The 125,301-nt window shown below is 44.3% G+C and overlaps 3 protein-coding genes across 7 annotated transcripts; 1 reads left to right on the top strand and 2 right to left on the bottom strand.

Moving 5' to 3' along the window:
- Positions 1-8,356: 8,356 nt before the first annotated feature.
- DYNLRB1 (dynein light chain roadblock-type 1) lies at positions 8,357-14,151 on the bottom strand. The gene is made up of 4 exons (XM_039563581.1): positions 13,960-14,151; positions 11,398-11,473; positions 9,910-10,077; positions 8,357-8,847 (listed from the first exon to the last, which is right to left on the bottom strand). Exons 1-4 carry the CDS (start codon positions 14,134-14,136, stop codon positions 8,804-8,806), a joined length of 465 nt encoding a protein of 154 aa, XP_039419515.1. The 5' UTR covers positions 14,137-14,151; the 3' UTR covers positions 8,357-8,803.
- A 2,395-nt stretch (positions 14,152-16,546) lies between these two features.
- Positions 16,547-76,319, bottom strand: ITCH (itchy E3 ubiquitin protein ligase). 5 transcript variants are annotated; one of them, XM_039563351.1, is made up of 25 exons: positions 76,223-76,319; positions 49,524-49,614; positions 46,956-47,094; positions 44,931-45,055; positions 43,561-43,698; positions 41,423-41,465; positions 38,919-39,088; positions 37,562-37,796; positions 36,241-36,336; positions 34,808-34,982; positions 33,868-33,934; positions 32,278-32,362; positions 30,655-30,783; positions 29,939-30,011; positions 28,489-28,560; positions 27,720-27,808; positions 26,910-27,069; positions 26,492-26,625; positions 24,223-24,363; positions 22,403-22,523; positions 21,358-21,462; positions 21,033-21,129; positions 20,599-20,671; positions 19,799-19,937; positions 16,547-18,957 (listed from the first exon to the last, which is right to left on the bottom strand). In XM_039563351.1, exons 2-24 carry the CDS (start codon positions 49,591-49,593, stop codon positions 19,838-19,840), a joined length of 2,637 nt encoding a protein of 878 aa, XP_039419285.1. In that variant the 5' UTR covers positions 49,594-49,614; positions 76,223-76,319; the 3' UTR covers positions 16,547-18,957; positions 19,799-19,837. The 5 variants fall into 5 exon arrangements, with proteins under 5 accessions (XP_039419285.1, XP_039419283.1, XP_039419286.1 ...); XM_039563349.1 differs by adding an exon at positions 73,798-73,914 and having other exon boundaries at positions 16,547-19,937; positions 76,223-76,313; XM_039563352.1 differs by having other exon boundaries at positions 16,547-19,937; positions 43,570-43,698.
- Positions 76,320-94,747: 18,428 nt separating this feature from the next.
- On the top strand, positions 94,748-119,389 carry AHCY (adenosylhomocysteinase). The gene is made up of 10 exons (XM_039563502.1): positions 94,748-94,854; positions 96,506-96,696; positions 99,323-99,398; positions 101,168-101,320; positions 105,993-106,105; positions 108,779-108,986; positions 109,799-109,886; positions 110,795-110,912; positions 115,240-115,434; positions 118,400-119,389. Exons 1-10 carry the CDS (start codon positions 94,827-94,829, stop codon positions 118,529-118,531), a joined length of 1,302 nt encoding a protein of 433 aa, XP_039419436.1. The 5' UTR covers positions 94,748-94,826; the 3' UTR covers positions 118,532-119,389.
- Positions 119,390-125,301: the final 5,912 nt, after the last annotated feature.

Consider the following 125,301-nt stretch of genomic DNA (forward strand, 5'->3'; position numbering starts at 1 on the left):
GGCCTGGCTACTCTTTTGTCTACACCTGGGTGTGGGGTCAGTTCGCTCGGAGCGTCCGGAGAGAGAAGCTGCAGAGAAAGGAGCTGCTGCTTCTTTCTTTTTGGCCGTTCTTTCTTCCTGCTGGAAACAACGCTGGGACCCCAAAAGCCGCTTTCCCTGCCCTGCTGGAGACCGGGCTGTGGCTGCCCTGCCCTGCTGCTGCTTCGAGCTTTCGCTACGCTGTAGCCCTTCTCGCCCTGCCTGCCTGGGCCTCCGTGGGGTTCTCCCATCTGGATACATCTCGCCTGCCACCCGGGATTTGCGTCCGTCCCTGCCGTTCCAGCCTGCTGTTCCTGAGAGCCCGGGATCAACTGCCCAGGGGTTTGTGAAGCCTTTGTTCCATCCCTCCCGGGATCCCAGGGCACCGGTGCCGCGGGTTTCCCGAGCTCGCTCCGGAGCGCCCCCTGCAGCCGCGGGGGAACCATCGCACCTGCCCTGCTCACCGGGAGCCGCCAGCGCCCCTGCCGGCTGCGAGCGGAACTGCACCCGAGGGGAAATAGCCTGACAGCCGAGAAGGCTGGGACTGGGTTTGTGATTGCTGTTACTGCCAGAGTTATTGTTGTTTTTGTTTGACTGGTTATATACATACATATATATAGTAAAGAACTGTTATTCCTATTTCCCACATCTTCGCCTAAGGGCTCTTGATTTCAAAATATAATAACTTGGAGGGAAAAGGGGTTATATCTGCCACTTCAAGGGGGGCCTCTGCCTTCCTTAGCAGACACCTGTCTTTCAAAACCGAGACAGATCTTGGCGCCCAATGTGGGGCCTGAGGGCATTAAGAGATAGAGGTGAAAAAGGAATAACAGTTCCTCAATAACTTTATTTTGTGTGCTGGATATTGGAACCTTGTTAGGCAGCACTATGTGGTCTAGTTTACCCTGGTTTGGGTGGCATGTGGCCGTGGCTATATTCTTCCCCTTTGCAGCTCCTTACTTGAATATGGGTCCTCTGACTAAGGCTACCATTGCTGTTATCCAGCTTGCGTTATGGGTCGAGAAGGTGAGGAATTCATGGGTTTTTAACTTCCTCCGGAATGTGGGCACATGGATAAACAGCTATCACACACTGAGCACATGTTTTTGGGGTTATGTTAACAATGGTACCTTCTGTGAGGAAATGACACCAGGGGAAGTTTTCTCCCAACCCCTCAAACGGTTCTTTGGGCCCACCCCATCAATTTTCGAAGGGTTTAAATTCCCTCTGAATACTAACCATCTGCTGCTGATAGGCCTACTCTATTTAGCATTCAAGGATAAGTTGAGATTGGCTTGGATATCTACCCGGACACCAGCCCCAGAGACTAGAGATCCTGCCCCAGAACCTGACATGGCCCCAGAGAGTAGAGTTCCTACCCCAGAGCCTGATCCTACCCCAGAACCTGACACGGCCCCAGACACTAGAGATCCTACTCCAGAGCCAGAGCCTGCCACAGCCCCAGACACTAGAGATCCCGCCCCACAGACTGATACTGCCCAACAGTCCACCTCAGAAATGGACTACCCAAACTGGGTGGGGGTACTGGCAAAAGGGATGCAGGAGATGTGCCAAGAGATGGGTCAGGTGCGCCAGGGGATATGCCAGGAGATGGGTCAGGTGCGCCAGGAGATATGCCAGGAGATGGGCCAGGTGCGCAAGGAGATGTGCCAGGAGATGGGCCAGGTGTGCCAGGGGATATGCCAATTGCTAAGGGAATACACCTCCTCAGCTAGTGAAAAACCCTCTCCCTGCCCCAAAGAGGGTGAGTCCGATGGTGCAGCAGTGGAACCCATGGATGTTACAACCGTCCAGGCTTCAGCTGAACCACAAGGACAACCACAGCCAGCAGCAGTCGCCCCTGTGCAAAGGAGGAAGTATAAGACCAAATCAGTACGACCAGTTAATGATGATGGGCAACCAGGGCCCTCACAACCAGCAGGAGAGCCAGAGCCAGAAGTCATCACTGAGTCCCTGTCGCACGACAGTCTCCGTGCTATGCGAAACGACATTGTGCGAAGGGGGCGTGAGCCTTATACCACCTGGCTGCTTCGGGTTTGGGACCTTATGGGCACAAGTGTGCAACTGGATAGTGGTGAGGCAAGGTATCTGGGATCGTTGACCCAGGACCCAGGTGTGGACCAGATATTTGTGAGGGAGCCAGGGCCTCTCTCTCTTTGGGAGCGGCTCTTAATGAGTGTGAGAGAAAGGTTCATTCACAAAGAAAGAATGCAGGAGTATCATCATAGAATGCAGTGGAAGACACTCGAGCAAGGGATCCAACAGCTAAGAGAGGTGGCAATATTAGAGGTACTCTTTGGGAAGGATGGACAGCATGATAATGACCCCGATAAGGGGTCAGGTGCACAGGACAGATGATGTGGAACCTGGCAAGGCTAGGGCCATCACAATACACCACCTTCATTGCAACGATTGATGCTGACAATACCCGAGAAACAGTGGGCTCTGTTGCCAACAGGCTCAGGCATTATGACAGCATGATCAATGGCCCGCTGAAAGCTCATGTCTCTGCTGTGGTCCAGGACCTCAAAGAGGAGATGAAGGAGATGAGAGAGGAGATGAGAGAGGAGATGAGGAGGGTCAGTGTGGCACCAGTGCGAGTCACAGGCCCCCAAGTCAGAGCCCGTCGTCCCCCAGCTAGAGAGAGAGGGTACACCCCACGAGCTGAGCTGTGGTTTTTCCTGTGTGAGCATGGGGAAGACATGAGAAGGTGGGATGGGAAACCCACCTCTGCCCTGGCAGCGCGGGTGCGTGAACTCAAGGAGGGAGGCACTAACCGAGGGGGTTCCGCTAAGGTGAAGGTAGCCTCAGCCTCCCGTGACCGAGCTGCCAGGCATTACAGGAGGGAGGATGATATGTCGGATCCCCTTGAAGGTACCTCGGGCATGTACGCCCAGGGAAAGAATGATAACCAGGGCTAGAGGGGCCCTGCCTCTAGCCAGGAAGAGGCACGGGAGAACCGAGTTTTCTGGACGGTGTGGATCCGATGGCCTGGCACATCAGAGCCACAAAAATATGATGCATTGGTTGATACTGGGGCACAGTGTACTTTAATGCCATCGGGACATGTGGGGGCAGAACCTGTATCCATCGCTGGGGTGACCGGGGGATCACAGCAGTTGACCCTTTTGGAAGCTGAGGTGAGCCTGACTGGGAAGGAGTGGCAAAAGCATCCGATTGTGACCGGCCCAGAGGCCCCGTGTATTCTGGGCATAGACTTCCTCCGGAATGGCTACTACAAAGACCCAAAAGGACTCAGGTGGGCATTTGGGATTGCTGCTGTGGAGGCAGAGGGCATTAGGCAATTGAACACCCTGCCTGGACTATCTGAGAATCCTTCTGCAGTTGGGCTCCTGAAAGTGGAAGAGCAACGAGTGCCAATTGCCACCTCAACAGTGCACCGCCGGCAGTATCGGACAAATCGAGATGCTGTGATCCCCATCCACAAGATGATCCGCGAGCTGGAGAGTCAAGGGGTGGTCAGCAAGACCCACTCACCCTTCAACAGCCCCATCTGGCCTGTGCGTAAGTCTGACGGGGAATGGAGATTGACTGTGGACTATCGTGCCCTGAATGAAGTGACTCCACCATTGAGCGCTGCCGTGCCGGACATGTTGGAGCTCCAGTACGAGCTGGAGTCCAAAGCAGCGAAGTGGTACGCCACTATTGACATTGCCAATGCATTCTTCTCCATTCCTCTGGCAGCAGAGTGCAGGCCTCAGTTTGCCTTCACCTGGAGGGGTGTGCAGTACACCTGGAACCGACTGCCCCAGGGGTGGAAGCACAGTCCCACCATCTGTCATGGACTGATCCAGACTGGACTAGAAAAGAGTGAGGCTCCAGAACATCTGCAGTACATTGATGACATCATTGTGTGGGGGAACACCGCAACCGAAGTGTTTGAGAAAGGAGAGAGAATAATTCAAATTCTCCTGCAAGCTGGTTTTGCCATCAAGAAGAGCAAGGTCAAGGGACCTGCCCGAGAGATCCAGTTCCTGGGAGTAAAGTGGCAAGATGGACGACGTCAGATTCCCACTGAGGTCATCAATAAGATCACAGCAATGTCTCCGCCGACCAACAAGAAGGAAACACAAGCTTTCCTAGGTGCTATAGGTTTCTGGAGGATGCACATTCCCGAGTACAGCCAGATCGTGAGCCCTCTCTACCTGGTTACCCGCAAGAAGAATGATTTCCACTGGGGCCCTGAACAGCAGCAAGCCTTCACTCAGATCAAACAGGAAATTGCTCACGCCGTAGCCCTTGGCCCAGTCAGGACAGGACCAGAGGTGAAGAACGTGCTCTACTCTGCAGCCGGGAACAATGGTCTGTCCTGGAGCCTCTGGCAGAAGGTGCCTGGTGAGACTCGGGGCCGACCACTGGGATTCTGGAGCCGAAGCTACAGAGGGTCTGAAGCCAACTACACTCCCACAGAGAAGGAAATCCTGGCAGCTTATGAAGGAGTCCAGGCTGCCTCAGAAGTAATCGGCACAGAGGCACAACTCCTCCTGGCACCCCGACTACCGGTGCTGGGGTGGATGTTCAGAGGAAAGGTTCCCTCCACGCATCACGCCACCGACGCTACTTGGAGCAAATGGATTGCCCTCATCACGCAGCGCGCCCGAATTGGAAACCCAAGTCGCCCTGGGATCTTGGAAATAATTACAAACTGGCCGGAAGGTGAGACTTTTGGGTTATCCTCTGAAGAAGAAGAGGAGCAGGTGACACGTGCCGAAGAAGCCCCACCATATAACGAGCTACCAGAGAGTGAAAGACAACACGCCCTCTTCACTGATGGTTCCTGCCGAATTGTAGGCGCTAGCCGGAAATGGAAAGCCGCTGTATGGAGCCCCACACGACAAGTTGCACAGGCTACTGAAGGAGAAGGTGGATCGAGCCAATTTGCTGAGCTCAAAGCTGTCCAATTAGCCCTGGACATAGCTGAAAGAGAGAAGTGGCCAAAGCTCTACCTCTACACTGATTCATGGATGGTAGCCAATGCTCTGTGGGGTTGGCTGGAAAGGTGGAATAAGGCAAACTGGCAGCGCAGAGGAAAACCAATCTGGGCTGCTGAAGAGTGGAAAGACATTGCCACTCGGGTAGAGAAGCTATCCGTGAAGGTCCGTCATGTAGATGCTCACATCCCCAAGAGCCGGGCTAATGAAGAACATCGTAACAACAAACAGGTAGATCAAGCTGCGAAAATAGAGGTGTCCCAGATAGACTTGGATTGGCAACATAAAGGAGAACTGTTCCTAGCTCGATGGGCCCATGATGCCTCAGGTCATCAGGGCAGAGATGCCACCTATAAGTGGGCACGAGACCGAGGGGTGGATCTAACCATGGACAGTATCTCCCAGGTTATCCATGATTGTGAGACATGCGCTGCGATCAAGCAGGCCAAGCGGGTGAAGCCTCTGTGGTATGGCGGGGGATGGTCCAAATACAAGTATGGGGAGGCCTGGCAGATTGATTACATCACACTGCCTCAAACCCGCCAAGGCAAGCGCTGTGTGCTCACAATGGTAGAAGCCACCACTGGATGGCTGGAGACCTACCCTGTGCCTCACGCTACTGCCCGGAACACCATCCTGGGCCTGGAAAAGCAAGTCCTTTGGAGGCATGGCACCCCTGAGAGAATCGAGTCTGACAATGGGACTCATTTCAAGAACAGCCTTATAAACACCTGGGCTAGAGAACATGGCATAGAGTGGGTGTACCACATCCCTTACCATGCACCAGCAGCTGGGAAGGTTGAGCGGTGTAATGGACTGCTTAAAACCACCTTGAAGGCACTGGGTGGGGGGACTTTCAAAAACTGGGAGATGCATTTAGCAAGAGCCACCTGGTTAGTTAACACTCGAGGTTCCACCAGCCGAGCAGGCCCTGCCCAATCTGAACCCCTACAAACAACAGACGGGGATAAGGTTCCAGTGGTGCACATGAGAGGTATGCTTGGAAAAACTGTTTGGGTAAAGTCTGCCTTGAGCAAAGACAAACCCATCCGTGGGGTTGTTTTTGCTCAGGGACCAGGTTGCACCTGGTGGGTGATGCAAAAGGATGGAGAGACCCGATGCTTACCTCAAGGGGACCTTGTTTTAGGGTGAACTACCCATGGCTCTGTACTTGTATCAGTATCAGCATGTATATTTGTATATAATTTGGGTAATGCATAGATTTATATGGTTAAAAAAGTTAAGTTCCATGTAACATGTTAGTATGGGAAAAAATTCGGGGTGGATAATGTTGGGGTTTTAGTTTAGTCTTAGTTTTTTTCCTGTTAAAGGAATTTTCTCCCATATGCATGTTGCTAGGGGACAAATAGCTGTACTTAAGAAAGACAAAAAGGGGAGTGGGGCGGGCCTGGCTACTCTTTTGTCTACACCTGGGTGTGGGGTCAGTTCGCTCGGAGCGTCCGGAGAGAGAAGCTGCAGAGAAAGGAGCTGCTGCTTCTTTCTTTTTGGTCGTTCTTTCTTCCTGCTGGAAACAACGCTGGGACCCCAAAAGCTGCTTTCCCTGCCCTGCTGGAGACCGGGCTGTGGCTGCCCTGCCCCGCTGCTGCTTCGAGCTTTCGCTACGCTGTAGCCCTTCTCACCCTGCCTGCCTGGGCCTCCGTGGGGTTCTCCCATCTGGATACATCTCGCCTGCCACCCGGGATTTGCGTCCGTCCCTGCCGTTCCAGCCTGCTGTTCCTGAGAGCCCGGGATCAACTGCCCAGGGGTTTGTGAAGCCTTTGTTCCATCCCTTCCCGGGATCCCAGGGCACCGGTGCCGCGGGTTTCCCGAGCTCGCTCCGGAGCGCCCCCTGCAGCCGCGGGGGAACCATCGCACCTGCCCTGCTCACCGGGAGCCGCCAGCGCCCCTGCCGGCTGCGAGCGGAACTGCACCCGAGGGGAAAGGGCCCGACAGCCGAGAAGGCCGGGACTGGGTTTGTGATTGCTGTTACTGCCATAGTTGTTGTTGTTTTTGTTTGACTGGTTATATACATACATATATATAGTAAAGAACTGTTATTCCTATTTCCCACATCTTCGCCTAAGGGCTCTTGATTTCAAAATATAATAACTTGGAGGGAAAAGGGGTTATATCTGCCACTTCAAGGGGGGCCTCTGCCTTCCTTAGCAGACACCTGTCTTTCAAAACCGAGACAAACCAACACTCAGTACTCTCTGTCCCAAGCTCCTGTGACACAAAGCCACTGGTAGGACAGCTATCCTTAAGGAAGTATCCAAAAGAATGCAGGAGATGCAGATTTTTCAGTGTTCAGAGAAGTAGCACTGCCACCTACTTGGGAAAGCCAAAATCCATAAGCAGGTCACCACCTCCAAGGAAACATTTCTCTGGGTTACAAACAACAACAGAGAGAGATCACTGAGGTCACATTTTTCTTCTGCCTTGCCTCACGGTTCAGTTATCCAGACTTCAGCTTGCTGGAGGTAATTGTTTTGGGAGGCAGCATTCAATTATTGGAGATCCCAAGCATTATATGAACTGCTGGGTATCAGGAGCTGCTCCAAAGGCAAAGCAGGATTCCAGACCCTATTCTCTGTTTTGATGGAATGGTTTAAATGAGACAGAATGTGAAGGGAAAACCAACACTGAGTCACAGTGGCAGCTGAGACACCCAACACACTGATGCTGCAGGGCTACAGAGCTCAAAAGGCATTTCTGACCTTCAGGGTCATGGCCACCCCCTGGAAGATTAGACAAAGTCCAAAAATGAATGTCCAGGTGTGAAAATGCACAGAAAAAGCCCTGAACATGCAGGTTACCTTGACTATTTGAGTCCCCACACACCCACCCACCCTTTGCTGGGCTCTGAAAGCCACAAGTGACCAAGTCAACACCAACGTTTTTACCAAAATCTCCAAAGCTGCACTTTCTGGAGCACCCTCCAGCCCTGCTTTTTTTTTTTTTTTTTTTTTTTTGAAGAAAAACTGCATCAAAATAACCCCTTGAGTATTTTGGAGTAACCATGTGAGCTTTCTTTGTCCTTAATGGCATCAATAAAAAAATACTAAAGGAAGATAGCAGATCAAACTGGCTACTGAGCTGTGAGAGCGTGAGATCTCCCATGGGTGGCCTCAATGGCCTTCCTTAGCCATGAAATTCTGTCTGGAACAGAGGGAAAGTGATAGGAAAATGCTACAACACAAGGGCCAATTGTGAGTGCACTGCACATGCCCTTGGGCCAAATCCTTGTTCAGAGAAAGCAAGAGACAAACAAAAACAGTCCTAGGAAGGTTCTGGTTTTTGAAAAACTCAGTCAATCATGAGAATACTTAAAATCTTCAGAAGAAAAACACGTAAGACAAAACCAGTCACTGGTGACACTTTTTAATTTGTTATGGACAGACTTTTCTGAAGTAAAACCAACAGAGTAAGACAGAACTAGTGGACAGGCAGAGTCATATTTACAGCCATTCAAAACTAAGAGTGTAAAAGCAGAGCTCAGTGGTGAAAGAAACACAGAAGCATACAGAGAATAGTATTTTTTTGGTTATTATTAGAATTTTATTATCTTCTTAGCTATTAAAAGAATCTGTTGCATTTTTACTGCCCAATTCCAACTCACCAACTCCCTCTCAAAACTTGTGATACAAAAAGCGCCATTTTTTCTGTTTGAAGACAACAAAACCACCTGCTTTTATTTTTCCAAACCTTGCTGAAGACACGCAGCACAGTTAACACTAATGCTCTATTCTTTACCATTAAATAAAAAATAAAACAGTTGGGCAAAGGGAAAAAACCAGACTGAGTCAGTGTAATCATTCAGTTGGATTCTGGATGACAATCAGGAAATAGTCTTTATCTGGAGAGGAGAAAAAAAAAAATTACTCTTTCATTCCTGGTATTTATTCACAGAAACAGTAAATTCCAACATTTTTCACATCTCTCTGATGCGCTGTGGAAACTCCAGAACCCTGACATTCATTCTCAATGAGTGAAACAGCCTCCAAGTGGCAGATAATTTATTTTATGGGTTTTACTGAGAAAAACTCTCAGCTTTAGAAGCTGCACGTTCCCAAGGCAGCCAAATTTAACCTTGTTTGTGCCAGGAAACAACTGGCACATGCCACAGTGGTGCAAGGTGGTCATTGCCCTTCTCTCACAGGCACACTGGGGGCTGCAGCTGTTTTTTCTGGAACACCACTTACTCCTCTCTTTCCATCCTTCCTGTGGAAATCCGAGGCTGCCTCAGCATGAGCCAGAGCCCGTGTTAAGATCTGTCCCGACCCATCCCTGCCTAGGGGAACTGCCATTCCCTGCTTGGCCTCTCTACCAGCCCCATCCCAGCAGGGAGCATGCAGGGACAAAGCTGAATTCCTGCCACCTGAAGGACCTACACTCATCTCGCTGCTTCCCAGTTTGGAATTCAGCAAAATACTGAGGATGTTTCCTGAAAAGAAGGCTGCTGCTGCTGCTGTATTCCATGATTTGTGATTACAGCCACAATGTGCTCTAATACTTTTCCCGGAATTGGAAAATCAGGACTGTCTTTGTTTTATCACTCAGTCCACAGTTCTGAATGGAAATTGCTCTCAGAACATATTTCTTTCCAAATCCTGAGGTTTTATACTGAAAAACAAAGCATGAGAGGGTGGAGCACACTCTCCAGCATTATCTAATATTTTCGACTTTGATTAACACAAAATGAGGGAAGGGATTTGCCACATTCAAACTTGACAAAGGAAACTTAGGTCAATGATAAAGCTTTCAACTCTCCAGGAAGCAGAACAGTTTTTTGGAAAGAAGGGATTATCCAACGTGAACACAAGCAGCAGGCACTCCTTCCAGGCTGACAGTGTCAGTCTCAAGAGAAAACAATCCTGCTGGATTCCCAGATTCCTGCTTTCACCCTGCTCTCTCCTACCTGGAGCAACCATGATTTCGTTCTTCTTGGAGCGGATCCGCAGGAATGTGAGGTCGTTCTGGGGATCGATGTCCCGCACGGTGCTCCTGGCCTTCATGATGAAGCTGTGCATGAGGCCGGCGTACTGAATGGTGGTGGAGTTGTCTATGGTGCTCTTGATGGGAATACCTGCAGGAGAGGGACAGCAAGGCTCAGTGACAAACCTCCAGGACCAACCCTGCACTGGGCATCACCAGGTCCAACCTCGGTTGTCACTGCCCCAGGGGTTAGGAGTGTTCTCTCTGAAGGCAAGAGGAAAACATGAAGAAAAACAAGATATGAAAAAGCTGAGATGTGGGACCACAGCTATTTACCTCTAGTAGCATCAGTGCTTTACTTTTGCATTTTTAGTGCTGGAAATAGAAATAAATTAAACAAAAACAATTTTTTGTAGAGGAGAGAGGGAATAGCAACGTTGCAGTTTTTTCTCCTGACTGGGGACATCTTTTCCTTTCAGAAAGGCTCCCCTACACCAGTTAAATGATACTGAGGTAGGCCAGGTTGGGATCAATGACTATGGAGGACATCAGCTGCTGCGTCACACAGTTCCAAGGCTGAGGCTCCAACATTCAGCCCTAAGAGGTGGTGCAGTCCTGGGAGGTCCCTGGTTCAGTGATAACCAGCCAGGAGGGCAGACACGCTGTTCAGCCAGAGCTTTCCCTCCCTTACACTTCAGCCACCCATTAGATGTGTTTTCCCACCAAAAGCCAGTCAAACCCCAGCTCATGTGCCAGAACACAGCAGCCAAGTACCAAATCCTGCAGGGCAGAACCAGGTGTGTGTGCCAGTAACTGCAGCTGCAGCACCGAGAGCACAACCCACTCAACCATTGTGGAAAAGCAGTGAGCAGGAGCCAAACTGCATGATCTGATGCTCAGTATATTCACATGTAGCTACTGTCATCTTTTCTAAGGATTATTTGTAGGAAACATTCAATTTTAATTGACAATCACACAATTTTAACATTTTGGGCTGTTCACAGTGTATTCAGAGTGCTCTGAAGAAGTTGCTCTGTTGGACCCTTCAGAGACTCCAAAAAGAGACAACTTGCTGATGAATTCCATGAGGCCACAAGCACTAGGCAGTGCTAAAGAACTCAAGTCTGCCAGGCCAGCAGCATTCTGGACAGGCCCAGCAGCAAGATTTACACCTCATGAGAGCCTCAGTGCTCCTGATTAAAGTTTTCACAGACCCAGTTTCAAACACTGGCATAACTCAAATATTTTGACGCTTTTGCAAATTATTTTATTTCCTAAAATAATAAAGTGAGCTTGCAGAAATGGGAAACCAATTTTCTCTTGTAGCCTGACTACTGTCTGCCTCCTTGGGCTCCAGGAAAACCTCTCCCAAAGCCAGACTCTAAGCTAAGTGCAAGTGGTACAAGCAGCAGCCCTCAAAGTATGTGACTGGAGTAAGTGATAGGTCAGAAAAGTGAGGCTGACACAGCACCTTCCGAATTAACCACGATGATTCCCTGCACTCCCTTCTGGCTCTGGATTCGCTTCAGTGTTTCCTCCACCTCAGCCTGCAAGAGAAAGCGCAAATCAATACAGGGTTACAGCTGCTCTTTGCCTCCCCCCAAAGCTTTGGGATAACGTGGCTGAAAACAAAACAAAGCTGCACAGGGATGATCAAACAAACACTGCCTACACTGGTTTATGCAGCCAACTGTCCGTACTTTGGTGCCACCTTTTCTGGAAGAGCTTTCCAGTTATCTTCCATCTGCCTTTCTTCTTTATTCATTTGTGATTATCATCCTGGAACTCCCCTCTCTCCTCCTCCCCAAGCCTCCTGCTGAAGGCTTGCAGCTGGAAGCTGCAGTCAGACTGCTACAATTTAGGTGTCAAACAAAAATAATCTTTGAAAAATTACATGGAATTTATGAAGAACGTAGGGAAAGGATACATTGTGGGTGCAAGATGACCTCCCCTTTTACCAAATGAATGCCAAAAGCAATTACAAATATGATAAGTGAGGGGAAAAACAATGAATGAACACTATTTGTTTATAATTCTGATTCGTGCTGAGATGGCCACAAGGCTGTAACCACTGCCAATAATTTACAACTTAAAAAAGGAAAAATGCAAATGCAAGCCAAGGCAATAGTCCTTCCTCTTCTCTATAAAAACCATCAAAGGAGGTTTCAGTACCTTCTGCACAACCTTCCTGCTACAAGACACCCATCATATGGGATCTGTAGCAGGGGGAAACCTTCACACCTGAGCTGATTTCCATAGCTGGGTGAGTATTTGGCATTTTTTATTCCCATTAAAAGAGAAACAAGCAGCATCATTCAGATCCTGCAAGGCAGAGTCCCACAGATGTGGTTTAGGAAGGGAGACAGGAATCCCCTGAACCAGGACAGGTGAGACCTACAAGGAGCATTTGGCCAAGGCTGTGTTCCCTGGGCGCCTTGAACAACCCTCTCCACTTCCTCCCACAGCAAACGGGCACAAAGACATCACAAGCCCTGTTCCCTGGGAAGAGACCTTGTCCCACAACACAACACAACACAACACAACACCAGCTCAGCCCCAGTACCACCAGCACTTTCCTCAGGGTGCTGTTGGTAACACGACCTGTGGCTCAGAAGAAATGGGACCCCCTGAGCTGGTCTTTATGAAGCAGAAGTTTTTCTGTGTGATCCAGCACAGAAAAATTCAAGTATTTTCAACAAAACTCTGGATTATTTCTGAATGCTGGACTATTCTCAAATGGAAGACAAGGGAAGTGAAACAAAGAACAAACTACAGGGTGTACAAATGCTGAGAAAATATAGTGGCAAAACGTTAAATCTATTGAGAAATTAGGATATGACTTCCTGCCTTCTTACTAGCACTGTTTAAGTCCTGATTAAATACTTTCCTTCACAGGACCTTAACAAACCTTTTCAGATGCAAAGCAGCATCCATAAAGGATACCAGTTTTCAATTTCCTCTAACACCTTTAGCTGATCTAACTCACAGGTGGGTGATCTGCTCTGACAGTTCACTGCTGCTGACATGGGAAGGTCCTGTTCCTCCTATTCCCACTCTGAGGCTTGTCCAGCACTTCCACAAGCCAGTGCAGCTCACCAGACCAACAAAAATAGTACTGAGAAAAAAATTACATATTTAATTCATGGAACAAACAAACCCCATTTTAATGAAGGGCTGAATAACGACAAGAGATAGCACACAGAGAAGGAGAGATGCACTCTAGGAAAGGAGAATAAACACTCCCTCATCACCATTTTGCTGCTAAACACCTTTTGCTATATGTACAACAGCAGCCTTTATCTTCCTGCTTCCATCTGGAATACCTGAACTCCTAGGTTTGCCTAAAAAGTACATCTTATTAGGCAATTTCAATTTTCCCTCTGCAACTTCGGTCAGCATTTATTTCTTTACAAATGTTGACATACATTTTGATCCCCAAATTTCATCAACATGCAATAGCCAGCAACGCACCTGAGCAGGGAGAAACCTCCAATACAATCACAATAGAACGAACACATCCCGGGTTATTAAACAGCCAAACCCAGTCTCTTTTCCCTGACTGCTTCCAGCTTCAGGGTTGTGCCCTGGCAGCCGTAGGAAATGCAGGTTTCGCTGTAAGCGTTTCCCCGGCACAGGGCTGGGCTGGATCGGGTGAAGGTTCGGCCTCTCCCCACAGTGACTCAGGGCCGGGCAGGGCCAGGGAAGCCCCGGGAGGCAGCGCCGGGACCCCCGGGCCGGGCCCGCCCTGCACAAACAGGACCCCGCCCGGGGCCTGACACAGAACCCGACGCGAACCGAACCGGGCCGGGCCGGGGCTCCCAGACCCCGCAGAGCCCCCGCCGCCCGCAGCGGGGTCTCGCCTTTACCCGGGCCCCGCCCGCGGGGCAGCGCCTGAGCCTGAAGGGAGCCGGGACCGGCACCGGGACCGCCCCGCCCTGCACCGGCCGCAGGAGCCCCCGAGGGCCGGGGGGGCACAGAGACCCCCAAGGGCGGCACAGGGGCCCCGCCCGGACTCCGGACAAACCTCACCCACCATGATCGAGCCGCCGCCGCCGCCTCCGCCCCGTCTCGGCCCCGGCGCTGCCCCGGAAGCGCTTCGAGCTCGGGGCGGGACCGCGCCGGGAACACCTCCCTGAGTCCCTCGGAGCCCCCACGAATCTCCGCCAGCCTCCCGGGGCTGCGGCGGATAGGGATCCGGCTTTAGGGACATCAGCCATGTGTGGGGAGTTTTCTCCCCCCAAATTGCCGTGTCCCCTCAGCTGCTGCCGGAGCCCCCCTGGGACACGGGCAGAGCCACTCCAAGGCATGGTGCACCCTAAAACCCTGGGACCTCCCTGCCACAGCCCCAGGGATCCGTGTCCTGAGGGTAAAGGTGTCTGCCGCCCTGCCCTTGAGAAAGGATCCTTGAGGAAGGATCAGCTTCCTTGGGGGAAGGACTGGGGATGACCCACAGTCTGATGGCGAAACAAAATAACGCATTGAAGAACTGCATCCCGCATAACCTCAGCTCTGTTCTACACACACAACAGCAGCATCTGGGACTTTCCCCATCCTCAGGCTCTGCTAGAAGTGAAACGAACGGTCCCAGAATGGTTTGGGTGGGAAGGGACCTTAAAGCTCATCTCATGCCACCCCCTGCCATGGGCAGGGACACTTTCCACTAGCCCAGGCTGCTCCAAGCCCCATCCAACCTGGCCTTGGGCACTGCCAGGGATCCAGGGGCAGCCACAGCTTCTCTGGGCACCCTGTGCCAGGGCCTCAGCACCCTCACAGGGGAGAATTTCTTCCCCATATCCAATCTAAACCTACTTCCTATCAGTTTGAATGCTCCATCTTTCAGGACCACAACTCCAGCATCAGCAAACAGACACTGGGCTCCCACTGAGCTCCCACAGCAGTCACAGTGAGGTGGTAGTTGGGTGAAATGTAAAACATGTCCTCACAATGTGTTTCTAGATTTTTTTCCCCCTCTGAAAGCCAGGATTTGACACAGCAGGTAAGCTCGCTGGCCCTTCCAATATGTCAGAGCCTACTTTCTCCTTAGAGAAAACAAGATTTCTGCAATGAGCCCTGTCATCTGTGCACTGCTTGGCTGACAGGCTGAGAATGAACATGGGAACAGGCATTGCCAGAGCTCAGGAAAAAATCCTTCTTTAGGATCCAAGAGATATGGCTATTTCCTCTTCTAGTGGCTATTTGCAACTCTGCAACCTAATTCAGTTGAATTCTAATCTCTCTTACCAGTCCAGCAGCAAGTTTCACAGCTTGGCTACAAGACCTCATTTTGCCATGGATTGATTTAACTTCCAGTCACAGCTGTGATGGTAAGATTTGGGCAATAGTAAAGCTGTGGTTGATAATTTGGGCAATAGTAAGCAGCGCACAGCTGCCATCAGACACCCAAACCAAACATGCGTTTGTTTAAACAACCATTCCCATTTTGCCATGAACAAAACCAACACCCCTGCCCAGGGCTGGTGCTGACATTAGCACCATCATCATCAAAGCAAACAGAAAAGAAAATGCTGCAACTGAGACGTACATTTATCATACATATTGTATTGTACCTATTGTGATTAATTTTTGCCTTTTTAAAATAAACTTCAGATGTATGTGAAATACCCCTGTAGCTGTACTCACATAAAGCTGCCCAAAGCAGTGTCAAATTCTGGGTTTACACAATTTATTAGGATGCTCTTAAGTGGTTCCATTCAAAGCTTGGAGGAAGCAACTCCACACCAAAAAGGCAGTCATTATTGCATGTATTTGCCTGGCACAGAAAATCATCCTTGGGATTTGCTGCCACTGATAAAACTGTGTTAACCGAGCCTGTGGGGAACACCTGGGAAAGTCAGCAGAGGGAGAACCCAGTGGGAAGGTCTGCAGCAGGGAATGTCACCCTCAGGGAAGGATGACCACTTTAGGGACCATTTGACCAAACTGGACATGACCATGGACATGACCAGGTCCCTGACACAGAATCACAAAATTAACAAGGTTGGAAAAGACCTTGAAGGTCATCAAGTCTGACCTAAGACCTGACGGGACATCCCGTGAGCACTGAGGGAGCTGGAATGTCACTGCAAAGCCCATCTCAATTATCTGGGAAAGCTTGTAGCCATCAGGAGAGGTTCTGATGACAGGAGGAATCTAAATGCCACCTCCCCCTTCAAGGAGGATCAGGGACACTACAAGGCTGGTTGGCCTCATTGGAGCTTTCCCCCCTCCTTGGTGGCATTCTGTCAATCCTACCCACTTGCAGTGTCATTCCGCATTGCAGATATCCCTACAGCAGTGCCACAATAAGGTGTTACAGCTGTGGCTCCTGCAGAACCTCCCTCCAGCCTGTCTCCCTTCGGCCTCAGCAGCCTCACAGCCCTCACTGGCTCCTCAGGGCACCATCCACAAGCACTAAAAATCCAGGAATTGTGTCCGAAATCTCCTGTTCAATATCCAATGCAATCAACAAGGGTGGATGAGGTCTTGGGAAAGAACTATTCCTGAAGGATCCTAGTGGAAGGACAAGTCCAGGCAGCCTGACCCTTGCCCCCAGGAGCACACAGACAATTCATTTCCACCTGGATATTCTGTCACACATAAGGAATAAGGACCAGACCACCAGCTCTTTAAGTAGTTTTATAAAAGTATTTGACTTACTGAGATACTGTTACAGTTACCTGAGTATTTGAAATTACAATGCAAGGAAATATCGACAATGAATTTCAGTACAGTATTTTACAATCCAGTGCTGCTGATCCCAGTTTCTACACGAGTTCACTAGAGCACATATACACAAACAGTGATTCTTGGAGAAAATTAAAAGACACCACAAAAAAGGGGGCTGGAGATACCAATATAACAAGAGTTGAGATTACAAATCCAGTGCAGCATGTAATAAAATTAAAACAACAACAAAAAACAAACAACAAAACACCCCCAAACATTTTTTTTACTGTTCTCAGAATAATAATAAAAAAAAAGGTTGTTTTTTTTTTAAACACAAGCAACTGGATTAAAAAAACCCCAAACTTCCATTCTAGATCAGATAAAGACATGATGTATTTACTGTGCATGTCATTAGTATATGAACAGTACCTGAGCTACTTGTAAAAATAAGGCTTTGTTAATTCTCAGCATTTAATTTTCTCACTTCATTCTCATGAGGGAAAATTCTAAATAAAATTTCTTTTAATACTTGGTAATTAGGATCAATTGACAGTTGCATATGAATGTACATTTGTGACATACTATGAATTTATGCAGCTCAGGTTGCTAAAACAGTTGAAGCAGTGGGAGACAAACTCATTAATCTCTGCTGAAAATCCAATCCACAAAAACCTGTTATCTGGGATAGCAGCTGCTCTGGGCTCATCCCTGTATTGCTTCACCAGATCCCCAGAAAGAACTGAAAAGTGCACCAGTGGCTTGTATGAATTCCTTTTAATTTCTACACAACATGCTGTAAAAATTTAACAGATTTGTTCGTATGCCAAATGCCTAAGGAATCTGAACCTGTGCCTTCAGAAATATTGTCAGTGTAACATGGTAAAGTTGCTTTAAACTTTTTATATTTGGCCAAATCCAATATGTCACTGATTATTTTTCCGTCTCAATGAGCTCTTTATTTGCAATATTTTTAAATCATATCTGGTGCTTGGGATATCCAGCCCCCTTTCTCCCATCCTGGTACAGCAGAAAAGACATATAAACATGCCATTTAAATTAAAGAAACAATGGAATAAGTGGAATCCTGGACATCAAAAATATATACAAGCAGGTATGTTTTTCCTGAACTAAACATTTCAACCATAAAAATATTCAACAGCCAAACCCTATAGAACTAGGGCTAAGGCTATTTCAATTATAACTATTCTTTATTTTAAAAATATAGGGCTGACAGCCTTTTGGGTGATATTTATACATGAACAACAGTTCTAGGTTCCCTACACGAATCGTAAAGCAATATGCAGAACATAGACTATTTTTCATAGCTTAATCTTGCATTATCTTGCTTAATTTAATCTCTCTTGTAAATATGTTAGATAACTACATTTCAATGTAAGAATTAATATAAACAGAAAATATATATAAGGCTTTTTTCTGTTTTCCTCATGAGCTGTATACTGTGATAGATCCAAATGTTGTGGAAGTTGGCAATTCTCCTCCCAGTCACACCTGAAGGTGAATTCTCACCATCAATGAAACTTTAAACAAGGGGCATTTCTGTATCATCAGCACCTCTCCCCGGGCCTTCCTTCGATTAAGCCTGACAAGTCCCACCCTCCTGCCTTCCCCAAAGCTTTTATCACTGAGACCTGACACACTTGTGAACTCAGTTAAAACCTGTAGTGTCTTGGTTCTTCTCAGGCCTCAATCAGATTTTCCCTCTTGTGGTTTAGATGGATGAGACAGCAGGAAAGAAATACTCTTTTCCAGACTGAACGTTCAGTTTTACACTTTCCCACTGTCCTGTTTCAGCTCTGTCATGTCAAAGAGTCTTAAATGCAGCTCCTGCCCCAGTGCTCTGAGCTGCAGGTTTGCTTTAATGTGTGCTACATGTTATTTCAAGTGTCACGTCTCTCACTGTAGCTACAGCTCATTTCACTGGTGTCTGCCTTCCTCCCTTCAGGGGAAGGGAAAGGGCTGACCAGACCCAAAAAGTGCATTCAGTCTAAAGGAGCAGTAAAATGCAAAATGTTCTTGTAAACCAGAAAAGAATTAACAGATTCTAAAAGGAAATAAAAGATGTTAATCCAACAGGAACTCGCTACAAAAGTTACAGGCTGTAAGTAGCTTAGGGTGAATTAGCTTAGAAACCTCCCCAAAACTTTAGTTTCAAACTTTATAGAACTCTTTACTGATGCTCCGGCTTTCCGAAAACCTGAAATCCATGTCTGAACTTTCTAATCCTCTTGGCCTCAGCCAGTCTCACACATCAGTTCAGCCGCAGAAATGATGAGCAGGATCATTTTCTGAATCCAGTTGTTTTGTGTCTCTTCCTGAGCCCAACGAACTCTTCGGAGCAGACTGACTGCAACATGTAGGAAAAACACTGAGGGTAATGTCCATTAATGCTGCTGACAAACATCAGCCTGCAAACAGGAACCTCAATGGAATCAGTGCAATCCCAGCTGGGCTTGTCTTTTGCAAAACAAGTGAAGTACCACAGTGTTAATATCGATTTCAAAGTTAAAATGTGTTACACAGCAAAAGCTCAGAATCCTTAAGAGGGCACAGAGCAGTGTTCCAACAACTTTGGGCAGGTGCCTGTTTTGCTGACAGGAGCAGGATTGGGATAAACCAAAGCGAAGCTATGCCCTGGATTTGTGCCACAGTTTGACATCCCCTTAACAGCAGCTTGAGTCCAGCTGGCACATGAGCAGACTCCAGGCAGGGAAAAACAGTCTGGCCACACTTGAGTTAGAAAAAGGAGCTTAAGGAATGGAGCTGCTCACGGCACAGAGGTGGATCCAAGCTGGCTCTGACACTGCTGTGAAGAGGCTCAGGATGCTGCTGCAGCATTGCAGCTACCAATGAACTTCCCAGTGCATCAGTAGCAAAAATGCTACTAAAAAGGAAAGACAAAACTATTGTTAAAAATCTGTCAGTCATTAAGGACACATTCTAATTAATGAATGGTAAAACAAAGCAGAGCCCAAAGCTGTATTAAACCTCTACTTCGGTCATTAGTCACTCGTAGCCGTATCTGATTCCGCATTTGATTTCTGAAAGTGCTCAGCAGAATTCCAGAGTTAATGTGGATAACCTCAGGATAACATCCATTTATTTACACATTAGTACTGTTAAATAAATCCAAGTCATTTCTACTTTACAATGAAGTGTGCAACAAGCAGAAGAAGTGAAGAACATACATCGTGTTGAGTTCACATTCTTCAAGGTGCAAATTTCAGCTACTCTTGCCCAAATCCTTCTGTTTCTTCAATTGCAAATAACAGCTTTTCCTTCAACTGCTCATAATTCTTATATGGTGGAAGGTCTAAGCGATTGAAACTGAAAAATAAAAAAAGTTAAGTACTGGTGAAGAATTCAAAAGTAACAAAAAATCCATTATGAATAGGGGTGATTGGAATTTTTGCTGTGGAGATGGATACAGGTATTTATACCCTGAGAAACGTTGACTACTGATATAAATGTATGTATTTCTGAGGGCAGAGGTTAGGATTCAAGTGCTCATACAATGATAGTTTTGGCTAACTTTTCCTTGGAGGAAAACCAACCTCTAGCTGGTTAATTAGAGTCATCACTCAGATTGGAAATTTTCAATTTGTGTGGTTTTACCTACCACTATCACCCGAAGAAATGAGTAAAGTGACCTTTTCTCTGGGAAGTGTGTGACTGTGGCTATTTCACTAAGGTGTGCAGTCGTAACAACGGATAGTCCCAACCTTGCTAGACAGTACTGTTAATTACTTTAATTGTTCTGTAACATAATACACAAATCCATGGAATGCACAATGAAACCTACTCCAAGCCACATGAGCTTTTCAGAAGTTCAGCTATTATTCAACGAAATAGTTCATTGGTGTAATTTGTGTTTGCTTTCACAGAGTCTCAACTATTTCAGCATATTACCCATTTACTAAAATGTCAAAGCAGACTGTGCTCAGCAAAACCAGAGCAATAGCAATATTCTGGTTTGTTATGTACTCACCAGGTATGACTTCTGGGTAACCAGTTTTCCTTTCCAACTTTTTCGATACAAAATTTTTGGGGTCCATTGCTCCCTGTAACAAATTCCAATAGACAAGGCATAGGTCCAGCTACCTTTGTATCACTATAGCACACACCTGAAGCATGCAAGGCTTAAAGAAAGCAGGATTACCATTATTTGCACAGAGAAGGGACATTTGTCTCACTGTACAGCTCTGCCTGGATCAAAGTACGCACGTGGAGAAATGCACCATGAAGCAATTTTAAAGCGCACTAAATAGGTGTAAACATTCCTTCCCTTTTTCCATCATAGCTCAAGTATATGCAGGGCTTACCAAACAGCATTCAGTGTAAGAGTCATTAAAAATGCCATAAATATATAATTTGGTTCTTTTAAAAAGTATCTCCTGCATTAGAAGGGTTATTAATACATACCCATGAGGTCAGCAAATCCTCCCACTGGCAATCTGCATGTTCCAGTCACAAACTGCAAGAGTCTCATTCTCTTCTCATTATCTATTTCTTTCACAAACTGAAAACAGTAATTGAAATAAACATTTAGGGATAGAGTCAATCTTCAGATTTTCACATGATCACCAACCACAGATGAACAGTAACGTGGCTGTTAGGAACATCTGGATTAGCAGTAACAGTTTCTATCTGCACTCTGCAGGTGTGCTCAGTGCTCTGACTACTGTTCACAGCTGTAGCTGTGCTCTGCAACTTCTGCTGGTCTGAGAATAAAGCAAAGTCTGCAAACCTGCCAGAACCACATGATCTGCCTGCTGGTCCTGGTGTAGTGCCTGTAGATGGTGTGTCTCTGCCAGTCATTCAGGTCAATTTCTTGCATTCCACAGAGAAGCACCTTTGGGGCAGAAAAAGGGAAATAAGCAGAGGAGTACAAATTTCCACTTTCCTTCTGTGACTTCCCACACAGCAAAAGAGAACAACTGGACCCTCACTTAGCAGCACCTGCAATAACTGTGCACTTGGTTTTAATTTTAAACTTCATCCAGAACTTCTATAAACAAAGACTGGTGATGGCTCATGAAGTGTATTTGGAGAGGCCACAAATTAGAGAGCATCTCTGTTGTGAAAAATGGAGTAATTGCTTGCAATTTTAGGAATAAATTCTTCCCTCTGAGGGTGGGGAAGCTTGAGTACAGGTTGCCTAGAGAAGCTGTGGCTGCCCCATGCCTGGAAGTGTCCAAGGCCAGCTTAAAGGGGGGTTGGAGCAACCTGGGATAGTGGAAGGTGTCCCTGCACATGGAAGGGGGCTGGAACAAGATTATTTAAGATCCCAACCCAAAGCATTCTGGGATTCTATGTAGACATTCGAACCAGAACAGTTTATCTTTGCCATACAATTCTTCACTAGGGATGGGATGTTTTGTTTTGATGGTTCTACTTTTCAAACCAAACAGATGCTTCAGAAGTTGTAATTTTGAGAGATCAAACTGAGAACTTGGCCCAATCTATATGCACCATCCACTGCGTATCTGGTTTTATCGCCCATTCTGTCAAGTTACTCATTCTTTGAACACAGGCGAATCAAAGAATCACAAAAACAAAGTAAGAAATTTCTCCTGACAGAATCTTGGCCTCTAAAAACATCTAAGTTGGCTGCAAAGAGGAAAGTTAAGGAAAACACATTAATCTAATACTATTCCATGAAGTTTCCCACATATTCCCTATAAAACAGAGTTGTCAGCCTAAGTGAGTTCTGCTCTTCAGATGTACTGACTGGAGTTTAAGTATTTTATGTGTAATGGCCTGGATCCAGCAACAGCCAAGCAATCCTTTACCTCCAGTTCCTTTGCATCAAAATACTGCAAATACTGTTGTGGCAGAATTTCATTGAAGCCTTCAAAGAAAGCCTGTGTCTGCTCCTCAACACCTCGGGACAGTCTCCATTCTGCTACTAGCCTGGAAAAGAAGACACACCAAGACATTTTAAAGGGCTTATGCTAACCCAAGTCCACATCTTTGCCTATTTTGAGATGAACTGTAAGCCAATTTAAAAAAACATGGAAAGTCTGGAAAGTTCTGGGGATAGAGCTCTATATAATTTTATCAGCAGCCTTTACTCTGTGCAAATGATTTCATTTTTTCTCTAAATTAAACCCTAAGTGTTCAACCATTCTGCTACAGAAGTGTTTTGGACTCAAAGAGGAGGCAGCATCTCTTCACTGATTACATTAATGAGAGCACAGCAGTCCCAAGGTATTTGAAGATTTTGTCTGATATTCTCCCCAGAAATCTCAGTTGTTATCCATGACAAGGTAAAAAACAAGTCAAGCTGTACTGGTGAAGAGCAGCAGGACTGCCAGCTTACCAAGCAGTGACTATGTCCATTTGGAAAGTTCCATATTTGTTTCTGTTAATCATGAAACTTTGCTCTGTGGCAGAAACTCCACTCTCCATTAATAAAAGGGTGAAAAGCAGGCAGGAGACCCGGAGAACCTGAACCCAGGGAGAAGCAGATATTATGCTGAATTCAAGCCTAACCTGTCAGGAGCACTGGAGTCTAAAGGAGAGGTGGCTATTTCTCATTTCAGTCCTAGAAACTTTGGGGACTTAAAGCAGGACTTGGAGTAAGACAAAAGAATCTGAATGAAACTGGAATCCGAGCTCTCCCTGGGTTCCTAGGAACTAAAGAAGAATGATTTCCTGCAGATCCTCCCTCCTGCCAAATGCCAGTATGTTTCTTGTGCAAACACCACCTTTTTTGTGAATTGCTGAAACGTCTGCAGATTTCTCATGCGATGAAAATAGAGCCCACTCCCGACTCCCTCCCCCTGCCCACGGAAAAAACCTTCACAGAACACATCCTAACAAAGAGGAAAATGATTCAGTTTAGTTTGTGCCTGCAATGTGTGATGACATTTTTTTGTTTTTGCAAGCACATCCTCCAAGCTTTTATGTTGACATTCACACCTTAAATCAGAGCTGCTGTACTGCTGTACACTGAGGAAGGAGGGGCTATTTCAGGACAAAGCAGGTCACTGTTCATATTTTTATTCCTTAATCGCTCTTAGGCTCCTTCACTCTTAATCTACTGCTTTAAAACATTTTGGTGCTGCAAATATGGTCCTTACTTTATGACAATACAACGTATGACATCATTCATACCACTGTTACAACTACAAGACCAGTTCAGATAAAACTAATAGCAATTCTAAGTATCTTTGAAAAATAAGAATCTTCACAAAAGCATCCAAAAATGTTCTCCAAAAAAATCCAACAAAAACCAACCCCTCAAAACTCCAAATGAACCAGAAATGGCTGGCTAGAACATCAGCAGGCTATGAAACAATATAATAATAAACACATGTAACATTTCATGAAATACCTGACATTCACAATTCTTGTCATGGTGTTCTGCTAAACTGAGATAACATTAGAAAAAAGTGGACTTTCTTCTAACCATGATCTTTAGGAAAAGTGCATTTTAGAAACTTATTTCTATCAATATTCCTCTTTCAAATATGAGATCCAAACACTTGCCACTTGTTGCCAGCATCAGCAATTATTCAGCAATGCTTTAGATGACACAGTCTTTTGTTGCTAGAACTCAAGAAAGAAAATGACCAAGTATTTTAAGGTCTTCACTTATTCTTCTCACCTGATGTAGTCTTCTTTATTTTCTTCTGTGACCAGAATGTTGCTACCATTTGGCTTCAAATCATGGCTTTTGATTTCACCTAGTATTTCTTTATCAACAGAAAAAAACATTTCCAAGCCACATTCTTCAATATCATTCTCTCTGGAAGGAAAAAATACTTTTAAATAACTGTGTTGAGAACTTGCACACAGTAGAGGACATGAATATAAAGAACCTTAAGGCAGAAGGTTTGGAGCTAAATGGTCAAGATAAGGAAATGCTCCTTACACAATTATTACAGCCTTGCAAGAAGTCCTGGAGTTTATATGTTGATTTATGCTTTTGCAAAGTGAAGAACTGCCTGAATATACAGAGGTTTTCATGACCATTTTCCTCCACAATAAAGTGCAAAATCAAGGCATTTATCCTGGCCCAGAACACAGAAATGCCACTCTTGGAAACATGGCTGTGGTTTATCAAGCCCCATGATGCAACTGCACTTCTGAACTTCATCTTTCTGAAATACATGGTATTGCATGAAACCTTGGGTGAGGAGGGAAGGCTTCAGATGAAGGGCTGATTTTATTTCATCATCCACCCCTTTTAAAAAGAAAGCTACATGCTCCAGCTCAGTTTGAGCACAGAGGTTTGGCAGATGACCTCTAGAAGTCCCCTTCCAAGCTCAGCCAACCTGTGACATCTTCAAAATTGTGGGAATGAGACGAAGAGCTCCCTGATACAAGTGCCAAGGAATGCTTCCTGCAAAGTTGTAAGATTTGGTATTTCTGCAAGGAACAAATTTATGTCTGTCCTGACAGACATGGCTCTTCTCCCCTGGAAATGTGCAGTCCTTTCCTCAGGGGTACCTCCAGCAGCACTACAGACAAGCAGGCTCAGCTACCCTGAAGTTTGGGTCTGGACTGGGAGGACTCTGCAGCCCTTGGAGGTCCAAAGGCTTTTGTCCAATTCTCACATCCTTAAGTATTTTTTCAAAGGGGCAAAGCCTTTCCTGGACTACAGCCTAGAAGATTTCTATCACTGCAGAAATTGCTTTGAATTAAAATGAAGGCACATTAGCAGCACATCCATGGGGTGCAGAACATTCTACTCTGAAAACCAAATAAAATTCCTATCTCAATTCTTAAGCATCTCATATGCTGCTTTCTCTGCTCCTCATATTTATAAATATTTAGCAATATTTAAGATAAACCTTCCAAGAATCACCACTACAGGAGATGAAAATCCTGGCTTTTATATTTAGTTTTGCATTTCAAAAACCAATCTATTCTTACACCTTCTATGGAGCTTTCAAAACACGTTTAAAACTAGTCTGTCTTAGTGTGATTCTTAAGTAAAATGTTTTGTCTCTAGTCACAAGAAAGACTAATTTTTCTGTGAAATTGTTTTTACTATAACTGAAGAAAAAAAATTTACTCAATTTGTCTTTCTTTCTTTTTCTTCTAATGTATTTCTTACCTCCTGGCATCCTCCTATGGCAAAATCAGTATAGAATTACAATCAAAGGGGTTTTAAAGATGACTTCTTAAAATATCTGTAATACATAATTCCAAAATAACTGTGGTTTAGAAATTCCACATCCTTTTTACTTGCTCATGTCTGGTGGGGAATTTGCAAAGGAGTGGAAGAGGAGGACTCCACAAGAGCATGGACACAGAGGTGCCCGACCACGGAGATGTGGAAGGCTGCAGGTAGGAATGATCTGGAATCATTAAGCTTGGAGCAAAAATACCAGGACAGCTAGAATTTCTTTAAAGCATTAAATCTTCAATACTAACCTTGAAGTCAAATTGCAAGTGTGACTAACAGAAGAATTATGTGGTAGTAAATAATAAACTACATTTGTTAACTTTGTGTTATTGTAGCACTACACATTTTGTTTTCTAACTAAACCAGGTACTAGAGAAACATTAAATGGATTTTTGCTGATTTCTTTTAATCAGTTATCTGAGAAGTCTCAGTCAAATTTACTCAAGCCATTTTATTTGTAACCATGTTCAAGACAGCCACGTCTGTATGTCTAACTAGAATTAATAAAGCCAACAAAAACATGAACACAAGATACTGCATGAAATATTCAGTGAACTAGAAAAGCTCTGCATTAACAAATCATTCTTTGTGTATCTTAAGTCACAGTAAAAATTCCATACTGCTCTGCAATGTTAGATTATACTTTTCAGTGGGGTTGTTAGATTTACACCTACTTCCTGGCAGAAGTGGAAACCAAAACCATTGTATTGCTATTTCAAGAACAAAATGAAGTCAAACTCACTTTACCCAGATGAGAGAGTTGTAAAACTCTGGGTCAACAGATTCTAAATCCTTGAGTCCTACTGCCTTGTTTAGGATACGTTTATAGAATGGCAGAGAGAAACCAGTGTCAATGAACTTCCCATGGAACAAAGCCTGAGGAGCACAAAAACAGAGAAAATAATGCAGATGATGATTCAGGACTTAAGATGACAATATTCTGTTCTCTGTGCCCATGAAATCTGACAGCCAAAGAATTCAACCAACCTGAATATCATGACTACCAATATGCTGAATTAGTTAATTCCAACAGGAGTTACAGCCAAACACCTGATAGTTTCAACTCAAAAGTGGATTTTTAATTATCCATCTGATGGCACAATATTTATTTATTTATAGGAAAATTACAGGGCAGGCCCTCTTCCTGCTTTAGGACTTACCATGGCAATGAACCTCCCGATGAATCTGAAGTATTTCAGGTGGTCGGGGTTGATGTAAGAGGCTGGGTTTATCTGTAAGCAGTAGTTATCTTTCCCTGCATATTCAAACAGGCAATACATGGGGTTCAAGACTTCGTGTGACAATAGAAAGAACCACTCCCTGAAATCACACAAACAATAAAAACACATTTCAAAATAAATCACAGCAGAAATGACTGCAGCTAACTCATGTTGACTCAGGCCCTTGTTGGCACAGTCTGCCTCCTTCCCCAGAGAGCAGCTGGCCCACACTGACACCAGAGGGAAACTAGAGCAAATTACAAATTAAAATGCAAAGCTGCAATGATACACAACTGTCAGTGGTTTGGATAAAACCCACTCTTATCTAAATGAGCACATTACAAGTCTACCACTGATCTAAACATCCGGGGTTGGGGAATGCCAATTAACATATGCACTTCTCAGTTACATTCCAGTAAAGATTTTGGATTTAAATGTAGATTTCTGTTCATTTTTTCAATAAACTCTACTTTGAGATTAACGGTTGGGTCAAAAGCTCACTTTAGATGAGTAAACTGCATCTCTTTAATCGTGGAGATGATTAAAGTCATTTCTAATACAAACTGAAAATCACTTTATACAGTTTTAAGAGAAGCAAACATCTCGCAGAACTGCCTTCCTCAGATGTTCCAAGATAAGGAATAAACTTCACTCCTATTGTGAAAGCACTGCAGTTTAAGTATCTGCTTTGGGGAAGCCTTCACATCACTTACAGAACAAGTTATTATCTGCCATTTCAATGTAGTTTACCTTGCCACACCTCCATAATCTAAACCTTCTTCACCAGGGAAAATAACCCATAAACGTCTCCGGAGATCCTGAGGGCTGAAGCTCATTATCTTAGTGAAAGAAAAACAATCAATTCTTTTTAAGAAAACAGCTATAAGCACTGGCTAGAATTATTACTATTTTCTAACAAGAACTAGAGCTTTTAATAATTTGGAAAAATTTTAACCAGGGTCTACAGAGCTTAACATTTTAACCTTAGGTCTACAGAGATTAACAAGAATTTCACTACTAATAATGCAAATAGAATTAATAATTTTTGTTTTTAAAAAAATTAATTACTCATTTCAAGACAGCCAGACTAAGATCAACTTAATATATTTTCGTACATAGCCCACACTAGAGTACAACACACTGTGAGGAAAAATGCACTAACAAACATCAGCACAACTTGAAAACATCCTGAGAATGGGGTGCTGCTCTGCCCCGGCACGCTCCTCAAAATTAACTCACATTTTAAATCACCCTGAGGAAAAACTTAAAAAAAACTAACTTTAAAAAAAAAAAAAAAAAAAAAAAAAAAAATCACCTTTGCCAGATAAATCCGTGCCAGAACTTCATATTTTAACATGATCTTCTAAGTGTGAACGCAGCCTGACTATTAAACTAGTATTTTTGTTAGCCTGACTTAAAGTAACATTAGCAAGCTATCAAAGGCTCAAAAATGACATGTGAAAAGAAATTTAATAACTCCAATTTTCATGCCCATTACTCTCATGTTTTAATACAATACCTGCTGAAACGAGTCCTCAAATAATGTTTTCCTGCTCACTGTGATCTTTATGTGCTGTGGCATTGCCAGTTGCTGAAAGGAAATTTTTTAGAGGTGAAGGGTACAATCACTTAAAGTTTCCACTACTGAGTTTGGACCGGTATTTGTTGTATATATTATAAGGTACAGTTGAATTTCGTTAATTTATATAAAACAAACCCAGTAATCAAGGTATCTGAATTGGAATTTAATCCAAGAACAGATTGCTTCCAACATTACTATCTACAGTGGCATGCACACATCTCCAGATGCTGCTCAGAACAGGTTAAATATTGCACTCCTACAAGATACTGGAAAACATGAAGATCAGTAACATATTCTACCTGAGAAAGGGTTTATACCCCAGAATTTATGAGACACATGAAGTATGTCTCCTATGAAAAAAGGCTGAAAGAACTGGGATTGTTCAGTCTGGAGAAGCTTCAGGGTGACATAATTATGGCTGGAAGGGACCAACAAGAAAGGTGAAGAGAGGCTACTGAGAAGGGCCTGGAGCAACAGGACAAAGGGAAGGGCTTCCCACTGCCAGAACGCAGGGGTAGATGGGATATTGGGAAGAAATTGTTCCCTGTGAGGGTGGGGAGGCCCTGGCACAGGGTGCCCAGAGAAGCTGTGGCTGCCCCTGGATCCCTGGAAGTGTCCAAGGATTTGGGCTTGGAGCAGCCTGGGACAGTGGAAGGTGTCCCTGGCCATGGCAGGGGGTTGGAATGAGATGATCTTTAAGGTCCCTTCCAACTCAAACCATTCTGTGTTTCTATTAATTTAATAAAAAATTAAAACATTCAGGCTATACTGCACAAAATTCCAAGTGAAAAATGAGGCTCTCCACTATTTTCAAAGGATAATTCAGTGACTCTTGAAAACTGGAACATTTAAACCTAAGACTTTTTCCTAAACACGAATTTACTTCATCTCTTGATATAAAGAGCTTAGAGGACCAAGACTGACACACTGGAATTTGGTATTATGTTAGAGCACCCTAACATGCACCACAGTATATCCTTCAGTGCTTAGACATGTCTGTTGTGTGGCAAATGCCCTGCATTTTCTGCCAGAAGTGGGTATTTATACAGAAAGTAGATCGTGTATTAGCTCTAAAAATACTGCCTCCATATATTCCTGTATGAACAGCAGCAAGAAAATGCTATTCAGAAACCCACCACTTCAAGAAAAGTAGGTAAATCGATGTCTTCCTTTATTCTAAAACATTTTAAAGCTATAAGTTACGTTGCTTTAAAGCTTACCTGAGATGATACAATTCAATACAATACAATGTATTTCCTCCTTCCTAATTTACCTCACCTTTAACCTTAGTTTGATTCCCTTTATTGGAAGGCACTGAAGAAGGCATTGAAACCATCTAAGCAAAACCAAAAATGCAAGCAAATATTGCCAAGAAATGAATCCGTACCTGACACCAGAATCTGAAATAATGGACCTTGGCCTTGAAATCACGCACATAAGCTATCTGGGGTCCATTGTCTCTGCAACCAAAACGAGGAAAAGAATGAATTTCCAAGTGTTTTTGTAACTGAAGTAAAAGTCTGCGAATGTTTTAGTTATACAGGTGTATGGTTTAGCTGGCTATCTAGTCACATTTTTTGATTTTGGAGTGTAATTTCTTGTTTTTAAACTAAAAGAAAAAAATCTTCCTTTGTAAACTGTGGAATGCTTATCAGTACATTTAAAACACTACCTGATCATTAACTGTAAAAAAAGATTCTAACAATAAGGATGTGATGACATTCAGTTAACTTGGGAGGTAAATTCTGGTTTTGACTTCATTCTGGTTCCTAAGAAAATCAAAAAAAGAAAGGGTTGGGTCTCTTTAAAAAAGAGAGACTAGTAACTCTCAGGAAGGGATTTGGTCATCAACAGGACAGATGCAGCTTCTCCATTACTCTCAAATATCATTCACTATGTGGCAAGAAGGATTCTGCAGTGTTCGGAACTCTGCCTTCTTCAGGGACTTAGCAGTGAATGAAAAATCCCAGGTAATTAAGCAGCGTTGCTCTATGTAAAACTTTCTGCCTAATAACGTAGTAAGAGGAAAAAAAAAAAGGTTTCGAAAATGATGTGTGCTAAACTTGACTTTTGAAAACTTAGTAAAATGTTAAGAACACTTACAGAGCTGACTTGCCCGTGCGGGGATCTATGTATGTAGTGGTTCTTCTATTGTGATCCACAAAGTAGGGAATTCCATCCACAGTAAATCGCATTTCCCAGCCCTCTGGCAAGGGCTTCTCATTTAACTGACTATGGATACAATAAAATACATGGTAACTGATCAACTTAATCTATTAAGTCAATCGAGTAATACCTGAGACATTAAGCATTTTGGAACATCTAGAAAATCTACGGATTGAGAAAGTTTCCATTTGGATTTATTTTGGCTTTTCCCCTGCTCCTAAATTTGCAGTCAGCTCTCCATTAGACCAAAATGACTGGTTAAGTAAACATTAGCTCATTTGCTTGCACTACCTTAAATAAAAGAAAAAAAAAAAAAAAAACCTTCAGGGAAAAATGTAAGCAAGGTTTATTGTTTCCTTCACAAACAATAGAATTTTATCTTCTAACTACAAAGCTTTTACTCATAAACTGACATAATTTTAACAGGTAGCTTTTGGTACCTCATGTATAATCACAGCAGCCAAAAACATTTCAGAATGACAAAAATAAAAGAAAATGCAAATACTGATCATGTATAATTTTTTGACAACTCCAAACTCAGTTTTGCTATACACAAAAGTAGATCTCAGTATATTTGGAAGACCTGAGCAGTATCACTGTGACGTGCTCCCCAGTGACTTCCCTCCATAAACACCCTGTCCTGACTGTGCAGCCCAAACATGCTGTTGTTGGGCTGCTCCAAGAGTAACTGTTCTGCACAGCTGGCTGCTGCAGAGGTGAGTGGCTACAGCTGTTAGCCCTCTCACACAGCCTTGGCTGTCCCCCTTCCCCTCCTTCTCCACGGAGGACAGGTGAAGCTGCTTCACCAAACAGAGATTTTCAGCTCAAACAGCAGCTGGGACTGAACACCCTTCACCCTCAACTTCCTGCCTCCATTCCTTACCTCAAAGACTCACAGTGACACAGAACTCCAGTGTTTCTAGTAGTGCCTCAAGCTCTCTGTCTCCTTTGTTCCTCCTTTTTTTAAAAGGTGTGAGGAAAAGATGCTGCAGTTTTTTGGGTCTGTCTTCTTTCTGTCTCCTGCCTATCCCTGGAACTGTCCCCAAGGCCAGGTTGGATGGGGCTTGGAGCAATCAGGCATAGTGGAAGGTGTCCCTGCCCATGGCAGGAGGGTGGAATGAGATGGGCTTTAAGGTCCCTTCCAACCCAAACCATTCTGTGATTCTGTGACTGTCTAGGAAACAACCAAAGTCTTATTCAAGACTCTCTGCACTATCCCATCATCATACAAAAGAAATCTCTCCTTCCTCCAATGATACAGGTGTTTAAACAAATGTCATTGATTACTTATGAAAAGGAGAAGCTGTCCTGGGGATTGAGCTTATTGCTTACTGTTGACCAAGGCTTTCCTGGTAACTGTAGTATAACAAAGTAATACTGTGACAGTTTCCTTTTTGGCTAATATCTCTTAATTTTTTAGGAGCTCTCTGATGTTTGCATAGCACAATCCATGTGTCACCTGTGCACAGCAGTTCCTGGCTCACTCTGCTCTCACTGCTTGGCTACATTTCTGTTTCATTTACATTTTCATCATACATGAAGCTGCAACTGATTTCTTACCCCTGACTCCTGGGGTCTTCCCACTGAGTGATTCGTGTGTTGTGATTGACAAAATACACTCTGCCATTGCTGTCAGTTCTCTTTTCTGAAAAGATGTAAAAGGAGAAAAAATTCAATTCCCCCTTTAATGTATTGCTGAGACTACATCAAATAAATAATACCAATCACCAGACCCTGCCACAGCCTCTCCTGTCCTCAGGTTTCTCTGTACCTCCTCTGACCCAACATATTTTAATAATAATTAAATAATAATAACAATCAAATAATCATTGACATTATTCCTTACTATGTCATTTATTTTTCAATTGTAGGAAAAATTAATTGAAAAAGGGAAAACTGTGAGCTGTTTTGTCCATAGGAAATTTCAACTGTGTCAAATATTGTGATGTGCCTGACAAGCAACACAGAAAGCAAACACAGAGGAGGGAACAGATGTACACAGAAATATACAGAAGGTACCAGGGGGCTTCATGTTCAAATTATAGCAGGGAATAAAAAATGGTCAATGCAGTTTCCAAGAAAACCAATTTATATTTTCTCTCAGATGAACCATGGGCATACACCAACCTAACACAGCTTATAAGAAATGCCCTGGCTTGCTCTTCTGTACCATTCTGCAGCTCTTCATAACAATTTTACTCAGTGTTGCAAGAGAAATTACAAAAATGGGCCAAAATCTGACTACCACAAGTCAAAAGGTTCAGTTTCCAAGAGAAGTCTGTAAATAGGCATTTGCCTAAGAGCCTGACAGCAAATTCCACACAATGTGGAGACTCAGTTTGCCATTTCCTGGACAATGCCAGCCTAAAGACTTTTCTTTGAAATGCTATATATGTAATGTACTAAGCACAAGTGTGGGGAACAACAGCTTTATGGCACGAAGTTGCATCAATACCATGATACAAAAAATCCAATAGTTCTGTTTGAAAAGCAGATGAGCCCAAATACCGAGGTCCAACTCTGCCAAGTAATTACTTGCTCCAAATTCCACAATTCTGAGAGCTTCGCCTACGTATCATAAAACTTGAATTTTTGTATCTGCTTGATAGTCACACCAGAAAGCAGTTTTACAGTTCTATATTTTTATTACACCCCGACAAAATTTGTATTAATTGTAAATTCTCAACCCTGTAAAGTACAAGAACAAATTTATTCCAGGGGGAGGGCCAAGTCAAAAAGTGCTTAGTTGTCACTATAAAAAACATTTTCAGACCAACAAAACTGTTCAAGAGTTGTCTTGGAGAGAGAATTTGGCAGTTTGATTTAGAGAGGATTTGGAGGCTGATTTAGCAGGAACAGGATGGTAGGGGGGAATGAAAAACTCTCAAAAGGATGAGAGTGTTAAAGCAGCTATTACACTTGTTACCAGTGAACCAGAACACTTTATAGTTTCTAAACCACTTTGAAATGGAATATCCTAGTCAGGATTCTGTTTTAATAGCACATTTGATTAGATCTAATTTTAAAATATTTTTAATCCAGATTTTAATTTTTAAAAACTAGCCTAGAACAGCTGACAAATAATTTGGCAGAAGTATGCTTTAATGTTTAATTACACTGCATTACAAAACACATTCAAGTTAGTCCTACCCCATCCATGTGGCAGAGGGCCAAGAGGATCAAACTCTTTGTTCTGTGTGGATGAAAAATCCTGGTTCTGCAAGTTACACAAACAAATGAGGCATTAATGACTAGTCATTTGCTATCCAGATGTTCTACCATAGCCATCCCAGATTACTGAAGTAAATGCAGTTTTGTTAATGTTACACATAAGCAAAGATGCCAACTATTTCTTTTTCTTCACAGAGAAGGCCTGTTTTACTGACCTTGGCATGCTTAATTAACTACAGTGCCAAGAAATAATTACTCTTTGTTTAGTGCCCCTGCCTACGCAGGAGGAAATTAGTACAGTAGCACCCAAAACAATCAGAAAGCAAACCACTTCATTCCTGCACTCAGTACAGTTCTCCCTACCACCTCTTATGGGCTCCATTTTATTCTCACACATACACCAAATCAGAACTCACATCATTCTTGATGAGCATGAGTATCATGAGCTGGAGTGATTGAATGTCAGCTATTCATCACAGGCAGACAATGGATTTAAAATGCTGGAAGGATTATTTTCAATTTCCCTGCTCTAACATTCCCTGCACATAATTCATTTTACCCAGAGCAGAAATGGGTAAAAGCCTGTGAGCTTGCCTACCTCCAGGTGTTGGCCAGGGTAACACAAGATACAATACAAATAAACCAGCTTATTACTAAGCTGTAGCTTGTTTTGAACCAAAGGCTTTATCAATATTGTACATAAATTTTATCCAAGATATACTGAGGTGACAGATAAACCCCATGTGCTGCCTGCAAGGACATGAACTAATGTTGCAATGAGCCCTCCCTGCCGTGCTACACACAAAGATATATCATAGAACATAACAGAGTCTGGTGCCTTCATAGGGAAAGGTCACCCACAAGCATGCCCAAACCCCAAAACCACCTCAATCCTCACAGTCACCCATGTATTCCTTACCCCATAGATAAACCTCTGGTTGAACTGCTGCATGGCTCCTTGGAGCTGGCTGCGCTGGAGCTGCCACTGCTCATAATTGCGGACAGACTCCAGTGTTGGTCTCTGCCACGTCGTCGTTCTGGTGAAGTGGTCAACGTAATAAATCCTCCCCATGTTGTCAACTCGGCGCTCCCAGCTTGGGGAAAAAAGACAAGTCACAGTTATAGCAGGCAATTTAAGGGCTCAGAGGTGCTTGGAGGCCAGTGTGGTGGAAGGGAACAGAAAGCATGGGCTCATCAGCAGTTTCTTCTCCTTGCACCCTTTGGTAAAATTATGCAAGAGCTAGAATTGTTTTAGGAGAATCACTTTTTTTTGTTGCATGCTATACAAAGTCAGACTCATTCAATTTACTGTATTTTTAGGGTTTTTTGAAATAGTTTTCAACTAAACCACTGTCCATACTGTGCTGGCATCACTGCAGTTATCTCACCCAGCCTGTACCATAAATCTGCTGGTTTCTCCTAAAACTCATCAACCCCCCTGACATTTCAAGCTATTCAATGCAAGACTTCCTCACACTGATTTGGCAGAAAAGGAAGGTTTGGGCATTGGGTTTGGTGTTTTATTTTGGTTTGATTTTCTTTGGGGTTTTTTTTTTTTTAATTTTCAGTTCATATCTGATCAGTACTACTCACAAAACTTGAAAGAAAACATTCCTATTCTAAGTAAGCTTAAGCAATACACAAGTTGATCTGTTCAAAGAGTTCAAAATAACTTGAAACATGACAGGTGGGCTCCATTTAGGAGACTGTCTGCCAGTTTTTGTTCTTTTAATATAAAGTTCTCTTTACTATCCCATATTTTCCCTTTGTAATTCTTTCTTGTGTGTGAACTATTTAAAGATGAGAAAGTGCAACAGAACAACTCTTGTATTTTTCTTATATTGTTAAAAAATAAGAAACATAGAAAAACTGTGAACTAACATCACTGGCTGTTCTGATGCCAAGAGCTGGAGAAGTTTAATAACCAAAGCTGGTTTCTTTGTGCATAGTAAATTGGCAGCTGGGAACCCTGAGACAAGATCAAAGGCCTGTGAACAGTAACCTTGGGATAAGAAGTAACCAAGAGCATTCCTGCTCAAGCTGATAGTTACCTCACTCCCAAAATACTTTTCTGTGGTTTTGGTTCTCTTACTCTTGGGGGTGTCTACTGTCTTTAACTGACAGTCAGTAAAGATGCAGTTGCTTAATCTTTGACAGTAAATTGAGATTTGGTTGTTTTTGACATTCAACTCTTTTCCATATGTAATCCTTAGAGACAACCTGGAGCAACTATTTGCACTGGGTTCACATTTCTATTTACAAATATCCTTTCCAGCTTTAGCAAACTGTCAGGCAATTAATTCCTGAAAAACCCAGACACCTGAGATGATCATATGGCTGATCCTGGCTCACCTTGGAGGAAGAGGCTCTGGCCGATCCCACGTTGTTCTTTTTTCAACATGATCCACATAGTACACTCGACCATGCTGGTCTACTCTTTGCTCCCAACTGAAAATAGATCAAAGAGTTTAATCTTCCTCCAGATGAAACTAATCCAACCATGCATCTACAGCATAAAGATGAGAAACATTTGTTTTCATAAAATGCTTATTTCTAAACAAAATGCTTAAAACTAACCCTTGGCTCATGAGATGCACCAGAACGGTGTGCAACACACAGTGGTACCATTCCTCTAACAGTGATTCTATGTCAACTAAAATTTAAAAAAACATTGTACATGACTACCTTTCTGGGAAACTGAAGCTCAAATTCATGCTTATGTGTAACAATTTTAGCAAAATTTTGTACTCAATATCAAGCGTATCAATAACCTGTTGAACAGAACCAACTACAGATCATAATCCCCTTTTAGAGTATTTAGAGCATTAAATTAATACATGCACATTTTTCAGTGATCAAGTCTATGCAGAGATCACCATAAGGGCATTGCTCACATTTTCTGCATATGCAGCATTTGGGATAATGACTTACCCCTGTATTTGCATTAAATGTAACATCACACAGGGAAAAAAAGATGCTATTTTCTATTTCTGTTGAAATCAAAATGATAAAGCAATAACTGATGTTTTCAAGACCACTTTTTTATTTCCATTATCCTGTAAGGTAATTCAGACCTCTCCTACCTTTTGGTTCAACTACCTGCAATTTAAGGCAGCTATTTCATCAATTACACCACTCACATTGGGAAGTTTTTGTTTTCCCTCATTTAGAGAGTCCAGAAACTTTTTCACTGTTGTTTATTTAAAGTTGAGAGCTTTGAGGCAACAGGCCAGCTATCTCACAAATTCTACGTGTACCCAAAGCACAGCAGCATGTCCCTGCTACTCCCAGGAGCTGCAGTATGAAATCCAAATCTTCAAGACACGCTGCAGATTACGAACTGCAACAGCAGCTTTTCTTCTTCTTATCTGTACCAATATTTTCCTACCTGATTTTATTCTAATTTGAAGACAACAGGTTGTCACACTATTTTAAACCTGCGTTTCACTGACATGGGAATATATAATAAGTATCAAAAGTAGTTCTTTCCTTGAATGCTTGAAGACCGATCATGCAAAACAGTTATAAAACTCTCCAAATTCATATTGGGGGATTTTTGTCAGGCAGCAAAGGGCAGATGTTATCAATGGTTTGTTACACCTACTGTAAGTAAAATAAAGTAAAACCAGAAAAGTCAGCACACACAGGGAGAAAGAAGTCATTAAACCCATACCCAGGTGGAAGAGGACCTTGACTGGCTGTAGTCAGGGCCTGAGGTGGAGGATTTACTGGCTGGACTTGTCTCGACACTGGAGGAGTGGTGAGTGCAGGAGTGGCAGGAGCTGTGGTTGCGGCTGTTGCCCCCTCAGGGCTCTGCTCTGAAGGTGTATTTGAGGCTGTACCTGCCAGTGATCCTGCACTGGCCCCATCGCTTTCTGTGGACATGGATGAAGGACCATTTGCATTTGCTATGATGTCAGAGAGAGAAGAGAAAAAGCCTTGAACTGACATTTATCACCAATCTATTGTAGAAGTTATACATTACAAAAGCAAACCTGCAAGAACTGCTGTTTCCACAGCCACGTTTTGCTCTCATACAGAAACTAAACAGCAATTCTGTCTCACTGTAAAAATGCTTTAATCCAAGGACTGCCATCAACAGCACAATTTGGTATTTCTGATAAATATTTACCTTGTCTGCATTCTGTAAACATTAAATGATGATAAAAAACTACTTCCTTGTACTAATGAATTAATTCTTTTCCATTTATTATTTGGAATAATAGTTTAAGTGATGATAAGCATAAAATTTTCAAGAGAAGATTTGATATTGCATGGAAAGTAACAATCACAATGGGAGGGGAACACAGACATTCTTTAAATGTTTTCAGTTTTATCTTAATGTCATTTGGTGGGTGGGGTTAGAAATTGAACACAAGTCAAATCTTATTAACTAACTGCACTGGATTAATCTTTTAAAGTAATTACTGTATTGCAGGGCCCATCCAGACCCAGTATTTATCAATTGTAATAATGAGACTACCGAAACATTGCACTGTATGGGGGTAAAGGAATTACTCAAAAAACATCAAGTAACTTTTCAAAATTAGTGGCCTTCAAGTAGTTTTTAAATAACTAGATAAAAAAAGCTATCCATTTCAGCAGAGAAGAATAGTAAATGTTTTAAGTGCTGCAACTTCACAGAATCTAACTGGAATTGTAGAAACCAGTAACTCGTATCTCAGAACTCAATACTATCAACTTGAGACACTTCTGTGAGTCCTTCAATGGATTTCATGTCACCCTCAGTGGGTGCCTTAGTGCAGCAGCAGCAGCATTCACTTGTGTTCTCCTGGTCCCAGCTCCACTCTCTGTAGCACCATCACTGACTGCCACCACCTCTGAGCAGACATGGAAACAAGAAATTTCCAGTAACAGGAACAATGACTAAACAACACGTGCTGAATGCAAGCTAAAAAACACTCCTTCAGAAATGACCTGCCAAAGAGTTTACCATCAAAAAGTGCAGTTAAACATCAGGAGCAGAAAGAGTTACGTTCACTCAAGGAGTGCCCACCCCACGGACGTACCGGCTACCGATGGGGGTCTGCGGGGAGTGGGGGGCGGGGGCCTGGCAGGCCTGGGAGGTCTGGCAGGTTTGCAGTTTCCATTTGTGAGTAATGGAGAGTCACTGCCATTAACGGTCTTGTTTTCACTGGAAGCAGCATCCTCACAGCTTTCAAGGCCATTTGAGTTAGTCCTTTTGCAGGAAAAAACACAGAGAACTGTTCTAGTAGCGCATGGGTGACATGAAACTTTGCAAATCACAGAATCATGGAAGAGTTTGGGTTGGGACAAGCCTTAAAGCTCATCTCGTTCCAGCCCCCTTCCACTAGACCAGGTTGCTCCAAGCCCCATCCAGACTGGCCTGGGACACTTTCAGGGGGGTTGAAAATACACATGAAAGACACTAGAATGCTACAGTTACAACTAGGTGAGATTCTTAACACTCACAATAATTCCAAGCATCTTTACATCTGTAAAAACAGAGTTTATCTCCTGAGGTACTTGAAACCTCAACTGATGGAAAGGTGGTGAAATAGATGTATGTAACATCTGTCACCAAAATCTCCTCTTTTATTTCCCAATTCAATACCCTTGCCCTTAGGTCCAGGCTCTGGATTTTGCTGCTCAGCTATTTCTGCCCATGAGTCCCACTTGTCTCTAATGAGATGAGAAGCTGACTAAGGCCTGAGAACAGCCTGTATGCCTTTACTCCACAGGGCTGCCATATGCTCAGAACACACAAAATGATACAAGTTTTAGAAATCTTACTTATGCATGTCGCAGTATCCCACAGTGGTAGGGAGAAGAGAGATCCAGCAGGCAGGAATTGTGCAGCAAGATCGATTTCTTTAATTATTTTACAAACTCTTTTATAGACTTTTTTCTTCATAGTCTAATTGGTCAAAGGATCAGCCACCCCTTGGGGGTGATTGGCTAAAATCCTAAAACATCCATTGTCAAAATATTTTCCTACTGTACTATAAACAAAGCTTTGCAAGGTCACAGGTGTTCATAGCTTATAGAATTCTGCTAATATCTTCCATGAGAGAGAAAAATATCTCATGGGACTGGAAAGAAGCAAGAAAAATTCTTGCTAGCAGCATATTTGTATCCACAAATGCATACATAGATTTTCCCTGTAAACTCAATTCTGGAACAGGCTGAAGAATTTAGGACGAAGTTTTGACCAATAGCTATGAATATAAACTGCTCAACCTTACTAGACTTAAGAAACTACATAGCAGTACCGACCCATGCTGTGCTGTTCACTTACACCTAGCACAGTATTATTCTGATGTATTTGTAGCTCCTTAAGCAAAGTTAGAGGTGTCTACATCTTTATTCTAAAGCATTTTGTTTTCAGAATATGTTGGGCAAAATAAAAAGGTTGTCAACTAAAATTCTAGTGGATTTACAGGTCAAGCACATAAGCCATCAGAAACAAAAGGTTACAGTTTCAATCCAGTACCTCTAAAATGACATTCCTTTAAATGTACAGAAACCCAGTAGGTAAGGCTAAGTAAATCGTAAGTCATAAAGGCCCAAGTACAAACATGTTCACTTAACCTCAATATCATTGTCAAACACACGTTTGCTCTCTACCAGGTATGGTGCATGTAATTCTGAAAGTGGATCCAAATCATTAGTGACCTCAAGTCTGTAGGAGATTTAGCCCCAGTTTTTCAGCCGTTCCCCCTTGTTCTTTCACTACACACCCTTGTAGAAAGTCACTTTCCTGAGCATTTACATGATGCTCACAATGACAACCAAAAGCCACCTGGCTGATAACAAAACTAAATCATTACTATTGTTGTTGTTATTATCCTAATACACACTCAGGTATTCTGAATATCCAGGGATCTAAACATTCTTTCAAACACAAAAAGGAAGCAGAACAAAAACAAACTTTCATGGGAAGACTTCAGACAACACAGCCAAGAATACGAACTATTAAAAAAAAGTGAAATTTAGCTTGGCTACTCCAGATGTCATGCAGAGTGTTGTGCCCTGTACAGATCCCTAAAATACTCTTAGTACTGGGAACTAATTAAAGTAACATGGTGCTGAACACACTCTTATCCTACCAGGCAGCAAGGTTCATAATCCGGTATCAGCCTTAACGCACTGTAAGAGCCAGACAGCTTTTGGGATCTTCTTAACAAAGCTAAACATAATTCTGATACCTCCATGCTACAAAGCCAACCAGTGTAAAAATAACCAGTGCCATTGGTTTGGGGTTTTTTAACTATAAATTTTACTTTGGGTAATCACTGGGAGAAGGATGAGGAACACAAAGGGAAAAAACGAAAAGATAATCAGGTTTGGAGGCAAAACTGAGGCCAGACAATGGAGCTGAGCAACAGTTCAGTATTTTTGTTTAGGGCATGCTCAGATCTCGACAGATACTGCTGCAGGGCATATTCATAAATTTTTCATTGTCTTCTTTCCAAAACACACAATTCCTCTTTCAAAACTGTGAATACTAAAAGGCAGAATAAAAAAAAACAAAAGAGGAAAGAAGTCTTACCGTGTATCACTCTTTACTCTGGAGCTTTCACTCTGTGTAGGACCTTAAATACCAGGAAGAAAAAGACAACAGAATTAAAAGCAACACTCTGAATCATTTCCAAGTAAAACAGCAGCCTTTAATGCTCACACTTCTTTCAAGTGTGGAGGTGAGACACTATGTGCTGCTTATCTACTGTGTTTCAAAGCTGTACATGTTTTGCATGTCTCTATTTGTGTGTGTAAATACAATTTTTTTTTAACCACTGCCACTGTAATACTTCCACCTTACGGAAGATACAACAGGATCTCATTTGACTGTACACATATTCCCAAACCCCCACACACAGAGTTTAGTAACACTGTCTTTCTAGCAGTATAAAGCAGTGTTCATTCTTTTACGTGGAGCTGGCTTTTCATATTCTCTCCCCTTCACTGATGACAGGCAGAGCAGAAAAGGCAAAAACTTCACTAAAATCTCCACTCTGGTTGGCTGGGGGCTTTGTTTTCTGCGGCTCTCTAGCCCAGACCCTTCCCCTTCTCAGTAAATTATTTAACATAAAGGCATTGAAGCAGGTACAAAATATGGCTGCACTCCAAAAGCATTACAGCAGCTCAGCCTAGATTTGCAAATGTTTTGCAACTACTTATTCAGCCGGCTTGGAAATATTTGCCTTTTGTGCCAGCATTTGCAAACCTTGGATATGCAGCACAGAACTGCTCATTTATGTACATAGCACCAATACTTTATTTCCATAGAGTTAAACAAATGTCATTAATAAAGAAATCAGTTCTCAGTTCTGATGGGAACTGTGGACAGATCTAGGCAAAGACAAGGATGTAGTCACAGAAAGGCTTAGGATAATGCGCTGTTAGTGGACTGTGCACGGAAGGAATTTAATCCCAGCACGAGAAATCTTAACTTAAAAGCAACTCTGTGAACAATGTGTTTGTCTGAAGTGCCTTTAGTCTGCACAATGTGCTAGACTACTTTAACATTTAAATCCTTCCTTACGTGCTCCAGTCCCCTGATTATCTGGGAACCTTCTGCTGAACTTGGGGCTTGCTATATCGAGTCCAACCCTGTAAACAGTACTCAATTCCACTACCTGCATGACTTTTCCCACCTTTTTCTCAGTAGGTGAACTTTGGGAAATTGAAAAAAGCACAGATGAAAATCAAGTATTGCATAAGAGGTAAACTTGGTACTTTCACTTGATATTTCTATCCCTACACCTCAGCCTTGCTCTGTAAGTCCCCCAAAATCCCAGCACTTGGCTTTTACTTACAAATAAAATTCTATACAATCAGTCTGTGCGATTGATCCTCTTAATAAAATGGAAAGGAAATGGACTAAAAGCTCTAAGAAATAATGGTTACAGAATTTGTGTATTGATTAAATTTTTCTGTGATACATGAAATTTCAAAGCAACTTCTTCTAGGACTTTAAAAAACCCAGAAGCCTAGAACTTGCCAATTAAGTGCCCAGCTGGTCACTACACCAGACACTCTCTCATGCTGCTTTGTAGAAAAGTAACTCTTATCTAGTTCTACTTCTCAAAGTACAGTATGTCAGAAATGCTCCACTGCCTGTCCTGCTCCAAGGGAATTAAAATCACTTTTTTATTTCAGTGTAATTAGATATTTTACATGTATTCAAGTTTTCAGTTTAAAAAACTGTACACACAACTACACAGAAAGTGGATCCCTCTCTGCAGCTCTCCACAGGGAACTAAACCTATGAATACATTTATTTAAATGAGCTATTTTAAGAAAAATTAATATAAACCCATGTCTCCTAGTAAGCAGAATACTTATTACTAGGATGATGATGAGATCAAACCAACTTTATATTTTTTTCTGTTTATGATGTTATTAAAATTCAGAGACGCTAGAGGCTTTCATTAATGTTTGGGCTCTCTAGGTAAAAGTTTGCAAAGTCCAGGAAATAAAGATGCTGATCTGGTTTTTGTTACAATAAGGCTGAAGGTCTGCCCTGTGAACTATGACTCCACCTCAAATAAAAATGCACGAGACTTCTGATCTCTATCAACAGAAAGTTACAGAAACTGCTGTTATTGGAATTATTTAAATTGTGTTAAAGCTTCCCCAAAAAAGGCTTTGCATAGCAGATACATCTAGATTTGGACTGAAAGTTACTTCTTGTACTTGAGGCTTCCCCATTGGTCAGGAGCTCGGGGTCGACCTGCATCCCATCCAGACAGACCGACAGATCTCCCACCACTTCTGCTGGCTCCCTGTCACCGACGAGGTGCAACGTCACCACTACCTGCTCCACTGGAAAAGAACACAGAACAAAGGGAGCTTATCTTACTACATGAGAAAAAAGGGCCTTTTATTCAAGAAGCCAATTGCAGATCTCAGTGATCAAGGGGGGAAAAAAACCCCAAACACCCCCCAGAACTACAGCTCTGCCTCTCCATTATTTTTTTGTGTGGTAAAAACTGAGCGTTTTCATGTATCATTAGAAAGTTATTGTTTCTACAAAAAGGGCAAAAACTGGACCATAATCTTGCTGCTGCCTAGAAAGGGTTATCATTACAGCAGAGATTGAGTCTCATATTTCTGCAGCAATTAATGCACCACCTGCCCTCAATATAGAGTTAGGAAGTGTAATTCACTTTATTCTTGATTAAGAGCAGATATAATTTCTGTCTTCGACTAAAAAGCTTCACATTTACCTAATGACATCCAGATTCACATTCAGAATGGGAACATTTTCCATCATATCCCCAGACCAATGGTATATTCAGGGTTTTCAGTGAAACAGAACTGTAAATAAACATTCTTGCTGAAAAGGTTTGAAACAAACCCCAGTGAGCTCCAATAGGTGCCTGGTGTCAGACAGCAAATGCACTGACCCAAGAGGATTTTCACCCAGCTTCAGCAGGACAGGCACTGCCAGGAGAGCAGCTCTCACTGCTGCCAGCATTCTCCATCTGCAACACCCGTGTGGGACAGCTGGGAAGCCAACACTTCTTTAAAGGACACAACAAAAGCAGGACAGCACAGAGCCCTGTGCTGCAGCCCCATGGGTGCTGTAATGGGTCTGTAGAACTCTGTATTTCTCCTTCAAGCTTCCCAGGATGCACATATTGCCCAAAGCCTAACTAGTTCTAAGATGAATGAAATAATACAATATATCCCTGTGGAACTACTTAGAACAAAAATAACTTTACATATTTCCTGTCTAGCACCAGAATCCCAACCATAGTTTTATTTCTTAAGCTATGTAAAAGGAAACTGTTCTCTTTAATTAGCCTTTCACTCCCTCTTGCACACACTAGCAAAGGAAAAAACATCTTGTTTTCAGGAACACTAAGGCAGCCTGTATATAACCAAAAAAGATTACTCTGAAAAAGTAGGAGGAAGCTCATAAAAGCAACCTGTAGCACCAAAAGGAACCCTTAAGGGCCATTTCCAGAGGTGCACACAGCATTCATGTTCACTAACAGACAGTTCCTGAGGAACTCCATGGCATTCTGAGGTGCCCTCCATCTCAGACTTACATTTCATACTGTTGGATTTCAAAGTCTCATGAATATCCAGAGCAGCACTTCCCAGAAGGACATCAGACTTCAATGTTTGATGGCTCCAGACTCGGAAGTTTAATTTACTTACGGGAGTGACAATTCTGAAAAGAAAAAATTGAGCACTGTAAGGGCATTTGTTGGTGGGGAAGGGGATGAACTGAGCCATCTGCTTCCACTGTCACTTTAAGTTATTTAAAAACAAAGAAATAATGGTGGTAACATCAAACCATTTCCAATTATCACATTCTCATGTCATCTGTATATGTCATGTCAATCAACACTGCTGCAAGACTCTTCATAGACAGAGTACATTCTTTATTATTACTATTTTAAGGAAAATATAGAAAAACTACCAGCAACTCCATAGTAATACACAGTAAGTTCCATAACAGCAACTTCAAAGTAATTTTTAATACTGACATTCTTTTTCTAGAAGGAACATTCTAACATTTCTATAGTTTTAAACTATTTTCATTTTGAGAAACAGGTACAAATGACTGCTTGTTTTCTCAGTGGAAAATTTCAGCTGTACACGGTTGATAAGTCCAGACTTTCACAGTCAGCAATCCCTTCAGAAGATCCACCTAACAAACTCTCTCCAAGGAAAGGAACCCCAAGAGGGTCCACCCTCATTTGCAGAAGCCATTACATCTTTCCTTTTCATCCTGAACCTGAATATAGGCAGCTGTGCCAAAATATTTCCTAAAAACCAATTCACTTCACTAAGCTCCATGTAGCTTTAGTGTAACCTTCAATGAAGTTGATATACATGGGGTGTCTCTGCTTAGCTCTTACTCAACAGAGGCAAAAATGGCCCATGTATTATTGTGTGGACTAGCACAGCACAAACCACAAACATTCCCAGTAAAAAAAGAAAGAGAAAAAGACAAGCTTTAAAAGGTAAAAGAAAATTCTGCTCTTCTAGACTTTTATGCATATAAAGTGCAAGATTTCCTTTTTCTTAATATATCTCAGTGCAAACTGAGGCAGTAAATAGTAGTAACTAAAACTTCATAATAACCTAAATTACAATAGAAGTACAGATTCAAAAAAGGTTTTCATCAGGCAATGTTCCAGGTGCTTCAAGAAGAATAATCTACAATTTAAGTACAAGCAAACCAGAGAATCACTGAATGGTTTGCATTGAAGGGACCTTAAAGCCCATCTCATTCCACCCCACTTTCCACTATCCCAGGTTGCTCCAAGCCCCATCCAGCTTGGCCTCGGACACTTCCAGGGATGGGACAGCCACAGCTTCTCTGGGCACCCTGTGCCAGGGCCTCCCCACCCTCACAGGGAATAATTTCTTCCTAATATTCCATGTGACATGCCTTTCTGAAAAGTCCCTGTCCAGTGTGCAAGACTGACCTTTATCCCAGAGTTCCATGTGACATTAAGAGAAAACTAAATTTTATAGAACTTGTGTATCTTTTTTATTCATGCTTTACACTTCCTATCATTTCACAGCAGAAATACTGGGCCAAGCAAACATCAACAGCTGTATTCATCTTGAATCTGATGTTAGTTTCGTACTAACAAGTTGCACAAATCAACTGGGCATTTTGGATTTGTGCCTGAATTTAGAGGTGCACAAGACAGAGCCAACTATCTGTGTTATGGCATGGTACACCACAGTGGGACACAAAGAACAGCTACACTTTTCAGCCACAGAATTTCTGAAAACTATAACTTTAAATATGACAACAAAAATGTGCATGGGACCATCAGTTTTAATATTAAATTACCTTACTGTCCTTACTACTCACAGAATTAGAGCTCCTTTGATATGCCACACACATTAATACAAAATATAAGCACAAGCAGTGTAATAGTTTGTAAATACCTATTTTGGACTGTACTATAATTACTCCAGAAATTACACAAATCTTACCATCTCATGCAACATTCCACTCCTTGCTTAAAATAAAAACACAACCTTCAAGCCCACTGTCAATTGCATTAATTTAGCTCAAATAAATTGGAAATTAAAACCAAACCTACACTGTAAGATGCTGTTTCCACTTTGGACTATTTGTATTGTTGCATTTTTCTGTCTTCTTTGACTGTCCATCTACTGAGACTTCCACATAAGGGCTAGGTCCAAACCATTTATTCTTTTCTTTTAGTTTTGCCGAAATAACTGTTAAGAAAGAAAAAAACCAGTAATTTACTCAGGAAGATGTCAATTGCAAAGAGTATTTTTCAGTTGTGTGCTTCAGTATCCAAGTATCGGGTCATTGATGCCTGACAGTAACACTCAAGAAAAGAACCACATTAGATGAATAAAAACCATCTTGCATTCCAGCTCATTTATACAATGCCATAACTCACACAAATACCTAGAACAAGCAACAATACTTTTGCAACATCAGACACTCTAATTAATCTTAACCAGTGCAAGATCCACAGAAGTGCTTAGATGCTGAAAGCAGAAAATATCCCCTACAACCTTCTCCTGTCTATCGCCAGCCAAGAGAATTCCTAGAGTTTATTACATTGCTTGTTAAAAAGCTCAAAGCATGATCTGCCTCTCAAGGCACCATGGAAAATTGCCACAACTTCTCAGGAACAGAACATCACTGAGAAAATTAATTTTGTGTAAAGTTTGCTGTAGCTAAGCAAGCTTACAGAAAAGCTGAATCCAAACCCTGAGTTCCAGTAACTACCTCCTGTTCCAGCAACAACAAATCTCTACAGGAGCTGCAGCTCAATTTTGGTGGGGAGAGGGTGTACTGGGTGTTGACTGGGGGTTTTTTTGGTGTTTGGGTTTTTTTTTAGCATTCAGCATTACTGACTGCAGCATTCCCATGTTTCCAAACAGCACTGTTTTGCTGCCTCCTTTAAGATGTGTGTCTACCGTGATGTTTGAATCCCGGCTGTTCTTGGATTCACTGGTGACACTGAACCCACAAAACAGTACTGAAGACAAAGATATTATCATTCCCAGTTGACCCCTGAATTCACTGTTCTAAGAAAGAACAACTTGCTCTTCTGTGTGTTTGTCACCCACCACAGCCTCACTACATCCTTAAAAAAGAGATGACTAATTCAGGCCCATCTGGCTAATCTCCCCAGATTCCCTTTATAGTCTATGCTCCTTCAGAGATTTAGAGAAGTAGCTTAGTATAAACTGCTCTGAACTGCTCCCAAGGAAAACTCCTTTTCTGTGTATTACAGACATCTCACAGAAATTAACTCATTAATTTTCACAAACATCTCTCCATCCTTCCCCTCCTGTCTCCAGGACTTCTATGCTATAGCACCTCATACCTCAACATCTCTCATTATCTCAACGACCTGCTTTGGAACAGCAGAAATCAGCAGATTTGTACCTACATTCAAGGTTTGTTCTTACCCAGACACCCTAAAATTTCATTTAAAACTAATGAGGGCAGCAGAATGGGGCACTGAGGGTAGGGCAGGTGGAAAGTAACACCAGCAACAGTTTGCTGCAGATCATGGCTGAACATCTACAGAAATTCAGACCTGAAATTCAAATATCTCAGTAGTCTCACTTCTAAACACTGAGGCATTTATTCAGCTTCACTGTCTTTGTGTGAGTCCCAGGGATAGCCTTAGACAGCAATCACCACTTCAATCCTTGGCTCTGCTCTCCATCCCTATGTGGAGGAGGTACTTCTGTGAAACCCTCTTCCAATTTCTCTCCCATATCAACCTGTAGGAACAAGATTTCTCTACAGCCTCACAGCCTACTGAGGAAACACAAGCTTGTGACCTCAGAGGGATAGCTACAGCCTGTGTAACTTAGTGAGATCCAACCTCCTTCCTAGCCTAAAGCTTTCCCATCTACTTTTCACAGTTCTTTTCATCTCCTCAATATGCCTTTTCTGAAACTTCTGCATATGCCCCCAGGTCTTCACACTGCAGGTGCAAAATTTACTCTTGATGCTTCTAAACAGAGACCTGCACGCACCCCCAGCTCTCCCATTCAGTTTTGATGCCTCAGTTAAATTTTCAGAGAGCAAAAGCGAGAAAATTAAGTTTCAACAGCTGCTCTGTTGGTGAGGCACTACAAAAAGCAAAGCCTGTTATATAAATCCATTTCAAAACAATCCAGAGGTGTTCAATTACAGTGATAGTCTCACCAACACTTTTATTAAATTTTTTATCCCTTTTTTTATCCATTGCAATGGTGGCCATAAAAACATGTAACAAGGGAGAAGTAGTAAGTCAAATTTAACAAACAGCAGTGTCAGGAAAAAGTGTTAGATTTGATATTATGCCAAGTTTCAGTAAGTGCAAGCAGTATCATAATGCACTATTACATTTCCAGAAGGACTGCCTGTACAACTTACTTAACAGCACCCAAAAAGGATTATTCCTTCCTTTTTTTTCTTACACAAAAATGTATCATTTCAAAATGCATTTTAGATAAAATGAAGATTAAAACAGTTGCCAAGTGATTATGGCCTAACATCAATTTTGACCTCTCTTGGGCTTTCTACAATGCAAAACTTCCTCAAATGCAACATAGTAAACTCTGTTTAATTGCAGAAAAACACCGTCACATTTCTAACCAGAAAAGACAGATAATTTCAGAAGGCTCACCAGTGATCTGAAGCTGTGATTTCATGGACAACCCACTGGCTGGTCCTGATCTGGACCCACTGCCAGCCATAATATTGGCTGGATCTTGAATCTGCATGAAGAGAGAATGCAAACATTTCAATACTCAGAAGCTCCAAAATTCATCTGGTTTTTGACATCTGGACACATTATAGTGCAAACAGACCCACCACACTTGTTTTCTATCTAGTTCCTTTCCATTCCCCCAAAAGTACCGAAAATCCTTTACAAAGGGCTGTCTCTATCACACGACCTGTACCTATTCAGGTTCTAGGAAAGAGGTGTTTTGATTTTGTCCCTTCAATATGCCAGTTAATTAGTGAATGATGTCCTAATTCCAAAATTTGCTGTACCTCTTATGTCTAAAACACCTGCTTGTCTTGTGTCTTAAATTCTGGATAAGTTTATCTTCCTGTGTCAAGTACTACTTGGTTTTAAAAAATAAACACCACAATCCACAAGCATAGCAAAAAGACTGAAAATAAATTATTAAATTAAAAAGTGAATTTCAACTTTAGAGAAACCTGCTTTTGTATCTTTTTTGTTTTCACCTGGTCAGATCAAATCTACAGACAAGGGCTGTAACTCTACAAAGCACTTAATTAGAGAAGGAAATATATCACTTTTGAAAGAGAGCAAGACAACTTCCAGTTACTGCACAACTTTTCTTCTTGACACATCCCAACCCTCACATCAAGCATGGTCTGATCCTCCCAGCCCAAAGCAGCAGAGGTTCTTAATTGCAGTATTTGGTTTTGGGGGGCAGGCAAAGTGGACAATGTGCATCAGAGAGCTTCCAGAGAAATTAAATGGTGTACTACTATATTATATACAGACATCCCTCTGGAAATACCCAGATACCCCTGCCACCTATTCATTTTTAGAACACATTTCATTTCACCTCAGCATCTCTCACCAACTGAACTACACTGCAAAATGAACAGCCTGCTGGATACAACTTCCAGACCACTCCCTGCATCCCTGTCATGCCACACTCCCTCCTTTGTGTCACTTCCACACCATCTTCCCTGCTCAGAACCTACTGCAAACCATTCATGAACCTCTCTGGGTGACCCCTCTCTCGTGAGGCTCAGCTGCTGTGGCCAAGGAGATGCTCATCAGCACTGAGCCCACACTGCTGATCTGCTTTGGGCAGCCACCAAATGGGATCCCAACACAGAGAAAACACCACGTGCCAGCTCTCAAGCACTTTTCTGCACACAACATTACTTCCAACAAGGAAAGTATTAGCTTAGGCTGCCGCTATCTGTATCGTGAGTCAAAAGACTCAATTTATGAATTTACAGCTGATAACACCACAAGCAGTTTATCTAACCCCAAATGTGTTCAGCCACACCAAGCAAACCAGGATTTGTACAAGGGGACCAGGTCCCAATATGGCAACTTTCTTTTTGGAGGCTGTGATTTGAAGCAAAAGTCTGTGACAGTGACTGTGGAAACAGGTAATTCCACAGGTATTTGAAAGTGGTGAAATGGGAAGTTCTTGCATCCTGCAGCTTGCCAGTGTTCCCTATTGCAAAATGTGACACCACCAAAAAAGGTACTAATGACTTGCTCAAATAGTTTTTGGTGTTATTAGTAGAGTTCAGTGCTGTTTCTAAATTTCAATGTGAATAACACAAATTTATATCACATTAGAGTGAAAAAGATTTTAATGTGAGTATTTAAAAAGTAGCCTAAATTTAAATAATTTAGAGGGCAATTCTTAATTCTGCTCCTGTGACTGGTTGTACCAAACTCCCTGGGTATTCTTTACACTATATGAAAGCAATCAGATTACATCTAGACCAACACAGACACATTGGGTAGTCTAAAGCAGTTTGGATTTACAGAGGAGCTGCCAGTTCCCACCTGGAGAAATAACACTGCACAGAATACACCTGGGATCCCTGAAGGGCATCACTCTCAACTGAACTCCCAAACTAAGCATTTACACCATACGACACTCATTCAGAAGCACATGTTAAAGCCAACTTTCATTTCTAACCCTGCAAATGCACTCACTGAAATTATTTTAGTAACATTTGATCATTTTCATTGAGAATATGCAGAGAAAAAATCTAGCAGCTTAACCACATCTGAAATGAGTGTCCTGCAAACACCCGCTGAGTTAACACATGTGGATGTGTAAATGTGTATGTTGGGAGACTCAGCCTTCACCAACAACCAGCTTAAGGAAAACTCCAGGAACATACTGCCTGCCAAAACTTCTAAGAAAAGAAACTATACTACACATTGTTTAGTTCTCTCAGCTGCCAGAAAGTTTCTAATTAGTTTTGAACAATAAAACCGAAAAGTCTTATTTTATTGTACTCTTGCTAAAACCTAGAGGCTGTTCACTTATGGCAAGCTCCATTAATTAACCAGGAAAAGCAGAGTACCAGAGAAAGAAGCAGGAAGCAACAATTTACCTCTGCCCTGCACTTCAACAGCCCTACCTCTCTTTCCATGTTTTCCAATACCTTGACTCCAGTGCCTCTTCTATTCCCCTTAAATGCCCGCTGAGAAAAGACTCCACAAGCGGAACCCTCGCTGGTTCCACGTCAAGCTTCCAGCAAGGAATAATCATGGAAAACACACTGCAGCTTTTCTCTCAGCTGGGTACTAATTTAGGTCCCTTCCCTACCATGCATGTATATACTTTATCTGGATTTTTCACAACTCATAGAAATTTAACCAACTTCTCTACCTCCATCTCCATCAGTTTTTAGCCAGAATGGATCAGTAATTAACAAAGTCTGTAGTGCAACACACAGGAAAATGGGAAGAGAGCAGGTGGAATTATATGCACCTCATTTTGTTAGGAAACAAAGCTAAAATATATTGATTAGCCAAAGAAGAATCCGTGGTGATTAATGAAGTAGACTTAGAAGCAAAAGAGAGTGCAAAAGGCGGTAACACTGTCAGTCATACATATGCAGCTAATTTCTATATTTAAACTTAATTTTTAACATTTTACTCCTTTTTATTTATGTCAGGCCTCTCCATACTTGTATTTGGACCATCACCCACCATACCACAGGGGCTTCACCCGCTTGGCCTGCTTGATCGCAGCGCATGTCTCACAATCATGGATAACCTGGGAGATACTGTCCATGGTTAGATCCACCCCTCGGTCTCGTGCCCACTTATAGGTGGCATCTCTGCCCTGATGGCCTGAGGCATCATGGGCCCATCGAGCTAGGAACAACTCTCCCTTGTGTTTCCAGTCCAAGTCTACCTGTGACACTTCTATCCCCAACACAAAGTAGTTAAATTCAAGAAAAAATGTAATTAGCACGGGTTTTTCACTTTCCTTCGTGGGTTGGGGCCTCACGTTGGGCACCACTAAATTTGTGCCGGTTTGGCCAAATTTAGAAATATATCCTCTGAGAGAAGGTAGGTTACAACCACCCTTCCCCCACCAGGTTCAGGAAAAAAGAAACTTTTTTCTCAAAGGAAAGTGAAAGAGATAAAAACTGTTTATTTAACAAACACACGGGAAAAGGATAATAATGCTGAATAATAAAACCTCTCGCTCTGCTGAGAGAAACCTGGGAAAATTTCAGAGTCCATCCGTAGATCTCTCTCTCCCCCTCCTTGGAGCTGGGACCAAGGCCTTGGTGGAAATTCCTCCTGATATATTCTGATGTTGAAACAGTCCAGCAGAGAAAAAAGGGGAAAAAACCAAAGTACCAGGAAACAGAAGTTCAACTCTCCGTCTCTCTCCGGAGAAAGAAAAAAGGAGCTGAAAAAACTGGCCGAAAGCAAGCAGGGTGCTTTCCCCACTCTCGCTCTGCTGCCGCAGCTGAACACAGAGCCATTTCTATCTCTGTGTCCCTGAAAACAAGAAAATAAACTGCTTAGAAAGTTCCCTCTTGTCTCTCTGCCTCTCAGGCTGTTTAAAGGCACAGAAAGGCACAGAATTAATTTCTGGGCATGGGGCAGCGATAGGGGATACACATCACAAAGTCACCCCAAGATATTAATACACCAAACAGATTTTGTTTGTGTGTAAAAAACTACTCTATTAAAAGCTGCAGATGATTTCAAACTCAAAACCAGCCTAGGGCTACTTGTAAGCCTAATCACAAAATAAAAAAACATACACTCCTTAATTGTTGTTAAAGTACTTCCATCTAGTTTTATTATAACAGAAATGATACTTAGGAATGTGAAAAGCCAATGTCTTTATAAATTTAATGTAATGCTACAAGCACTTTCATGAGTTGAAACTCTCATTCCAAACCTGAGAATGCATGTTCAGGTTTTTTACTGCAGTAGAAAATTAAACACATCTTCACGGATATTTAGGGATTTGGTGTGGTTTGGGTTGGGTTTTGAGGATTTTTTGCTTGGTTGGTGTTCTGTTTTGTTTTTCTGGTTTTGTTTTGTTTTAAATTATAGTAAACTCCTATTGCCATTATTCTCCCAGATGCTGCTAACTCACTTCCAAGAAACCTGTCAGAATCTGAAATTTAGGAACATTAGCTGAAAGGTTTGAGAGCTGTGACAGAATGACTGGGGCAGTGTAATGGATGTTCAGAGCATGATCAGGTAAGTATGATTTTCTCAGAAATGAACAAGATGAATTTTGTGGCATATAAAAAGATAGAATACAGAAAGAGTATCTTCTTGCCATTAAAAAGAAACCATTCAAATGGCTGTCTGATTTTCTTTGGTGGCTGCATACCTACTCCAAGGGAGGTTTGTTTCTGTAACATCCTACCATAATATGTAAATTATTAGATAAATTATACTCAGTTTCATAATTGCATGCACCATTGTTGGTACTCAGGCAGGTTTGAACAAATACTGCTTAAAATAAATCTGCCTCACAGCAGGAAACTCGGACCACACATCCTTTTGGTCCTGTTCTCTGAATCCCACCTGCAGTGCTTTCCCAGCAACTTCCCCTTTGGCCTGACCCAGTGCTGCTGGGGCACTTTCATCCAAGACAACAAATTTCCACCACAGTTTACAGTGTGAGGGGTGTGAAGGAAGGAGGAGAGTGCAGCCCAAATGCTACGCTGGGAAAAAGGAAGGCAGCAAAGGAGGATCCTCAGTTATTTTTCTAAGAAATCATGAGAAAGCTGCTTTTCTCCTCACCCTCTTTAGTGCTTCATGGTTAAAGCAAAGGGAAGAGCTGGGGAAGAGCTTCTCATCCCACAAAATCAGGGAGCATAAACAGAAGAAAATGCTATAAACGTACCGAGCGACATTCAGTGTCACACCAATTTAACTTGGGTGACTTTAATCAGCACTGGAATTTATCTGGTAAAGAACCAACTTACTGAAGAAGGTAATTTTGTTTCATGTTTATTTCAAAGAACAGAAGACACCTAGGTGAGAATGAAACCCTGTGACTGTGTATTACACACGCATAGCTTTGGAAATATGTTGGCACATGCTCTTTATAATTTAAAAAATACTGAAATAATTGCGCATTGTTGGCTGCTCTAAGTCTTATGTTTAGTAATTAATTTTAAGAATAGGCTAAGCTGCTCTTTGCAGGTGATCCTATTCAAAGTGCATTTGCAATTCCAATAATGGAGAAAAAAACCTGCATAATAAAAAAAATTCTTTTAACATACCTAGTAATTTTAACAATGGTTTTGAGAACTTCACTATGTAACAGGAATACAGACTTTTGGAAAAAGCATAAAATATACAAAGTTTTGTTTAAAAAACTGCATGTAAAATGTAACATGTACCTTTTATCAACAGGTATGTGATAAATACATGCACTTCTTTTGTATGTGAGAAATTACAGAAATGCTTCCTTCTCCTTCCCCCAAAACACTGAGGCCTCTCTTTAACTGAAGGCATGCATATTGTGGAAAAGGTTTTTCTCTTTAATGTTAGCTATAACTACACAGTGAGCCCAGGCAGACACAGGCAGTTTGGCAACTTACTTGCTTAGCAAATTTGCAGTTACTTTAACTGTTCAAGTCTCATCTTTCAAGTAAAATGTGGTTTGACAAAGCTGGTTTTAGTGGTTTACACTTTTTTTTTCCCTAAAATAAGTTTTAAGGACGTGGTCAGGTTTGCTGAAACAAGTCGAAAGACAGAAAGGAAGAAACTGCTGAGTAATCAACCAGGGAGAAAAGAATAGACACAGATTATAAGAGTGTTGAGTACACGTTGGAAAGGGAAGCAATTATGAGGTTTGCATCAAGGGATATTTATATAAGGAACGGATCAGAGAGGTTAAACACAGAATGCAGCTTGGCTCCCTTTGGCCATTACTTTGTGAGCAGCACTACATCCATTCACCACGAAGGCTGGAAAATCCGAGCAGTCTGTGCCAGAATACAACTACTGGAATTTAAAATGCCTGAATTGTTTTTTGAACAAATGTGAAATACATGCTGGATCTGAAAACAGGCTGTGGGTTGGATTACTGAGCTGTGTGGTCCTGTCTCCCCTGCCATTAGAGCCAGCACAGGCACAGTTCCCTGCAGCCTCCACGCTCAGGTTATCCAGGTACACAGCCAGCATCCAGGCAGCTGCTCTGAGAGCAACGAAAGAGATCCTGACTGAAAGATAAGACTGGAGCCAATTCAAAACACAGGCTAAAAATGTATTTGTGGGGAATACAATTTAATCGGTTTGGGAAGCAAACCAAGTGGTATGACCTTCAGAGGCTGCAAAGAGGGACAAGCAAGACATATAAACCACAAAACAAATGAGAAGAGGTACCCAGCTTCTGGCCTGGCCCTATAGTAGACTTTCTAATGATATATCCTTGACGCTGAAGTAGAAGTTTCATCTACTGTCCTAAAACTGCATATTTTACTTTTTTTCATATCTGATCCATGTATACAAAATATATGATCTACTGTACTCCTGGCTCAACACAGGAATCACTTTCTTGTTACATCTCCTTACAGATGATCATTTTTGTACCCTTTCCAAGGACAGTGGTACATCAGAGTCAGAAGTCACATCTCTAAATCAACAGGTCTAATTCTACAAGTGAGATTATCTGAATCTATTCTCTAGACCCACCATTCTGAACTTTTCTGTTGAATCTTTTATTGCTATGAGCAAACATACCTTGTAGAGAACGTAATGGAGATGCTAAATTGAGATGAACCAAGTAGGGATGAAAACGTGCATGTATAAATCAGCTAAACAAGAGTTAAAATGGCTTTGATTGATAACAAAGAGCACTTCTTGCAGGAATAAAACTGAGGAGTGTTTGTGTCAAGGCCAGGATGCCTTCACTCTGATAGGACTCCAGCACAGATGCTTAACCAGCAAAACAGCCTGTGCTTCAAAGAGGAGAGTGCCAACAGGGTTATGTCACATCACATATGTCATTCCATTTCCTGTCAGCGCAACAGGAAAACATACTGTAGCTTTAAAGACATGGATATTCCAAATAAGGAAAAAACCAAGCAGCATCAGCCTTCACCAAAGATTTATGGAAGCTGAAGTAAGCCAGACTCTGAAGCAAAGGACTAGCAAAAAACAACTCTTGACCCCTAGAGGATATAAAATACCCATCTACGAAGTAGTTTGCTGTCACCAACAGGAACCCGAAGCACAATAAACAATGACAGATCTCATTAGTTCCATCCTCCACGGAGCACAAGAGAGACACTGGCTATCCCACCTCAACACGTGGACATGTCCTGGTGTCTGCGAGTACACAAGCGAGAGGCCAAGTTAATGAAATGTGTGACAGGGTACAAGGAATGTGAGATTTTAAAGATAAATATACCACATTCTCTGTGATAAAGAGTGAGACTCTTTACCCTCTGAAGTCTCATACTGAGTTTTGTTTCACTGTTTCCTATGACCTCAATGCAACATGAATGATAATGACTGTGATACTATAATGATATCCTACAATGGCATCAAAAAATGACTGTCACAAACAGATTTTAAATTACAGCAGCAAAGACTAAGAAATTACATACTATCAGCCTTAAATACCTTTTCTAGAAACAATTATTTATGCAACAGTAATCCTCAGTGCTGATTCCTTGCTGTTCCTAAACATCTCCCACTTCAAGAGAGAACTGAGCATAGGAAACTCCTCCGAATCTGAAGTTTCTGCGTTGGAAATGCTGAAAAACCTTCACCCTGCCGACCAAAGCAAAGACATTGCCCAATGAAAGGCAGAATAACTCTGGAAACGTTCTAGCCAGATACCCAGTGAAACTCACTTTAACTTCTCCCTGAATACTTGGGATCACCAAGTAGTGTTCCTTGTGCAAATGGCACAGGTTAGAAAAACTGGTCTATCAACTTCAGCCTGAGGAGAAAAATGCTTCCAACACTGCTTGCAGTCTGAACTAAACTGCCTTCAGGCCTTCCAAACAGGAGACTTACAACAAAATTATAGAGAATTCAGTCATTAGCATTTCTCTGCAACGAGAAGTCTGCTTGTTAAACCTGCACCTCAGCAGAAACTGCTTTTTCTTTTTTCCACATACATGTAACGTTTGATTCTGAATAAAATAATAGGGAAAAGACACGTAAAGAAATAGAACTGCAATATAAAAAATTCAAAGAAAAACAAATGTAATTTGACAGTTTTTCACACTTTCAACAGTACATCAGAAATTTCCCAACCACAAGCTGTTCTAAGACTAAAACAGAGGCAGGCAGGACAAAGTGATAAAACTGGCATTGCCACCAACTCAGGAAACCTCCCAATGGATTTCCTTCCTAACTAGGAGGATGTTAGCTATTACTAACTTTTAAGAAATGCTCAAAGAGGGGAAAAAAAGAAAACTGTACATGATCATATGCCTTTTGCTTCATTTCCAAAAGCCTGGCAAGAGCAGCCACTGCAGAGAGCTGCACAGGATAATTAAAACCATTTGTGAAAACAAAGAGATGGTCTATTTTTATTTCAGCCATTTCCTTCTCATGGTACAATCATTTCAAAGAGGACAACAATTCATATATGCAAACCACTAAGCTAAAACTGGTTCACTGCTGTAATCTTCGAAATAGAGCAATATAAAAAAGTGGCTGGTTCTTAAACACCACCATTGGAAAACATCTATGAAACTTGGCATGCATGGTAACCCCCAGTACAGAGAATTAAACTAGTATTAAGATGACAGGAAAAGGCAGTGAAACGGGAATAGTTGTAACTACAACAACCTTAAACAGATTTTTAAATTACTGGATTTACCTGTATTAACTGGACATTAACTGGATTAACTCCTGCATTCTACAAACCACTGCTTTTAGAAATTAATTTTGACCTTTAAAATTCTTTGCAAAAAATCTTTGGTAATCACATAGTTTCAACAAAATACTGCACTGACTCAGAACTATGTTTCATTCTAATGCTTCTGTGATGAGGTTTCAGGAAAATTTCCCAGAGGGAGTTTACGACCAGAAGAAAGTTACAAGCTGGGAAGTGGAAGGTAAGCAGTTACCTTGCTGCCTGCAAAGCAAGACAAATTGCTTTTCATTCAAGAAACCAGATATTCAAGACTGTTCCTTTACAGCCGAGAGTTCCCAGGTGTTACCATGGGCTGGCAACACTCAAAGTAAAAGCTCATTTATAGGGGGCTGTGTTTTTTTATCTACTTCATGATGGGCAAAACTCTTTCCTAGGTCCCCTTTTCTGGAAGCTACTTGCAGGTCAAGAGTTTTAATTCACTGTTGGCTGCCTTTTTTCAATGGAGACCCCTAAAAGTGAGAGCACACAAAAGTTCTACTTATCAAACACATCTGGTTGAGAAGGCAGTGAGCACCTGGCAGCCAGCCATGGCTAACCCACCCCACTGCTCTGCTGTGACCATCATATTTCTTACAGAATGGTTTAAAGCAAGTTTAGCTTTCAAAACACAAACTCACAATCTGAAACCCACCAGGTAACAATACAGAGCAGAGAGTTTATGCCCTTAAAAGGTGAAACTCCTAGAATTGGGAGTGATTTGATTATATAGTGAACCAACTTCTCAGAATGAGCAATTATCTTCTATAGGGAAATACCCTTTTAGCATCTCCAAAGTTCCTCTGACCTTAAATATTCCTGTTACTAAGACTGTTAGACTGTTAATACAGATCTCTAACAAAAAAAAGCATCAAGTTCTAGCAATCAGAACACTCACATCTTGTAGAAATTAATTACAGCTTCCCCTCTTAATTCTTCCACTTCCTTGCACTGTGAACCATGGCCTATATGGACCTTTGAGGAAACAGTGGTTAAAGAAATATTCTGTGCTGTAACTTCAAGAATATCCTTCCTGAGAGAGGAAGACGACAGACTGAAGCAATGTAATTGACAGCATGTATTTCCCTAACAGGCAATTAAACATTTTATATTTCATTTTCAAAAAACAACAATTGCTATGTTTCCAGGTTTTTATAAAGTAAGTACCTAGAAAGTATAAACAGCATTTTTTCAGTGGTAACCTTGGAAGATAATTTTCTCCAGGGAAAAGCACACAGTGTGGCCAGACACTTCCAAGCAGTCACTGTTAAACTGCTCTGATATTAACCTGACCAGGTATCTGAAAACATTTCGTGCTTTCTATAAACTGCAGCTGCTTGATAAACGCAACGTCCTACAGCACGCAGCCTCGGTTCACCCCAGTAACATCCCACCTGGACTGTAGGAATACAAGCAACACATGTTTTGTAATTCGGAGATCAGGTTTCCCAACACAACTCACATTTTATCAGAAAGGACAACTTTGAGCCCAAAGAAGCACTGAAGAGAAGTAGCACAAGGTAGTTAACAAAACAATTACCCAAAGCAATAATGTTTTATTCCATCTGCCCTATAAAAGCTTAGTTAGCCCTTTAGCCATGTTTAGCTTCAGTTGGCTCAAAGGTAGAGAGGCTCCTACAAAGCAAAAATCCCAATCTTGAGCATCTCAGTCAAATATTCAAGGTGGTGTTAGCAACAGGTTATTTTAGACCTTACCATGATAGTATGCAAAGGAATCTTCTGAACAAGTTTACCCAAAGTCCCTTCCTGCCTGTTGCTATGGGAAGGGGAAGGAAAGAATTTATCTGGAGGCCTCTGCTTATCACTGCTTCAGCTGCATGACACAGTAGTGAGAAGAGATAGTCACATAAATCCACAAGCTATAAGCTACTTATTCAAGTTATTCAATTAATTTTTAATTAGGGCAATGAAATAATGTGATCACCCAGAGCAAAAATACCAAGTCAAAATTTTACATTATTTCCCCCCCTTTTAGGCAATTTTCTTACTTATAGTCTATTAACTGATGACTGCCTGGAAGAAATAATTCAAATCACCTTCCTTTTAGCCCTCTTTTTGCAGTTTTAACAGTTTTCCTGCAGTGCAAGAAGTTCGTAGAAGTAGCCAGGAAAAACACAAATTAACACTTATGTATTTAAAACAAAGGCATTCATGGATTAAAAATATAAAACACATGACAAATCTTGAGAAGATGAAAATACACCAGAAAAAAACCCCAAAATATTGCCTGTTATGAAGTGCCCAGAAAATTAAGGACAAGGAGACAAAATACACAGAATTTGCACTGACTTTGAAGTCAGGGTACATAATCTTGTGACAATTTTCACTGAGGATGAGAAAAGCGTGCTTGGTTTAACTCTCAAGACATTTCTGAAGACAGTCGAAACAAGTGCCAAGCTCCATTTATATCTTTACCTCTCACACCCTTTCCGTGTATTTCTGCTCTTCCCTATGCTGTGCATTTAAGCAAAACACGATCTAAGAATGATCTGAAAATCACATAAATGAAAATGTGTTACTGGAAGAGCACATGAGGATATCTTAAAACACGAACACACTTCTAGGAATTGCTTTTAATTTTTTTTTTTTTTAATTGGAAACAAACCATAATTTGGACTGGAAAGGGCCTCTGGGGGTCATCCTGTCCAACACCCTCCAAAACATTTTGGAATATCAATGTTAAACCAAGCTGTTCAATGTCTTGTAAAAATGTTTACTCAACTAGGAGCAAAATACAAGTTATAATAAAGGCATCTTAGTAGATATTCATGTTTCAAGATACAATGACAACAAAGTGAGTGGCTCTGAGGCTTTACACAAATATATCCTATTTTACTAGGGCATAAATGTGCACAGTGCCTTCCATCCTTACATCTCCCTGCCACACTGCTGATGAAACCTAACAAGAAAACTAAAACATATGTAATATGAAATTACAAAAAGATGCATTCCTTAGAAATTTTATTCCTCTTGATATTGGCAATAATATGGTAAGAGATTGCTCATAGTCAAGATTGCTTACTTCTGTCCAACAACTTCATACCATAAATCAAACAGCTTCACTAAAACCACTGGAAAAATCTAACAGTTAAAACAAACAAACCAAACATTGTATATAGCAAGATTTATTTTGTTACATTATTTAATTCTTAGAAGTGCAATCATTTTTTCAGTGTATGTTTGTACATTCATTTCAGATGGCTTTCAACTGAAAGACTGAGAAGAGTTTCCAAGCTAACTCCTTTGGAAGCATTCTCCTGCTCAGTTTTTTACCTACTTCTTTAACACCTTAGGATGTGTTTCCCTGTGCCTTTTATTAATAACAGTTCATATAAATGCTTCCCTTATTCTCAGTTTTGGTGGATTTTTTTGTTTGTATCTTATTGTTATAAACATATATTATAATATTGGCTTCTTGCAAAGTATTAAGGTAGATATTATATAATGTTAGAAATGCTTTTTGCTGTGTAGATGTAGTTTTCTCTCTTTTTAGCAAGAATGTTAGCAAGTGTGAGCAAGTAAGAGAACCTCCAAGCGAGCAGAGGATGAGGCCCGAGAAGTTGCTAACCAACACTTTGTCCAGGGAACAAAAGGGCCCAAAGGCTGCTCCGCCCGGAGAACGGGCGGCCAGGAGGGTCCGAGAGCCGCTATCACCGCTCTGCCCGGGGGGCAAAGAGGCCCAAAGCTGCAATCAGCCCTGACTGTCTGGGGAATTAAGAGATCCACCCTACCATCGACTCTTACCTAGCGGGCCCAACCCCAAGAACCAAAAGAAATAAAACCGCAAGGCCGAAGACTACGCATGCTCTAAAAAGGCGGAACCAAGGAGCGGCCATGCAGAACAGCTCCTGGAAAAGTTTTAATATGAATAGAGAACAGACAGTAAAAATGGTATAAAAAGGACTCACCTCGAGCATCAGGTGTGCTCTTGGCAGAGCGCCAAGGCACCCGGCCGTTATCCCTTTGCTTTATTTTATGTGTCTCTTATTGTCTTTATATTAAACCCTTTAAATTCTCACAGGAGAGTGAACCTCGTTTTTCACATTCTTGAAGACTTTCACTTCTTCTTTGTTTTCAAAACTTGCTCATATTGTACACATTGTACACATATTGTACAGAGAAAATTAAAATAAACCAATAAAAGCTGCATTTAAAAATAAGACTATTACCCTTCAGCTGGTACCAGCTAATTGCACTGTCATATGGCTTCTAAGCTTCACTGAGGGAATTACTTGACAAATCAGATTCCTATTTTCTTACAGACCCATTTTCATCTCCTGTACTGGAATCTTCGTAAAAACTCTGTGCCACACCTTTCAGAATTACCGCAGTCAACCTCTTTTTTGTTACAGCACCTTTCATGACAGCACAGCCTTTTCCAGCGCAGTCAGTCTCTGAACTCCCCCTGTACGGATTTGCTGTGCCCACACCCACAAGCAGGGCAGTGCAACAGGAGTGGGGCCACAAAGGAAGGTCTGCAGACCCAAAATCTACATGGGATACGTTCTTGGAATTTTAAGTTTGGAACAGCCCTATGGGATCCCACAGTCCCACACCAGCAGGACCACAGCTTCCAGTTTAATTTCATCCAAAAGCAACTCAGCTTCCTTGATCCAAGCTCATTTCACAAGTCAAATCAAGTGCAGTCTGTGAGAACATTCAGTGGATTAATTTCCAAAGTGCCCTCCTTGTCCAAATTAAAACAATTAAACCGCTAATGAAGATTGTTTCCTTTCCTGTTCTCTCTGCTATGCATTCTGGCCCTGAGGAAAACCTCCACAAGTCTCTCTCACATCCACTGACTCAAGTTCACTCTTTTTGCATTACTTGTGTTCTCCTGCTTTAATTTCCTGCATATGGACATGAGGATTTTCATGTGTAACCTTGCTTGGCCACTTTGTTTCAAGACTGCCACCTTTCACTCAATTTCAACAGTTTCAGAGGATATTATTTTTCAGAACATTTTCCTTTTAAAATTACAAAAAGGAAATCCCAAAGTTTCTCACTCTCCATCAGTGGGACAGGTGTGCTTTTTCCCTTTTTCTGTGCAAAAACAAGGCTAGAAAATTGTTTCTACAAAACTACTAGAAAGTTTTAACTGCTGTGCTCTGGTCTAAGTAAAAATCGGAGTATTTTTAGTCAAATAGATTAAGGTTACATTTAGAGTATATGTCTATTTAACACAAATGATGAATGCTGTAGGTAAAAAAAAAAAGTCTGTCATAAAGCACAATGTGTTTGTGTCATCAAACAGGGTAACAGATTGTCTCCCTGAGGCCTAAGTGATGAGCCAGACCACAGAACCGCTTGTTTTGTGTGGAAGGAGGAGCAGTAACTGAGTACCACTACCTGTGTAAGCACAAATGGTTTTCCTTCACAAGGAAGATAAACTTCCAGAAGTATTAAGCATCTAGAGAGATGCTGAAAAACTGAAGCTTCTTTTCTCATTCATTCTATGCATTAGAGAAAATCAGTGAAGCCTGCTCTGTGCCACATTAAAGTGAGAAGTCCAACTCCTGTGAGTGACTCTCCACATTCCTGGTACTGAAAAAAGCAAATGACACTCCTTTCTTTGAAGGAGCAAGAAGGATGACCCAAGAAACTACAGGCTGACCAGTGTCATCACAACCCCAGGGAGGTCAGGGAGCCAATGCTCGTAGGAGCCATTTCCAAACAAAATGGGGACAAGAAAAGTGATTTGTATTAGTCAGCATGGATTTATAAAGGGGAAATATTGTCTGACTGACCTGACAGCTTTCTTTGAGAAGACGACTTGGTAGGTGGGACAACACCATGTCCTACAACATCATCACACACAAGCTGATGAAGCAGGGGCCAGGCAGGACTAGGGGGGGTAGACTGCAAGCCTGCGTCAAGGGCAAGGTTCCTGGGGCTGGGATCAGAAGTGCACTGCCCAGTTGGAGTCCAGGCATTAATGCTGCAGCCCAGTGGTACAAACTTGACCAGCACTGTTTAACTTCTCCATTTATGACCTGGACAACAGGACCCAGCTCACCTTCAGCAAATATGGTGATGGAACAAAAATTCCACACGGGGAAGTGCAAAGTTCTGTACCTGGGGAGGAATAAACCCATGCACCAGTAAAAGCTACGGGGCAGCTGGACAGAAAACAACTCTGCAGAAAACACTGGTGCTGTTGTACATGAACTAGCAACATTTCCTCACAATAACAACAAAATAAAGGGTTGGCAGCATCCTGGATTAGGAAAAAGCATCACTAGCAGGACGAGGAAGGTGATCCTTCTCTTTCACTCTAATTCTAGGCTCCCCAAATCAAGAGTGACACAGATGTAACTGATGTGACACCAGCAAACGGCTATAGAGATAAGAAAGGGATTGGGAAGAGGCTGAGAAATCTGGGATTGTTAAACCTGGAAAAGAGAATGATCAGGAGGATATTATCAGTGTGTAGAAATACCTGAAGGGTTAAAAGGCTGAAGGCAGACTCTCCCTAGCAGTACTCAGGGATGGGACAATAGCCAGTGGGCACAAATTAAAATACAGGAAATTCAACTTAAGAACAGGGGATGGAGTTATTTATTTTCCTGTGAGGTGGTTGAACAGCAGAGAAATTGTCAAGAGAGGTTAAATCACCACTCTCAGAGTCATTCCAAACCTGACTAAACACGTTACTGACTGCTCTAACTGGCCTTGCTCTAAGCAGATGAATTTGGATCAGGCCATGTCCAGAAGTCTCCTCTAACCTCAAGTATTCTGTGATTCTTCGAGTTTCCTAAAACAACCTCAATAATTCCTGTTGCACCTGTCCTGCTCTTCTTGTTCTCTTTGGGTCTCTGTCTTGTAGCAGATTCCTCCTCTAAAGAGACATATATCAAACTGGTCATATAGGTTACTTTTTTTCCAGAGGATCCTGTTCAGTGCATGGTTATCAATACAGCTTAAGTTTTACTAGTTTGAATGGAAAGGCACAGATTGCCTAAATCAGCATTGCACTTTCTTCAGGTTCAGTAATGTTCATCTTGAACATCACCTACTTTCATTTCTACAGCTTTTCCTAAGTCCTATACTAACATTCAACGCACAAGTGTACACCAGGAATTCCTTCTCACTTTTAAAAACCTACTTCCACTTCCCTTATTGCTGCCGTGTATTATAAGGAGCAAATCAATACAGCTTGAGTAAATCTCCTGCATGTCCAGCACTATACAGACCCAAGAGTTAGCCAGCTCCAATTAATGACAGTCAGGTAACATGAAACTGAAAAACATGCAAAAGTCAACTGGATCAACTGTCCCAACATAAAGATGCTACTGGACAGTTAATAAGCACACTGGTTTCTTGGTTTATTTTCATTTTCTTTTGTCCTAATAAGAAACCTCATAAAACATTCACATATCACTGCCTTGGAACCTGTGGTATCCCACCATTATACAAACAACACCAGAGATGAGAAAGTCATTAAATATCATGGCTGATACTCTGTTTATTCAAAAAGATATCATAATTTGTTGATAATTTAATATATTTTTTTCATTTAAACTTATATGGTTATTGTTTACCCAAGAAAATCTGGACAGTTACCTGGATGTTGCTCTGTATCTCTGCCATGCTTTTTTAAAACCACTGTCCTGGTACTTTCAATCAAACTAATTACTCTCTTTTACATGAAAAATATCCCATGTGTGACAAATTTAGGCTGGAGTGTCACTAAAGATGCTGATCCTCTACCAGTTTCTAAAAGCTTCTCCTAGGTGTCTATATAAATTAATCCAAATCTCTGTGGGAAAGATTGGCAATGAACTTTCACTTACGATACTAAAACCAAACAAAAATTATGCTGGCAAAAATCCCCAAAATGTCTATACAGGTAACTTGATTTTGGAGGTATAATATAGTTGTATACCATAACATAGCTGCCTTTCCCATCAATGTGCTTTTCTACCACTTTAGCCTGATGACTTTCACGTATCTACTGACTTTCCCTCATTTCCCAGTGCCTACATTTATCTCTCCTATCTCATTAATACAGACATACCCACACAGCATCACAGCTTACATTACTGCCTTATGTTATTTTCCAATTAAAAAGGTGGAAATAGTCAACTTTCATGAGCAAATTTCAGAAACTGCAGAACTTAATTTGATGCTTATGGGGAGAGATAAAAGACTTATCACTAGATATGTTAAGAGAACCACTTGAACTATAACTAATTTGACAGGTTATTTTGTGACTTGTCATTGGAAGAAAATCCATGGTTTTTGTATTACAGCTATTTTTAAATGTACTTCAAAGGCATTACTTTTGAAGCGTGTTCTGCTTATTGACGGGGGTAATTTAAAGGACACAGACACCAATGGAAAGAATGGTCCTATTTGACTGTGAATATTAAGGTAACACAAAAGTATAATGATACATTATACTACTACCAAACTACATGCTTGGCTTTAGCAACAAGCAAAAGTAAGCAGAGTAATGCCCCTAATAACTGCTATATGAGAGAGAGGATAGTGATTGAGAAAGATACATCACCAATTGCCTGAATACTTTACCATCACCCAGATCCACAGTCACTGGGGAGCCCCGTTTGCAGCAAGGACCTGGAGAACCCTTCCTGGCAATTGGGGAAATCCTACATGGTGTGTCCACCTGTAGCTGAGGTCTACAAATTCACCCCGAAAGTGGGTCCAGCTTTTATAGGCCCAAATCAGCAAGTCCAAGGGACCTGATGATATTTTTAGCACAGAAACAGCTGGATCTGATGGCCCACTCCCGACCATCAGGGGCCAGGGCTTGGCCAGAGCCCAGGCCTTGGCTGGGAGGGTTTTCCCCTAAAATACCCTACAAACAAGCCTCTATTCATGTCAGTTGGGAAAGTTTCTTGAAATGATACATTTCTTGCAGATAACTACACAAGGTTATACAGAGCTAGCATAAGCATCTGTGTCATTTATTTTTAGCTAAATAATACTGATGGTGTTGGTCACATAATGCCCAGGGTTCATCTTGTAAGTCAGCTCTGGCTGAGGCCTGCTGCTCTGGCCTAAGCACATCAAAGTGTCAACAAGAAACACTTTCTCTACTGTAAAATAGCACGGTAAAACAAAATATGAGGCCACCACCTTCTGTTTCACCACCTACCTTGCAGCTTCGGAACAAGTCCCTTCAGAAGTAGTTACACATTCAGTTATTAACAGAGGACAGCATTTACAGAGGATTTCATAATCTCTGGCCATTAGTTTTACTTCCTATTTACAGCTCAGTGCTTGCTTCACATTATTTCCCCATTCCTTTCTCAGAGCTACATTTTATTATCAATGGTTCGTACACACGCTTAGACAAACCTGCAAAAAGCTTTTAACTCTGGGGAATGAAAAAAACCAGAAAGCCTGACCATTAAATTACCCAATTACCTGCAGTCATTACTAAGAATGACAACTTCAGCTGCCGTTACTGTTGTCATACATGTTTTTGTATGTTTGTAAAATTGTGCAGTTGTAATGTTTTTAAAAGTAGCTTTTGGAAAGACCTACCAGCAAAATGTAAACCCTGATCATCTCACCTGGAAGCCTCAAATGGAGCAGGTACAATTTCCAAAAGTACAATGCTGGTGTCTACATGAACCTAAACATGATTTTTCAGGATGTTCTGTGCAGGACTGACCAGCACACAATGCACCTTGTTTTAAGTGTCCAACAGCAGCAGTGCAGGTTTAATGAGTACAAAACTGCCTCCCTCTGTGAGTATAGCAATGAAGAGAGCCCCAGATATACCTTCACTCCTTTGCCCCCAAGAACACAGAGAAAAAGGCCTGTGGAGCTTTCAGGAGATACTGCCTATAAAAACTTGCTAAACAGATTGTCACTGTAGGTACCTGAGCAATAAACGAAACTGGAACAGACTGCACAGCTCTGCAATTCAGCCTGGCAAGGCTCATCAAAGAAATGATGAATCATTCCCTACTACCAGTGACAACCACACATCTGAAATGTGCTGATGACTTGAAATCTCTCAAAAAAGAAAGCTCTTTGTCACTTGCTGCTTGTACCTGCTTTAGCAAAGTAGATGGTGTAAGACAGTTCCTGTTGATTGACTCAGCTGTGGGAACAAGAACTGCTGTAGACAACGCACTGAAATTCTGACAGGTAACTCGTTACCACGGTATGACTACACTTACATTGCTAAGAAAAATAAGCTGCTTCTCTCAATATTCTTAAACAGTAGAATCAAAGAAACTAGAAGCAGAAAGCCAGTACTTGCAACAAAATGAAGGAATATTCCTGTGTGCAAAATTCAATGTCAGCTGAAAATAAAGCTTGCATTTTTCCGAGCTAAATTATTTATTACTACAGTAAATCCAAAAGATGTAATGGAAATTACAATTTCAGGGGAGGGAAGAAGTATTGAGATTATTTAAGTCAACCCTGAGGTATCTGAAAGTCTGCCACGGGTCACCGTCTTTTCCAAAACAGCAAACTGCTGCAAGCAAAACCTTGAGTTCCAGAGAAGTCGTCTTCATGTTTCCTAATTTCAGTGGCAGTCCATTACCTGCTTCCTAGGAATTTTTTACAAGTGACCAGATGGCAACATGAAAGTATAGCCATGGGTGGACAACACAACCATCCCAACCTTGCAAAATCTGACTGCTTGCTACATTCCAGCTCATGCCTCTCTGTAAAATAAAACAGAAACTGGAGGACAAAGGTGGCCTAGAACTGTACCACTATTTCAATATTCTCAACACTTCTATTAAACTTGGCTCTTCTGGGGCTGCTCTAAAATTCCTTTGACCTTTATCAAAACATAAAGCAGATGTCAGAAATCTCAATTCTTAAGAAATCTTAATTCTTCCAACTAAAGTAGTAAGTAAAATCCTCAAACAAAAGTTTCAGTCTTTACATCCTAGATCTTCTGTGTGAAAAACTGACAATTGAACACTAAATAAAAAAAACCAGGATCATCTGCTAACAACAAACATTGACTGCACCCTTCAATTTCAAGGAACTCACCTTACTGCTGGGATACAACTGGAAGCCCACAGGTCTGTGAAGAAGCTTAGGACTAGCTCCTAAACCAAAACTTGCAAGTGAACTGGAGGTAACTGCATCACCCACACGTGTCAGCAGGGCAGCAGCTGCAGCTATCGAGCAGTGCAGCTGGGGAGTTCTCCTCCTGCAGCTGGATACTGCCCAAGGAGTGGGGCCCCCTTCCCTTTGACACTCCCCTGTCTCACAGTCCTTCCCTACCTTTGTGTCAATTCTAATCATAAACTGACATTCACTGATCTGTTTAACCCAGGAAATCTTCAGGAAAAAAAGCCTAGGGCCCCTGATAACTGTGAAACTGTGTATTAAAAAAAAAAAAACAAAACAGCACACTTTGCATGCCCTGGCAAAATATTCTATTCAGGGAGAGTAATTAATTGTGAACACACTACACCATATATCCACCCCTTCATGGCTTCCCTGGCCATGCATCATGTGGAAAATCAAAAAGGAACCGATATACTGGAGCAAAAGTACAGGCCCATAGGGTTATAATGCTGTGCAATGACCACCTTAATCAGTTACAGATACAAACCCTGAGTCTGAACCATGTGAGGAGTTCTGACAGTTTTCTTCTAAATTCTGTTCAGACACTTTAGCTTGCAATACATTAGAACATTACTGTGTGTGATTAGAAGTCATGAAGGCAGAAATACAGAACATGAAGTATAGAGTTTACTATTTTTAAAACAGGAAGTGAAATTCCAAAAAGCAAAGAAATCCCAGCTATGACACAGGCTTTCTCAGAATAGATCTCATCCCTATTATTACTGTCTGTAAGTCCCCTCCTCTCTCACCTCCCACATCAGCCACGCTTAACTATGAATTTCATTTTCTTGGTGTCTTCTCCACTCAAACAACGAGTTTATTGAGCAGCTCCCAGCCTCAAAATGAACAGGCATTATTCTGAAAATATTTTCACCTCTAATATCCCCCTCAGGACAGTATTATTTTGTTCACATTGCAGATGTGAAAGCAAGATATTGCTTAAATGTTATTTTTTGCTTTAGTGACTCAAGCTCCCACTAGTGCCTTAAGTCTTGTAGTTCTGAGAGCCTGATGATGAGTGGAAAAGAAGGGAAAGGAGAAAATTATATGCCATGCCACACCTCACAGGGCTATGTTTAAAACATGGAGAATATCAAATAAACCACCAGCAATGTCAACAGGTCTCCACACAGAGCAAATCTACCTGCCCAAACTAGATTTCAGAACAGGAGTTAAATACCCTGATTCAATGGGTGCACAGAAGAACAATGAGAACACCGCTGCCTCATGATAGCTTATTCATTGACCTGAACTAGATTTGGTTCAGGCAAATGTTTAATAAATGCAGCTTTGCTCTGGAAATTGGTCTTTTTAATATTCACCAAATGCCTCACTGGTATAAGGCAAAAAAAGATATTCTAAAATCTTACTGGTACGCTCAATTTAACATGCACAAAGTGGAACAGGCCAATTACCTGCGGGATTACTGCCTGTGGATCCTAGGTTCTATTCTGTATCTTTAGGTGATGAGCACTTAAATGGAATTAGAAATGTTACACATGGTGAGTATCCACCTGGAAACACAGGTGACAACTGCTTAGTTTGGACAGCTATGGAAACTTCTTTCATGTGGAGTGAGGCAATAAAAGTGTCCTCCTCCAGCATTTCCCTCCTCTTTCCTGTTAGCATTATACACATTATTCCCCTTCAAAAAGCTGGAATAAAACTGCTCTGAAGACTTCATCATTGAAGACAACACATGCACTGGGTCAATCACAGACATTTAAGAACCAAAGCAGCTTTGTGATCTTTGAACTGGTGTCTTTAATGTTCCTTCCAACTCAAACCATGCTATGATCCTGATACAAAAAGCAAATCACTGCCACAAGTCTCACTTTTTATCTTCTAAGCTCACGAATTTTCTTTTCTCTCATTTCCTTTATAAAGTGCTCTTCACATGCCCAGGAAGTCTTAACCGAATAGATAGGAAAGGGTGTTGAGGTAAAATCTGGTGAAAATATGCAGCTCGCCACTTTCACAGAACTTAGCAAGCCTGGTTAAAGATTAGGCTAAATACGTTATGAACATTTTTATGTATTAGTCACCCCACTTCTTATCTAGTCTCTGAAATTATATACTTACAACAGTAGGAAATACACATGTACATATACAAGGAACACACACTTTTAGAGACAAGCCTTATTAAGAAAAATTAATCAGAGTGATCCACAGATCAGTTAATTCAGACTCTGACTAGCCAAAGTAAAAAAAAAACTTTAAAGATGAGGAATCCTTATACAGAACAAGCTCACTCCATCTAGCTGCTCTGCACATACATGAAAAGGGCAGCACTGACAGAGCAAAAACCTCAAAGAGTCAGAAAAATAGAAAAGGAGTATTCAGAGCAACAAGTCTTAATCGATTCAAGTGTTTATGAAGCCAGCAGTGAATAAAATAAAATAAAAATCTGGGTATCTGAGCACTCTAACTGTTAAGCAAGAGTAGTGATTATTAATACGTAATTAAAAGTCAGCTAGCACTGGGGACTGGGGAGGCACTAAGGATGGATACTAACCAAAAGCACGTTAAAAATTAACACAACCCACTCTTCCATGTCTCAGTCCACCTCTTCAGCTTGCTCAGCACTGAGCTTTCCTTCAATTTTTCCACTGAATGAGGCAAAGCTAAAAAGGGTAGTAAGTTATGAATGACTTGCCCGGGCAAAAGTTCCACCCCAATCACGTGAAACTGAAGGGATCAAAGAGCCTATTTTATTTTTCAGTAAATGAATATGCTTCCAGTCACAAATTTTATACTCCTGATGGATATTTCACTGCAAATGGCTATTCATTTGATGAATTAATGAATAAATCAGAAGCAGATTACTGAACTGTCTTACCATGTCTTTTTCTATTTCAAGATCACCTTAACCTTTTACCCGATCTTTCTTTTCCTTAGTAATAAACTTCAAAAAGACTACTAGGTACCCAGCTAATACTTGGAAAGAAAAAATATGTGTGAAGGCTACCCTTGAAAGAAAAATAGACCTATAAAGAATAGAAAACTAAGAGCACGAAGATTTTATAGAGGCTGATAGTAACACACTCCTCTTGAAAGCTCCAGCTTCCGTATCATGGGCTAACAAATCCAGAACCTGAGATCTGCACACTTCAGGTAAAGGTAAGTCACCTAACTTTCACTTCCTGATTAGAAACAAGGTTCCACACAATCAAATTTGAACAATCCCCCTGAAGAGAATAGGCCTTTTCTTGCTGAGCAACACCACCATTTGAGTGTGAGCTTCAGAATCAATGATGTAAACGCAAACATGACAGGAGTTCTGTGCCTGACTGAAACAATAGGCCTCTCCCAGCAGCAGAGCTGAGAAAAGTTCGGGCAGGTGGGTGGAAGGAAGAAATTATCAATTCCTAAACAGGAGGAGTGTAATAAAACTTTAAAAAAAAAAAAAAAAGAACAGCAAAAAAGAACTTGCTGCCAAGTTTGAAAAATTATTTGAATAACCAGCACAACAAGATCTGGTATCGCGTTTCCTCAGAGGGGAGAAAAAAACCTGCTGTGCTTTGGTATAGTAAAAGCAGAAATTCCAAGCATAACTTGAGAGCTGGTCATATGAAACAGGGCCTTGGCTTCTTCAAAACACTCTTTCCCAGTTTGCTGCAATACTTTCGTTTCTATTAAGTGTAATTTGCAATTCTTATGAAGAAAAATATCAATCCTTCAGCTCCAGCAACTTTGCACCACAGTAAAACCTGAGTGTCAGTCACTTACAGAAAATGACCAAGTCTCTATTGCTTTATTCTTCAGAGGGGAAAGATGAAGAACAACTACCTTTCTCTCACCAAAATGTGCACACAATTAGCTCAGCTAACAGTCCAACCAAGCCCAAGAAGGAATGCCTAAACTCTTTAAAAACACTCAAGTTATGAGACAGTAAAAGTAAGTATCTAGAATACTCCCAAGCTAGGCTATAATCATAGCTTGTCTACTTCCTCTTCTGAGGTGAGCACTCACTTCAAAATGCTTCTGCAGCTGGGCAAAGTACAGTTACAGCAAGGAACTGTGGCCAGCAGTCCTCTGGGTTATGCACACTCCTTCACTTTCCTCAGTTGTGAGGGCACAAAGTAGTTCCTGCAATTACATGTAAGTACAGCAGAATGACAAAAACTAGAACATTACATGAACATAACTGGACACCCAAAAAGAAAAGCTTAAAAATAAACTCCCAGAAGCTTCACCATTACCATGTGCAAGGGGTTTTTCTTCTGCTCTCACCCTGCAGACTCTTTTCCTTGCTTTTTAAGAAGAAATTAAATTGGTTTTGCTGCATGAAAAGTACTTCACTATGGCTGAATACATTTACCACTTTGTTTAAACACTTAAACTCACAAAAGATGTTTATTTAGATGCTATCATTGACTGATATTGATAATGCTGCTGAGAAGCATCTTATCTCTTGCACACATTGTAAAATAGAAAATGACTTTGTAAATCTCTTATGAAACATTTTTCAAGCAGTCTATGACAAGCTCTCTTAGAAAAAATGATTAATTTAAACTCCTCAAGACACACACCATGCTACTTTACTGCCTTTCTTCTTATTACCTTATTTATTCTGTAGTTTTCCCTGAACCATTGTGCAACTTAGAAACAAAGAAATAAGGTAACTCATGTTTCAGGTCTGCTTCACAACAGAAGAAGCAGAACTTTAAGAAGGGAGAGAAAATTGAGGGAAGAAAAAGTGGTGATGCTGCTTAACTAATAAATTCATATAAATAATCTTCTCTCAATCTCTCTTAAGCCCCAAAATAACTTTAATCTGTAAGAAGCTTTCAAAGTTAGCACTCAGAAGTCTCAGTTATTTTCCACTCCAAAATTATCTTTCACATCTACTGTGTAAGTTCTTGTTTTAAAAACAAGAAAACTCACTTTGGGCCTGAATGCTAATGTTATTCCAAAGATCACTTAGAGGTGAATGCATTCAGTGCAGTGATTAAATGTCAGCTAAATCACAACTAAGAACATACATTAGACACAGTTCAGATTTAAACAGCTGTAGTGAACAGCAGTATAACTGTGATTCAATTAGAACTGCTCTGGGCTTTCACTTCAAGAATACAGAAAAGAATTTATTGTTTTTTCAAACAATACGTTTTTAAGCATTAAAATCCTCAGAACCAAAGACAGCCTGTGATTCATGTTTCATTCTGAAATGCCTGTGCCTTTTCTCAGGTAAATACAAGCAATTGCTGGATCTACTGTCACTCTCTCAGCACAGAATGCCTTCTTTCAAATACCAGCCCAGATGTCTCTCCATTTCTCTTTGAAAAGGTTGACTGGCAGGGTAGCAGAGACCAAGCAAACCAATGACAAATTCACAAAAATAAGCAGCAATACACTGGGAAAAGACAGTCTAAAATACCCTGGTTCCTGACTTCTTCAATTCTAACTACGCTGGGGATATATTTCCTGAAGCATCAAGGATAAAGGATGCCACAACACAGATACCCCAAATGCTACACATGCCCCTTTCTCTGCATCACGCACAGATCAGAAGATCTTCTGCCAATTTAACATCAGCAATTACAGCTATTAAAACAAGCTGAATTCTCGAGTATCAGAGCAAATTAGAGAAACCTATCCTCCAACGCCTTTGTCTGCTTTTATCTCGACAGTACTGGCACACAAGGTCAAAGACAACCTGCATGGGAGCGGAAGAGTTAACAGCCAGAACTTGTCCGTGTTTCCAAAATAGAGCGGTGGCATCAGCGTTGCCATTCTTCTGTGTTTACAGAAGAGGGAACACAGTTCGGGATAAACCTAGCTGTAGTCACTCTTTATCGCTAGGAAACATCCTACAAGGTCCGGCTGTACCCGGCCGAGACAAAGGCACCGAACCCTCTATACCTGGAATGAGCCCCGGGACAGGGGGGACACACACGGGGGAGGAAGGCTGTGCTGGAAGGGCTGCGGAAAGCACAGCCCTGACGGGAGCGAGCCCCCGAGAGGGCGAAGGTTTAAGGGCAGATCCTGGCGACCAGGAGCCGAGAGAGGCTGGCGGGATCCGGGCGGGGAGGGACGCGACACTGCTGGGGACGGCAGGGGAAGGGACTCGGAACTGGAGGCACCGGGGAGCGCGCAGGTGCCCCCGGGCAGCCGCGGAGGGGCAGCGGGGCCGGGCAGCGCGGGGGTCCCGGACCGCCGCCCGCGCCCGGGAAGGAGCGGCGCTGCCCCGCTCCCGGAGCTGCCCCGCGGGGCCCCAGGGGGCACAGCGGCGGGTCCGCCCTCAGCGTGCCCCTCCCGGAGCGAGCGGCCCCTCCGGATCCGGGCCCGACCGCGGGATTCCCACGCCCCCCGTGTCTCCCTGCCGCCCGCAGGGTCCGGTCCCCAGCGCTACCCCCCGTGCCCCCCCTTCGCCCCCCGGCCCCGCTCCGCTCACCGGCCGCGACTCCCCCGTCCCTCAGGTCCAAAATGGCAGCGCGGCCCGCCCGGCCTCCGGCAGCGACTTGGCAAAGTCGGATGCGACGTGCGCAGGCGCCGAGTGCCCCCGGCTGCGGCGCAAGGACTACAGCTGCCGGCGTGCCCCGCGCCAGGCACTGCGCATCCCTTGGGCGCGTCACGGGGGCGCCCGGGCGGGACCGTGAGGGGCCGTGCGATCCACGTCAAGTCCTACTTGCGCACAGCCTACGGAGCCGGGCTGGGAGAGCTGGGGCTGTTCACCTGGAGAAGAGAAGGCTCCAGGGACACCTCAGAGCCATTTCCAGTGCCTAAAGGGGCTCCAGGAGAGCTGGAGAAGGACAAGGACTTTGAACAATGGCCTGTAGTGACAGGACAAGGGGCAATGGCTTCCCACTGCCAGAGGGCAGGGCTAGATGGGATATTGGGAAGGAATTTTTCCCTGGGAGGGTGGGCAGGCCCTGGCACAGGGTGCCCAGAGAAGCTGTGGCTGCCCCATCCCTGAAGTGTCCAAGGCCAGGTTGGATGGGGCTTGCAGCAACCCGAGATAGTGGAAGGTGTCCCTGCCCGTGGTAGGAGTGGCACTGGATGATCTTTAAGGTCCCTTCCAGCCCAAATCATTCCATGAATCTGTGATTCTGTAAACAGTATATATGTATGTGTCTGTGTGTATGTATACGCACACTACAGTAAAAATCTTCGATCATCGAAGCACCCCTGAGGGCTCGGCTGGTACAAGAACACCTTGAGGAGCCCACGGCCGTCCCTGGCCCCACGCTACTGCAGTGACATCAGTAACAGGAAATCTCTGGGAGCACAAAGGGACGTCCTGGGTAAGATGAGTCTGTAACAGTCAAGCAGCTGGGACATCACTGCTGTCACTGTGGGCTTTGGGACGCACAATAAAAGTTTTGTGATTTTGAAGTATCTGCTGCAGGTACTTAGGCCACTGATATTATTTAGCCTTTACATAAAACCTTTCTTGTTTTAAGCGTATTTTTTCTTAACCTGAATGTACTACTGTATAAGTAAATGCATAGAAATTACAATATACCTTCTCTTTTGACAGTGAGGAACAAGAGAGTCCACACTCTGAAATCAGAGGAAAGACTCCCCAATTTTCAGAGAGTAGGAGAATATCCTCAATAATTCTTCAGGAAAATTACATACGTTGCAAGTGCAAAGTTTAGCATTTTCTTACAGCTGGTAGGGATGTGAAAATCCATCTTGCCTTCCACGCATAAACTCCAACAAGATCTCACAGCCACAATTAAGCGATACCTATTGATAATGCCTAAGCAAGAGAAGAGCTCCAACTGTTTGCTCCAACTGTTTCCCCAACAGACCAACATGCATGTTTTGATGCCAATCAGCCATCTGTGGTTCCGACTGACCAAGGTACACGTGCACATCACTTCAGGCACAGAAATCACTTTAATTCCAGCACAGAACAATGCATGCTGCTCAGCCAGAGGCTGAGTATGGAAAAGTCAGGAGTGTGCAGCTTTGTCAGAGAGATGGGAATCCCTGGGAAGCAAGTTTGGAGCCAAGTTTACAGCCCAGTATAAGGACAAACAAATTGATCAGCTGAAATAAGGTCTGGAGGGTTTTTTGTTTTCTCTAAACCTTTTCTATGCACCTTTAAATCTTTATGTTCCTTTAGTGATATTTGACCACATATACATACATTTACAGTTCCATAGTTAATGGTATATTCAAAGTAATAATGATAAAAATGAGTTCTACAAGCCTTGCTTATCGGAGATTTCTGTCTCATGCATCACCTTCATAAACAGTTGTCTCTTGTCCAGTTCCTGTCCTGGCCAGTGAACCTCTGGTGGCCTGCAGCTGGAGTTCCACATCTGCACAGCTGGATGTGGGAGGAGAAGGACTTTGCAGTGGATTTGTTGTCTCCCAGCTGGCACATAACACTGTTTGGTTTTGCAGATCACCTGTGGTTTGATTCCCAGCGGTAGGAACATTGCACTTTACCCTTCTCCCCAGCTGCCTGGATTAATGTTACCTTTAGCAGACTTGAGTGTTTGCAGGAAGAAGCCGGATGCTGCCCAAGGACACATCCCTGTAGCTCCTTGGAATCCAGCAGATGTGCATATACCCATCCCTAGGTCAGTGTGGCCATTTGCAGTCTCTTTTTGTCTTACCAGTTTTTGGTAGGTAAAGGTTGCTAAAGCAGATGTGAATAACACTCAATGTCTCTTTCTAAGAACATCACATCACTTGTCCTCTGTGTTACTGTTTTTTCCCTTCTTTTTCCAACTGGCATTTCGGACAAAGTGCTTGTTTTTCAACCTCAGCAGCCCTAATTTCTTTGTTTTTCAGCTTCTGATGCCTCCAGTCAAGTTCCACTGGTTCCATATGCTCTGTAAAATTCATGAGAAAAAGAATCTATTCCAAGTGCACAGAGTACTGATCAGTTTGTGCTTGCCAGGACAAGAGGAATACAGAGCAATCCCCACATTCACGCTCTTTCAGATGTCATTTTCCCTGGTAAAAATCATGGCCTGTCAGTGAACTGGAAAAACAAATAAATAATTAACACAGAATACGTGGCAAGCAAAGATTAATGTAATCGAGTGGCAGAAAAACTGTGTGTCCAAGATTTTACCTTTGGGGAAAGGAGGAGAATGCTTGATTATTGTCTTTTTTCCCTGTGCTTTTTCTAACTACAAGATACTCAAGCAGGATGGAATTTTCTTGCTATTCCCTGTCATAACTTTCTTTTGACGAGTACAAACCCCAACAGATAGGAAAGTTTCCCACTATAGTGCAGGATGATCTTGTGCAAAGATTTTTCAGGAAAACCGAATGCTTTGTAGCTTTCCGGATTTGCTGGGTTTGATATGGTGAAGCTGTGCTTCTGGAGATAATTTCTGACAGATAATATTTAAAAATTTTTGTAATATTTTTCCTTTATTTCTCAGTCCGATCCAGACTGGTCTGTGGGACAGAGATTGGTGTTTGTGGCAAAATATGTGTAGCATTTATTCTTGATTGGGCTATGATAAGTAATAATATTCACATCCCTAATGAAATCTTATCCTGTTGTAACAGCCAGAACTGTCAGACAGTGAGTGCTGTTGGTGCTGGGAGCTGACTGGGAAGCCACTGAGAATTAGGGTCCGTGTGGCAGAGTGGTGCAAATGATTTTCATGTTGAATCTTTAGTGTGGTAATAAAAAAATCCTGCAAGATCATTAAAATACTGGGATTCTGTTTGATTTTTGAGCAGAAGTCTGCAAGTGGAGATTGCTGTCTGATACCTCTGGGCCCTGGGCTCCCTCAGCTAAAGGGCTGGGACAAGACTGTGTAACAGAAGCACTGAACACTTATTATTCTGCTATCCCTAGAGTATGGGATCCCCTCTCTTGAAACAGACCCTGCCTTCATTCCCTCCCTTTATCCACTCTCAACCAACTCCATTGACCTCACACATGACACACCTCTTTCTAATACTACATAATTTCCTAAAGATTGCACATCAAGTCTCTTATCAGACTTGGAAGCAAGGCTGGGTTTCTTAGCTCCTTGACAAGTGTTTAATGATTTTTTAGTATTTTTTTTTTTTAGTGAAGCACACAAAAATCCTGACAGAGTCACTTAAATACAAAATAATTCAGATAGGAAGGAACCTCTGGAGGCCTCTAGGTCCACCCCATGCTTGAACCAGAACCAACTTAGATAATGCTGGATAGGTAAGAGGTAAATACCTTCAAGGTTGGAGATCCCACAGCCCCTCTGTGCCCTGATCAAGTGTTTGATGACCCACATAGTCCATTTTATTTCCTTATATATATTTGGAATTTCACTTACAGAAGCTTTTCCTTTTTACCCCTCATCCTGTGGCTGTGCAGCTCTGCAAAGAGTACAGCTCATCCTCTTCGCACCTTCCCATCAAGCAGTTGCAGGCAGCAGTAAGGTGCCCCTTCACGTTCTCCAGGCTGAACAGATCCAGCTCTCTCAGCAGCTCCTCCTGTGTCCTGTGCTCCATCCCTGATAACTTGGTGGCCTCCTCTGGACCCTGGTACATCAGTACCTGTATAGGACAGGCACCAGGGAGCTCAGAGTGGTCCCAGCACTCACAGATGGGTTTTTATCACTGCAGAGTAAAGGATGAGGTTCCTCACCCCGCTGGCTGCACTCCTAGTGACACAGCCCTGAATGTTCTTTTTAGTCACAGAACACTCGGTTGGGGTCCAACTCAACGTATCAGGATGGCAGCACCTGTTCCACCAAACTGCTTTCGAGGCAGCACCCCACGTCCTGCTGGATTTGGGTTACTCCCTTGTTACAATCCAGTTTAAACCCAGAAAAGCAAAGCAAGCTAAGTCTCTGTGCATAAACTGGAAAGAACTTAGAAGGTTCAAAATATTCCCAGAAACGAGATTAAAACCAAAACGACATTAGATGTTGTTGCCAAAAAATTGATGTATTTTATTTAATAGTAAAAGAGGCAAAGAGAAGGAAAGAGAAAAGAAAGAAAGCAGTGTGTGTGGGGGTGGGGGGACAGGGAGCGGTGACAGGGGTTGGGTGGAAGCACATCACCCATCCGAGGGCCCCAATGATGTCTCGTTGCTCCCCTCCATCTGCCCTGCTGGTGCTGAGGGTCCCCCGCCGCCGCCGTGGCCGCCACAGCCGCAGAGCCCAGAAGGCCGTGGGTCAATGCCCGCCGGGGCCGGCCGGGAACGCCCGCGTGTCTGCCTTGCAGGGGCCGGCTCGGCGCTGTCCCTGGCAGCACTGAGGGGCTGCTGCATCGTCTCTGGTGCTCTGTGCAGGGTCTGGGGACCCCTTGGAGGGGCCGCTGTGACGGGCCGGGTCACCCCTTCTGCTGTGTCTGAGCTTCCCCCCTCGGTGAGGGCCCCTCAGCTGGGCCCCTCTGCACAGTGGAGGACGGGCGCTCACTGCGCCTCTGACCAGAGGCTTTTCCAAGATACCCAAAGCCTCTCCTCCCCCGCCCTTCGGTGCGAGGGTCTGTTCGAGCCTGGCAGCTGATAGCCCTGGGGCTGTGGTCTCCACCTTGGAGGTGTTAAGCCTGTGCTTTGTGAATGTCCCCAGCCCTGAGCTGTTACTTCATCAGTGAGCGGTGTAAGGCCTCGCTCAGGGCCCCATTCCAGGTGCGGGTAGTCTTGTCTGCAGCTTTTGTAACACAGTTTTAAAAGTCCTTCATGAAAATGTTTAAGTCATAGACTAAAATATTTCAGACTCTGACATCCCTCCCAGACCCAGAACTATCTTTGATCACCCACATTTGTCTTTGCTGAGTTTCCCAAGGGTTTTGTCCACCTTCCTGCAGGACCTCAGTCCCTATCACAATATAACTCGACAATATGAAGCTGGTCCTGGTACCGGGGAGACCACAGTGACCATCTCTCCATGGAGGCAGTTTTGGTAGTGTGGATGTTTATCTGTTTTGGGATAGACACAGCCCCGAGCAAATATCACACAATGACTATGGAATAGTCATCGGGTGTCATCAGCACCCATTAGCACCTAAGCAATTGTCAGTCTTTAACTGTGGCTTAATGCTGCTGTCTGACTTAAGGCTGTGTAAAGTTGGTGATTTATAAATGCACGAGTACTTTGTTTTCACATAATTTCTCTTTAGTGGTGTTAAAGCACTTTGTAAGTACTATAAAGTCAATCTTCTTATTCTTCTGGAGCATTTTGTTCATTGGGTAATTATTCCAGGTAGTGCTTTATATTTTAAAATCTGACTACTTGTCTTGAAATTGTCATCCCTAGAAGGAGAAATTTTGTTGAGCTGCCTTGTAAGGAGAGTCTGAAATCATTTCACTCATGAAGATAATGGTGTAGTGTCAGAGTGTATCTATTTCTAATTGACTTTAAAATCAGAATTGATTCATTTGATTTAGGATTTAGAAAAATACCAGTAGGAAAAAATAGATTACTTCCTGTTATTTGCAGAGAGAATTAATGAACCCTTCAGGCTGGCAAGAAACTATTATTATTCCCAAGTAATCTAATTAAAGGATATAACAAAGGCATGCGGCTATTTAATTAGGTGTTTTATTACTCAACTGCTCTACAGTGCGTAATCAGAGAAGTGGGAGGGAGTGATTAGGTGTCTTGAGAACGGAAATGACACAACCAAGATATGTAGATGTTTTAAAGGATGGAGAAGCTACTGGGAAAATTGTGTCTCTCTTCCCCACGCAAAAGGCTGAAGATTATTTTTCCCTGGGAGTGAAGAACATTGTCATGAACAGCACATGTAAATGTGCTGGGGGGGTTTTCAGAAGCAGACATGAGATGTTGGCAGTGGAAAAGGTAAAACACACCAGGCAGTGCTTAACTGATGGCTCTGTCCAGCTCTTGTGTCCACACAGGCCTTGCAAGCAGGATCAGCTGGGCCCATGGTGAGGCACCACAGCAGGTCTGCAGGGTGTCCACAGGCACCACTTGGATCCCAGTTAGAGCTTTGCCCTCTGGATGATATATTGACGACTCAGGATGGGAGCAGATGCTTAGTGTCAGTGTGAGTTGGATGCCTGCTTCTGCCAGGCTCTTTGAGAAGAGGTTTTGACATGCAGATGTTAATAGAGACAGAACTTTTTGTTTAGACCCAGGTTTATTCCCATTCCACCCTGATCACCTCTCTCATTTATACAGTTGTGAATTATCTACATCTGAAAGGTTGACTGATCCCCTGAGTGGTTTGCCTCCTTGCAAATTGCTCTGGTATAAATCAGCTTGTGTTTCAGAGCAAAACAGGTGCTGATAAAAAGCCATGTAATGTCAAAACTAATACGGAGGGAGGAGGTATGATTTAAATACTTGGAGCTTGATCCAAAGCCAAATAAAGCTAATGAACTGGTTTCCATTAATAACTCTTTAATAGTCTTTATCAGCTTTAGGGGTCTGTACCTTCCTTACCTTATGTAGCACCTCGTAACAGGATACCTGAATGTCCTTCACTAAAAATTAAAACCCCACACAAGCTATCGATTCTGAAGAGTGAGAGGTGGAGTTGTGTATTTCACTATGTCCCTCTGTCCCTTGGAGCTGCAGCATTACACTTGTGAACTCTGAACAAAGCCTCTTGTCTTGGACTGACAATCCAGGTTTAGAAGATCCCTGGCTGAGCAGAAATCTTGCTCATTCACTCGATTTCTTTTATCCAGCCTTTCTTAGGCTCACTGTGCAGTGGGTAACTGGGCACTGAATTGCAACCTGAGGGTGAGTAACAGCAGGGGCAGGAAGGTTGCTGTACCAGTCCCATCACGTGCCATTAACATACCAGGTGCAGTGCTCATGATTTCCCAGGCTGGATTAAGGGAGAATTTACTCGGTTAAACTTGCTCTGCGAGGCCCAGGGTTTGGTCCTCAGTTGATGATCTGCGCATGCTTGCTATGACTGGAGAGGGAGGAGAAGATGATGCACTTGACTTACCACCAACCCAGAGCCTGGGGCTCTCAGGGACTGAACCAGCCTCTTGTGTAACAGGCTGGCCTCATGGACAAATGTTCCCATAAGGAACAAAATGTTCTAGTTTTCCTCTCATTGAGGGTATAAGAAAAATAAGAGGCAAGAGGTAATAAAATTAGTCCAAGCTTCCCTTCACACGAGTTCATTTGTTATCTTCTGGGTCTTGTTTCAGCTTCTGCCTGCACTGGGTGTACAAACAGCATTTTCATGAGTAAATAATTTCTAGTGTTCTTGAAACAAAAACACAGCCATCTTTTAACCCTTGAACTAACTGCGCTCCTCCCAAAAGGCACCCACTCGATCATCCCCAGCTCTTGAATGTTGTTGGTCCTTGTTCCCAGAGAAGCCAAACAAAGGCTCTCTCTGCCCCCTGTTGGGCAGTTCGTGGTGGGAAGGGATGGTACCATTAGAGCATCAGCACCTGGCACAGTGTAGAAGCCTTTACTGAGGACAGAGTAGGAGAAAATCAGCTGCAGTAAAACTGGAATGTGTTAAAATTAATGTCACTGGGGCAAATGGTATAATCCTCATAATGGAAATGCTTGCTACAGTAATATAAACATTTCTGTGGATGGAGACAGTATTAACTGAACTGGATCCCAGCCATTCTGTACTGCTGGCTGGGGCCCTCACAAGTGTGAGACAACAGAACAAAGCACTTTGCTTAGAAGACACCCATGATGGCATCACTGGTGTCCTCATTAGGCACTCTGTGACATTTACCATGGTGTGATCAAACTGGACCATCAAACACTCCATGTGTCCCTCTGCACAGAAAGGCTGTGCTGGCTGGAACAGCAGTTATACACCTCTGTGGTGATCTCTTTACCCATTGCTTTTCCTATCCCGTGTCTTCCTCCCCACACTTTCCCTTGCCCTAGCTCTGGACACTCCCTCGGGTTCTCCCTATCGGTTCCTGTATCCCAACTCCGCCCATGCATCGCCCCTGCGATCTGACAAAACCCCCCTGCACCCGCCTCATGAGGTCTCTCTGCCTCTGGGGATTTCTGGGACAGGATGTAAGATTAAAGATCCTCTAAAGCCCTCGTGGAGGACCCTTCTTGCCTCCTTCGCCGTCACTGTGTTGTAGAGCTGATAGCGGGCCTGAGCAAAACTGCGGAGCTGTCCGAAAAGGACTACAGGAGGACAGAATGGAAGCCCTGCCCTAAGAAGCCCCTGCAGCAGGGAAAGCTGCAGCTTGCTAAACTAAACCTAGCATTACAACACACCTCTTCCATCTGCATCATTCACCATGGGGATTCTTCTTCACGCCTCACTAAACCACTATGCAGAGTAGAACAACACTGGTTTCCTAACCAGGGTCTCCTGAAGGCCACCACCACAATATTGTAGTGCCTAAAAGGCAGAACTGAATTTGTGTTTGCAAATGTGCATCTGAGTTTGTGGAAGGGTGAAATAATTGCAGTTTGCATGGCAAGGGCAACCTGAGGTACAGAATATGACAGTAAGTGTTTTTTTTTTCTCAGTGGGTACCACTTTGAGACATGTAGGGAGTGCTTTGTCAGAGTATTTGGCATCGTGCTGCATTTACTAAGGTCAGTGATGTACTCTGGACTTTGGTCCCTGCAGCCTGGCAGAACACCAATCAAAAAATAGGAAAGAGCAGAGAACGCTTGTCATGGACATCTAGAAAATGGGTATGAAATTAAGGATCACTACAAAGCCTGTCCTAAGGGCTGAGGCAGCACCAAAGGGGATGATGTGCTGTGGGTGGATAGAACTCTGTTCTCCGTGCTCACAGAGCACTGCATTATTTGTCAGACCATCCTTGCCACTCTTTGGTGCCCATCTTCCACCTGCTGTGACAAATGAAGTCCTGTGAGCAACAGCCTCATTTTCTGTGTGTTTCTAATTCTAACTCATACAGATCCTCCCAGTGTCCTGTCAAGTGAAAATCTTGTTGAACAAATCATTCTTTTTATAATAAAAAAATCAGATTGCAGAAAATCCTTCTCATAATGTTTATAACATATAAATCATCCCAATCAAGCCACTAACTGGCTTTGTATGGGGCACTTGTGTCAATATCATCTGCATTACAGAGGCTCAGACTGATGTTTTCCTCCTGGTCTTGACATCTACAGCACTTCCTAGCCACGCCAGTAAACCCAGTTGGTTTTTAAAATACATTTCTGAAGAAATGTCATATTCTTAATTTTTAAGCAGTGGGGCTTTTCGCCCTGAGTTCCACAGCTTTTCAGTGACTGTGAAATACGTAAATTTACATCCCAGAACTTCCCTACTTGAACTCCTACAGTAAATGAAACAGTCACGTGATATATAACATAAAAAACATCCTGTTACTGTGTCATGGACTCTTTTGGGTAATAGGGTTTAGTACTCCTCTTTTTCCTGTTCCTTCTTCTTTTTCACTACATCCTATTCTCTCCCTTTCATGACTGTCTTGTGCCACCTGGTGTCCCAAATTCACCAGTGACAGCAACAATGAATGGACCAGGGTGTATAGGAGCAGTCAAGGCATGAAATACTTACATGAAAATGTAGTAAAACACTGTGTGCTGAGACGTATTAATCTTTTAAATCAGAGGGTCAAGATGAACCATGCAGCTAGAGTGGCTTCTCCTTAAGCATTCCTTATGCACCCAGAAACCACTGAGAATGTTTTTTCACTGGAGCACCTTCACACCAAGTGGAGCTGATCTGTCCTCATTTAATAAAACAAGTGATTGTGAAGGTAAGAGAAAGAATATGTGAATGCCAAAGGAGAGCAGGACCCAACACCACTGTTGGCAAAACGATCCTTTGCTGTAGAAGTTTTTCCACTGCCTGTAATGCATCCGGTGGGATCTGTGGAGCTGGCAGGGCCCCAGATCCCCTGCTCACACTGTAGAGCACATACCTCACTAGTCACAGCTACCTGTGCAGCCAGGCAGGCACAGAGCTCCAGCAGCATCCTTAAAACATAGACTACCTTGGACTGCCCAATACTATTGATGTGTTTTTCTAACATACCCAGAAAATACTTGCAAACATTTCTCTGTTCCAGATACTTCCATGCTTGTACTGAAGCTGCAAAACTAACAGTGCTCTGAGCCACAAAGGAGACAAGAGGAGACTGTGCTGATGAGCAAGAGCCAGGAGAAATAACTCCTGCTGTGCTGTTGGCTCTACAACAAACTTTAATACTCTGGAATTACTGACTTCTACCCACAGAGCTGCTCACAGGTACCTTGGGGAAAGCTTTAAAGCAGAAGAGTTGCTCTAAATCCCTTTTGTCCTGCTAACTTGACAACACTCCCTCTCCCCCCAAATATTTTTGACCTTTATGAACTTAGAAAAGGGATTTACATGTAACAAAGAAATTACTCAGGAATCCAGGTTTGTGCAAGAGAAGAAGTCATGCAACTGTGATTATTCTTCAGCTGGGGTTTCACCATGTGTTCAAAGAAAATAGTCCAGTGCAGGATGGTAAGCTCTCCCGTCAGTCTGTGGCAGGATAGACATCATCCCTTGCACGTCAAAGAGCAGTGCTAAAAATGCCCATTTATTTTCAGTGCCCAAACAAAAGACTTGGAGAGTTGATCTGGTAGAAAAAGTCATCAAAGTAAACAGGTTTCCTTCCAGTAGCCATGGAAGAGTGCAGAAGAGTCCAGCATTCATAATTTTTCTAGAATTTATAATTTTTTCCCAAATCCTCTGCCCTATATCTACAAATTCCCAAATTTTCCACACAGTCAGATATGTGCCTTCAGCACCAGACATCCACGGTGTCCCACACAGGCTGCAAACAAAGGCCCACCATGTCTCATTCATCACTTTCTCCAGGCTTTCTCCAAGTGAAGCCAAGGGCAAATGGGAGCACAAAACATGGAGAAGGACAAGAGTTCCCACAAGCCATTGCATCCCTTTAACTGAGGTATGGGCAGGGCAGGAGGAGTGATCCACTGTGCTCTCATTAGAACCATCCCCATTTTTCTGCTGGGTACTGCCTGAACAAGTAGAAGCTGTTCAGTGGAAAGAGGCTTTTGGGGAGCACCAAAGAAAAACAAGACAGGCAAAGATAACCCACAGTTCTGTGGGAATAAACCAGGAGCCTCTCACTGAAGACACCCCTGGCTGCTTCCCCTGTAGACAGCAATTTGGATTTTATTTTCTCTTTCAGATCCAGAGCTAGAACAAGACAGAGAAAAACCCCAGCAGAAATGGTGCTGAAAACCACAGCCCCAGAGAAGACTCTCTCAGGAAGAGCACAGTGACACCACCCCACCCATCCCCACACAGTAGGGTCAGCTCCATGCAGGATGACCCCACGCCGCATTTATCCAGAGCAGTACTGTATTCATTGGGCACAGCCTGGTTCTTTGGTAGCGGGGAAGTGCCACAGAAGTGGCTTCTGTGAGAAGCTGCTGGAAGCTTCCACCGTGTCTGACAGAGCCAATCCCTGATGGCTCTGAAAATGGACATGCTGCTGGCCCAATTAGCGCCTCTGTGATGACAATTTAAGAAGAAAATCAAAACAGCCCAAGGGCAGTTTTTTCCAGGGGTGGCAAAGAGCCGCTGCTGCCGTGGCCATCCTGGTGCAGCGCGCGGTGATGCACCGCAGCGGCCACCATCTCGGTGCGGCCCATGGCGAGCCTTGCCTGCCTGGCCACCCCTAGCCAGCTGCTCCGCGGGCAGAAGGACAGGGGTGGCAGTGGCTTCTTCTTCCTGGCGCCCTGCAGAAGGAGAGGCATTAAATAGCGCCAGCGCCGTGGTGGTCACCACTGCCCACGGAGTGGCAGCAGGGCTGCCTGGCTGGCAGCGGAAGCAGGGTGAACGATTTCCTGATGCAGAACCTACATGAGATCAACCTCTCGGCGCTGTGGGGTGCTGCAAGAATCTTTGAATTGGTGGAACTTGTTGGCAATGGTACCTACGGGCAGCAGCTTTTCTTCTATATAGAGAAGAGGAGGAAGGGAGGAGATATGAGGGAGAACAACGTGGTGGCACCAAGGGCAGTGGAAAAAGAGGGGAGGAGGTGCTCCAGGTGCCAGAGCAGAGATTCCTCCACAGGCTGTGGTGAGGACCATGGTGAAGCAGGTTGTCCCCCTGCAGTCCATGGGGATCCACGGTGGGTGCAGAGATCCACTCGGAGCCTGTGGGAGAAGTGCTCACAGCAGAGTGAGTGGATACCAGAGAAAGCTGTGATCCAGTGGGAGACCCGAATGGAAAGAGAGGGCCCTGCTTCCAAACAAGAGCAGCTTATCCTTAGAGGACTGCACCCCGTGGACAAGTGACCCACGTCGCAGCAGTTTTAGGAAGATTGTTTGCCTGTGGGAGGGACTCACGTTGCAGCAGTTTTGGCAGGACTGCTGCTCATGAGAGTGGACCCATGCTGGAGAAGTTAATGGAGAATTGTCTCCCATGGGAGGCACCCCACAGCATAGCAGAGGAAAGACTTCTCTCCCTGAGCAGACAGAAGAAGATCTCGAGTGCTAAACTGACCAAACCCCCCACGCCCTGTCTCCCTGTGCTGTTGGTGGGAAGGAGGGAGGGGCTGGGGGGAAAAAGGTGTTTTAAAGGCTTATTTTACTTCTCATTATCCTCCTCTGACTCTGTTAACCATAAATTTACTTTATACCCTTAAATTTGAACCTGTTTTGCCCTTAGAGTGTTTTCTCCCAGTCCTCATCTCAACTCATGAGCCCTTAGTTAACTTTTTTCCCTCTATTCTGCCCAGCTGAGAGCAAGAAAGGGTGAGTGAATGGCTTTTGTGGGTGCCTGGCGTTTGGCCAGTGTCAAATCACGACAAGTATCCAGCCTGCCACGGCTTTATCCCTTCCCTGAGCACCTTCCTTACCTTTGGTGAACAGTGTGGTGGCCCTGAAGAAGCTGTTTTTCAGCTGTTTCCAGTGAGCTTCCTGCCTGAAGTGCCAGGCTGAGCAGGGAGGGCAGTGCTCCAGCTGTCTGGGGACTAGGACAGGCTGGGTCATGTCCCTCTGTGTGGTGGGGGAGCACCAGAACAGGCACCCCACCTGTTGATTATGGGAGGGCTAGACTCTACCAGAATCCCCAAAAGCTGCTGTAGGTCCTGCTCTGGGACAGGGAGGGCACCCACAGCCTGGCAGGTTCTGTGTCCTCCTAAGCACATCTGTAAGTCCCAACACAGCTGAATTCACAGTTGAAGTATCTGTTTTGTAGGTACAAACTCACAAAATAAAATAGCAGGAGCCCAAGTCTTAGCAAATGCCACAGGAACCTCTCCAAAACAAAAACTTCCCCAGGGGATGGATAAGGCTCTGTGCCACACTTGCCACCTACCTTCCGCTGTGACTTCTTTCAGGCAGTTTCTTATACCTGAAAGGTAAATCTTGGAAGTGATGCATACCCTGACACCTGACACTAGGGCAAGGCAGGGACCAGCCGCAGGCAGCACCCCGAGTCCCAGCCGGCTTCCCAGGCTCTGCCAGCTCCCAGCACGGAGCATCCTGCACCCCAAACACCCTCCGGTCCTGCCCTGCACCTCGGCTCTGCTGTCCAGTCCCACATGGGCGGGGTACCAGCTCCAGCCCCCTGCAAGCTGGGACTGCCTAGAGGACAGGAGCAATTCCTCTGTCACCCTCCCGTGTCTGCCAGGACACCAGGCATCCGTCAGGAAGGGGATGCAGCCGGCTGGCTGAGCTGGGACCTTGTGCACTAGGAGGGGACAGCTCGGTGTTTGTCCGTGTGCCCTGTGCTGGGGAGGACACCTTGCCCAAACAGGGGAACCTGAGTACTCTGCTTACATCGTTTTCCTACCGGGTCTTTTGTCAGAACACCAGCGTGAGGGAGTTCATTAAACCGATTCGCTGTGGCAGAAAAAAAAATCCCCAGATAATGAGAAAAGCTGGAGCCAACCCAGGCAACCTGCAGTGCTCTCTCCCGAGCTGAGGCAGCGGCAGAGGCAGCTCTGAAAGGCGACAGTTAAGACTGGCCCGTGTCTTCAGGCAAAAAAAGGCACAAGACCCCGGGGACAACCCTATGTCCGGCATCCGTACCCCCGCCCCGGCAACCGCAGCCCTGCCCCGGGCAGCATCGCATCCCGCCGGGACTCTGTGCCAGCCCCCAGCGCTCCCCACACCGACGCTGCAGCCACCTCCAGGCACCGGCACCCACAGGGCCCAAAGCCCCCGCCCCCTGCCCAGCACAGCCTGCGCTGCCCCCTCCCCTCCAGGCGTCACCCGAGCGGGGCACAGGGGCCAGTGGCCGCTGCCAGCAGCAGGAATCCGGGCAGGGCGGGAAGCAAAGGCCGGAGCCTTTGGAGGCTCCAAGCCTTAAACATCAGCTCCTGCAGCTGCAAAAGCTGCTCCCCAGGTCCTGGCTGCAGCAATTCCCAAGGCTGTCACGGCCTTCAGAGCACACCCGGGGATTTCGCATCCCTGTGGCCTGATGCCGGCTCTCGGCCCAGGAGTCCCGGTGACTCCAGCAGGAAGGGGGGCAGAAGGTTTCCTGCCTGCTTTGGTGGCATTGCTGCAGGGGCCGCTCCTGTCAGAGCCCCCTCTCTGCTGGTGACAGCTTTGCTCTTGGGGACACTGTTCTGCAGCAGCCCAGAAGCACGAGCAATGCCCAGTGCCGGGAGTGGTGTCAGTGGGAACCCCCCGTGCACAGGGACCCCCAGCCCCGGGGTGGCCGTGCCAGCACCCCCAGGGACCTCCAGCCCTGGGAACCCGGAGCAAGTGGAAACCACAACTCTGCAAATGCTGCCTGTCCCCAAAGGAATTGCAAAGAGAGCTGGGGTGTGACAAACAAGGACAATTTATTTATAGAAAAGCAGAAAAAACAATGAACTACAGAATGTATTTCCAATACAAGAATCGTTGTAACAACAACAATCTATAAAAAGTATTTACATATAAAGGACCTATCTATTTAGTAACCTATTTTGTTAGGTTACTAAAAACAGTAACCTAACAAACGTATTTACAGAATAAAGCACCTATATAAAAAGACCAAACTTACAAATGTATTTACAATATAGGGGCTCTACAGAACAACTGGAATCTAACACACATATTTACAGAAGAACCCAACAATTTCAAAAACATATATGCAGACAGGTCAATGTCTGTCTTCCCTATCAGTCCTGGAAGAGAAAGAAACAGCACGGCCACTCCAGCCCTGCCCTGAGAGCTGTTCCCTGTGTCCCCAGGCTGGCACACACTGGCAGAGTGGGACTCCGCTGCCAGCATTGAGCCCAAACTGGGGCTGGGAGCCGGGCCCCAGCCGCTGGGATGGGGCTGGCGTGGCCCAAAGCAAGCGCAGGGCAGGCTGGGGGTGCTGCTTGTGCCGCCAGAATCCAGGGCCCCCCTGGGGCACCGTGTCCCTGAGCGGGGCACCCAGCCCAGCCCTGGCCTGGCAGCAGGGGACCCACTCTGCCTGTGGGCAGGGCATGGGGAGCACCTGCCTGTCCTGCTGCTGGGGTCGGTCTTCATCCCAAAACCATATCTTCATTTTCCTTTTCCGCTTCCATATCCACCTCTATCTCTTCTTCCTCCAAATCCACCTCCATCTCTTTCACATACTATCCAAAATCCACCTCCATCTTCTGCACATAATCTTCCGAATTAACCTCCATCATCTCCTCTCCATCCATCTCCATATCCACTTCCATCTCTTCTATGGTCTCTCTGGCAGCCTGCATGAGGGAGCACAACCTCACAGTGGGGTGGGTCCCTGTTCCACACCATCCCCACAGGGCTCCAGCCCACCCAGGCAGTCAGGGAGTGCCCACCTCCCTGGAATGGCACTGTACCTTCACTGGGACAGGAGTGTACATCCTGCTGGGATTGGTGCTGAGATCCAGGCAGCAGGAAAAATTCAGGACTAATACCAATAGCCAGCAGCAGCTGAGGACAGTCTGGTGTGACCAGGGTGAAGGGTGGTCTCCGAGCAGACTGAAGGCTCTGCTGGCTACAGGGGAATGGTTGTGTTGTGCTTGAATAGATGAATCTGGGAGCTGTGATGTGGCAGGAGTTCCAGGGCCACTCTGCATTGGAGGCTGCTATCACAGAATGATCAAATCCTTGAATGACGTGGCTTGGATGAGTTCCTAAAGATCATCTCAATCCAATCTGAGCAACCTTCCTCTTGAGCGAGATGCTCAGGGCCCCATTCAGCCTGGCCTTCAACCAGGTTCCCATGGATGGGGCATTCATAGCATCTCTGCACAGCCTGTGCCAGGGCCTAACCACCCTCATTGGAAAAAACATCTTCCTCAGACCAAAGCCAAATTGAGCTTCTCCAGTTTCCAGCCATGCCCCCTTCTCCTCTCGCCACAGGCCCTGCTGAACACTCTGTCCCCATCTTTCCCCAGGGCGCCTCCCAGTCCTGCTCGGCCGCAGTGAGGCCTCCCCGGAGCCTTCTCCCGGCTGAGCAACCCCAGCTGTCTCAGCCTTTCCTCAGAGCAGAGGGGCTCCAGCCCTCGCAGCATCTCCGGGGCCTCCTCTGCACTCCCTGCAGCAGCTCCAGGTGCTTCCTGTGCTCCGGACCCCAGAGCTGGGGACAGGGATGAGCCCTGGAGGGGCTGCAGCTTCACGGGCAACAGCGGGGAATTTTGTGTTATCCCTGGGGAGGAGCTAAACGCACTCTGGTGCAGAGGGATAAAATCAAAGGAATGAAGCCTGCACTGGACACTTTTTGATTTACAGAACTCCTTGGTATGGTATCAGGAGTGCCAGTGCACCTGCAGCACTCTTGAGTATTATACAGAAATCCTGCCATTTCCACATGTACTGATTGTCTGTGCAGGTGTCTTACTGGGATTTCTGTCTTTCTGTGGTCTGTTCATTGTAGGACAGTCACTGAAGATCCGTTGCTGCTCACCTAACAAATAATTACCCTCTTTTACAGGGTGGACTGAGAACTGGGGTCTCAGGATAAACTCTGCATTGAGAAGCATTTCAAACTTTGCAAAACAATTAAATGAGAATTTCTGTGTAATTATGAGGAAATCCTCACTCTTATGTATTTCATGTATTAAAGGAGATGGATATATCAGTGTGGCTGAAAAGTTCATCCCAGTTCATGACTGAGGCTTATGAAAAACATATTGCAGATGTTAGAACAGAAGAAAATGTGTGTGTGACCTACAGGCAAGGCCAAAGCGGGGCTGTGCCTCCTGCGTGTGTGGCAGGCATTGGCTGTGCCCAGGGGCCAGCAGCCCTGCCCAGCACCTGGCAGAGGACTGCGGCCTGGGGAGGGGAAGTTGGCTGCAGCCAAGTCCAAGGTCCAGGCTGATAGAGCTGCTCATGCCTTGGCCCCAGCTCTGCCTTGCACCTCACCAGTTGTATCCTGCCCAGTACCCTCGGCCCTGCTGCAGTGAGGGGTCTGGGTGCCCCAGGGTAACACCTCACACTGAGCAACTGTCGGATCCTCTCGGGAAAGTGAGACAGGGAGTGCTGCCTGCTCAGTGCCCACATGGCCAGGCCGGGCATCAGGAATCAGGGCTGTTCCTGGCACTGCTCTGGGACCTGCTGCAGCTTCATGTGGCTCTGGGTTACAGAATCCCATAACGGGTGAGGCTGGAAGGGACCACAGTGTGGCTTCTGGTCCAACGTCCTGGGTCAAACAGAGTCATCCCAGAGCACCGATCTGGAGTATCTCCAGTGAAGGAGACTCCACAGCCTCTCTGGGCAACCTGTTCCAGTGAGTGGTCACTTGCAAGATAAAGCTCTTCCTCATGTTCAGGTGGAACTTCCTGTGCATCACTTTCTGCCCGTTGCCTCTTATCCCATTGCTGGGCCCCACGGAGCAGAGCCTGGTCCATGCTCTGAGCCCTCCCTGCAGATAGTTATACACCGGCTCCTGTGCTGGCACCGGTAGCGGTGGGTGCAGCGGCCGCCAGAGCCTGCTCGGGCACGGGGCTGAAGCTGCGGCAGAAGTGGTAGTGGGGGGCAGGTTCTGGGGACAGGGCAGGTTCTGGGGACAGCCCAGCCCCGGGGACTCCATGCTCGCTGCCCGCAGAAAAGGCGGGCACGCGGCCGGCCCGGCCCGGAGGAAGCGCCGGCCAGGCCCAGCGCCTGAGCGCAGCCCGGCCCCGCCTCACGCTGGCGGTGCCGCCTCTACTTAAAGCGCGCCCGGCGCCGCTTCCACCTCCTCCTGTCCGCTGGCCCCGCAGCACCACCATGTCGGACCGGCTGCCCTACAAAGTGGGTGAGTGCGAGCTCTGGGCCGGCCCCGCGGGGCTCGGCGCCTCCCCCGGGCTGCGGCGAGTGCGGTGCCGGGAGCGCGGCCTCGGCGGCCGCGGCGCCGCGCTGAACGCGGCCGCGGGGGAAGGACGGCGGGTCCTGTCCACGGAGGAGCCGGGCCTGAGCCCCCGTGCGCCGGGGAAGCTGCCGCGGGGGACGGGGGCTCGGGGATGTTGCACCGCTGGGTTCCCACTCGCGGTTGTGCCGCTCTCCCGGCCCGGCCCGCCTGCCGCGTCCCTCCCCCGCCGCTCAGAGCCCTTGGCGCGAACAGGCTTCGCTCCGAAGGTGAAAGTATTTCCCATCCTGGGACCTTCGACTCATGTGCCCTGAAGGTTTTGGCGGGTGTTTCTGTATAGACCTGAAATTTCACAAAGAACCCCAGTTTTTATAAAGAGTTGGGTGTTCCTGGGAGGCTCCTTTCAAAGAAGCGAACATTAGTCTTTAAGGCTCAGATTCATAAATAATTTACCCTGGAGGCTCTGAACCTAAAATACTGTAGGATATTTTTAAAGCAGCCCTGGTAAAGGCTACCAGGCCCTTAAGAGGGGTAAGATTAAACCTCCTCCTCTTGATGTATTTGTTTCCATGGTCCTTTCCTTGCCTGTTTTCAGGCAGTTTTCAGTCCCGGTGGTGTACAGACTGTGCTCCAGTCAGCTCTAGCATGTGCAATAGCATCAGTGGCCCCAGGCTTCAGTCTGCAGCAAAATGCAATTAGCGTGTCTGTATTAAACCTGGCAGTCTAACTCCGAGTCCTGGTGTTCCTTAATGCTTTAAACAGTCTGTGTTCACGAGGTAGGTGACAAAAAAGCATCCGACTGTGGCCTAAATGGAATGGTGAACTTCTGAAATCTCTCAAAGAGCAAACCGAGTAAGAGGGACACTGTGTTGGCTGGTGCTGTAGAGTTGATGCATCTGGGCATTACCTGCTTAACCCTAGTGGTTTTAAGGCTGGGGTTGGACATCCATGGTGAGTGCAGTGAGCCTGTCAGAAGCCTCTCTTGCTCATTTTTTGCTGGACTTTTCTGCTATAGATCCTTTTTACAAAGGTAGAAGCAGACGGGCAACTAAGGTAATTATGGTCACTTAAAATAATTTGTGTGTATCCAAGGACCTGCAGCTTTGCTGTGAGGAGGGGGAGCTGAGCTGGGCACTCAGCTCCTGGTGCACTCTTAGGGAGCATTCTGTGTGTGGGAAGCCACTGCCCTACAGCCACCCCCTCCCCACATGCAGGTCAATACTGTGGAAGTCAGTCCCTGTAGGAAGTGTTGGATGCTCGGGCAGTGTCTGTAAGAAGAGCTTAAGGCTGTGGCTTACTGAATTAATGAGCTTCAGGATATCTGTGCACTAGATCACAGTTGATTTATACCTTCTTGCAGTAGCATGCTTTTTGCAGAGGGGCTTGTAGGTTTGGTCTAAACTCATTTGAAAGCCTGTGAGGGAGGCTATTAAACCAGGGAGTAACTGGTTTAATAGGATATATTTCCTGCAGCTCTGACTCCCAGCTGTTGCTGGGTGTTCAGTTCAGCTGTTGCAGCCAGTGCCTACCCACAAGTGTGTGAACAGATACCAAGGTCTCAGCTATTCAAACTCTGACACCTGTCCTGCTTCTCTTGCAGCTGACATCAGCCTTGCAGACTGGGGTCGCAAGGCCATTGAGATTGCGGAGAATGAGATGCCAGGGCTGATGAAGATGAGGGAGATGTACTCTGCATCCAAGCCCCTGAAAGGTGCCCGCATTGCTGGCTGCCTCCATATGACTGTGCAGACAGCAGTGCTCATAGAGACCCTCATCGTGCTGGGGGCTGAGGTAACGTGGCTCTGAGTTTCTCTCTCAGCTCTTGGGTAACTCTCTGCCAGGTCACTGCTCCTGCTTATGTAACACCGTATGGAATCCTGGCAAATGTCTGTACTCTTTGGAAGAGGCTGCAATCTCCACGTGGATGGATTATGTCTTCTCTCCTTGAGCAAGAAACTTGTTGCCTGCCCTGAGCAATTCTGGGGTGTGTGTGTTCCCTGTGGACAAGCTGCAGCTTTGAGTGCCTGTTGTGCCCTGTGTGCAGTGCCCTGGGCAGTGCCCACAGCTGCTCCCACATAGCCGGGCTGTGCTTGGACTTGCAATGCTGTGGCTGCTCGTGCTGCAGCTCTAGGGACTGCCTCCAGCACAGATTAGCCTGTATTAAGAACCCCACAATGCCCTGGTAAAGTCAGCAAAATCTAATGAAGCTTTCTGAGGGCTGTGCTGGCTTTTGAGCTGTGCAGGAAAACAACAGGGATGCAGTGTGGCTCAGGGACCAAGGGCTGGCCAGTTACTCTCATCCATATTAAAGTCTGAGATACTTAGAAGCCAGTTACTGCCTTGTGTCCCATGCCTGACTGGCTGAATGAAGTCCAGACATCACAGCTGAGTGTTCAGGGCATGAGGAGAGCCAGGTATCTGAGCACAATCTGCATTGCTTGTGTGCAGAGCAGGGAGCTGGCTGGATTGTTAAGTATGTATATGATCTGAAGTTCCTTCTTCCTGCAGTTTAGCTGCCTGAATTCAGGCTGCCCAGAGGTGCCCTATATGGGAGCTCTCTCTGGGAACAGTTAAGAACTGAGCAGTGTCATGCTGATTGAAAGGCACTGGGAGAAGGGGAAGTTTTCCTCTGTAGCAGTGAAGGCATTTCCTCAAAAAGAGGAGGAGGTAGGTGTGGACAGTGTGCCAGCTCAGCCTGGGCAAGGTACACGCTGCTGTGCAGGCGCTCCCCAGCCTGTTCAGAGCTGTCCTGTGGCTGCAAATGGTGCAGTGCTGAAGGAGAGCTTTGATGTGGAGGTCCAGTCCTGGCTTTGTTCCAGCCACTCTATGTGGAACTCTTGTCCGTCCACAGGATTTACAGGAAACCAGTAGCCATTGAAATTTGGGAAGCTCCTTGCTGCTCCTGTTGGTTGCTGTATCCCAGTATGGCTGGCTTAGGAGGCAGCTGTGTGATTATTTAACATTGCCAAGCTGCTTTAAGCTGAGCACAACCCCATCTGAGTCATTCAGGGAGGTACCTGCAGAGACTTGGTTCCTCTAAGAATGTTGTGGTTGTAGCTTTGAAGGCGTGTGCTGCTGTGTTAACTCCTTGTCTGATGCCTGTGGATTAGTTGAGGCTTTAATTTGAGTTTTGATTCAGCCCTGGTTCATCTGTTCTGTCAGAACTTTGGTGCCAAGGAGGGAGGAATGAAACCGATGAAATCATATCCCATGTAATGAGAATGTAGCTCACTGCAGCACAGCAACGTTAGTGTCCCTTTTTTGGCTGGGATAACAAGGATAGAGTAAATGCTCTGTGCTTCAGAGTGTAAGTTCTAAATTTGTAACAAAAACCAATCCTTCCCATAACCAGTGATGTAAATACTAGGGTCTGAGCCCATCAGGTGTGCCAGTTAATCTAGGTTCTATGTCACTATGACAAATCTCTATCAAGTCTGAAGTGTAAACAATATATAGGTATTCTGTGTACTTTGAATGTCATGACACCTTTTGATGTCATCTGTACTGGTATGGGAGAAACTTGAAAAAACCCAGGTGAGGAGGTACAGCTTTAGGTTATGGATTCTGTTTTCCTGTGCTCCTTCCAGGTGTGTTTTCATGACAAGTGTTGGTTGTGTAGGCTGCTTCCAACTGCAGCCCTTACTTCAAAATGTCACTTATTGATCAAGTGGGATGAGTATCTGAAAGCAGGCTGGATGGTTGTGCCTTGTTGCCCTCTCTCCTCAAGCTCTTTAACCAGTGAATATGCAAATAGCTGCCAGTCAGCCCTGTGGGGAGCAGAGGGTATGTGGCTGTGATGTGGTGCTGTGAGCTGCAGTAGGTGTGCAGATCCTTTTCAATGCAACTCAGCAACATGCTGTTGCTTTTCTAGGTGCCTGAACCTAGTTATGAAATCTGAGGAAAACACTTAGCTCAGCTGGAAAAGCTTCCATGACTGGAGCACAGAGTGGGAGGTGGGTGAGCATAATCTTAGAGAATGCCTGGATTGAGTGTAATGTTTCAGCTGCATTTCTGACTCATGTGAGTGTCAGCAGGTGTGTTGCTGCATGTCCATACCTTCAGTAGACACTTGCCATGGGGCTGTTCTGAAAAATCTGACCTTTATTTGACCAAAACTTCCCAAACCCATGCTGTTGGGCACCCCTGAAGATCTGGAGTATGCTCTGGCTGTCGGGGAGAAGTGCTTGTGAGATGGCTGAATATATGGCACAGCTAAAGCTCATTCACCTTCTCTCCATGTGACATTATTTTCCCTTAGTCAGACACCCAGTTTTCAACTTATCTTTGCAGAGCTACTGAAAAACGCAGGAATCTGCACTCATTTCTTTCTGCTCTTGTTCCCTTTTTAACTCCCGTGTTTGGTAGAGAGTGTCTGATATCTCAGAACTTTGTTCAGCAAACAAAACTTGTTTTCCAGGTACAATGGTCAAGCTGCAACATTTTCTCCACACAGGACCACGCTGCAGCTGCTATTGCAAAAGCTGGTATCCCTGGTAAGTTTTCCATGTTCTGGTTTGGCTCTGAGTTGGGCTGTACTGCCTGTTCCTGCTAAATCAAACTGTGTACACATTAAGCTCTTCTGAACAAGCTTGAGGATGGAAACAGCCCATCAGAAGCAGTGATTGTTACAAACCAGGACATTTGATTCAGACTGTATTGCATCAGCCTGTGCACAGGTCTCCCAGCAAAGGCTGCTGTTGAGCTCTGTGTTACCCAGCTCATCAGCGCTGGGTGATTAAATGGAGTGGTGTATAGGTGTGTGTAGCTGGAGGTGTTTGGTGCTTTCCAGCAAGCTCTGTGCTAAATAGGGGTTGGGAAAGGCAAGGGAACTGCCATGTGCCCTGTCACAGTGGCAGGATCAATACCCAAGATATTTTTAGGCTAGAACTAGCCCAGCTGTGTTCCTGCCTGATATCCCTTAAGTGCTGTATCAGGATTGCTGCTGTCTCGTTACTGTCACCTTCCAACAAGCAGCAATTCCTCCCAGATCAGTAGAAATACCTGAAACTGTCTGCTGTGTAACTCAGCTTAAGGAAATGCAATCCTCAGTGCTGGAAACTGCATTACCTGAGCCCAGCTGCTGGCAGATGCTAAATCTGATTTCTGGCAGCCTGGTTCTTTGCTTTGGGAGGGGTCTCTCATTTCTATTACAATTAACTATTGCCACAAGTCTTTCCTCATCTGTGGCACATTCTAAGGCAGCAATGTGATCCCTTCATCAGCTCCTTTGGCACTACCAGCTTCAGGCATTGCCTCTGGCGTGGGATGTCAAAGAGCCATGTGCGATTTTTTAGATGTTGAGTTGTCTTCCTCACTGCTTTCAACACCCAAAACTCAACTGAAGAGCCGTTTACAGGTTGAGTGTTTGTCAAAGTGTTTGACCTTTGTCCTTGGTATCCTCATTTTTGGAACTTGCTCTCTTTGTTAATATTGTACTTCTCATACTAAATTTATGAGATCTCAGAGGAATGCTGGTCCTTTGGCTTCAATATGAGATCCTGACACACTTTCCTTTAGAATAGGTAATTGCATGATTGGCTCTTCATGGCTCAAGGTTAGTTTTCTGTATAAACAGTGAAAACGTGACAATTTAGCCAAATGCTGGAGTGTGTAAATAATGTGCCCACTATGTGTTTGAGTGGCTGAGTACCTCTGAGGATTGAGTATATCATGAAGACAGTACAGATGCCTGGAAAGACACAAATCCTGGTGACTGCAACATGCCAGTGGTGGCAGCCTGTTGCTGGGGCTGTACTGACATAGAAATACACCCTAGTTAGAGCAGTTAAGGCACCTCAGCTTGGATTTTAGTGCTGGGCTAGAGATTAGAATTTAAACTCAGTTGCTGAAGAGTTTATATTCTGCTGCTTAGCTCATGCTGAAGTCTGGTCCCTCTTATCTGCTGTGCTAGAAAATGCTGTAGTTGTGTTTTCATTTGTCTGTATCAATATGTCTAGTGGCTGTTTCTAATGAGTGGGGTGTTGCGGATGTGAGTCTGCTTTAGTTTGCTTTGTCTTCTCCTTTTTAACATGGAAGAAGAATGAGAGCAATGAAGTCTCAACATTTTGACCATGTTTGTGTCTTGGAACAGTGATTATTCTGAGGTCTGTTTTTCAGTGCAAATGTCTTTGCTTGCCTGCAGGCACAGATAATCATCTGTCTGTCAGCTGCTACTGGGAGCTGCTGATGAAATCTTCCTTTGGCTGCTTCACTACATGCTGAGTAAGAAACTGGCTAATGGTGTGCGTTTGTTCCCATGCAGTGTTTGCCTGGAAAGGGGAGACAGATGAGGAATACTTGTGGTGCATCGAGCAGACCCTGTACTTCAAGGATGGGCAGCCCCTCAACATGATTCTGGATGATGGTGGAGATCTTACCAACCTAGTTCATACCAAATACCCACAGCTGCTGAAAGGTGACTCATGTTTTATTTTCACAGGCACAGTTCTGCTTAGGGGACTATTTGGGGGGATGTTTTCTGCAGGAATTCCCTGCTGGTGTAAAAAAGGGTGGGGGATGAGGGACAGGCATGTGCAAACAGGCTGTGAGAATTCCTTACAGTTCAAGACCAGAATCTGTTACCTGGAGGAGCTGTTTCCACCTCTGCTCTGTAGCCCATAAGCTGCAGTGTCCTGTCATGGCCATCCTTTACTGTGCCCATTACCTGAGAATGACCACTGCTGTCATGCCAAAAGCTTCCTGGAAGTGGGCTGTGTTCTAGAACTGCTCAGTGTCTGCTTGCAGTTAACGATTTTCCATTAATGCGTTTCTTACCCATCTTCTTAGTGCAGTTCTGAATGAAGTCATGACCACCTGTAGCCTTCCTTGGAAAAGGAACAGTTTTCTACCTTAAATACTCATTCTGTTTGTCAGTGAAGATGCTGATGGAGTGAGGGTTGGCACTCTTGCTTTGATTTGCCTTCAGTGCAAGTTAGTAAAACTGATCGGTGTGGTGTTGCTAGCCTGTGTTTATGTAAAAGATTTATGTGAAGGGAATTTGGCATGACCAGGCTGATCTGTGCCTGGTGAGTATGACAGACTCTTCTTAGCCCTGCCAGTGTCCATCAGCTCTGCTGCAGCAAGATGTGGGTGCCCAGGGTTGTTAAAGGGCACGTTTAGTTTGGGATGTGAAGGAAATTGGAAGGTAATACAGTGGGGTGTGGTGGCGCTTTCATAGAGGTGCGGTAGCTGTAGAAGCCTGCTGGATCAGCTCTCCTCTGACTCGTGCTCTGCTTTAGTAGGAAGATAGGAGGAAAAAATCTGAAGGTGGCAGGTGGTGAGTGGGGCTGTGTGAGGGGAGTCTGGGGCTCTGCTCCTCATCCATGTGTTGCTGCAGGTAGGAGCACCAGGAAGAGGGAAACACTCTGTGACAGGCTTCACTTTGTCCTTCGTCCTCAGCCTGATGTCACTCATAATCCAACACTCAACATCTTTGTGTTATTTAAACTGTAATGAAAGGTTTTCATTGGTCTTTGCTCAGCCTCTCTTCCATCAAAGGTCTTGTGCTTCCTGGGTTGCCTCTGTGTGATGTTCATGACCTCTTGCTTTTCCCATGTTTGATGCCAAGAAATACCTCAATTGGTCATCCCTCTTTGTCTTCCGTGTGTTTTCAGAGGCCAAAGAAAGTATTTTCCATGTTCATTCTCTGTTTTCCAGGGTTGTTTCCCTGCCGTGCACACCTTGGTTAGTGTCCTTGTTCCCAGGGTCTTTGAGCTGAGCCCCTTTCACTTCCAGCCCTCCTGTTGTCCTTATTTCTCCTCTCCAGCCCTTTCCACCCTCTTGCTTGTCTTGTGCTCCTGGTGTGGGAGGGACTGGCATAATACAGTGCAGTAGGACAATGGCTCTTGCACTGTCTCGTGTCTTGGCATCCATCTGTAGTCTGCCTCTGAAAAACATCCCTACTGCCTGGATCTGCTTCCTAAATTCATAGGAATGGCTCTTCCTCTGGAGTTTTAAAGAGTCCAGGGAGGATGCAATACCTGTCAACTTTTCCCTTCCCAAAATGTGTGGCTGTCTGCACTGGCTGTAGTTGAAAACCTCCTTGCAGCAGTTCAGTAAATTAAGACCAATCTCTGCAGAGGGGAGCAAACTTGATTTGTTTTACTTTCCAGTCCCTTGCTCCTTGGAAACAGCAAAACTTCCAGAATGGACCCACAGAGTAGAGTCTTGATCTCATTTATCTGAGCTTTGTGCTTAGCCCTTTGCTTATATGAAGCAGTGTAGTATCCAGTTTTGGTATCTTATAGCTAACAGAGGCTAATATATCCTAAGGGCTTGTGGGGATATCTGACCTCTGTGGAGGTGGAACAAGAGTGACATTGGCAGAGCATGCACAGTGTGTGGATTGTGAGCACAGGAGACATTTTGGCATGAGGCAGCTGAAAGTGCCAAATTCAATTTGACAGTTAAGGGCTGGAATAAGTTTTCTGGGCTAATTTTAGAGGGAATTGTCTTCCATGCTTCAGCTGCTTCTAAATTAAATAGTTCAGTCCTAGTGTGCAGCTAACAGTTGAAAGTAGGATTCCTTCAATTAGGAGATGGGTTAAATATGTGTGTGGAACTGTTCGGTAAGCTTCCCCTCTCCTGAAGTATGCCTGCAGTTAGAGGGCAGAATGGCCTTTGTACTGTTGGCTTATTCTATTAAGCCAAATGCCCTTAATACCAAGATAAATAAAAGTAGGAAGGGGGAAAATGAGAACTGACCAAAGGGGAAAGGCATCTGTGCAAGGGAGCTCTCTGGCATCCGTGCCAAAGACCTGTGTGGAGAAGATTGGCTTGTTTGTGATTTCATTCATCAGATTTGCTCATTGCTCAGGTCAGAAATATGGGGGAGCAAAGCAGGTCTGAGAGTTTAGTAGGGCTGTCTCAGTTTAATTCAACCTTGTCCTTGCTGCAGGCCCTTCTCTGCTCCCCAGTCACTCAGGCATTGACCATGAGTGGTGTAGGCAGCACTTGGGGCAGCTGCAGAGTGGTTTAGACCAGCTGTAGATGGCACCTGGAGCAGTGTTCGGGTGCCTCCAGGGAGGGGAAGTTGTTGGCATACAGGATGTGAGGTCTGCTTAGTGCCGTGGAAGGATAATCTGTTAACCTCAGGACTGTCATCTTTAGAGCCTTTGAAGGATGAGGACTGTCTCCTGCTTGACAGATACACCAGAAGAGAGAGAGGGCAGGTTTGAACTGGACGTTCCTGCTGCAACCTCCAAAAGCTTTCCTTCACAAGGGGATGACTATCCTTGATCCAGGCAGTTGCTCTGGAAACTGATGCTTTTTGGAGACTGTCTACAGATCCTCCGTTTCGCTGTGCATGAGGCTGCACTGTGAACTTTAAACTGTCCTCTCCCCTCCTAGCAAGCCCTAAATATGCCAAAGCCTCAATGCATTCCCTCAGCAGGTGACCATCAGGGGAGTGGGGCTACGGAGGACTCTGTGGTGAGACACAAGTGATGGGGATCAGTCAGCCTAATCATAGAATCACAGAATGGTTTGCTTTGGGAGGGACATTTTAAAGGCCATCTAGTCCAACCTGCCTGCAATGGGCAGGACACCTTCAACTCGGGTTGCTCAGAGCCCCTTGAATGTTCCCAGGAATGGGACATGCAGCACTTGTCAGGGCAGCCTATGCCACCCTCATTGTAAAAAAAAAAAAAAAAAAAAAAAAAAGCTGCCTTATAGCTAGTCTGAATCACCCTCTTTCAGTTTAAAACCATCCCCCCTTGTCCTGTTGCAACAGGCCATGCTAAAAACAATGTGTCCCCATCTTATAAGCCCCCTTCAAGTACAGAAAGGCTGCAGTGAGCTCTCTCTGGAGCCCTCTGTTCTCCAGGTTAATCAAGTTCTTCTAATGCTGTTGGTCCAATTTCCTTTATGTGCCACAGAGTGGTCTGGGGAGCAACAGAAGGGTCTCATGGCTCAGTCTCAGGCTTTACCTGGGCTTGGACTAGCTCACACTGGGTTTTTTGAGCAGTGAGGACAGGTTTGGACTGGACTTGGCATCTGTGGGTGAGCAGTGCCCTGAGAGCCAGGAGGGCCCACCGTGTCCTGGGGGCATTGGGCGCAGTGTTGCTGGCCAGGCCAGGGAGTGGATTGTTCTGCTCTGCTCTGGGCTGGGGCAGCTTCACCTTGCATATTGTGTGTGGTTTTGGTCACTGCAATATAAGAACGATATTAAACTGTTAGAGAGTGTCCAAAGGAGATCATGAGGATCATGAAGGGCCTTGAGGGGACGCCATATGAGGAGTGGCTTGAGGGCACTTGGTCTGTTCAGCTGGAGGAGACTGAGGGGAGAGCTCATTGAGTTACAACTTCCTCGTGAGGGGAAGAGAAGGGGAAGACACTGATCTCTGCTCTGTGACCAGTGACAAGACTCAGGGAACAGCTGGAGCTGTGCCAGGGGAGGGTCAGGCTGGGTATCAGGGAAAGAAAGGTTCTTCCCCCAGAGGGTGCTGGGCACTGCCCAGGCTCCCCAGGGAATGGGCACGGCCCCGAGGCTGCCAGAGCTCCAGGAGCGTTTGGACAGCGCTGCCAGGGATGCCCAGGGTGGGGTTGTTGGGGTGTCTGTGCAGGGCCAGGAGCTGGACTGGGTGATCCCTGTGGCTCCCTCCCGGCTCAGGACGTTCTGTGGGTCTGTGGGGGCCGGGCTGAGGGGCTGCCCCGGGGTGTCAGCAGAGGGCGCTGCGGCGCCGCGGAGCGCGGCCGGGGGCGGTGCCGCCGCTTGTGCCGGAGCTGCTCCGGCCCCGGGCACCGATCCTGGCACCGATCCTGGCATCGATCCTGGCACCGATCCTGTCCCGCTGGGCAAACCAACCCCGAGGGGCTGCGGCAAAGCACCTGCCTACCTTCCCCCAGGAGCTGGGCTGCTACAGCCTGCTAGGGAGTCCGGGCGTACAGCACCAGAGGGTGCAGAGGTGTGTGGCTCTGAAGCGCATCCTCTGGTGTTTCTGCAGTTGTTTGAGGGTTTTTATCTCTTCCTTGCTCTCTGCCAAGGGTTTGCTTAACTTAAGCCTCTAGGAGTTGCTCCCAGCACCTGGACATCCTGGTTTGCACAGCATTGACTCCAGCTAAGGTGAATCCTTTTACTCTCCCCACAGGAATTAGAGGTATTTCAGAAGAGACAACCACTGGGGTTCACAACCTGTACAAGATGAAGGCCAACGGGACCCTGAAAGTTCCAGCTATCAATGTGAATGACTCTGTCACCAAGGTAATACAGAACGAGCCCTTCTGCATTTTTCTGCTCTCTGACCAGCTTGGTGTTGGGATGTTGTCATTCCCGTGAAAGTATTCCTTCTCTTGCTGAGCTTCTCCTGATCTGGGTTGGAACAGAGATTTCCACCATAGCCTTAAAGTGAGCCCTTGATGTCTCTAATGGGACATGCCATTGTAAATACCCTGCTGTCAGGACCTCGAGAGCTTTTTGTATGTAAGAATGTACATTCTTCTGCTATTTAATAATAAAGGTGAAAACACCTTTGGAGGTCATGGCTGCGGAGGCACAGTCAGTACCTGTGGCAAGGAGCCTGTCCTCATTCTGAGCAGCTTAAAGCCCCCCAGTACGTGTCAGGTAGCAGCTGGAAAAGCGATCGTGACTTGCATGAGCTTGTGCTGGTTAGGGTTGTTTGGTCAGCCTGTGGTTGATCTCTGTGAGCAGCAGTTGCAAAGGAGAGGGCAGGAGGGAGATATTTATCCCTTGCTTAGCTTTGGTACTGCTGCCGAGATAAACCCTGGTGAATTGAGGATGAAGTGAAATGATGTTTAAAGGGTGCTCGTGCTTTTTGGCTGCAGATGAATTATAGTGGGAATTAAAGGTATACTAAAGGTTTATGTATCTTGGTGTTTTTTAAATCTAATTACTGAATCTATTTCAAGTTCCCATGCAAACATAATCCTGGTGGGTTGGCAGTTCTCCTGTTTGGCCTGCCTGTTCTGCAGTTTGCTGTCTCCTTTTTGCTCACTAAGATGCACCTGACACTTACTTCATAGGTAGTGGGCTGGAATCCAGTTCATGTTAGAAGAAGTTTATTCCTTTACATCCTTTTCACCCAGATTTGTGCCTCTTGCATAATAATTATTAATACTGTTTAGTAGATTTGGAAGTTCAGATGTTTCTAACAAAGCCTCTTGAAGGGATTTGGGATCCTAGTGCCAAACAAGTGCTTGTTTTCAAGTACTGTTTGGTATTTATACAGTACAAGATTTGCACTAACCACAGTTAGAGATCTCTGGGAAAATGTGCAACTGAGCTGACAAATTCTGCTCTCCTAGTCTGATATTTCCACTTGGTGCCAGGTTCCTGTGCTGACATTTGGGGAGAGGAGGCAGGTACAGCAGCCAGTTCTGTTCTTCCCTTCTGCCACTTGAGTGTATTTTGGGTGGGACAGATGTCTGCATCCAGCACTCTGCTCTCTTGCCTGCATGGGAATACACAGACACCTGGAAGGCTTTGATTGCAGTTGGGGGATTTGGTGATGGGGAATCAAATCTGATGATGCTGTTTTCCTCCATGCTGCAAGGAAAATCTGCAGGACTAGGAAAGAAGGATACCAACTGGCACTAGCTTTAGAATTTGAAGGATTGGTAACACAATTTTCTGAAATATTAATGGCAGATATGCCTCTGATAATGTTTATAGGCACTGAGTCAGAACTTCTGGATCTGAGGTATAATTTGTTACACTTTGGCCAATTTCTGCCATGGGCAATTTATCCCATTTCTATTCATACTTAAAAGAACTGCAGGTGTTGTGGGTGCACCTTCCACTAGACCAGGTTGCTGCTTCTGGGAATTTAATCTTAAGATTACCAGTAGCAGACAGCGCTGTGTTAAGTGAAAGCAAGAAGAATTGCTGCCCTAAGGCTGTAGAAAGCTAGCACAGACTTTGAGACCAGAATTTTGCTGTGAACAGTGAATTCTTCTCCTTGGAGAGCACAGCAGAACATTAGTAGCGAGCCAAACTTTAAAAAAATTCTTGGGCTCTGTAACTCCCCAAATAATTAAATCTGTTTGTCCCTCTTCCTGGTCAAAACAAAAGGTCCAAGGAGAAGAAGGCATATTAGAAAAACCAGTACAGCAAGGTGTGTTTCTGAGTTTAGGAAGGTGTTCAAGGACTGAAGTAATATTTAATGTCTGACTTAGCTGGGCAGTTTTGATTTGAGAATCTGGCTGTTAATGTCATGTGATAATGTTACAGTAGGAGGATGTTGTGTGATGGGGCATTAGGAGATGAAAGCCAGGGGTTCCTGGTTGCAGTGACCACTATTGTGAGTGGCTGCTTGCTGGATTTTTCCAAATCTGAGCAATAGTGAGGTCTTGACAGTGTTAGGGTAGCTCTTCATGGAGGAAGAAATTCCCATGGGGGAATTTTGATCTTCTGGGTCTGCTGGAACCAGTTTCTCCTGATTGATGTGGGCAGCTTGCTACTCTGCAGGCTGGACATGTCTTGCAAAGATAAGATGATGTGCTGCTGGTGTGTTTTGCCTTCCTGTGGCACTTGGTTCAGTTATTATCTGATAACCAGCAGCAGGGAACTCATGAACATCTAGTTTAGAAACTCAGACCTGCATTGGTGTGAAAGGCACTTGATAAATTTAGGTTACTGCTAACAAGTTTTTAACAAGTCCAACCCCTGGTCAGTAGACACAATGAAATTTATGAAATGCTTCTCACCACGTTGAAGCCTGTGTCTGATATAACTCCCTAGACTAAAACTGGATAAATAGAAACCTCAAACCAAGTTCTCTAATTCCTGTCCCTCATGGTGATTAAAGTATTTAGGTGACTCTCGTAGTACTTGCACATAAGTCCATCTTCTTTCTCTAAGGAAATTTCACTTGAGTGGCTTTCCTCTATTCTGAAACTGCTCCCTTTCCTTCCTCAGAGCAAGTTTGATAACCTTTATGGCTGCAGAGAGTCCCTCATCGATGGCATCAAGCGTGCCACAGATGTCATGATTGCTGGGAAGGTGGCAGTGGTGGCAGGATATGGGGACGTGGGCAAGGGCTGCGCCCAGGCCCTGCGGAGCTTTGGAGCCAGAGTCATCATCACCGAAATCGATCCCATCAACGCGCTCCAGGCAGCCATGGAAGGTGGGAGCTGAAGCAGAGCAGGAATTCAGGCATCTGACAGGGTCTCTGCACATGCAGTGTAGAGCAATAAATGAGATCCGGCCAAGAAAGGTTCAGTGGGTTTCAGCCCTGTGCCTGCTGAGGTACAGTTGAATCCAGTTTAACTGTAGGAATCCCTTCCTTGCAGTAAGGGAAGGAGTTGGTTACTAGAGGCTTTGAAGATGTATTTGGAGTCAAGGATTCAGAGACCAACCATAGTGTGGGGTAAGGCTGAGGGAGTGTCCTCAAGTTGTGCAGTTCTAACCTCCAGCATGGGATAAGACTTCACTGGAATTAAAACAGTAAAAAATGCCAGGCCTTATGTTTGGTAGGTTTTTTTTGGAGAACCAATGCCATGCTCTCTCTTTTTCCAGCTGAGCTCAGGGCATGCTCTGGAGCTGTGCTCCTTCTCTTCTGTGGGTGCCTCATGTAACTGTGCTTCTTGGTACCAGTTTATTCCATTTCTGTTCATACCTGACAAGAATTGCAGGTGTGGTGGGGGCACTTTTGCAAATTCAACCCCCTGAATCCAGTCTGAGTCCTGTGCCAGACTATACCTCTGGACATTGAATGCATAGATCCGCAGATTTAGAAAGGATGAGGGATGAATGGGTTTTGTGCCTTGTTGGTGTTCAGCAAGACCAGTATCCCACTACCTTGCATCATCCCTAGGCCAGGTGTAAGCAAAAACATTTGACTCATTCTCTCTCGGTACTTTTCTACTTCTAGTATTGTGTCCCACTTGTTAATAAATGTTGGTGGTTGTGTAGAAAAGTAACCTTTTCTCTTTTTAGGGTACGAAGTTACAACCATGGAGGAGGCCTGCAAAGAGGGCAACATCTTTGTCACCACCACTGGCTGCACTGACATTGTGCAGGGCAGGTATGGCTTTAGTGAAAAAGCAGCCAGTTGCTTTAGTGAAAGCATACCTGTACAGCCAGGTTTCTTTTTTTAAATACAACCATAACCCGTCAGCAGTACGGTGAGGGTTAGCACACAGTGATCTCTGGATGTCAGAATTTAGCATGAATTTAGTGAGAAATTAAGCCTTTGGTCTTTCAGTTTTGTTGGATGTTGCTAGATTGCAGTTGTTCCTGGCTTATGGAATGTAATGATGGAGAAACAAAAGCTGCAGAGGGATAAATTGACTTTTGGAGAATGAGGGCTTCAGGGTTGAATTCTGTGTTAGGCCAAACAAATGTGAACAGAAGAGGAGGCAGGTAAAGGTTGAAAGTGATTGCATCTGTGGATGCATATAGCAGCTGAAACCAGCCTGTTCTCAATGAGCTGCCCTGCAGTGCTTGGTTACTGGTGCTTAGATCTCAGTTTATAGCCCCAGCTGCACACAAACTCCTTCCTTTCTTTGCCATTGACTGTACATGTTGTAATAGAAGATCAGATTAGGTGGGAGGAGATCAGGCCATTAATGTCTAGAGATGTAAATCTGCTGGGAACTTCAAAGTCATGAAGAAAATGATTTCTTCTCTGTAAGAAGGAGAATAACTGCATTTGTTTTGACCAATTGAACAAAATTTTATTACTTTCTATATTGGGGAAAAGTACTTTCTCTCCAGTAAGCTCTTATATCCTTGGGAAATGTCCTTCCCTGGAAGCTTGGAAGTCTTTTCCAGTAGACTTCTCATGCCTGGAGGGGCTACCAGCCCCTCACACCTTGTGAGAGTCAGTGCAGTTACTGAGCTGGGCACTTGTCAGGGCTGTGGATTGGAGCATCTGCTGAGGGAGAAAACTCTGTGGATTAACTTTTGGTACAACTTTTTTTTCTTTTGCAGGCACTTTGAGCAGATGAAGGATGATGCCATAGTGTGTAATATTGGCCATTTTGATGTGGAAGTTGATGCCAAGTGGCTGAATGACAATGCAGTGGAGGCAGTGAATGTCAAACCTCAGGTGAGGCAGCCTTTGCACAGGCTCTCCTGCTGGAAAAAAGCAGTAGCTACTCAGTGTCCATTTCTAGAAAGGAGATTTTCTCTTCAGGTTCTTTGGTGTTTCTAGCTTTGTTGGAAGCCACTGTTGCTCTGGTCAGAATGCAGATTCTGCTTACCTGGAACAAGTTGCACATGATATTCTTGGGTTGGCATCAAAGCAGTTGTTTCCAGCCAGTGCCCAAGTCCCTCAGGGTGACCTCTGGTGCCTGGTATGGATACATTTTTCTCCATGTGTTCCCTCTTCCTTGAGAGATAGGAGCTCACCCTTAGTACTGGTTGTGTAGACAATTAATTGCATCAAGTCCATTCCTTATGGGAAGTCAGCTTTGATGTTTGGGGCATGGGCAAGAGGGTATGCAAGTGTGCTTGCTTTGATAGCCCTGAGCTGACAACAGTGCCAGATTTCAGCTGCAGAAAGCAAGTTAGATGAGGAATACAGAGCAGACCATTAGAGACTCCGTAAAACTTAAGAGCAGAGCCCATAGATTGCCTGGTGCCTGGTCTGAATTTCCTCTTGTGAAGCTGTTTGCTCATGTACTGCTCAGCAGCAGAACAGTTGTGGTCCTGAGGGAATGTCAATGGAAAGTCTTTTGGGATTCTGCCAAGGTTTGAAAAAATTCACACCTCTTTGTTTTCAAAGTGTGGTGTGTTGTTTTAGTCTACTCTGAGATTGAAACCTCAGGAAAGCCTATCTGGAGCTCTGCCAAACTTGGGTTTCTCTTCCATACTTGGTGGCTTCATTTTAGAAACCTGTGTGGGCAGACCAGGCAGGATGTTTTATCCTTGCTCAGATTGCACGTCCACCATGCATTTGCTTTAAGCTGTGCCTGTAGCTACACAAGGAAAATCAGAATCTGAAAACTGCAGCTTTTCAACTGTCTTAAAGCAGAGGAACAAAACTGAACTAGATCAAAACCGTTTTGTGGCACCAGCATTGAAGGAGAACATCACATAAATCGAACCAAACTTTACCTGACTTGGTGTGGCACTTCTGGCTATCTTTGAAGAGGGAGTGTTCTTGCTGATAGCAGGATTCTGGGACAGGTTTTGTACTTTTTAATAACACCACACCCAAACATAACTCTCAGAGCTCCATCTGTCCTTCCAGTTTTCATAACTCCCCTGTGGCTATTGGTCACCCACATCAAAGTCTTACTAAGCAGTTGTGAGGGGTAAGTTGGGACACTTTGCATGGCCTTAACCAGGTCTGAAGTTTTACCCTCAAGTTCTCACTATGTTCAGGTTCGTTCTTGCCCATGGCTGTAGTGGAGCTGCCTGTGCTCAGCAGCTCTTGTCCTAGAGGAGCCCACAGGTACCTGCCTGCTTTCTGGTAGCTCAGGTTGTTTTAAAACTAAACCTTGAACTGCTTGAAGAGTAAACACTGTTGAATGTTCAATTGGGTGTTAATATGGCACCACACAAACTACCTGCACAGAGGCAGTAAATTCCTTTTTGTATGCTTTGCTTTGAGGAGCCAGTCTGGCATTGATGAGAGTGCAGTAAGGTGCAGTGTAGTCCCAGGTGTGAAAACTGTAACAAGTTTCTGGTATAAAAAAAAAAATTAAATTACCTTTTGAAAAGAATGGAATTGGGGTCAGGGTTGTCCATATGGATTAATGCTGAAGAAATCTAATGTTCTGAATATTCCAATTTTTACTAAAACCTGGCAGCTGCTTTTCTGTGTACTGAACCAGAGAGGGGAATATAATATCAAGAGCAAAAATCCCTGACTTTCTATGAAGACATCTGTCTCTTGATGAGAGGATTAATGTCAGAGCTGAGGGTTGTTACCTTCAGCTGGAGGTACACAGTAATTGAGACCATGTCCAGCATGGAAGTTTCAGTACCAGTGCTGGGCAGATGTAAGAGATATTTAATACTTCAGTAAGAAAAACATCTTAGTGTGCCATTCTGGCTCATGTGACGCATTCAGAGGACAGTTAAGGAGGAAGTAGGCTTATTACTGAAAAGCTGGCAGGTTGGTTTTGCTCTGGGTTTGCACCGCAGCCCTGCTCAGCTGGGTTTGGGTATCAGAGACTGACCTGCAGCACAAACTCAACTCGAGAGGGGAAGGGAAGGTCAAGGTCAATGAACTTCAGCTCATAAATAAATTATTCCCATATAGTGTGCAGGGAAGTGCAAAGCAGGCAGAAAGTCCAGAGCCAGGTAAATTCCAATGGGAAAAAGGAGGAGGCATTTGTCTGTGTGTGGAAAGGAGCTTATTGCTTGGGTAACTTGAATTCTACTTCTGGAGCAATTTCCTGAGCTTATGAATGAGCCTGTTTATCTGTCTGTATATGAGATGTGTTTCCACAGTACTGACTTAAGCCTCTGCTGGTACCACTACTACTTTGTATTTATTTTTGTGCATTAATTTTACATTTTCTATGTTCCCTTGTGCATTGAATGACCCTGTTAGCACAGGTTGCTGAAGGTGTGGGGTTCTGTGCACAAGCCAGGAGCTGTCCAGGGGCAAGTTGTGTGGCTGTTATATAAGGATATAAGATTTTGACACCTAAACTGCCCAATTCAGACTTCAAAACTGAAATGCTACTTTAACTGCTCAGCTATCTTTTAGTAGTTCAATCTGTAAATGTAATGTTTGTTGTAAGTAATACTGTAGCTGTTCTTGGGATTTTTCATGTTCTGCTTCCCATCTGGTTCCTTCTTTGTTTTGTTGCTTCCTCCCATAATCTCCTGATGGCCCATATGGTGTTTTTTGGGTAGATGGAGCATGTCACTGGTGGTCCACCATGGAGAATTTGCATCCAAAATGATAGCTGCAGCTGCTCAGTGGGGATTGTTCTCACCCCACCTGAGTGCTGAGTGCTTTTGGGCAGGAGAAAGCAAGACTGCTTTAGGGCTGCCCTTTGAGGTGGTTACTGCCTGCATGTGTTGTGCTGAAATCACAATCTGTCATGTGATCTCAAGAAGCAGAAAATGGTGCTGTGATTGAAGCATAGCTGAGGCAGGCAGGTGGAGGCACAGACCTGCTCTGAAGGCAAAATACCTGTTAAAGAAAAAATGGTTTGGATGGGTTTGCTCTTGACATCTCTGCTAAAGTCCTGCACAAGGATGTTTTTTCAGAAGATGGTATTGTTACACTTAAAGCCTCATCCCATGTGGCTTTTAACTTACAGGCCAAAACTTTAAGAACAAAATTGAAAATGATGCATTTTACTTAATATTAAATAACTTCTGGCTTCTAAAGTTTAAATACAGCTGTGGAGAGGGACCCTTTTAGGTCTGTCACAGTTGCTGTTCTGTGCTAGCAGAAGATAAATGCTCTGAAGCATTAGGTTTTGTTAAAGTGTGTTGCTGATTGTGTTTTAAGTATTTCCAAACTGCTCTGCTCCCAAATGCCTGGTATGACATGAGCAATAAATATCAGTTAATACTGAATATTCTTGTGACTTGTGGGCCATATTGGTGTTTCATTAATTGGTTTAATATTGTAACCTCCTCCAGGGTAAAGGCAGGGCAGAGAGGAGCTAGTGAGAGGTGGAAAGGAGAAGCAGGGTTGAGTTTTACATTGCAGGAGTCCAGTTTGGCCCAGGTAGTTGGGGCACATGCTAAGTGACATTATCTCCTGAGCTATGTGGGACAGTGACATTATCTATCTCCTGAGCTGTGTGGGACTCTTAGAGCTGAGGACCTGTCTCCTTAGCCCATTTGAGCCTGGATTCTGTATGCAAAGTCCTGCTCTCCCTGGTGTAGCTCAGGGAGGATCTTATGTGTGGTCCCCCAAGAGCAAAGGAGGGTACACCAGGAGCCAGGACAGCTTTTTATTGAATGTATTGGCCTTGCAGAGGTGGGACCAATTCCGGGGGACCTTCAGCACCTGAGGGCTCTGGCTGTTATGCTGTGTTAGATGCCAAGGCTCTGAACTGCTGCATGCAGAGCTGTTCCCTCTTCCCTGTCTCCCCACACCAGTTGTGACCACTGGGCATAGATGAACTGGGGTTTACTGCAAGCAGCATGTTCCCACCACAGCTGGCTGGGACTGCACGCACGTGGAAAAGCCAGGAGAATTGGGGAGCTGGTTAAATAAATTGGGGAGCTGGTTAAATAAATTGGGGAGCTGGTTAAATACAAAGCAGATGCCAAGATGGGTGTGCTGTGAAGCGCAGGGTTGCTGCAAGCTTTGCAAACACTGGCTGGGATTGAGGGAGGGGTCTCTGGTACAATTAAAGTGCTGCAGTGCTGGATTGCTGAGAGGGAGGGAGGCCCCCCAAGCCCCCCAGGTTCGCCCTGTGCCTGACGTGGCTGTGGCACCGCTGCTCCCACAGGTGGATCGCTACACCCTGCGCAATGGCCGCCACATCATCCTGCTGGCCGAGGGCCGCCTGGTCAACCTGGGCTGTGCCATGGGCCACCCCAGCTTCGTCATGAGCAACTCCTTCACCAACCAGGTGCTGGCACAGATCGAGCTCTGGACCCACAGTGACAAATACGCCGTGGGGGTCCACTTCCTGCCGAAGAAGGTGAGTGACAGCCACGCAAAGGTGCTGCTAAGGAAGCCAACTTCAGGTGTGGCTTTGTTTGGGCTTGAACTCATTTCCTGATGAAGGTTTTTGTTGCAAAGTGGTTCTGTCCTTCAGAGGATGTTTGGCTTTGGATGTGCTGGGTATGGATGAGCTGTTCTTTTGTGTGCAAAACTGGGACTTGCCTGTCCTGTGATAGAACATCCAGGCACTTTTTGACTTCTCTAAGGTGCTGGGAAGCCCTGTGCTGCCTCAGGGTAGTTGGAAAGCTTCTCCCCATCAGCTTGTTCCTTCCACAAGCTTGTCCAACAGCAAAATGTAGTGGGCAGAGTTGAAGCTGGAGTGAAACTGAATCCCTTTTACTGTGGGTGGTAAGAGTCCTGATCCCATTTGCACCTGAGAGAGGGTTATCACAATCTGGTTCTAGTAACTTCACAAAGTATAAATGACAGATTTCCTTGGATTTCCCTTTAAATTTATCTCTGCATTCTTTGTTCTTGGAAAAGTCTGGATCGTGTCACAGCTTGCAAATTCCTTTTAGAAAACTAACCTGGTTTTAATTTTTCAAAACAAGACTGAGAATTTGAGATGGCTCATGGAAAAAGATGCTGGAGTTAAATCACACTGCCTTTGGAACTCACTGCCAGGTGTGAGAGCAAGTGTGAAAATACTTTCCATTTAGGAAGTAGAATGTGTATGTAATGAGGTGTTTTCTGAAAGACTTAAGTTTCCAAACTCATCAGTTAAGGATCAAGCAAAGCATACCAGAAATGCAGTGTAGGAGTTGATCAGGAAACTGCCGCATAATTGTCTTCAAAGGAACAGTCTTGTTGACAGTTCTTGTGAAAATGATAGCCCAGTGTTGTTGATTAAATGTGGTTTCATCCTCTCACTGAATAACAATTTTTAGTAAGCATACTTGAACTGGAAATGAAAAGTAATGCCCAGAGCAGTTAAACGTGAAGTTGCCTGTTAGGGGAGCATATGGCAGTGATCTCAGGTTCATCCACTGTGACAAAACACTCTTGACTCTGTGCCTCCCAGCAGGCTTGATTCAAAGAATAAAGCAGTCTCCTTCTCAGAACCAACAAAGAACTTTCTCTGATAATGTTCTGGGCTAGTGCCTTTCCTTGTTCTGTGCAATTGCTTTGAGGTCCAAATGTAAAACTTACCAATTACCAAGTACCTTACACAGAACTTTCTTTGACTGCAGGAATATTGCTTTGCTCAACCATTACAAACGAGCACACATTTCTGCAATGTGTATTCCTGGAAATCTACGAAAACTCTTATCTCTGTGTTCTTGACACCAAATATGTCCTGCCTGCTCAGCTTTGATTTTAAGATGAGAATGTCTGCTTACCTTCATCTAAATTTGTGTGTCTCTTATATCTAAGTCTTGAAGTCCCCAAGCTGTCCCAAGCAGCTTTGAAACAACTGATCCCTGCTGCAGTCTGAAAACCTTGTCAGGGACTCAGTTCCTTTTTAAGTGGGTGCAATCTTGTCTTAAATTCACTGGTAATACACATATGAGAGCTTTGTCTGTCAGTCTAATCAACAAGATATGAATCCAATTTCTGACCCTCCTTTATTTGTTTCATGGTATCCAGACAGGATGTACTAGGCTTAAATACTTGTTTCCCTTCGAAACACAGGCGTTCCCTTAGGTTTTCTTTCTTTCATGGTTTACCTGACTCTTTGGTGGATTTCATTGTTCACTTCCACATTATTCAACCATTTCCTCTTAGGTTTCTAATTTTCTCTTGTCACCTTTGGCTCTGCTGGTTCCCAAGAGATGCTGGCAGTTCTGCAGTGGTTACTGTGAGCAGGCTGAGCTGCAGTGAGTTACACTCTGTGCACATGGAGCTTTTTACCTGGTTCATGGGATTACTTCAGAGTAGTGGCTTTGTTACCACAGTCCCTTGGAGGGGGAGATCCAGGACTAGTTTTTGAATCATTTAGGCCCTGCTGGTTCCCACAAGCTGCAGGTTTGGCCCTTGACTGTTTAGTTGATTTACTGCCCTTCAGTTATATTGCAGCCTTTCATGTCTACTTAACTAATGTGAGGGAAATATTGCCAGTCTTTGCTATGTTGCTGGGATTTAGACTTACTTTGTATCTGTTTCTGTAGCTATGATTGCCTGTTTTTTGCAGGAATTACAAATGGTCAAACTTGTCCTTGATGCCTGCTTGTGCTGTCCTTTCTACCTCTGAATATCCCCTGTGCCTGTACATCCCCCTCTGACACAGCAGCTCATTCACCATCCTCCTGTTTCTTCTGTACCAAGCTCCTGGAGCTCCTTAACTGCCTTCTAACTTTATACATTCTCCAGTTTCTTGAGTTTATACACCTGCCTGACACCTCTGGGATAGAGACATTATATCAACCTTTCTGAGCTTGTGTCCTACAGCCCACCTTGGTTTTATTCTTCATGAAGACAGTGCCAGCAGATACAAGTAGTCTTGCTGAATTGGAGATTCTGGAATAAATTTCATTATTCATGTGCCCCTAACATGGGATATCTGGAAAGGACAGGAATTTTTTTCCAGTGTTAGGACTTGTAGGATGACAGTGCAATATGTCCAGGTGTCTTTGTAGTGGAAACTGGGGCTTAATCATCCTAGCAAACTGAATATTCTTATCTCTGAAGAGTTTGATCTCTGTTCTTTGCTTGCTGGATGGATGTGAATGTGTAAATGAGATAGAAATGGGTTTGATTGTATAAAATTTTGTCTCGCTTAAACTTAACTTGTCTTCCTCAAAAGCACAAGGCTCTTCCATCTGAGTGCAGGTCTGTGCTCAGACAGGTGAGGGATGTTGGCAGGAGCAAAGCTGTGTCAGTGTAAGTCCCCTTTGGGGCTGCTGTTGGTTTCCACATACTCATTTCTCCCTCTGGACTGTGATGTCCTGAACTAATAGGGCTCTGTTCTCTTAATATTCTTGTCTCAATGTTTTGTTTTCTAGCTGGATGAAGCTGTGGCTGCTGCTCATCTGGACAAGCTGAGTGTGAAGCTGACGAAGCTGAGTGACAAACAGGCCAAATACCTGGGTTTGTCCAGAGATGGGCCCTTCAAGCCAGACCACTACAGATACTGAGCAGGTGGCACTACCCAAAGACCAAAGTGCAGGGATACAACCTTCCAAAGCTCTTGTGTGTGCTGGGCTTCTGAGGACAAGCCTTTTGCCATTTTCCTCTCAGTGCTGCACAGCCCCTCCTCTTACCAGGGAACCTTCAGGGCCCTGTCAGTGGAAGAGGATCACTGACTCCTGGAATTAGAATTGGTTACTTAGCTATTGTCACAGTGAAAAGGATCCCATGCACCTTTTGTTGGTTTCTAATGCTCCAATAAGGGGAGCAGGACAGAAGGTGGCTAAATGAGAATGTGTAGTCTTGCCACACAAGTGGCTGACAGCTTTGAACAGGCTCACCAGTGAGGTGGGGAACGGTTTCTGCAGGGAGATGCTTTTGCCATGTCCTGCTCCAATCAGGTGAATCCCATTAGGAGACTGGCAGTGCCAGGCCCCTTTCCACAACAGTGCCCTGGTAAAAGTGCATATTGTGAAACTGGAGGAAATAGGGGGGATGTGGGTTGCTTGGTCTCTGTGCTATAAAATCAACTTAGCCTCCTACCCAGAGATAAGAGCTGGAGTTTTTTCCTGGGTTAATTTACTCCATTGGTTTTGGTCAGAACAAAGACCCTTTTGTGCTTGTGCCATACCAGCTTGAGGAGGGGTGAGGCAAGAGAGACTTTTAGCAGCCTTACCAAGTGTGTTGTGAACAGCTGAGGAGCCACTGAGGGGATGGTTGGGTTTAGGGTCCTTGTTCAATCCTTTGCAGACACCAGCAGCACACTGCTACCCCCAACTTGATTTCTCCGAGTTGTCATGTCTGCTGTATCATGTTTGTCACTGATGACTTCAAGTGCTTTTATTAAAGATCTGACTGTGGCCTGATTTGTTTTGTGCAGTGAGATGTTTTGGGGTTTACCATGGGTTTGTTTACCTTTGTGTGATCCTTAAGCTACTGAAAATACTTAATGTACCCATGTGGGGTGTCCTCCAGGCAAAAGTCAGTGCTGGGGCAACTCTGCATCATGTGCTGGGGCTGGGAAAAGCTGCTCCTCAGGAAATACTTGAAGGGGCTGCATCTTACAGGAAAGTCACTCTGCCCATACAGAATTATCTCCATGTGTCATGGAAGGTCTCTCTTGCCACTGTCCTCTTCAGCCAGCATTGTACTGGAGACCACCTTTGTTTCTGGATGTAAGAAGATGAAAGGTTTGGAATGATGTTACAAAGTGCTTGAAGTTCTCAGATTTGTGCCCAAATCTCTGTGAGCGGTTGGAACAGATGGTGTGGAGTGTGAACTGTTGGAGGAGGAAACAAAAGAGATGAGTAAAGAAGGTGTTGCTGAGTGTAACTTTTTTCATGGTTTTGTTTTGCATTGGCCTCTAAAAAGCACCAATTTGAACTGAATTTGGGTCCCACAGAGGCACCAGAAATGATTCCATAATCAGTAATGGTGATTATCCTTTAAAGAGACATGCAGCAGCTGCAGTACACATCTAAATGTAGAGGATGGGCACCTTGTGCTTGTGGCATGGAGTAACCATGGTGGAAAATGGCACTGTGGTAGAACAAATGCAGTAGAAAAATAAGGACTACTTATTATTAAGTGTCCTTATTCCTTAGTTTCCACTACTTGGGCTTTGGCTTCTCAACCCATTTCACAGCTGAAATCTGCGGTGCTGAAGTGCAGGGCTGTAATTCTGCTCTTGGATCATGGGTGCCTGGAATTCAGTTAGGAGGGGCCACCTGGAGGTCTCTGGTTCATCCCTGTCCTCATACCAGGGCCCTGCTGAGATGACCTTGCCCAGGAGAGTTTCAGTTGTCTTGGGATAGATCACATCACCTCCTTAGGCTTCTCTCCCAGCATGTGACCACCCTTTGGTGAAAGTATTTTTCTGTACATTTAGCTGGAATTTCCTGTGCTGGCTGCTTCCTTTTATATCTCTGCACCTCTGGAAGGGGCTAGTTCCATCTTCACTACATTCATGATTCCATAGACAAATCAGGGAAGTGTCCAGATGCCAGCAGCATGACCAGGTCTGAAACATCTCATCTGCTTTGCAAGGCCCTGGGCCAGGGCACTAAAGTACCACTGTGAGAACAAGAACTGTCCAGTGACTTCCTAGCACAGCATTTGCATTAACTAAACTAATGAAAATCTGATTTGCTGCTGAAAATCCCCTAGTGTGAACAAGTGAGCAATGTGGGATTTTGATGGTTTGATTTGATAAAATGCAGAATTTATATCTGGAATATATTTATTAGGTCTTTATTTGCTGTTGTTGAAGAGGACTAGATCAAACTCAGGCCCTAATAAAACCACTGGCAGAATTTCTGTGCCTCCTTCCCAGTCCCTCCAGTGCCCTTGTGGTTTGGTCTGCAGCAGTGCTGTACCCAGTATCTGTCAGCAGAGTGGTTTGGGAACTGGAACTGCAACAGGAGCATGCTGAATCTTTTTGTTCAGCCTTTTTTTGTGCACTTCACATTCTCTAGGTACAGCTGTTCAGCCTCCGTGGGGTCATCTTAGACTGTGTTCTCACTGTAGTATGAGCTCTTTGAACTCTTTCTCAAAGGCAATTTTGAATAGTCTTTACAGTAAAATACACAGACTTCTCTTCCATTTCAGAAGCTTTCCAGGATGAATAGAAGACTTTGAAACCTGACCGTTGGTGTAGCAGCTGATTTCCTTTAAAAAACACATGGTGCTGTTTCATGTTGTTACTCCCTGCCGCTTTCTTAACATGTATACAATCCACATCACAGCACAAGTGTGCCCAGGTGGGCAAGGAGGCCAAGGGCACCTGCGCTGTCCCAGCACTGGTGTGTCCAGCAGGACCAGGGCAGTGACTGTCGCCTGTGCTGGGCACTGCTGAGGCCCCACCTCGAATCCTGGGGGCAGTGTTGGGCCCCTCACAAGAAAGACATTGAGGGGCTGGAGTGTGTCCAGGGAAGGGAATGGAGCTGGGAAGGGTCTGGAGCCCCAGGAGTGGCTGAGGGAGCTGGGAAAGGGGCTCAGGCTGGAGCAAAGGAGGCTCAGGGGGGACCTTGTGGCTCTGCACAACTCCCTGACAGGAGGGGGCAGCCAGGGGGGTTGGGCTCTGCTGCCAGGGAACAGGGACAGGAGGAGAGGGAATGGCCTCAAGTTGTACCAGGGGAGGGTCATGTTGGATATTGGGGAAAATTTCTTCATGGAAAGGGTGGCCAAGCATTGGCACAGCCTGACCAGGGCAATGGTGGAGTCCCCATCCCTGGAGGGATTCGAAAGCTGCATGGATGTGGCTCCTGGGGACAGGGGTTAGTGTTAAACTTGGAGGTTCTGGGGGAATGGTGGGATTCTATGGTCTTAAAGGTCTTTTCCAACCTCAATAAGACTGAAGTCACTCAGCCTTATTGCTTGCTTGCTCTTTATTGGCAAGAGCACTTCTGCTGTCACTCTGTTTCACTAAATCAGTCACAACTAATTTTTTGCTCTTTTCTCTTTGTTTTTAATCCATATGCAATTAATTCAGAGTTCACTCTAGCCTGAGGCTGAGCATGTAGATTGCCTAAACACAGATTGCCAGCCCCATTGTGGCTGCTTTACAATCGCTTTAGCAGGAGCTAATTGTTGGAGTGAAAGATTCTCTGGACTCAGGCCCAGAGGAAAGCCAAAGCACAGGGGTTGAATTAAAGCTTTTGGATAAGCTGAGGTACGTGAAGTCACACCAAAGTGAAATAGAAATATAGATTTTTAAACTTTTAGTAGAAATATATGCTAAGTGCCTTAAACATTGAAAAGCTGCAGCAGAGACCTTAAACACAGTTCTTGCTGCAGCAGTGTTACCTTTTCACAGAATTCTTTACTTTAGACAAAATAGAGATAGAATTATACTGTTCACTTTTTTTAGATGGAGTGTTCACATAAACAATAAGAGCTGATAGAAACTGTATATACAGATCTGTGTAATACCTGTGTAACACTTGTGTAAGGCTTACGACTGTTAGACCAGGATGGGTTAAGGAAAGGAAAACTAGAATCATGTGTTAATCTTATTGGTCAATTAACAAACATAATCCACACTAATGTAAGAAAAATATAGAGAAACTAGAACTAGAAGAAGAAGCTGTTTTCTGCCTGCTGTTTGCTGTTGCTGCTTGGCCTTATCATGTAACCCCCTTGAATTCTGCCTTCAAGAAAGCTATGAGACTATGAAATAAAGAACTTAGCAGAAAAGCAGCCTCCTCTGCTCTTCTACCCTGGTCCGAGAAGGAAGGGTGTCCCCTCAAAAGCCCAACAGCTAATGAATGAAGAATAGCACGGAGGAGAGCCTGGTGTCTGTAGGTACCCAGGCTGGGGAGTGTCCCCTCCCCAGCACCAAACCCCCCCAAATGGGCTCCTCTGCCATGGCACATCTGGCTGGTGAGTCAGAGGACAGTGACAGGCTTTTCCAGCTTTTCTCACTTCTGGGCCTCTGCACAGATGTCCCAGCACTGGGGCAAGATGTGAGCCACGGGCCCCCTGGATCTGGCACAAGGGATCCTGGAGAGGGGGAGCTGGGTCACTGCAAGCACAGAGTGCACAGTGAGGGCTGGCAGGGGGAAGGGGGAACAAAGGTGAGATTTAGTCTCAGATTTGTGCTGCTCAGCAGGTCTGGTGTCCGGGAGAGCAGGGGATGGATGCTCAGAACAATGTGTTTGTTCCCTGTGGAAGGTGTGGTGAGAGGCTCTCCCGGAGCAGCCTCAGGGCCCCGTCCCAACCAGGCTGAGCAAATGGACAAAGTCCTAAAGCAGCCTTGCCTCTCAGCAGCCTCTTCCCCCAGCCTTGTTTGCAGGCTCTTTCTGAGGGGCAAAAATGCAAGAAGTGAGATGTCCATGTGTGTCCAAAGGAGGTGCAGTTTGGGAAAGCAAGAACAGTGTGTGAGGGATGAGGAGAGCTGGCGTGTGCTCTCTTTCATACAACAGGAACTGGCTCAGGTTTGCAGCTTCCTCCCATCCCTTATCTTCTCCATACCAGCAACAATTGTCTGAGAACTGGGAAATAGTAAGCCCATTATAATTAATAGCTGTTCCTTAAATTAAGCTGTTCCTGGCTATTAATTTAGCAGGTCTTTTCCTACTATTTCTTTCTACTTGATCAGGAAAAAACTCTTGGTAGTAAAGTAGTGCTAAACCAGGCCTGGTTCCACCCAGGGAAAGTTTTTAATTTAATGCTTTGTCCAGCTTCAGGTTGTCATCCTGGGAAATCTGTCCCTGGAAATTGATGGAAATTGGTGATCAAATGAAATTAATGATGAAGGATTATACTCCTTGTCTTCAGACAGCTCTGATTTGCCAAAAGTAATAAAATATTTCCTCAAATGTCTTTCAGATTAATGTTCTGTTAATGGCTTCCTTACTGTTACCAGTGAAAATACTCTTCTCTTCTAAATAAGGCACCTCCTGCCCCCCATTTTCCCTCCACTGTTGAGTCAGAAGAAATAAGAGAGCACAGGCTGTACATTTTTTCTCCATTTATCTCAACCAGAAATGCCAGACTCTGGGATTTTTAAGCTTGCAATACAGTCTTCCTAGGCCCTGCTCTTTATTTTTTTGCAAGGCTGCAGTTGTGTGAAATGGAGGTTGACGGAGGTTGCACAGGTTGCCGTGGGAAATACGCATCAGTGCAGAGGAGAACAAGGGATGGTGGAATGGATGCTGCACTGATGACTCTCTGATTCTTGACTGAGCTTGTCTTCATAGCAGCGGTTCTTCCTGCAGATGATATGAAGCTTCTCAGAAGCTAAATGTGGGTTTTTCAGCCCGTGGGGCTTTTTGCTAAGACAAATCAGATGTAGTAAATGTGCCTGTGAAGGCTCAGCAGGGTTTGCAGTAGCATTGTTTGCCGCTGGAGCTTTGCACCACTGTAACAAGCAACAATTACAATTATTTTTCTTCTTTTAAAATCTCTAACCCTTCATGCCTGTGGTTTGCACGCCAGCTTAGGGAAAGCAAAAACAAACAAAAGACTGGAAGAATAATAAGAAAAAAGAACCCAACCCTGTGAAAAAATACTTCTGGAAGTGAGTGGGATAAAAAAAATGGGTTTAAGGTTCTGCAGCATCCTTTTTATGGGATGAGCACATCCCAACTTCTTGTCTAATTCCCTGAAACTGCACAGCAGGAAGATTAAATTCTTTAGGATATTTAGAAAGTTTGTAGTAAAGTTTTCACTACTTGTTGCATCTGTAGAGTCCAGAGACACTTTTCAGCAAACCTGGTACTTTTCTGTAGCACCCTGGTTTTTGTTTCATTAACTGGAAAATCATTTCTGTGAGGGTATATTTAAAGGGCCACAGTCACAGGTATGTGCTCCTTCTCCCTGATGCAGCAGTTTGGATGTAAACTGAACAAATTGCAGAGGTTCAGGCACCTTAAATGCTTAATAACTGAATACAAGTTGTTGGGTTGAGCCAGGGCTTACCGTCAGTATCTGCTTTTTTATTGAGTTGTTTCCGCGAAGAACAAACATTTGGTGGTCCTGTTCTTCCTCCTCTCCAAAACTCATTTCCTATGTGTATTTTATTAACAACTGGCTGCAGACTCCTTTTGACCCTTTTGGGGGTCTGACCTGCCACTGAGATGCCATTTTGGAGATAAATGTCAGCATCTCTGACCACGCTCCAGACTTAGAAGAAAGGAGCAGTGATGGAAGGTGTTGAAGGGAATACAGGGCAGAAAACCATCTGCTCTGCTCATTTAGTGCTCTAAATATTGCTTCCCAAATTGAGAAATTAGTATGAATTGAATCCCAGCTTTATAGCAACTACATCTCTGAAATA

This window comes from Corvus cornix, chromosome 20, assembly GCF_000738735.6.
Source record: "Corvus cornix cornix isolate S_Up_H32 chromosome 20, ASM73873v5, whole genome shotgun sequence".
NCBI lineage: Eukaryota > Metazoa > Chordata > Aves > Passeriformes > Corvidae > Corvus > Corvus cornix.

Coding starts and splice junctions, on each gene's coding strand:
- ITCH (XM_039563351.1), bottom strand. CDS start 49,593: ATGGCTGGCAGTGGGTCCAGATCAGGACCAGCCAGTGGGTTGTCCATG. Junction 45,056..46,955: donor TGGAAACAGCATCTTACAGT/GTAGGTTTGGTT, acceptor TTTTCTTTTCAG/AATTGTCACTCCCGTAAGTA. Junction 28,561..29,938: donor ATTTCAGATTCTGGTGTCAG/GTACGGATTCAT, acceptor ATTTCCTTTCAG/CAACTGGCAATGCCACAGCA.
- DYNLRB1 (XM_039563581.1), bottom strand. CDS start 14,136: ATGTCCCTAAAGCCGGATCCCTATCCGCCGCAGCCCCGGGAGGCTGGC. Junction 10,078..11,397: donor CATCGTGGTTAATTCGGAAG/GTGCTGTGTCAG, acceptor CCTCTCCTGCAG/GTATTCCCATCAAGAGCACC. Junction 8,848..9,909: donor CGAAATCATGGTTGCTCCAG/GTAGGAGAGAGC, acceptor TCTCCTCTCCAG/ATAAAGACTATTTCCTGATT.
- AHCY (XM_039563502.1), top strand. CDS start 94,827: ATGTCGGACCGGCTGCCCTACAAAGTGG. Junction 108,987..109,798: donor GCTCCAGGCAGCCATGGAAG/GTGGGAGCTGAA, acceptor TTCTCTTTTTAG/GGTACGAAGTTACAACCATG. Junction 109,887..110,794: donor ACTGACATTGTGCAGGGCAG/GTATGGCTTTAG, acceptor TTTCTTTTGCAG/GCACTTTGAGCAGATGAAGG.